At 42.0% G+C, this 121,896-nt stretch overlaps 2 protein-coding genes across 3 annotated transcripts; both read left to right on the top strand.

Annotated features, from left to right (window-relative positions):
• Window positions 1–3,025: 3,025 nt before the first annotated feature.
• LOC143962193 (protein diaphanous homolog 1-like) lies at window positions 3,026–21,804 on the top strand. The gene is made up of 7 exons (XM_077471523.1): window positions 3,026–3,059; window positions 4,548–4,643; window positions 14,111–14,205; window positions 15,482–15,583; window positions 17,233–17,472; window positions 17,581–17,710; window positions 21,497–21,804. The coding sequence occupies exons 1-7, from the start codon at window positions 3,026–3,028 to the stop codon at window positions 21,631–21,633; spliced, it is 834 nt and encodes a 277-aa protein (XP_077327649.1). The 3' UTR covers window positions 21,634–21,804.
• An 11,353-nt stretch (window positions 21,805–33,157) lies between these two features.
• On the top strand, window positions 33,158–78,661 carry LOC143964445 (protein diaphanous homolog 1-like). Of its 2 annotated transcripts, XM_077474169.1 has the most exons (5): window positions 33,158–33,340; window positions 34,661–34,796; window positions 56,813–56,899; window positions 65,404–65,450; window positions 71,231–71,408. In XM_077474169.1, exons 1-5 carry the CDS (start codon window positions 33,218–33,220, stop codon window positions 71,267–71,269), a joined length of 432 nt encoding a protein of 143 aa, XP_077330295.1. In that variant the 5' UTR covers window positions 33,158–33,217; the 3' UTR covers window positions 71,270–71,408. The 2 variants fall into 2 exon arrangements, with proteins under 2 accessions (XP_077330295.1, XP_077330294.1); XM_077474168.1 differs by lacking the exon at window positions 65,404–65,450 and having other exon boundaries at window positions 33,159–33,340; window positions 71,231–78,661.
• Window positions 78,662–121,896: the final 43,235 nt, after the last annotated feature.

Here is a 121,896-nt window from a genome sequence, read left to right as displayed (position 1 = left end):
CACATTGCAATGCATCTTACTTCATGTCGGTGCACGTAGATGCACACAAAAGTGCATTTTACCGTACCTTCACATGCCTTCTAATATGCTTCCATTAAAGTCAGTGGAAAAGGCATAGACACAAGTGTAAACATGCTCTTATCCTTAAGTAACGTTTCAATTCTTTTGTTGCTGAAACTTGGGCCATATGCTTATATTCATACTTACTATGCCTTGTGTTACTCATTAAAAGGCACCCCTGTTTCCCATAGTAACCAGATTCCGTCATTTTTCTCATTCATCTGAGAAAATGGAAGCAAACATCTGGTTTCCATTGCAACAGCTCAGTTTTCTTTCTTCTTTTTTTTTTTTTTTTAAAAAGGAGCCTTTATGTTAAAAAATAAAATAAAATAATGGCAGTGTAGCCAAGAACAGCTAGGGGTCCATATAGGGCATTCCTGTACTATACATAAACCTTCTCTAGTGTGTTTAAATTCCTACCAGTAAATTCACATTGGTATGTCAAACCTACACTGGCCACATTGAATTGTGGAGTTCAGCTAGGTTCTACTCTAATACATTGTCTAGCAACTTTGTTTGCAGATTATTTTACTAATGTAGTGGTCGGTCGGTTGGTCTGTCTATCTACATATACTTGGTTCCAGTCTCTTAGGTCTCTGGATGCCAGAGGGATTGCAATTAAAAAGAAAATTCTCAGAAAGAGACTCAAACAAACAAACAAACATTTTTTAGTAGCACAGGGAAGGTTTCGGCTTAAGGTCTTTATAGTTGTCTGTGTCTTTGTGCTAGTTCATTCGTATTACTTAACCTGGTGGCACAAGGTCAGGAATGAAGGCAAAAGTCCCCAAGGGGATCACAGATGATGATAAAAATCTTAGACATCATGGCCTTTCCTCACTCTAGTCAAAACAGGTCTTGGTACAGGAGTACAGCAAATAGCCAGGAATGTTTATACAAATGCCATATGGACTGTGTTTAGGAATGAACAAAAGTGAATGTGGCATAGCTCAGCGATAACCAGATTTTTGCTTTTTTGGAAATTGTTGATTGGGCGTTGGCTAACCAAAATATGAACATTCCAAAGTCACTGTGCATTCAGCCTTTTTGGATCTGCCAGTGGGAGAAATACAAAAGAACTGAACTACTTTGCACATATTCCACAATCCACATACGATTTAATGATACCCTGCATAAAGCTGAGACTTTGGTTGAGCTCTTATTTGTGTTGAAACATTGGGCCCATTAAGGTTTTGTTTTGTGTACATAAAATATTATGGTGTTCTAAAGCATTCAGGTGTTGGGATAATATTCATAAAACCTGTTTTTTATGCTAGTGATCCTTGACAACAAGACTATAGTTAGCAGTAGCTGTGTGATACTACAGTGTGGTTGTGGTTTTTTTTTTTTTTTTTTTTTTTTTTAAATAATCTTCTGCTTGGATGACAAGTCAGTTTCTGTCTCATGACTGAGTAATTTTGTGCTAAGTGCTTTGGCATTGTAGTCTGGGAGTTTTCCAGTTTAGCTGTGTTTTCTATGCTTGGCTTTGGGCAGGTCTGCCATCAGTTACAAAGGAAGAACCTACCCATTTTTGTAGAAATCCCCATCACACGCTTTGAGATCCTTGCTGGTATTGTCCTCCCTCCAGAGACTGCAATGAATCACACACCTAGGGCCAGAAGTTTTATTGCCAGTGGAATAGTGCTGAAAGTGATTCTGTTAAAAGATAAACCATGCACGGTTTATCAATGCTTTCAGAATTTGATCTTCAATTGTAATTATTGTTGAAAGTTTAGCTACAAAGACTTTATATGTGGGAGAAAAGTATTGTCATTTACCCATCAGAAAATCCTGAATATTGTAGATTAAGACCCCTTGCACATGGCCATTCGATCAGGTCCAGTTGTCGGTTTTTCCGATAGACCTGATCAGTCATTCCATTCACCCCTATGGACCGGCTGGTGTAAACAGACTAAAAAAATGGAAGGGGATCCGTCGTCATCCATCTAGGCAGATCGGATCGGAGGGCAGTTTAGTGTAGACAGAAAGTGGAGTTTGTCATCTGCCCACTTTTCTCTGATCAGCAGGGGATCAGTGGACAGATGTCCTGCTGATCAACACTGAGTCCACCCCTTGTGAAAGGGGCCCAAGACTGGTAGTATTTGATTTCTTTAGGGTCTTCTGTTTAAGTTCTAGTAGTAATCAGTAATCTTAGAAATATCACAACTGCACTAAAGTCAGAACATTCATTGAGTTTACCCAAACCTAAGTTTGACTCTCTAGACTGGAGAGCGCATGAAGTAAAGTTAGGAATATTTTTTTCTAAATAATCAATAATTTGCATAAATTCCTGGTGTGCAGAGTGACCACCTCAGGAGATTCCCAGTAACCCTTTCCTAGATAAATTGCTGTGTTCTGTTTGTTGCTCTGAAGTGTACTTTTAAAGTGGTTCTAAATGCAGAAGTTTTTTTTTTTTTTTTATCCTAATGCATTCTATGCATTAAGATAAATTAAACCTGTGTGCAGCAGCCCCTTAATGCTTACCTGATCCCCATCTCGATCCAGCGATGTTGAACGATAGCATCTGCTATCCGGGCCTCTCTCTCCTGATTACGAGGAGAGGAAGAGGACACCAACCTTCTGGGGTAAAAAAATTAACAGAGATGAATGGAAAAACAAGACAAGTGAAAATAATGATGAAAAAACGCTCACTTTTGGACGTGAAGCTAGTTAGTGCATATCATCTGAGGAGCGGTGGATCCCACTCAGGTGGCGGATATAGGTGAGTCGGAGATGTCTATGGTGCGATGCTATGGAGTCTGCAGATGGGATGTCCGGCTGCTCGGGCAGATGTCATCGGTTGCAGATGAAGTGTCAGGCTACTCAATCTCTGACTACAGATGAAGTGTCAGGCTGTGTGGTGGATGACAGCGTCTGAAGATGGAATATGTTAGTGGCTCCAGGTGAAGTGTCAGGCTGATCAGACGGTGACTATGGCTGCGGTTTAAGGCACCAGGCAACTCGGAGGATGGTGGCTGCAGATGGCTGGTGTGAGCTCTCAGGTAGCATGGCTGCTTTAGGATGTGGGATGGTGGCACACCATAGCAAGGTAAAAGCCATAACTATTGGTTTGACGAGGGGGGGGGGGGGGGCCTGAAACCGCATAACCACGTCACCCTTGTGAAAACCTATGCCTAGCCAACCCTTTCCAAGCAGGCTGACAGGTCCAGGATGCAGATGCACTACAGCAGGGATATACAATTAGCAGACCTCCAGCTGTTGCAGAACTACAAGTCCCATGAGTCATAGCAAGACTCTGACAGCCACAAGCATGACACCCAGAGGCACAGGCATGATGAGACTTGTAGTTTTGCAACAGCTGGAGGTCCGCTAATTGCATATCCCTGCACTACAGTAACCCTTGGTAAGACAGCAGCCCAGCACAGCTTTTACCCTCGCTGTACAGTGCCACCATCTCACATCCTGAAGCTGTCTGAGAGCCTGCACTAGCCATCCTCAGCCACCAGCCTCTGAGTTGCCTGGCACCTCAAACCGCAGCCATAGTCACCCTATGATCAACCTACCACTTCACCTGGAGCCACTGACGTTCTTCATCGGCAGACTCTTCATTCATCACACAGCCCGAAACTTCATCTGCTGTCCGTGATCACGTAGCTTGACACTTCATCCGCAGCCACCGACATCCACCTTAGCAGCCGGACATCTCATGTGCAGCCGCTGACATCCACCTGAGCAGCCAGACATCCCATCTGCAGAATCCATACCATCGCACTATAGACATCTCCATCTCACACATCAGCTGCCTCACTCCCAAAAGGTTTTTTTTCATCATTATTTTCACCCTCTTATCTTGTTGTTTTTCCATCCATATCTGTCCGTTTTTACCCCCAGAAAGTTGGCGTCCTCTTCCTCGACTTGTACCCCATATAGGTGTTCGGGACCTATCTATCAGAGGAGCTGCCTCCACTTGTTTCTCACCTGCCCATTTGTCTGGTAGTTCCTTTTTGATGTTCCCCCTCCCCCCAGTGTTACAGTAGTGCCGTAGTTCCTTCTTTATCCTCTCCTTCCTGATTGGCTGAGACATAGCAGCGTGCCCCATTGGCTCCTGCTGCTGTCAGTCAAATTCAGTGAGCAAATGAGGAGAGAGAGTGCCCCCCCATAGCAAGCTGCTTGCTGTGAGGGTGCTAGGAAGGGGGGCAGGGCCAGGAGTATAACATGTTTTGTTATTTTTAAACAAAAAAAAATTAGTCTTTAATGTTTAAAATCTTAGCCAACACTGCAGCTCAGAGCAAGCTATAGCTAAAGTTAATGGTTAAATCTGACCTAACATGTTCTGTAAATTTGAGAATGAGGCATATAGGCGTGCACCTGTGTACAGTATCTCTATAGATGAATTATTGGGGTGTGCTTAGATTGAAGACATTGTAATTGTGGTTTACTTTGAGAAGAGGTGTAATACAAATTAGTGAAATCTATTTACTACTGACTGCGTATGTTTCTGCTAATGTTATTGTTTGTTTGATCTGCAGCCAAGAAAGACCAAGAGGGAGAGGATAAGAAAGCTGCACCGAAGAAGAAAATTAAAGAACTTAAAGTTTTGGATCAAAAAACTGCCCAGAATTTATGTAAGTCAGTTTTTTTTTTCAAATGAGATTCCTTTCTGCCATTCACAATCTGTGTATTACCGTATATACTCGAGTATAAGCCGAGATTTTCAGCCTCTTTTTTGAGGCTGAAAGTGCCTCCCTCGGCTTATACTCGAGTCATCGCCGTCTGCCTGCCCGATCAGCGTGTCGAGCAGACAGACGGCGGCCATTCTACTATTCAAAAGCCGCGCCTCCCTGTCTGTGATAGGCGGAACACTCAATTTCCCAGCAGTCAGTGGTCCGCCTATCACGGACATCCGCTCATCCTCATACTACGGACGAGGATGAGAGGATGTCCGTGATAGGCGGAACACAGACTGCTGGGAAATTGAGTGTTCCGCCTATCACAGACGGAGGCGCGGCTTTTGAACAGTGGAATGGGCGCCGACGCCGTCTGTCAGACGAGAAGAGCGGCGATCCTGGCATGGCAGAAGCACACAGGCTCGGGACGGAGGCGGGACGCAGGCTCGGGACACAGGTAGGCTGGACACACAAGGCTGCACACACAGGGATGGATGGACACACACACAGGGATGGATGGACACACACACAGGGATGGATGGACACACACACAGGGATGGATGGACGGACACACAGGGATGGATGGACGGACACACAGGGATGGATGGACGGACACACAGGGATGGATGGACGGACACACAGGGATGGATGGACGGACACACAGGGATGGATGGACGGACACACAGGGATGGATGGACGGACACACAGGGATGGATGGACGGACACACAGGGATGGACAGGCATGTCTCACCCTCGGCTTATACACGAGTCAATAAGTTTCCCAGTTTTTTGGGGTAAATTGGGGGCCTCGGCTTATATTCGGGTCGGCCTATACTCGAGTATATACGGTAGGTTGTGAAAACTATTTGTTCCTTTGCATCACCTTATCATTGTCCTTAGGAGAGTTAAAGCTGACCGTAGCACAGATATGATGTGGCTGGGAAAGGAAAGATGCATGTAAACCTGTTTGTTGACGAAAGCTGTAGGGATCAAGCAAGGTTTTTGAAACAGTTTGATCACAAGTGTTTTGTGGTTACCCATAGATGAAAATCATCATGTCATTCAAGTATTGAGCTATTATAAAACGTGCGATCTGTGGTCATCTAAATACTGCATAACCAAGACCCCCATATAATGCCTAACCTGCTTTTCTTTATCTACGTCACATGCAGAGGTAATTATCAAGAGGAAAAGTGTTATCTTCTGATGTTTGCATGTGCATATCTGTAACATGCAACTCTGTGGTAGCGATGTGAGCCCCATGTATGTGGTGTATTAAATTAGAAATGAAGGCAAAACTTTTTTTTTTTTTTTGATGGGAGTAAGAGCGTTTGAGGAGCTTTCCCTTCACGTCCTGTCCCATAGCAGCATGACGTCAGAGGAAATCACTTAAATGTTAAGAGAAGCCCTGGTAGTCACCAGAACCCATGTCCCCATTGGAAGGGTTCTGCTCTATTCCAGTTCTGGTGACCATCCACATTTTGTATTTACTTTTACTTTCACTTTTAGTGATAATGGCCACCAGGACAAAGAGAGAGTGTGTCCCCCTAATGGGAACAGATATATAGATCATTTTATATATATATATATATATATATATATATATATATATATATATATATATATATATATATATATATAAAATAAAAGGTGTTTTAATGCCTCTCCACTCTACTTAAAACTAAGAAAAGTTTTGCTGTAAGCTGTACTTTAAGGTTGGATTCACACCTAGGCAAATTGGATGCAGCTAACTACGCATCCAATTCGCAGAACATTTCAAAATCTATTTTCAATCAGTCCGGTTCACATATATGCGTTGCATTCACAGTCCGCATTGCCCAAAAACATGTGCGTTTTCTGTGCAGTGCGAATTGCAGGCACATATTCTTCTATGAAAATGCATCTGATTCGCAGGCATTCTCTCCCCCTCCTCACTACACCTCCCCCCTCTCCCTGTTCAGCTGATTCGCAGATGCAACAGAGAGGAAGCGCTGAACAGCTGCTTTTTCTCTTTGCACGGAGAATGTAGCTGGAATTCACACCAGACTGGTGTAAATCCAGCCTTAAGGAAAATTACATTTTGTTTTGGGCAATTATTCACCTTGAAATTAAAACAACATTCTAAAGGCCCTTTTTCGTCATCTCTGTATCTTAGGCATTTAGTCTGCCAGGCCTGATGCACACATTTTCAGTGAATGTGGTATTTTTTCATGTTACTACTGAAGGAATCGAGTACAAATGTGTACTTATGGATATTTTATGCCTTCTGTTCATGTGATAAGGACAGGATTGCTGTTGGCTAGGAAAAAGATTGTCACATGTCATACCAAACTGATGACTCTGTGCTCAACTTTTCCAGTGAAGTGTGATGGCTTACTGATCTTTGTTCAGATGTACTGATGGGTCTTCAAGGCTCACAGATGATGACAGCATCATAAATTTTTTTTTTTTTTAAATAGGAAATTAAATCTCATCGCACAGTGTGCATTTCTCTGGTGCAGTAGGTGTACACATCCAGTGGCTATGTTGGTGTACTAGAAAACATCCACACTGCTCAGTCTTCACCTTGAGTTTACTCAGGGTTACTCCATTTAGGAACATCAGCTGCATGGTTCAGGACAGTTATGGAAAAACTTAGAACAATTACGCCTGAATTATAACGTAAATTTAGTTTAATTTTAATTGTGTCTTTTTCTTGTGGTTGCAACACTGACATTAATGGACGTGTTTGCAGTCTAATTATCTGTTTAGCACTTATGACCTCTTATGCTAGCTAATGCAAATATCAAATACAAGCAATAGTTTTTAATATAATGATCACATTTTCTAATAAATGTGCATTACATTTAATTTGTTTTACATTGCCTTTGAAAGGGCATTTGTGCACACTGTGGAAAACAGTCTATTATAAGCATGCAGAGATTCCCTTTATGCTACACACACTGCTCGCTAACCCTGAACTATGAACTGTTATTTTGTGACAGCCATTGAATAAGCACTATTCAAAGCCCTTCATTCAGTGCACTTAGAAGAATCTTTTTTTAATTTCGTACCAGTATACTTTTCAAAAGTAGCGTGGTGCAGCAGATGGTGGAGAAGTTCAATGGAATATCTTCCAGCTGTTATTCAGGGGAATAAAAAAAGTTTAACTTCAGATCAAACTGCCTTACACCTGCTTTTCTGCCAGCGGCCTGCAATGTGTGTATAGTGTTTGAAGATGAAGAACCCAGCACGTGTCAATGCCTGGAAAAGAAAGAATAGTAATTTCTCTTAACAGGGACCATTTTTTTTCCAGTGGATAGTGCCTGACTGTAAATGTGGTTTGTGTGTTTTTTGGAAAGAAAAATGCAACAGATTTCAGCCCTAAACTCAATTTGGGCAGCTGTTCTTTGTAATTGGTTATTATAACAGAAGTTTGTAATGTTATGTAATACTATTTAGGTAGTTTATCCCTGCTTTTCCTTCAGGAGCATAAAAAAAAACCTTTATTCACACCCACACAAATCCCTCTTAAGGATTGACCATATTTTTGTACCAGTAGCATCCTCACCAATATGAATCCACTCCAGCATACACCCTAAACAGGGATATGCAATTAGCGGACCTCCAGCTGTTGTAGAACTACAAGTCCCATGAGGCAGAGCAAGACTGACAGCAACAAGCATGGCACCCAGAGGCAGAGGCATGATGGGACTTGTAGTTTTGCAAAAGCTGGAGGTCCACTAATTGCATATCCCTGCCCTATAACATGGTCGGACCACTGTGCAGTAATCACAATGGTTTCCTCTCTGATCACGCAAGCTAGAGATCGCACTTGTTGTATAAATGATGCACACTTAACCAACCAGTCATATTGTTTTGATATACTTGCCCTTAAAGAATACTTACTACTAGGGCTGCAACAAACGGTTATTTTCATAATCGATTAGCTGGCCGATTGTTTCAATTAATTGAATAATCGGTTAATAACCTAAAAAAAAAAAAAAAAAAAGGTAATTTTGCTGCAATTTTCATTTTTACATATTTTTTTGCCCAATTTGTTGTTGGGCAGATTAAAAAACACAAATTGCTGCAAAAACGCATTATTACATGCTTTTCTGCAGCTTCTCCATTGAAGTATATTGAACCAAAAAACCAAAATAGCACCGTTATGCGTTAAAAAAAAGTCCTTGTCTTTTCCAAATACGCAGCAGCTGAAAAAATCATGGATGTGAACGTGTCCCATAGGAAACCATGTAAATGAGCTGTAGTGTGTTTCTGCAAAAAGCACCAAAAAACACGAGGGTGTGACCCAGGCCTGAGATGTTTAGTAACATAACGGGGTTAAAAAAAACAAAAAATAGTACAAAAAGAGCAAATAATCGCTACTGTAAGGGATTCATTTTTTACTATGGGACAGTGAAAGTAATATTTACAGTAGCCATTTGCTCTTTTTGTACTATAAAGGGCTAATTTTAGTTTTTTGTTAACCCCATTATGTTAGTGGCCGATTATTCGATTATGAAAATAGTAATCGATTAATTTCATAATCGATTAGTTGTTTCAGCCCTACTTACTACACAACACCACCCCTGGCATCTCACCAGTCCTCCTATGGGAAGCACATGAACCTGTGATCCGAGGGACCTGTATCTCTGTCTCCATTCGTCTCAAACGAGATAAAAAACTTAAAATAGAGGCCTCCTTCTCCAATTCCAATCTTCCCCAACTGAATCCCACAGAATAACACTATAAAAGTCTAAAACTGAGCTGGACCTGCTTCTGGCAGAATCGGCAGATAAGGCCATTCGTAGATCCAACCACACAATTTATACCAAAGCCAAAGCCTGATAACTTTCTAGCACTGCGTCTTCATTGTCCGGAGCAGGTACATAACCCCATCAGACTCAAACTGACTAAAGACATCCACACAAGCAACCCTGTTAAGGTGCTCTTTGAATTTCGCAGGAGGCTGGCCGAACTATATAAAGCAAAAACCTCCTTATCTCTGAAACGAGCTGAAACATTTTTCCAAAACATCACTATCTCTAAACTGTCAGATGCCAATCGTGAGTCTATGGAGTGCCCAGTTACATCTGAGGAAGTTACCCTTGCAATTAAATCAATCAAACTCCACAAACTTCCAGGCCCTGACAGACTCTCCAGCACGTACTTTAAGAAATTTTCTGCTACCCTGGCCCCTCTTCTCGCTAATTCTTTTAACGCCCTTCTCAAGCAACACTCCTTTGGTCGAGACACGTTGACAGCTATCATTTCCATGATACCCAAACCCGAAATGGATAACTCCCTCTGGTCCAATTACAGGCCCATAGCCTTACTCAATTTGGATATTAAGCTCTTGGCCAAAATGATGGCGTTGTGCCTCAACCCAATCATAGGAGGCCTAATACACAAGGACCAAGTGGGCTTCATACCACGTCGGCAGGCCAGCGACAATATCCGACGCGTAATCCTACTCCAACACCTAGCTCGATCACATAAAATACCCATGCACCTCCTATGGCTCGATACCATACCTCAGAATAAAACTAACTAGGGACCTGGCCCACCTTTTTCAAACAGTCTCCCTATGCTCACACACCTGACCTCCCTATTACACACTTGGCACCCGCTGGGCATCTCGTGGCCTGGGCGAGTTGTAGCCGTGAAGATGTCTCTTCTTCCCGAACTTTTATATTTATACAGGGTCCTCCCAGTCCCAGTTCCTCCCTACTTCCACGGAATTATTCAAACCCGAGTGTCCAAATACATATGGGGCTCCATCAGCCCAGAGTGTTGAGGTCTATGCTACTCCATAGCAAGCTTAGTGGGGGACTGGGGTTACCCAACTTCTTAAGATATTATCCCGCAGCCCAGCTGGCCCAGATCACTCTTCTACATGCAAAAGCAGAGGTTCCTCTGTGGGTCAGTCTGGAAGTGGTCGACCTCTAACCCCTCACGGTGACTTACTATGGTTGTCCCCCTCTACCCGTGGCCCCATAACCAACCCCATAACACTACATTGTCTAATAATATGGGACAAATTACGGGGACCATTTAAACTGATGTCCGCCTACTCCCCACTACTTTCTTTCCTGAGCCATCCAAAATTCTACCCAGCCTCCGTTGATCCAGGTTCTTTTCAGCTCTGGTCCCAAGTTGGACTGAGTCATATATGTGACCTTGTCACCAATGCCTCCCTGAAACCATTCTCTGCCCTACAAAGCCAAGCTGAACTCCCTTTGAAAGGGTACTTTAGATACCTCCAGATTGCCCACTTTGCCCGCACAATTATAGGCGCACACTCTACGCTAGACAATCTTTCTATGTTTGAAGGAGTTTGCAATTCAGCCCCCATGCTCTGGGCATCCTATCCTGCCTCTATAGTCACCTCACATAACCTCCAGCTAACATGCCCTCTTACACTACACAGTGGTCCATGGATCTAGCAATAGAACTTGATGCTGAAGACTGGTCAGATATATGGACCAATACAAAAATCTCATCCCATGATGTAATCGCCCTGGAGGCGAACTATAAGGATCCTTATGCGGTGATATCTAGTCCCGGCTAGGATCTCCAAATTCCTGCCAAACTACCCTCAGTATGCCTCCAAGGTTGTGGTGAGAAGGGCACACATGCCCATATATGGTGGTCATGCCCGATAATCCAGCATTTTTGGGCAACAATATTCCGCATGGCCTCCACCTTCAAAATACCATAGACCCTGACCAGTCTCTAGCATTACTGAATCATTTCTTAATAGAATGCACTAAATCCCAGTTACATCTCATCCTTCAACTCACCATGGCTGCCCAATAGACAATACCTAGGACCTGGAAAAAACCCAAATTAAACACCACCGAAGTAAAAAATAGCACTACACAAGCCATGATACGTAGCAAAATCAAGGCCACAATTTTGGACAGAATCCCTCAACACCTCAAAATATCCGAACTACAGTAATTTCGTGTCCCGTGCAATCCTCCCGACCACCCTTCCTCAACCTTCTCCCACTTTCCTCCTCTCTTCTCTATCTAATCTTTATTTCTCTCCCCAATTACCTGCCTTACTCATAATCTCACTGCTGGTAATGTTAACTACTGATTACACAAATTTTACTAATTCCTGACCCTCAGGTTACTAAGGAACATTCTCAACCTAAACCCACAACTGCATTGGGGTTTAGCCTTTTATTTTTTAATTTTTTTTGCTACTATAATAAACCCGAAGTTTGTACAATTATTTACTATACCATCACACATAGCAAATGTCTTTTTTTCAATATCTTGCTGTACGAAGAGATGTTGTGTAAGTTACGTTGTTGTCAACTGCCACACTGAGATTACCTGTTGATATTTGTCATCTTTTCGATAAAGTTTGAACAGAAAAAAAAAACTCTTGTTGTGGCCCCCCACAGTGCAAGGGTTAAATGCCTATTAAGTCTAGGGGGTTGTAGAAGAGTCTGTGTTACTTATCGGACTCCCCAGTATATCAGACTCCAATGTTCTTCCCTTCTTCGTACACCTAGTCTATGGCCAGAGCCTCTGTGTCATTACAGCGTAGGGCTATTAACCTGCTATTGTATGTAGTGGGGGCAATCATGCAACTGAAGCTGGGGGTAGCTTACAGAGGAGGCTGCGGTGAATCAGTCACAAGGATCGAGAGAGCCTGCTGATGCGAGGAGATGGGTAATACAGCCTCTTCTGCAGCACCCTACACTTAAAGGGCATTTAAACTTTATTTTTGGAAAGGGGGGGTGGCCTTGCTGCAAGAGTAAAAAATTTTTTTGTGCCCAAAGTTTACACACGCAATACTGATGTATACATATCAGTGTATGGACCTAAAAATTCTTCTAGCTCCCACCATGCTATATAATATGGGAGGGGAGGGGGTGCATTTATAATAATACTCAATAACATAAACATGGCACTAGTTTACTGATATTTAGTCATCTGTGCATCCAGGTCCATTGAAAGCAATAGGCTGAGTTCAGATCAGTAAAACAAAAATGCTTGAATGCCTAACGTGGCATTTTTGGGGCCTTTGTGCAAGGGCCCTTAAAAAGAAGCAATGTTTAGTTTTGCCACTAAAACTGCAACAAGTTTGGGCTATACATGCAGACAAATATTCAAGGATTTCCAGTCATACTTGGACTGGAACAGAAAGCTGGAAACTAAGCAAATCTTCTCCATGATATACCCTGCCAGTCAGCTTCACAAACATGGTTAACACCTCGTTTTTCTTATCTCGTACAGAAAGGGATGGATTGGCACCTAATGCACACAGATTTTCTTATATGGTTAGACACAGCATGCCACAATTACTCTCATTCCACCCAGATGGCAATAGATTCCTTCATCCACACTGAACAGCATTGATGGAGGGATTTCCCCGTCAGCTATTGTATCCTGGAAGCCACTTTCTCACAACTCTTGGAATACCTAAAAACAGACTGCATCTGATTGGATTCAGTTACTGTTTGGCTCTTAGGACCACCCACGGCTCAAATTTCATGGCGATTTAGCAGGAATTATCTGAAATTCAAGCATAAATATGAAACTTTCTAGGTTAACAAGCACTTCTGATGTTATCAAGAAAGTTACCCTTCACAGCTCTTTCATTCCTAATGGTTGATGGTCCATTGTGCCGAAAATAGGCTATGTATGGCTCCTGAAGTTTTGGAAAGAAATTGAAGCTTAATTAGGATTAGAGAGCTCTATGAGAGCATAACTAGATCCCAAACATAAGACATTATTAATGAGTTTAATGCTTCAGCAGTTCATATTTAATAAGCAATCATTGGCCGTCTATGCCTTGATCCTAGCTTCACTGCCTAGTGTCAAAATGTGTATATGGGAGTGCTGGATCAAATTGGTAGTCTCGAGGATAAAACCACAACCTGGGTCATGATGGATCTAATTAGAATGCAGCATTGAAGTCAAAGATTTCAACGGAAACAATGGCAACTTGGACAAAACTGTGGTCTGTATGTGTTCCTAGAGCCAATAGAAGAAAAGAAAATCACTGATGTACAAGTAAAATGTCCTGTTTACTGATCAAATATAAAATGCCAGCACAGTTTGTCCCCCAAAATGCAATGTTGCCTAAATCATGTACCATCAAGTGGAAAATGTTACCTTTTAATTCAGTATTTTTGATTTCTTCTGCTGGCCATACAAACACACAGACCCCAATTACTACCTGAAAAAAGTAATTTTGAACTCCTGTTGTAAATTCTTCCAGGCATAGGGGGTCTCAAGTAAAGCCTAGATCAGGATGAGCCAAATGGGACTCGGTAATGGCATCTCACAGGCTCCTTTTAGGCTGAGTGGGTTATCAGATAACATACAGATGATTGTAACTTGCTGATATACTGATATAATTTACTGTGTAGCTGCAAAGGTATTTCCCATTGTCATTTTATTGTATTTTTTTTTATACAGCTATCTTTTTGGGTTCATACCGCATGCCCTATCCGGAGATTAAAAATGTCATCCTAGAAGTGAATGAAGAAGTACTAACAGAATCTATGATTTCGGTAAGTTTTCTTTCAGGCGTCTGAAAATAAATAAGAATATAGGATGTAGTGGTCTTTTTGCAAACACAAGATTGTCCTACACGTCTTGGGAGTTCAACTGCATCTGTATGTTAACTATTAACATTACATTGTGCATTAGGAGGTAGGGAAGAATGGACACTGTTCTTAGTTCTTCCATTACAAGTGGATAGGCTTGTAGCTGTCATGCTTTTATGTGCACATGTACTGTAGTGTGGGCATCCAATGTAAGGCTGGCCATAGACTGAATACATTTCTTTCACGGATTGCAAGAAAGTAAATTTGCTTGATTCCCCTATCAACACGCACAGTCTTGAAGGGGGAATCCCTCCCATGGAGCCATTGTGTTCTCCTGGCAGGGGAAGCTTAATCACACCTTGGCTATTTTTAACTATTTAGCACCACTATGTATAGCAGTGTTTATCAACTCCAGTCCTCAAGGCGCCCCAATAGGTCATGTTTTCAGGATTTCCCTCAGATGAAATGGCTGTGGTAATTACTGAGGCAGTGAACCTGATCAAATCACCTGTGCAAAATAATGGAAATCCTGAAAACATGACCTGTTTGGGCGCTTTGAGGACTGAAGTTGAGAAACACTGGTGTATAGAATAGTGACATACCGAATGTGTGCTGACTTTAGTTTAGAGTGTTCCTTTTTATTTAAGAAGTGCATTTGATGTGCTTGAGTCATGTGCAATAAATCAGCAAAGTTATCTCACAAATTCTCCATTAGCCCTCGTTCACACCAATGATATCTGTCGCACCCTATTTTCGGCAATGGAAACTGTCAAATCATCAGGGCTCAGTTCGCAGCGACTTTCAAAAAGGTTCCTGCACTATTTTTCTGTGATTTCATTGCGACTTGCTTTGACCTCTGTTAAATTAAGTCACAAGCCGCTATGAAATTGCAATCCAAATCGTACCGATTTGCAGATTTCAAGTAGCACGATATCAAAGCTACACTGATGTGAACCAGGGCTCAGATCAAAGCATATAGGAAACAGAAATCTTTGCATTAAGGAGGGTAACCTCAAACAGAAAAATAATGTCTTGTAAGATTTATACCCCAGCACCCAAGGTGCACATTTATTTTTTGCCTATTAAATGGAAATTCCTTAAAAATATGTGCCATTATAGATAAGTAGTTGCTTTTGGGTAAGTACATATTGTAATTTTAGAATGACGTGTTTTTTTTTTTTTGTTTTTTTACTTTTAGTCAAATTATTGTTCATTACCCCTACACTTTTCTTTTCTTAAGAATTTAGTGAAGCAGTTGCCAGAAGGAGACCAGATTCAGATGTTAGCAGAATTTAAAGATGAGTACAATGAGTTGGCAGAGCCAGAGCAATTCGGAGTTGTGGTAAGAAGGTGTTCTTGTGCATGTTATTTTTATGTATATCCAAGTTGTATATGTATACGCACACTGACCTGAGTACATGTATACCCTGCCATGGAGCCAAAGAACAAAAGGAATATATGAGCACCCTAAGACCTCTTTCACATTGAGCGCCTGTGGCGTTGGAGCTAAAGCGCAGTTTTTGCTACACTTTTAGGCCACGAGTGGGTCGGTTTTTACAAAATAAAAAATAGTAAAATCCAGTTTTGCGGCACTTTTAAGGCTTTTATTTTTATTCATTGCAATGGGCAGGGGGTTTTGGGAGTGCTATTAACAGTGTTCCCAACCTGCCCAAAAGATGCTGCTTGCAGGACCTTTCGCAACGTCCTACAAGTGCACCCAGTGTGAAAAGATACACTGCAATGAATGGGAGGCAGTTTTCAGTTGCTATTTCTTGTGCTAAAGCGCCTAAAAACCTCCTCCAGTGTGAAAGGGGTCTAAGTGTCTATTAACATTTATTGAATTCCCAAAGAATAATAATGGTTCATATTATACAGATGACAAATACAGATCTGGGCTGGTGAATTTACTTGACTAGTAACATATCTAATCAACATGCCTGGGGACATCTATAGAAATTGTAAAAAATGAGTAACAATTCACTACTGATCTTTATAAAAATTATTACAATCACTATTAATGTACAACTTTTTTTGTCCAGGTTTGGATAGGTTTAGGACCTATGTCATGTGGTCTCTCTCTCTTGCCATATTGACCATTGACATTAGGAAGGGTAATGTGAAATGCAAACTTTTAAAGCTGTCACTAGAACTGGAGTTGAGACAAAATCTTCCAGTGGGAGGACAACTGTTCTGCTGATAATGGTCCAGGATGGGGAATTCCTTTAATTTCCTTTTGGCTCATGGGCAGGATGTAAAAAAATCTGAGTTCAGAACACAGAGCGCAATTTAAAAAATCTAACAGTGTTTTTGATTATTCCCACTCTATCAATACTTAAAGTGGCTGTAAACCCATATATATATATATATATATATATATATATATATATATATATATATATATATATATATATATACTTAGTGAAGTGACTGGCCTCAGGTGCTACACAGAGATGAAACAAATCCACAAGTTGTACCTGTTCATGTGCAGTCTTCTCTTCTCTACAGCCGATCAAAGTCCAGAATTTATAAAGCTTATCTGGGCTGTCAGTAAACGGGGCAGAGAGCTAAAATTACACTCAGCGCTCAGTGAGGAGTGCTGATTGGAGGGAAGGAATACTCCCCTCTTCACACAGGAACAGAGCTGAGGCTGTCAATCACAAGCTGTGCTGAAAATCCCTCTCCTGTCACTTTTTTTTTTCTCTTGGTGTCAGGAAAACTTGTGAGAAATGACTCGTGCAGATAGCAGAAGTACGGGGAAGCAGACAGAAATTACACTCAGTGCTGTGGATTGAGACAAGTACACACTATAGAGGAATATGCTTTGTTCAGAGTTCATGTCTGATGTTTACAACCACTTAAAAAAAAAAAAAAGAAAAAAGATTTAGGTAGTTTAACGCTTTTAATTGTTTTGAAATGGTTTACATAGGATTACCTTCCTTTAACGTTCTAAAAAGATTAATAATAACTAATTATTTTCTTATTTATGTTTAGATGAGCACAGTCCCACGCCTTCGTCCAAGGCTCAACGCCATTCTATTTAAACTCATGTTTAATGAACATGTAGAAAACATCAAACCAGATATTGTTTCAGTAACGGCCGCATGTGAAGAGGTACGGAAGAGTAAGAACTTTTCCACCCTTCTAGAGATCACTCTGCTTGTTGGAAATTTTATGAACGCCGGGTCCCGGAATGCTGGTGCTTTTGGCTTTGAGATTGGTTTCCTCTGCAAGGTAAAAAATAAAATAAAATGAAATGACAATATTGAAAAGTAGACCAGCACTTTTAAATTTAAGAACTAATGCATACTTGGAGTTATTTTGTTAATTTTGTATTTTCAGCTTAAAGACACCAAGTCAGCTGACCAGAAGACAACATTGTTACACTTCTTAGCTGAAACCTGTGAACAAGATTACCCTGATGTGTTACAGTTCCCAGATGAGATGGTTCATGTAGAAAAGGCCAGTAGAGGTATATTTTTCTTAAAGGAGGCAGTTGCATTTGCTTGTTTGGATCATGTCTTGCCACTTAATGACCAGGCCTATCCTGACACTTTTTGTTTACAAGTAAACATTAGTTTGTTTTTGTTGGAGAATTGCAAATAACCCCCAAACAATATATATTTATATTTTAGCAGAGGCCCTAGAGAACAAAATGGTGGTCGTTGCAATTTGTTTAATGTCACACAGTATTTTCGGAGCAGTCTTTCAAACACACATTTTTTTTTTTTTTTAATACACTTTAATTAAAAGTAAATGTATAACCCAATTGTTTTGTAAAATATGAAAGATGTTACCCTGAGTAAATAGATACCTAACATGTTGTGCTGTACAATTGCGCACGCTTATGAAATTTACGCCAAATTACAGTACTTAAAAATAGGTGACGCTTTAAAAATATTTACAGGTTACCAGTTTAGCATTACAGAGGAGGTCTAGTGCTAGAATTGTTGCTCTCACTCTGATGTTTGTGACTATACCTCGTGTTTGGTGCAAACACTGTTTCCATTTGTGGGGGTGACCTACGTTTGCGCTCACCACTCTGCATGCACGGGGGGTCAAAAAATTAAATTTTTGGGGTCAATAAGGGTCACATCTCTCCTCTACAATGAAAAGCATTGGATCAAAAAAAAAAAAAGATTGATCTGATGCTTTAAAAAAAGAAAAAATGGCATTGTTTTTATTGGCAGTGAATCAGAAGTCATGGCATTGCTCCCGGCCTCCTAGGTCAGAGAGATGAGCAGAGGCCATCTTTCCTTTGCTAATCTCCATGGTCAGCCGCCGCAACAGCCAGATCGGTTCTCGGTTTTCCCGATGAGCCAGGTAAGCCCGAGAACCACCGTAAAGTGGCGGGGGGGCGACCCTTCCCACCACTTCTAAAAGTGATCCAGCTGCTACTTAGCCGCTCAGATCACATTCATTAGAAAGAGCGTTAGCTGCAGAAAATTAAAATAACATAATTATGGCATCTAGCTGCAGCCATAACACTGCTATTAAACTGCAAAATCATGTCGTCTTTTCCAAGTTAGGGGATTGGCAAGTTGTTAGTGTAGTCCATCCTGTTTTGTTTTTTTTTGTCTTTAAAATAAAACTGCATACAATCAGATCTTGAGGTAGGTCCCTCTTATACAAAGAGTAGAAAAAATAGAAGGTAGAAGGTCCCTCTTATACAATTTTACAATTCCTAGAGGTTTTTGTGCCAAAACAATTGATTTATATGCAGTCATAAAAAGCTGAAATCCAGGCAACCACTACATCCTGTCCTGAGACGCAGCTCTGGCATATAACACAGCCAGGTTAGTGACCTGACTTTTCTCTGTTACAGCTAAAGACCCTGCCACCAGACCATTAATTTTAACAGTTTTCCCAAACATTTCATGTGCATTTAATTTTTTTTTATGCATGTCATTTACATGTAAAAGCCATCCCTGCTTGTGAAGGCATTTAAAAAGCCCTGCGATTGCTTGCTGCTGGGTGCCGCCATCTTAGATGTGAAGTCAGCAGCCCAAACAGGCCCAGAGCTTTCACACAAGAGACACTGTATAGTACTTCCCTTCACGCCTCACCCATCTACTACATCAGTAGTTATGTAGCAAGGTTAGGGAAGGGGCAGAGGAGCAGGACCAATGCAGACAGTAAGTAGACATTCCCAGAAGAGTAGAGGACTATAATGTAGCAAGAGTGAGGGAAAACCGTGGCTTTGCTATGGAATTAGCTTTTCTGCAATGGTTGAATTGCCTTGCAGGTTCACAGGCACATTGCAAGTGAAAACAAAATGTTTATAGAACAAACTCCACAAGTAAGCAACTCAAATAGGTGATATTTCTATGATTTTACCTAAAATATTTTAAGTTGTTGACAAGTTCTCTTTAAATAATACGTTTTCTCCCAGTCTGCATTTGGGCCGTAAGGGTCATCAGTTCAGTCACATTTTTTGCTAGGAAAAAGCTAATAAATACTGATTCAGTTTTATGCCTACAAACTTTTTCTGCTTTTTTCTCTGTGGAACATAAACTGACTCGGATATAAACAGACGGGCGCCCTTTTACATTTGCTTCTCTATAGACTTACATTGTAGTTTGGTTTGGATCTGTCTGAAAAACTGACCGATGGATCCAGACTGAACACCTGTGTGAAAGGGCACTAACAGTGGCACCAGTTTACACCACTGCTCACACTGTTCTGTCCTCCTGTCAGCACATTTGCATGCAGCACACATGATTAGTCTCTAGTACTGCCTCTTCCTCCCCCAGTCTGAATGCTACTTTACATTAGATTACAAGAGGCTGACGGCTACTAAAATTGTGCTGTCCTAGCTACTTTTAAAAATGCTTTTTGTTTAGTGAATACAAAATGCACATCAAGTGTTGTTTTTATGTTGTTGCCTGGAGTTCATCTTTAAAAGACACCATTAATATTTGGGCTTATGCTTTAAGAAAGAGCCCCTGAACAAAAATGTAAGGAGTTAGGCTGAAAGCAGATGCCAGCTGCTTGTCTTATTCTTTGGTCCTCCAGCTGCTGGTGATACCAGCGCATATGACACTTTTATGTTGGGCTGGTATTGTTTAAAGGATACCATACATCTTTTTGTTTTTACAATTCGCAACAGAGTAAAAATCTTAGCATATATTCCACTATCCGTACAGATTAGGTAAATTGTTGGGTGATTTAAAACCTTTCTCCAACTTCCTTAAAAAAATAAAATAGTCTGACTGTTGCCAGAAAAACAATCCCACTCTTACTGCAGTATTCTCCTCTATGGTGCTGGTCATCACACACTTGCTGCTCTGCAATCCAGGACACGTCCACTTTCTCAGCATCATTCAACCCACTTCTGTGAACCTTAGTGCATAAAGAGCACGCCCTTTAGGTGCACATGATCATACCACCCTGGACTTAAAGGAGAATGCTGCAGACAGTGGCATCATTGCATGGAAGGAAGAGGACCCGCAACTTCACAAGATTGTAAAATAATGGCAGGTATTGGTATGTTATGTATAGTTACATTTGTCCAGCTTGGACCAATGTAATTATATGTATTCCACACCTGCCCGATACCCCTGGAAGCTGGAAATCACTAAAGTAGACACCACTACCCCAGTGATATCCATTTGCTTCTGGGTCCCATACTGAGCAGCAGGCCTGAAGCATACCTGAACACAGCAGGTCTGCCGCTTGGCATTGCATTCATTCAGAAAATGCGAACCATTCTGCGAATGGCACCTTTGCCAAGTGGCCAAACTGCTGTGTTCACAAAGCATGAGAGGGGCCACTCGGTGTGGGGCTTGGAAGCAAGTAAGGATCACTGAGCTATCCGTATCTATTTTCGGTGACTTCCAGCTTCCAAGAGGATTAGCCAGGTATAGAATACACACAGTTTTATTGGTTCAAGCTGGGCCAATGTAGCTATCTATAACATACCAATGCTTAGATTTTTTTTCTTTAAAGACATCTGGATAAGTGTGTGTAAAGATAAAAAATGGTATGGGAAGCTAGATACTGTCACTGTCCAGTAGTGTGTATACCACTCTAAGACATACAGTATGTAAAAAAATTCAACTAAAATTAACCCTATTTCTTTTCAAACAGTTTTTATATGAAAAGGTTTGTTTTTCTTGTCGTTGATTTCTGTATAGTACAATCATTTTAAAGATAATCATAACTGCTTTTAGAAGTATAAATTGATTTGTTAATATTGCTGATTTATTAAACACATGTCTCAAACTTTATTATTTATTGAAATACTTGTATTTTGCAGTATCTGCAGAAAATTTACAAAAGAATTTGGGTCAAATGAAAAAGCAGATTTCAGACCTTCAGAGGGACATTGAGAGCTTCCCTCCTCCAACTGACGATAAGGATAAGTTTGTAGAAAAGATGACGATATCCTTTTAGCTATCAATAAGCTTGTACTGAGACAAACCGGGTAAAATTATTTGTATTAGTATCGACAGGCTCGTCGATGTAACGTAAAACTCAGTTTTTTCTGTATTCATATTTGGATGTGGTGCCACATTGAGTCATGTCTCAACGATTTGTTATTATTCCCTTCACTTACTGTTAACTATGGGACAGGACATGATCTTTGCAATGGGATGCAGATGGGGGAAAAAAAAAATCTGATAGGAGTTATAACCCTCTCTTGCTCTATCCAAAATGGAAAAAAAACATTATACCTATAGTTCTGCTTTAAATACAGATATTTTTGCTGTCCTCACAGGGTGGTGGTACTATGGACACTGGGAGTGTATAAATGGCACAGCCTTTAAATTGGTAAAAACACTATTTTTGAAAAGGGGAATGAATGGACTTTATAGGTAAGATTAAAACAATTTTTAGTAAATTTTATTTGTAGCAAAAATTGTCAATTAAAAAAATACATACACCTATATGGAAATAAAAAAAAAAAAATGACATTAAGCTGACACCTGGTGAATAGTCCTAAGCAGGACTACAGATAGAAGATTGGTTAACAAAATATCCCTAGGTTGGTTAGTTGCCCCAGTATAGTAAATATGAGCATAAATCTTAAAGCGTTTTGTTAACCCAAAAAAATATGGATCCTGCTCCTTTAAAGCATTTTATACAACACAGTGCTTGTGCTGTGTAATTTTGACCCTGTAACACCTAAAAAAAAACCTGGCTGATCCTGCCAGTTTCCCCCCTCCCCTCTGTAAACTGACCACAATAATCATGGCTGCTGAGCCCTGACACCATGGTCAGAGTCTGTGTCTCCATCATTCGCAACCTGTTCTTCTATGTCTGTCTTCATCCCCCTCTCTGTGTGTCACCTAGTGACAGTGCCACCCCATCCAGGAATAACCAATATATCTATACACTATCCATTTTGTCTGTTAATACAGTGCCCCAATCTGTGTTTTTATGAAAAAAAAAAAGCTCCTTTGCTGTATCTCACATCGGCTCCTGGCAGTCATGTGACCGGCCGTGTCTCCTCTCCTCCTCACGTCCCACTGACGCCAGCGGGGGGAATCTCGGCTCCTCCCACTACCTCTGTCAGAGGGGCAGAGAGCGGACATGGCCGGTTACCTGAGCGCTGGGTGCTGCTGTGAAATACGGTAAAGTAGGATTTTTTTTTTTTTTAATAAAACAGACACGGGGGGCACTGTATTAGGAGACTAAGCGGGTTATGCAAACCTATGAAAGTGGGTTATCAACCACTTTAAGGTATTCTCAAAACAAAGATACCAAGGGGTCAACAAAGACCAACTCAGTGTGATTGAATTCTGTGAGGTACGATCGTTAAGCAGGGCTTGACTAGTTTATTTTCGAAGGAATGCTGCTTCTAGCTTGTAGGAACGTAGAAAAAGAAATATGAACATATATCATATCTTTATCTTTACATGCGATGACCACAGAAAAGCAAAAAATATACAATAAACCTGTGCTGTATACCATATGGTTGAATTCAATTACTTACAAAAAGACAGGTAGCAACACTCTGTCAGTAAGACGGAGTATGACAGCTAACACAAACACCAATGAGCCATATAGGTCAGGGGGAGGCAGGTATGGGGGGCACATACTCAAAAGCGAGATGAGTACCAAAATCTAACAGAAAAATAAAGTAATTATGGAATTAATTTGGAGTGAATGAATTGGTTAGTTAAAGAAATATATATTTTTGTGTGTAGAAAATTGGAGAATTACACCCACCTCTGGGGCTGTAAAGGGGGACGAGATATCTCCCTAGATCCTCAAATAGAGGGTTTCAGCCAAAAGAGGTCCCCATTCTAACCAAAATAAGTCTAAAAGTATATGAGCACAGCAAATAAAATAAAATGACTGTGTCTAATAATAGGTAATTTATTAACTGGGCTAAATATAGGGTTAAAAATTTGAAAAAATATAGACTCACCTGCATGAAGTACTTTGCATCTGAAGTGTAGCTAGAGGAAATATAGCACTGGTTAGTCGGATGTGGGATGTCAATAGGAAACTGAGCCTTGACAGCTTTGAAGACAACATATAGAAAAAGAACAGAAAACACAAAGAAGCGTGTGTGTATGTATGTATATATGTGTGTGTGTATATATGTATGTATATATATATATATATATATATATATATATATATATATATATATATATAATTTTTTTTTAAATGTATTTATTGTGCTACTTGCATAACATGGGATGCAGAGCCAAAGTAACCAGCAAGGTACAGAGTATGTTCGTTTCTCCACTTACCTAATTGATATGCTTATGGGTATATGGTGCAATGTGAGGGGATCATGGAGCCAACAGCTGCCTGGCCCCTATAAATATGCACACCAGCTGGGAGCGTCCTGGACTGTGCTACCATCACGCATGTGCAGTACTGGTCGCAGTCAAAGGGCGCAGGTTGCAGGACAGAGCGGTCACATGATAGGGAGGCATCCAAGGGCAATGCACCCTCTAGTGGAGCCTCCCAACGCCACAGGTAAAAAACCCTCAAGCCAATGAGGGCTGGGGGAAGAAACACACACAGCCCTGCCGGCCATTATTTGCCTCAAAAACAGACCCACAGGCCCAAGGGGACCACGTCACACGACTGCTCTAGCAAAACTGACAAAGCTTAGTAAACCATAGAAAAACAAACATAGAGCACAAGACGTAAATGGACATCTCAAAATATTCTATTTTATTCAAGAAAATAAAGGGTAAGGAACACAATTTAGGGATCAGATATATTTATTATATATTTTATTGTTGTTGGGGTATAATGGAAAAGTGGGTACATCTCAGGTACCCACAACATGGGATTGTGGCAGTGATGAGATAAAAAAAAAAAACAGGTATCTTAGGCGGGAAACATGTGCATTGATGGGCTATAAGCATGCCACATGCAGGCTCCCATCGCAGCTGACCTGGGATAGGCATGGCGAGCTCCACCTGCTTATAGTACAGGAGCTCGCCAGCCTGATCAGGTCATGAAAACATTGGTCCGAAGAGTCCTGTAGAAGGCAGCGTCAGAAGGAGGAGAGGAGTGGTTGCGAAGATGCCTGGTTGCGAAGATGCCTGGCAGCGACTGAAGAAGGAACAGAACAGAACTGGATTTGGCAGGGCGAGAGCCCGCTGGTGATCCAGTATGTCCCCGGCAGAGATATGGAGTCGGCACTACCTCCGCCCGCAAGCCTATGTTCTCAAGCCTACAGACTTCAGTGCAGCCTCCTGCCAGAACATCCAGGGTCCTCGGCGGCTTCTGCTCCCAGTGAAGAAACCCATCCACGAGAGGCGGAGCCTACTGACATCAGAGCTCCAGCCAGAGAATCCAGAGGAGGAAGAGGGTGTTCTCACTATCTCTTGTGTGCAGTGGAGAGGAGCATCACTGGGCCCAGTGATCCCCGCCCATCAGAAGATCAGCTCCTACTTCCATCCAGGAAGCTATAGGCAGCTTCCCCCCGTCTCCAGGGCAACGGCATCGCAGGTGGCTAGGCCTTCTAGGCTAGACAATGCAATGGCACAACAGAAATCGGAATGTCAGATTATAGATTGATATTGGCTGCTGCTGGTCCACCTTCACAGGATGGCATTATTACAGATGTTCCTCCTTCGGCTGAACCTCTTCAGACTGGTGTCAGCACAACATCAACTGCTCACACAATTCATTCTTTATCAAAATTTACTGAGTCTAGCTAATCCACAGCTGTCATCTGTACCTGCATCCTCTCCTGCAAATAGATGGCAACACAGGTCCTGACCATGCGTTTCTCCTGTGGTTGCTAACAATGTTAATTTTACACCTGTAATGGAATTGAATACACCAGGTTCTAATGTTACTATTCCAGTGCCTGAAGCCTGTTATAAGGAAGCCATGGCTTGCAAAATGTCTCCATTGGGATTTATTTTAGCTACCTCAACAAAAGAAAAATTTGGAGAGTCGATTTTATTGATTTAATGTATTTACTCCCTAATGCTAAAGACTTTTTGAATAAAAAAATTAAATAAATCTGATGACGCTACTGAGGATAATAGGCATTGTATGGTTCCCAGATCTTTCCATAACTGGCTACAGGCTTTCTTTATTTTTTCTGCCGTCATGGGTGAGAAATTTCCTGAAAAATTCAGTGGTTTGTTCTAGCATCTGGAACATGTTCTCGAAGCCTATATAAACTTTGGCAGAGATGGTTGGTAGAGTTACGATGAATCTTTCCACCAGAAGATAGTGGTGTACTCCAATGTTAAATAGGGTTTGAAGGATGTTGGTTTGTGGTTAAACCTCATTCTCCTCTCATTTTTTTTTTTTTTTTTTTTTTTCAAAACAGCCGTCATTAAATCCTAATGTTTCTTTGGTTTATAAAACTTGTGTTTGTTATGCCTATAATGAATCCCAATGCAAATGGTCAACTTCCTGCCTTTTATAGGCATGAAGTTTCTTTTTGTTTTGGCACTCACCCCTTATCAAAGTGTTTTAAAAGGGCCTATTCTCACACGCAATCTGCAAAGGATTTCAAAAGCTCGCACGTCGGTGAAGATGAAAAAAATATAATTTTGCCATTGGATTTAAGCTTCCTATATTTTCGGGCTCTGGTTGCCATTTGGTAAATAATCAGAATCAGTTGTATAGCCATGTGGTTAGGGAAAAATTAATAAGAAATCTCTGTTGGTCGAGTAGCGGGTCCTTTAATTTCTCCGCCTTTTCAAAAACCTTTGCATATCCCTGCTTGGTTTGGTTCCCAAAAAAGAGACCAATTCATATTGCCGTATCCATCATCTTTCTTTCCCTAAAGGTAGTTTTTTTGAATGATGAAATTGATCATTCATTAGCTTCTGTTACATATACAACATTTTGATGCGATTCAGTTGATAAAAAATTTGGTCATGGTGCGCTCTCAACGAAACCCGATATTCAGTCTGCTTTCAGGTTGTTGCCTATTGCACTGGAGTCCTTTCATTTTTTTAGGTTTTTGTTTTGACGGTTCGTTCCTTTTATGACATTTGTCTCCCGATGGGCTGCCCCCTGTCATGTCATTATTTTGAAATTTTTGCCATGGGTCCTTGAATGCGAATCAGGTTGTGAAGGCATAATCCATTATTTGGATGATTTTCTTTTTATATTTCCTTCTAATTCCCCTATCTGTTCTTTATTGTTACGATTATTTTTGCTTATAACCACGTTTTTTAGCATTCCCATTCATCCTGAAAAAACACCTTTTCCCTTGCCAATTATCCAATTCCTAGTAATAAGAATTGATACTTTTGTTATTTCAGTATCAGTTTTCTATGTTAAAAATCTCAAAACTTCAATCTTTGCCTTTTTTCTGCGAAGGAAAAAAGTGCTATTGAAAGAACTTCAGTCTGTTATAGGATTACTGGCTTTTGCATGTAGGATCATACCAGTCCGCAGAATCTTCCTCAGAACAATGTCATTGGCCATAAATCCTTTTCTCATACTCTCCTTCCCACATCATAGATGACCGGCTAGTTTGGTTGCAATTTCTTGCTGACTATAACGGTCGATCACTCTTTCAAGAAGATTTAATTTTTTCCATTGACATGGAGTTGTACACCAATGCTGCACGATCACTCGGTTTCACGGCAATCTGGTGCACTCGTTGGTGCTGTGGTTCTTGGCCTTCCATGGAAAAGTGGGTACATCTCAGGTACCCACAACATGGGATTGTGGTGGCCACAAGATTAAAAAGAAAAAAAAAGGTACTGTACCTTTAAATCGTGAGCCGGAATGTCACGGTATGTTAGACGGGAAACACATGCATTGGGGGGGCTATATAAGCACCCCACATGCAGGCTCCCATCGCAGTTGACCTTGGATCTGCTTGGTAAGCTCCCCACCCTGTCATGGCACCTGTTATGTGTTTTTGTTGCCCTTGATCAAGGGGTGACTTTTGCTGAATGTATTTGATGCTATTTGCTCGAGTTCTATGACTGAGCGGTATATAGATATATATATTTTAAAAGAAAATATTTATTTTTAGAATTTAATAAAGTTGAATTTTTATTTTAATACCAATAAAGGTGCCACTGGCATTTAATACCACTTTGCTGTACCTTTGGTTTATTTGCGTGCCAATTATTTTAGTGGTTAAGTGTGCAGCCTACTCACCCATGAGGATGAGTTGATGTCTATGAAGTGTATGAATGTATCAATACAATCTACATTGATACAAATGTATTTGCCAAAGGGAGCCAATGTACCAGGAAGATATCAAAACAGATTATCATATTAAAAAACATATGAATTGAATGTGATGCATGAGGTACGTGTTCATATGTAGGTGTTCAGAGGTGGGATCTCTAGGAAAGGCTTATAAGGGAGAACTTCATTCAAACCTGGTGACCTCCAGTCATTCTATACATAAAGTCTGTCTATGCAAAATGATTTTATTCCAGTGACTGCCCCTCGGGTCTTGAGGGATGGTTTCCAAAATAATAAATTAACTGTAGTCATATCAAATCTATGATGCAGATCCAGGTGGCGAAAAATAGGGGGAAAACACTGCGCTAAAGCAAAAAGTGGAAAATAAGCTGCTAACACTCAAACAAAGCTTCCAAAAAATAAATAAAAATAGGGTAGCGCTGATATACAAATTTATGTGTAAAACTGTGACTAAGTATGAGAAATGCCAATGAAGGCTAATCACATAAAACACCCATGTGAGTGATGTACACATATGAATAAAGAGAAAAATGGATCAAAATTGAGAAATAAAAAATACATGAAAGTGAAGTCCACAATTCGCTGGGTATGTAAATTCAATACTCAGAGGAAAATGAACGTGTATCCTAGTAAATACTGAAAGAAACGAAACATATACCCCAAAAAATAGTCCGCATATATTATGTCAGTGGAGATCTTCCCATAAACAAGGTGAGGAACCACACAGATCATCAGTAACAGATACTTATCTAAAGTTGTATCGATAATGGAAAAGATGGATACTCTTACCAGAGAAGTTGGACACGTCGTACGACAGTCAAATGCGCTTGGAATCCTGACTGATCCCAATCAGGAACTGTGCGTTGGATGAATCCTGGTAGGGGGTCCTCACTTTCCAGTTTCTGGGCTCCACGTAGGCAGAGACTCCTGGTGTAAATTGCTCACTTGTTCATCTCCAGGCTCCAGAGGCTTGTGCACTCAATTTGGTGGTATCCAGGATGCAATTTTTGCAAAACTCATCATAAAAAAAAGAAAGAGGGGCTCCGGATGGTGCAGGTCAAAAAGCAAACCTGTAGGTTTATTGAAAAAGTCATAAAAAATGGCATAAAAATAAATAAGTAGTGATCACAAAATATAAAATATATCATAAAAGCAATGTGGGGTACAAATAATGCAAGTCCAACGTGTTTCGACAAGAGGTCTTCAACAGGGGCATATTGTGACCCCTCACATTGCTATTCAATATATAGACTAACAAATATCAGGTCCGCCCTGGGGAAGTGAGCACAAAATATGTGCTATTTGAATGTCTATTAGACTCACAATAAAGTGCATTTATATAATCCTTACAACATATTATTCAAAAATGAATTAAAACATGAGCCATAAAGAATTACTCTTAACAGGGATATGTCCCAAAAGATGTTGAATAAAAGATGCAAATTAATTATTTTGGAAGGAAACGCCATGGATGCAAGAAAAAACGAGGTGTCTAGCTCTCATCTTCCACCTGGTGACTTACTATAACTATGCATCATCCACCGGAGTGTGAACCTTCTGAGGATAGTAGTAGGATGGATCATCTATCCTCCAGCTGATCCGAGGGACGATATTAGGTGATATTAGTCCGAACCTCCTCTCATTCAAGGTTGGGCACTGTCACATTTATCCGGAGTCACTGTAATATGCCATCACTCAATCAGCGGCATTGTTGTGAAAACAAACAATTGCTGCTAGGTAGATCATATGGCGTCAGGGACATGCGTCTGCCCTGGTAACCGTGGAGCTATACTGGAAGCCGGAAAAGCACTTCCTCGTTACGGATCACGTGACTCCTGACGTCAGCGGCCCGTGTGATTGCAGCAGCGTCCATCATACTCGCCCACAGTCCATCGCCACAGCCTTGCTGCGTGCCGGTGTCCCCATAGACAACTTTTTGGCTAGCGGAAGTTGTGGGATAGTAATCCAACAACATATGAGGGTGAACCAAAATTAAATAAAAAGTTTTATTATGCAATGGGACATATGCCTGATATTACACATAGGGGGGAGAAATGAATCGGGTATACTGGGCCCTAAATGACTGCATCTTTATATATTAAACTAATACCCTTATACAACTCATGGAGAAAATGAATAGCAACAAACCCAGAAAAATAACAAAGATAAACAAATGGAATGTGCAACGATAACTGATGAGAAATTATAAAGTGGAACAGCACAGATAGTAATGTAATTGCAAATGAATATTATGCATATTCCAAAATTCATATGTGTTATGCAGTGTCTGATATAACGTCGTGGGTTATTTAATACATGTGTATGTCCATACAGACATGTATAGAGAACCTGTGACCATGTAATAATATGGAAATGCGAGCAAGCGAACGTATGGCAGTATGAGGAGAACATGTTTATGCCTGATTAATATAGCAGTTAATATCCCAGTCTGTATTCATGCCATGGGGCAAATAGCTCCTCAACTCATGGATCCAGAAAGTTTTGGGTGGCTGTTGGGTCCTTTGCGTGGTGCTCCAAATAATGGCGGGGAACAGTATGTTTATCGCACCCCTTTTTTATTTTTTCAAGATGTTCATTCACCCTAATGGAGAAATTCCTGATGGTACGGCCTACGTACTGTTTTTTGCATGGGCATGTGATAAGATATACTATGAATCTAGTTACACAAGTGGTGAAGTGTTTCATAGAATATACCTGCTGAGTGACCGTAGATGCAAAGGTATCAATCTTTCTTCTCCCTAAAGCATTATGCAAGCAGACGTTACATTTTCTGCATGGGAAGAAGCCTTTGCATTCTGGAAACAATTGGATCGGTTTGGGAATGTCTATGGCATTAGGTACTTTCCAATGTTTGTTGAAAATTTTCTTTATTTCCTTGTGCTGAATAGAAAAGGTCGTAAAAAATGACCATTTGAATTTCATTCTTAGTCATTTTAGATTTTGTCTCGAAGGGAAGTTCTGTCAATCTGTGAAGCTGCTATTTATATCTGCATCCAGATCTAGTGGCTTATAACCCTTATCTATAAATCTTTGCCTGAGGATATTGGATTGATGTTTAAAGTCACTGTCATTTGTACAGTTGCGACGCAACCGAAGGAATTGCCCACGAGGGACTGATTTTAGCCATTGGTGGTGATGACAACTGTCCACAGGGATGTAGCCGTCCCTATTGGTTGGTTTGAAAAATGTTTTGAACTCAAGGCTTTTATTGATAGCTGTAAATTCCAAATCCAAAAAAATGTATATTAGTTGTACTGGCTTCAAAATTTGAGACAATACCACGATTATTCTCATTAAGAACTGCCATGAAAGAGTCTAGAGGGGGCCCTGCTCCCTCTACATAGGAGGAGGATGTCGTCAATATATCTAGCCCGTAGGACCAACTCCGGCCTATTGGGCCATATGGCGGCTCACCGGGATATTAGTCTTGCCGTTAGAAGAATTGTACATGTGGTCGCCAATCCTGTGTGTAAACTTGCAGATTATTTTACCTACGTAAAAATGTGACTTGAGCAGGGTGGTGATACCTAGTGTTTGCTTGCTGGCTGTCGTGCTCAGTCTTAATGACAGTGTTGCTACCTGTCTTTTTGTAAGTAATTTAATTCAACCATATATGGTATATAACACGTTATATATATTTGCTTTTTTGAAGAGAAAATATATGTTCATATTTCCTTTTCTACGTTCCTACTTAGACGTACCTGCTCCAGAAGAAGTGTTCCTTCAATGCAAAACTAGTCGAGCCCAGTTCAACGATTGTACCTCACAGAAATGAATTGCCCTGAGTTGGCCTTTGTTGACCCCTTGGTATGTGTGTTTTGAGAATACCTTAAAGCGGAGTTCCACCCAAAAATGTAACTTACGCTTTGAGTGTCTGATTATTAAAAGTCAGCAGCTACACTTTTTGTAGCTTCTGACTTTTAATATTTTATTTTTTTCAGGGTAACTCTGCTTTAAGGTTTACTCTCATATTTAATTTTTTGGGGCGACTGCCCAACCTAGGGATATTCTGCTGTTTACCAATCTTCTATTTCTAGTCGTGATTAAGACTATTGACCAGGTGTCTGCTTAACCACTTTCAGACCGGACCATTTTGCTGGCTTAAGACCAGAGCACTTTTTGCGATTCGGCACTGCGTTGCTTTAACTGAAATTTGCGCGGCCTTGCGACATGGCTCCCAAACAAAATTGATGTCCTTTTTTCCCCACAAATAGAGATTTCTTTTGGTGGTATTTGATCACCTCTGTGGTTTTTATTTTTTGCGCTATAAACAAAAATAGAGCGACAATTTTGAAAAAAACTCATAATTGTTTACTTTTTGTTATAATAAATATCCCCCAAAAATATTTAAAAAAAAAATTCCCCTCAGTTTAGACCGATACGTATTCTTCTACATATTTTTGGTAAAAAACTATTGCAATAAGCGATTATTCATCGGTTTGTGCAAAAGTTATAGCATTTACAAAATAGGGGATAGTTTTATTATTTTTTTTTTTTTTTTACTAGAAATGGCGGCGATCTGCGATTTTTTTTTTTTTTTTTTTTTTTTTTTTTTTTTTTAATTGTGACTGCAACATTATGGTGGACACATCGTACATTTTTGACACATTTTTGGGACCATTGTCATTTATACAGCAATCACTGCTATACAAATGCAGTGATTCCTGTGTAAATGACACTGGCAGCGAAGGGGTTAATCAGGGTGGCAGTGTAGGGGTTAAGTGTTCCTAGGGGCGTGTTACTAACTATGGGGGGCTGGGCTTTGTTTTAGTGAACACTGATCTCTGCTCCAATCACATGGATCGGGGATCAGCGTCACTTGTTGCTAGGCAGAACGGGGAGATGCTGTTTACAACGGCATCTCCTCGTTCAGCCGCCCCGTGAGATGATCACCGGGGTCCCGACCGGCACGCGATGGCAGGGCGGCATTTAAAATTGGATGTACCTGTACGCCAATATGCCTGCCCGTGCCATTCTGTCGACGTACATCGGCGTGCGCTGCTCGGGAAGTGGTTAATGTCATTTGGTTTTTTTTATGTTGTCTTATATGTGTATGTATTTTTTTATTGTCTTTGTCCATTTTGTTACAAATAAATTTGACATAATCATGCCGATAAAGTCCATTTATTTCCCTTTTCAAAAATATTGTTCTACTTTAAGTGGACTTTTTTTGTTCTGTATTTTTCCAGCATATCTCCATCGTTAACTGAATAATATGCTATGCTTTTCAGAGTTTACCGTACATAAAACAAAATACACTATAATGGTCAAATTATTATCCTTGACAAATGTATTGCACATATTTGTTAAAGAAGCACAAGAACAGTACACAAAACTGTGTATGATGCATGAAAACATGGTGTCGTTGTTTGATGAATTGGGACAGTACTATGTTTTTAACCCCAAGAAAGTCTCCATAGAGGAGTTCTTCCTTGATCTGCACAACTTCCGTAACATGTTTGTGGTAAGCTTAAATACTTTAGACTAATCTGTGAAGCAATGTTTTTTTTTTTTGTTTTGTTTTTTAAGAAATTTGTGACATGCTGTTTTGTGATGTCTTAAAAATGCAGACTTGGAGCTCTGCATTTTGTATGTTAAAACCAAATCATCTTTTCTATTTCTGGAAGGTTTAGAACCGTTGTTGTAACAACAACACAATCAGAAAGATACTAGACATGTGTTGGGTTTGTAATTAACTTGAAGAAAAAAATTATAATATTTATTTGGGAAAAATATTGTAGGATCCTTTTGAAGCAATATAAATGTCAAATATATTGAATCCCTTATACAGAGCTGTAAATGCTACCTTTAAGAGAGCATTGCATATCGGTGGAACTTGTACAATCAAGCCCTAAAAGTAATGTGTTGCTAACAGAAAAGTTACTTTTACATTATACAGCATGCATGATCAAGCCAAAGGCATGATCTGTTAACTACCGTCTTTGCATGATGTTGGCTCTCCTGGAGCCCTTCTAAAGAAGCTTTCTCAAAGGCATCTTTCTCACTTTATGCATTTTCAAAACTTCCCACTTAGCCTTACTAGGCCCGAAGATCGGCTACTGAGGTTCCAGACATTGCAGTGTCATATGTGGTGGTGGGGGGGGGGATGCAGTAGGTATGCCTTTTCTTTACACAGGAAGTGCACATAATGCAGTAATGTTTTAATAGCACATACGTTGATTAATCCTATATATATGTTTGGTTATCAATTCCCTCATTGCCTTCAGTTTGCTTTAAATGCACCCAAATCCAAAAACAAACATTTTAATATATTGTAGCTTGCCATGCAGTGGCTGCACGAGTGATCTTGCCAATTATGCAGTTCATTTACGGTACTGTATCTATGAAAGGAGCAGTGTTGTTAAACTAGCCTGCTCTCCCAATTTGGACTGAAGCGCTTTCTCCTCTCCATCTATGTTGCATAGTGGGGTGTGGGTGTGTTCACAGAAGCCAACTGTGAGAGTTGATTACAGAAAGTTACAAGGACAATGGAATTCTGGCAGGATGAACAGGTATCTTTCTGTACTTGGCCTGAAGAAAAAGAAAGCAGCCACCATATCTAAGAACTGATGAGCTGAAATGTATTACATATTTGTTCTTGGATATAGATATCATTTAAATGTTCATACAAACACTAGGGGTTAGTAAGACATTATCCATAATAAAGAGCATTAATAAGATGACCCATTAATAAGATTTACGTTATGGTGATTAACATATGTTTTCAAAAACTCTGGAATATGGTTTCAACTTAAGAGTGCATTTTCTTTTTTTAAATTTTCAGCAAGCACTGAAAGAAAATCAGAAGAGGCGTGAAGCTGAGGAGAAGCTTAGACGAGCTAAACTGGCCAAGGAGAAGGCAGAAAAGGAAAAACTGGAGAAGCAGCAAAAACGAGAACAGCTGATAGACATGAATGCAGGTAAAGTTGCTTGGTCTCTGTGGTAAATCATATTCAAACACGATAAAAGCTTAGATGACCGCTAGACAATAAACTATCATTTGATGTAAGATGGGCATGTTCTGGCACCTGCACTTTGAAACTAAACATTCATTTATAGCTGCCCGCATGATACAATCTGATAAGTGAAATGTCCTCTGTAAATTTAGAGCACCTTGCAAATGGAATACACTCACCACTAGGCCTTCAACAGTAGTATCTGTAATGTGCAAGCCAATCCAGGAGATCCTTATTTTTTGCAATCTATGAAAGAATCCAGAGGGCTGTAGACATCAACACACCGGCTCACATCAGCACTGAACATTCCAGCTGGGTAAATATAACTGAACACATGCCAAGTTGCATCTGCCTAAATTCAGTCCAAGAAGTCGCATACAGACCAGGCAATTGAGTCACATGATTACAGCTAAACTGTCTGACCAGCCCCACACACCGCCAAGACACATTTAAATTGTTTTATTTAAATGCAACCCGATTTAATTTAAATTGAATGTTGTGCATGGACAGGCCCTTGCACTACTTAAATATAAATAGAAAAAAATATACAGCAAATCATACATAATGTATAATTTAATTAGGCTGTCTCCCTCTAGAAATTGATGATCCCCAATGGTTACTTGGGCAGCACTGAAATCTCTGGCACTGAGACCACTATTTCAAACTGATATACAGGACAGATGTCTTTATTTTTCTCTGTACTCTTCTGCAGCTCCAACACAGACATAAACAGTAAGTAAGTCTAGGTTCACACTATTGTGAACATAGACATTGCATGTGATTCGCACCGCATTGCTGTGCCGATCACATGCAATGTCTGTGCAATGCAAATTCAGCCATACAGTTGTATGGCTGTACTAGCATTGGATTCGCATGAAAAAGTGCAGGAACCTTTCCTTTTTTTTTTTTCTTTCCCAGCACTGGAAGTGAATCGCATGGGTGTTTACACCCATGCAAACCGATTCTTGTCCAAATTCACAGTTTGCACTGTGAATTGTAAACCAATTGGTGGGTGTCGACTTTTTGCAGAGGGCAGTGTGAACTGCCTGCAAGAGAGATGCGATGCCCGAATCGGCACTGAAATTGCACTTGTTCTCACATAGCAATAGTGTGAACCCAGGCTAAATGTGGACAGTACAATGTTTAAGTTGTTTTTGTTTAGGATAATTCAAGATTTCCCAATTTTGGGGGATACACAGTGCATAGAAACCATCTTTCAGACATATAAAGGCATGAACAGATATCTTTTGATGCAAGCTCTTGGTGGATTATGCTGGCGTTTTATTTTTTATTTTTTTTATTTTTTTATTTTTTGCTTTTTTTCTGACATGCTTTAAAAACTTTTCTGCATTGGAATTTGTGTCACCTGATCCCAGGCTAAGTATTTGTTCTGCCACAGTTTTTATATACTAAAGCATACGTTTTAGAAAACTATGCTTGCACAAATTGCCACATATTTTCCAGATGTCATATGCAGAACAGACAGTACAGAAGAGCATCTTGCCAGTTTAGGAATCTATGTGGACAGTTTGTCTTATGCTGCAGGACATAATGTATTTAGCACAGCTTTTATAAAAACATAACCATTTTGGCAGATATCAGAATGTTAATTTATTATTTGTAATCCTAGAGTTGCGCTAACTCTGTGAAAATATGCATATATTTACACGTTAGATATTTCCATGACTCAGAAGAATGTGACTTGTTCATGATCCAGATATTTCCTGTAGAGTGAACTTATGATGAAGGCCAGATGCTGTTTTCAGCCTTTTGTATCGAGCCCTAGAGCTGTATTTACATCATTGAAATATCCAATTTCCTTGCTTTGTGCTGAATTCATATCTTTGTCCTTGCTGTGATATACACATACCATTCTTTGCAGGTCAGCGTGACACAAAAAGATTGCTTTCGCCAGTTAGGGTTTGGGTAAATTATTCTATGTGCATAGGCAGTCTTGGAAGTTGATTTAGAAAAGAAAGGGCATTATGTTTCTCGGAAGAAATTTTAAAGTTGTCCAATCAACAGTCTTCTGTTTTTCAGCATGCCGGTGACTTAGACAACTGAGAATACAGAAACAAATAAAATGTATTTAAAGGCATTTTTTATAGCGTAGTGAATAGAATGGATAGACCCGTTTTTGTTAGGATTTTTGGCGATAATGGAAATTGCCTCTTATGTGGCTGACACAGGAACTGGTGTCCCCATAGGAAAACTTTCCTTCATTTCATGTGCAAGTGAGGACACAGATGGCAATAATAAGGTAGCAGGGGTTAAGGCCTGATTCACACCTATGCATTTTTAGTGCTTTTTGCATTTTGCAGATTTGCACTACAGAACATGTTCCATAGGAAACCATGTTAAATGGGCTGCAGTGCAAATCTGCAAAATGCAAAAAGCACTAAAAATGCATAGGTGTGAATGAGGCCTAAGACCATTTCCCCGCTGTATCCAGAACTATAAATTATATTTAAAAACAAGGCTTTGGCTTTATATACACTTGAAGGAATATAAAATACAGTCTATGGAGTGTACCACCTATGTTGGTCCCTAGGTCTTCATAGGTCTGGAAGAAGTGAGTCCCGCTGCAGCTATAGTTATACCCTATGTGGGCTGATCAGTGAATTAAATCAAGGATCTGACTCTCCTTTTTCTAATTGTTTTAGTCCAAAATGGCTGCTCTGTCCATATTGTATCTCTTTGTAATGTTAAATAAATCTGTGGGAACCAACACTGGGCACTTAAATGGAGTGATCAGCTCCAATATAGTAATTTTGAATTTTTTTTTTATATTGAATATTGATTCCGGCAGGTTTTGCTTATCATGAGGCAGAGGAAAAGAAGGGAACAGGTTTTCTAACTTGCCCAATAGATTCCCCCTAGAGGAGAACAGTCTTGGGGGAGTCGTTTAGACATACACTTGTTGCCTAATCCAAATATTTTCAGATGTTCTGAATAGGGCTGCAACTAACGATTATTTTCATAATCGATTTGTTGGCAGGTTATTGTTTAGATTAATCGGTTAACAACCTTAAAACAAAGTGTTGTGTATAATTTTGTTAATATGTAAAGTTTAAAAAAAAGGCAATTTATTCTTAAATATCTCTATGCAGTGGTAATTATAAATAACCAACTATATGGTTAGAAAGCAAAATATCTAATCCACTCTGAGAATAACAGAAGAGATATACTGTATGTACTCTTAGAGGAGATATACTGTATGTACTCTTAGAGGAGATATACTGTATGTACTCTTAGAGGAGATATACTGTATGTACTCTTAGAGGAGATATACTGTATGTACTCTTAGAGGAGATATACTGTATGTACTCTTAGAGGAGATATACTGTATGTACTCTTAGAGGAGATATACTGTATGTACTCTTAGAGGAGATATACTGTATGTACTCTTAGAGGAGATATACTGTATGTACTCTTAGAGGAGATATACTGTATGTACTCTGAGGAGATATACTGTATGTACTCTTTGAGAAGATATACGTTATTTACTATTAAATGGGTGAATCTGGTAAATATCAGACTCGTAGATCAAATTTGTTATTTAAAAAACAATTTCTTTCTTAAAAAAAAAATGTCATTTTAAGAACGTTTGTTCGATTTTCTAATCATTAGTGCGGTCAAGTCGACGTTCATTTTCAACCACAGTGATGGGAAAATTTGGAAATAATAGAAAACTTCATGACAGTGTATGTGGTTTTCGTTCAGAAATTATATTCTTTTTAAAAACAGGATGTTAAAAACAAGTGAAAATTTCAAACATTCTTTCATTCAGCGAATGTACAAAGAGTTTTCGTCTGGAAATTGATTCATGTGGCCAGCATAACAGTTCACACCTATGTGGTTACCTTTGATTTGTTTCTGCAGTGCTTTTTGCTGTGCATTTTGATTTTGCACACCTGATTTTCTTGCGATTTTGCGTTTTTTCATTTTTTTGGCCAATTTGTTGGGCAGATTAAAAAACACAAATTGCTGCAAAAACCATTACATGCTTTTCTACAGCTTCTCCATTGAAGTATATTGAACCAAAAAAGCACCGATTTGCGTTAAAGTCCCTGACCGTTTCCAAATGCGCAGCAGCTAAAAAAAGCATTGATGTGAATGGTCCCATAGGAAGCCATGTAAACTAACTGTAGTGCGTTTCTGCAAAAAGCAACAAAAAATACATAGATGTGAACCAGGTCTAAGACGTTTAGTAACATAATGGGGTTAAAAAAAATGAAAAATTAGCCCTTTATAGTACAAAAAAAGCAGATAATCACTACTGTAAGGAGTTCATTTTTTATTAAAGAACTGTGAAAGTAATTTTTACAATAGCTTTTTGTACTATAAAGGGCTCAGTTTAGGTTTTTTTAACCCCATTGTTACTGGCCGATTAATCGATTATGAAAATAGTAATAGTTTAATTTCATAATCAGTTGTCGATTAATCAATAAGTTGTTTCAGCCTTGTTATGAATAATATTTTACATCTGTTGGCATCTTAAAGTATATAAGCCCACACCTTGAAAAACAAACCACTTTAAAATAGAAATGAAAGGCAAAAACGTATGTTGGTCCTAGGGATCAACATAAATGGTACTCCACGTAGGCTGTATTTTATATTCTTTCAAGTGTGCGTGCATATAACGGTGCATCTAAAATAATTAGATAATTATCAAAGGGTTCATTTATTTAACCACTTTCAGACCGGACCATTTTGCTGGTCAATGACCAGAGGTCTTTTTACAATTTGGCACTGCGCTGTTTTAACTGGTAATTGCGCGGTCATGCAATGTTGTACCCAAACGAAATTTGCGTCCTTTTTTTCCCACAAATAGAGCTTTCTTTTAAAGGTATTTGACTGACTCTGCGATTTTTATTTTTTGCGATATAAACGTAAAAAGACCGCAAATTTTGAAAAAAAATTATATTTTCTACTTTTTGTTATTAGAAAAATCCAATAAACTAAATTTTAGTCATACATTTAGGCCAAAATGTATTCAGCCACATGTCTTTGGTAAAAAAAAAGTCAATAACTGTATATTTATTGGTTTGCGCAAAAGTTGTCATCTACAAACTAAGGTACATTTTCTGGAATTTACACAGCTTTTAGTTTGACTGCCTATCTCATTTCTTGAGGTGCTAAAATGGCAGGGCAGTACAAAACCCCCCCCAAATGACCCCATTTTGGAAAGTAGACACCCTAAGGAAATTGATAAGAGGCATGTTGAGCCCATTGAATATTTTATTTTTTTGCCGCAAGCGATTGAATAATGACACAAAGTGTCACATATGTGGGACTTTTTGGGAGCCTAGCCGCGTACGGGGCCCCGAAAACCAAGCACCGCCTTCAGGCTTTCTAAGGGCGTAAATTTTTGATTTCACGCCTCACTACCTATTACAGTTTTGAAGGCCATAAAATGCCAAGATGGCACAAAACCCCCACAAATGACCCCATTTTAGAAAGTAGACACCCCAAGCTATTTGCCGAGAGGCATGGTGAGTATTTTGCAGCTCTCATTTGTTTTTGAAAATGAAGAAAAAAAAATAATGTATATTTTTTTTCTTTTTTTCAATTTTCAAAACTTTGTGACAAAAATGAAGGTCTGCAAAATACTCACCATACCTCTCGGCAAATAGCTTGGGGTGTCTCCTTTCCAAAATGGGGTCACTTGGGGGGATTTTGTGCTATCTGGGCATTCCATGGCCTCCGAAACTGTGATAGGCAGTGAGGAATGAAATCAAAAATTTACACCCTTAGAAATCCTGAAGGTGGTGCTTGGATTTTGGGGTACCGTACGCGGTTAGGCTCCCAAAAGGTCTCACACTTGTGGTATCCCCGTACTCAGGAGAAGCAATAGAATGTATTTTGGGGTGTAATTTTACATATAACCATGGCATGTTTGAGCAATATATCATTTAATGACAACTTTGTGCAAAAAAAATAAAAAAAAAAATAATAATGTCTTTTTTCCACAACTTTTGTCAAAATATAAAATATTCCATGGACTCGACATGCCTCTCAGCAAATAGCTTGGGGTGTCTACTTTCTAAAATGGGGTCATTTGGGGAGGTTTTGAACTGTCCTGGCATTTTATGCACAACATTTAGAAGCTTATGTCACACATCACCCACTCTTCTAACCACTTGAAGAAAAAGCCCTTTCTGACACTTTTTGTTTACATGAAAAATAATTTTTTTTTGCAAGAAAATTACTTTGAACCCCCAAACATGAAGTGTTTTTTTAAAGCAAAAGCCCTACCGATTAAAATGGTGGGTGTTTAATTTTTTTTTTCCACACGGTATTTGTGCAGCGATTTTTCAAACGCATTTTTTGGGGAAAAAACACACTTTTTTTTTATTTTAATGCACTAAAAATCACTATATTGCCCAAATGTTTGATGAAATAAAAAATATGATCTTAGGCCGAGTACATGGATACCAAACACGACATGCTTTAAAATTGCGCAGAAACGTGCAGCGGCGACAAACTACGTACATTTTTAAAAGCCTTTAAATGCATTTACAGGTGACCACTTTAGATTTACGGAGGAGGTCTACTGCTAAAATTAGTACCCTCGATCTGACCTTCGTGGTGATACCTCACATGCATGGTGCAATTGCTGTTTACATATGACACCAGACCAACGCTTGCGTTTGACGTTGCGCCTTAGCAGGGGGGGACAGGGGTGTTTTTATTTTTTGTTTTTTTTATTTTGCTTTTTTATTTTATTTTTAAACTGTTCCTTTAATTTATATATATTTTTTTATGATTTTTATTGTTATCTCAGGGAATGTAAATATCCCCTATGATTGCAATAGGTAGTGACAGGTACTCTTTTTTGAAAAAATTAGGGTCTATCAGACCCTAGATCTCTCCTCTGTCCTCAAAGCATCTGACCACACCAAGATCGGTGTGATAAAATGCTTTCCCAATTTCCCAATGGCGCTGTTTACATCCAGCAAAATCTAAGTCATGAAATGCTCGTAGCTTCCGGTGTCTTAGGCCATAGAGATGATTGGAGCCATCCTGGTCTCTGATCAGCTCTATGGTCAGCTGGCGGAACCACCGGCTGCATTCTCAGGTTCCCTGTTGGGACAGGAGAGCCTGAGAAAACCATGGAAGATGGTGCGGGGGGGGGCATTCCCTCCCACTGCTTGTAAAAGTAGTCTAGAGGCTAATTAGCCGCTAGGATTTCTTTTACATAAAAGCCGACCGCTGGCTGAAAAGAATGATACCAAGATGATACCTAAACCTGCAGGCATCATTCTGGTATAAGCACTCAAAGTCCAGCAACATACCAGTATGTTGCTGGAACTGGTTGGGCATATATTGTAATTTTTTTTTCATGCAGCCTGTGGGCTGAACAAAAAAAAAATATTGATTGGTGGGTATGCCCACCATTAGATACCTCCCTTCATCCACCCACTTCTAATGGTGGGCATACATGCACCATTTATATATGCCGAAGCATGGGGGCATCCTCCCGCAAAAGGTAGGAGCAGATCGCTCCTCCACCCCGTATGCCCCCATGCTTTGGCATATATGCTCTTTTTTAACTGTGGTGGTGAAATCACCCCCGACAGTGCTGGAGTCGCAGCTTTATGTATCGTGGGAGCAAAATGCTGTTGCTGTCAAGATAAATAAATCCGTGCTGCAGCAGAATGGCGTACCTGCTAAGCAAATGATGGTTAACAATAAAACAAAGTAACATTACAGTATAACAGAGTAGGACTTACCATACCTGCAAAGCAAATACAAAAAAAATAGCAAAAAATAACACATTTAACACAATCTGTGCCTAAAATATATATATATATATGCCGAAGCATGGGGGCATCCTCCCGCAAAAGGTAGGAGCAGATCGCTCCTCCACCCCTTATGCCCCCATGCTTCGGCATATATGCTCTTTTTTAACTGTGGTGGTGAAATCACCTCCGACAGTGCTGGAGTCGCGGCTTTACGTATCGTGGGAGCAAACGCTGTTGCTGTCAAGATAAATAAATCCGCGCTACAGCTGAATGGCGTACCTGAAAACGAAAAATGGTTAACAATAAAACATTGCAGAATAGAATACAGTACAAAGGAGCAAAACAATAGAGAGAGAATAGAGAGAGAGAGAACAATAAAACGACAACAATTTTTTTTTTTTTTTAACACTTTTTTCATGTAACTTTAACACTTCTGTTATAACGTTTCCAGTGGTTTGGGTCTCTCAAAATGCGATGGCATCTTGGGAGACCCTGTGAACGTGTGCCTAGCCTGTGCAATGCTGTACCCTACTCTAAAACTCAACTAGTTCATGGTAGCGTTCAAAACATTCACCAATGCAAAGACCAGGATTGTCAGGACAGCGGGGACAATGACGGGTGTCACGCCTATATCCGCGCTTTCTGCAGACATGACATTTTCTTTGGGGGGCTCGTTGGGTAGGGGTACTCGGGATGACATAAGAATAATGCCTCTCATGCAGCCGGCTTACTGCATCTGGTTGGGGAATGTGAGGTGGAGCACCGCCTGGATACAGAAGGGCTCTGACGATATCCTCCTGGAATTTAAGGAAGGATCCAGTCCGTCCTGAAGCTTTGTGTAGTGCATAAGCATTCAGTATAGCCAATTGGAATAAATAAACAGACACTTTTTTTGTACCAGCGTCTGGCCTTACGGGCAACTAGATATGGCGCCAACAACTGGTCATTGAGGTCCACCCCTCCCATGTTAAGGTTATATTTGTGGACACAGAGGGGTTTCTCCACAATACCAGTCGCCGTAGGAATTTGGACCGTCGTGTCTGCATGAAGGGAGGTAAGAACGAAAACATTCTTATTATCCCTCCACTTCATAGCGAGCAAATTATTACTGCGCAAGCAGGCTCTTTCCCCCAGCCTAAGACGGGACTCTACAAGCCGCTGGGGAAAGCCCCGGCGATTAGGTCGCACGGTGCCACATGCTCCAATCTGCTGATCAAACAAGTGACTAAACAGTGGCACGCTTGTGTAATAATTGTCCACGTACAAGTGGTACCCCTTTCCGAATAAGGGTGACACCATGTCCCACACTATCTTGTCAGGGCAGTTCTCCGGCTCTACGTGACTATCTTTACCCTCATAAACCATAAAACTACGTGTATAGCCTGTGGCCCTGTCATAGAGCTTATACATCTTGACCCCGTATCTGGAACGCTTGTTGGGGACGTATTGTTTGAATGACAAGCGACCAGAAAACGTAATCAGGGACTCAACGCAGACAACTTGATGGGGAGTAAACAAGTCTGCCAAACGTTGGTTGAAGTGGTTTATGAGGGGCCGAATTTTGTAGAGCCGATCGTATTCAGGGTCTCCACGAGGACGACAGAGTTCATTGTCGCTGAAGTGCATGAACCGCAAAATCTGCTCGTATCGTGCCCTGGACATGGAAGCAGAGAACACGCGCATATGGTGAATTGGGTCAGTGGAACAATATGACCGCAACTCACTCTTTTTGGTTATGCCCATGTTGAGGGAGAGGCCCAGAAAGATTTTAAATTCGGAAACCGTAACTGGTTTCCATTGTCTGGCAAGGGCGGACTGGGGAATAGTGGCGATGTGTTGACCAGCGTACAAATTGGTTTGGTCCACAATAGATCTATAGAGATCTTCGGTGAAAAACAGTGAGTAAAAGTCAAGTGTCGTAAAACCAACTGTTTCCACGTTAATGCCAGGTTGGCCAGTGAATGGGGGAAGTACGGGTTCTGCAGAAGTGGTGGGCACCCAATTAGGATTGGCGAATTCTGCAGGAAGGGCACTATGGGTACGACGGGCCTGTCTTTGTCTTCTTCTTGGTGGCAGCGGGACACTACTTGTGCTTGCCACCTCGCCAGCTTGAACTGCACTTATGGGACTCGCCACGTCACCACGTGTTACTGCAGTGCTGGATGTACGTCCAGAGTGTACTAGGCCGCTGGTGCTTGCCAGTTCACCAGAAGGATGAGCGGCTCTAGTACGTCTCTGCTCCATACGAGTGACCTGCGGTTCCTGCACCTGAACAACAGAATACATTCGGGATCGGACACACCTGTCCTTAACAGGGACCTCATCTCCGTCGCCAGAGCTATCTGTCATGGAGCCGCTGTCCTCTACAGGATCGTATTCTGAGCCTGAATCTGACAGATGAGTGACGTCCTCTTCACTATCTGTCATGCTCAGAAACGTGTAGGCCTCTTCACTAGTGTACCTTCGCTTTGCCATTTTGGGCTCTAAATTTAGGGGTACACTAGTGAGACTCACAGGTAAAAAAGCACCTAGCCTGTCAGCGACTGTTTCAAAACGCTACAAAAAAAACTGTTAGCGATCGCAGGGATCAAGCCTGACTCTGCGAGCGCTGCAGTTATGTGTGTTGTGTTTTGTAAGTGACAGTGATCGATCGATACTGCACTTGGGTGGGCTGGGCTGGGCTTGGCGGAGGGGCTAAACGCAGGTGCTAGCAGGTATCTGGGCTGATCCCGCTAACAATGCGTTTTGGGAAACCTAAAATGCTGGCAACGCCAATATAGATCTGATCAGATACTATATTACTAAGGGAGGTGTATGCTTTGCGCGTGGGTGTTAGCGGTACTGGCACTAACCTGACGCTGGGGCGACGCAGACCTTATCTGACCCTCAAACTTATATCACCCGCCGGGTGATCAGGGGGTTAAACCTTTATTAGGTAATAAATGGCGGATGCCCTGAAACAAAAAAAAATAACTAACCAACCAGCGTCACCTGTAACAGTTATATGGTGATCACTGGTGAAAGGGTTAACTAGGGGGCAATCAGGGGGCTTTATGCGGTAGTATACGGGGGTCCCTGATGCTATAAAAAGCTGCAGTGAACCTAAATACTTACCTGCCTAACTAGCGTCACCTGTGACACTAATACAGCGATCAGAAAAACGATCGCTTATTAGTGACACTAGCGTCGGGGGGTGATCACGGGGTTAAACCTTTATTGGGGGGGTTAGGGGGGTACCCTAGAGCTAAAGGGGGCTAACCCTAACTGCTCTAACAGTTATTACAGTCACAAATGACACCAATGCAAAAAAAAATGCTATTGTTGTCACTGTGACTGGGGGTGCAGGGGTGATTGGGGGGGTGATTGGGGGGTGAAGGGGGGGTGAAAAGTGTGCCTGGCGTGTTCTACTGTTAGTGTAGTGTTAGGTGCAACTCACCGATCCTCTCTCCTCAGTGCCGGAACGAAAAAGACCGACACGAGGAGAGATTACATCACTTCCTCTGCCTGTGTTTACATTACAGGAGAGGAAGTGATGTAGAGGAGGGATTTCCTTCGTCAGGAGCGATCGCGAGGGGGTGGCCATGAACGAATGGCTGCCCCCTCATCCCGGATCGCTCCTGAACGGATACCGACCGCCGCTGGCACCGGGGGGGGGGGGCGACCGGGCCCCCCACCCGCGGGAAGGCAGGGACGTACATGTACGCCCATATGCCTGCCCGTGCCATTCTGTCGACGTACATCGTTGTGCGGCGGTCGGCAAGTGGTTAAGTAATTCAATTCAAAAAGTAGATTCATTACACACAGAGTGATATATTTCAAGTATTTTCTTTCTTTTAGGATTATGGCTTACAGCTAGTGAAAACCCAAAATATAGTATCTCAGAAAATTTGAATATTATGAAAAAGTTCAATATTGTAGACTCATGGTGTCACACTGTAATCACCTAATTAACTCAAAACACATGTAAAGGTTCCCCCGAGTCTTTAAATGGTCTCTCAGTCCGGTTCAGTAGGCTACATGGGAAAGACTGCTGACTTGACAGTTGTCCAGAACACAGTCATTGACACCCTCCACAAGAAGGGTAAGTCACAAAAGGTCATTGCTAAAGAAGCTGGCTGTTGAGTGGAAAAAGGTACACAAGCCACAGGGATAATGGCAGCCTTGAGAGGATTGTGAAGCAAAGGTCATTTGGGGGAGATGCAAAAGGAGTGGACTATGCCTGGTGTCAGTGCTTCGAGAGCTACCACACACAGATGTGTCCAGGACATGGGCTTCAACTGTTACTTTCCTTGTTTCAAGCCACTCCTGAGCCAGAGAGAACCTGGGCTAAGGAGAAAAAGGACTGGACTGTTGCTCAGTGGTCTACAAGTTCTCTTTTCGGATGAAAGTAAATTTTCCATTTCATTTGGAAATCAAGGTCACAGAGTCTGGAGGAAGAGTGGAGAGGCACATAATTCAAGTTGCATAAGGGCCAGTGTGAAGTTTCCACAGTGAGTGATAATTTGGGGAGCCATGTCACCTGCTCGTGTTGGTTCTCTGTGTTTTATCAAGTCTAAAGTCAGCGCAGCCCTCTACCAGGAAATTCTAGCGCACATAATGGTTCCTTCTGCTGACCAGCTTTATGGAGATGCTGATTTCCAGTAGAACTTGGCACCTGCCCACACTGCTAAAAATACCAGGTTTAATGATCATGTTATCGGTGTGCTTGTTTGCCCAGCAAACTCTCCTGACCTAAACCTCATAGAGAATCTGTGGGGTATTGTCAAGCGGAAGATGAGACACCAGACCCAACAATGCAGACAAGCTGAAGGCCACTATCAAAGCAACCTGGCCTTGAATACCACCTCAGCAGTGCCACAGGCTGATTGCCTCCATGCCACGCCCCATTGATGCAGTAATTTATACAAAAGGAGTCTTGACCAAGTATTGCATGCATACTATACTGTACATGAACATACTTTTAAGTAAGCCAACATTTCTGTATTAAAAATCGTTTATTAGCCTTAAAGCCAAGTCTTGTAAGCCATAATCCTCAAACTTAAAAGAAAGAAATGCTTGAAATATATTGTGTGTAATGAATCTATATGATATGAGTTTCAGTTCTTGAATTACTGAAATAAACTTTTTGATTTATACTCAAAATTTTTTTGAGAGGCACCTATATGTACAAAAACATTATAAATACCTTTTTATTTTTATGGGAGATGGGGGTGGAAAAACAGTAGTGCACTGATCTTAATTGTGTATGGGGGTGGGAGGAGATTTGAGCTGACCATCGAAGCTCAGCCTGTAAACTGAACAAGCTGGGATAGATGAGCTGAAACTTGGTATTTCACAAACAGGGAGCAATACAAAGAGAACTGGATAATTTTTCACACTAGTTCATGGTATATGGAATATGAAATGTTGGGTTAACGTATTCTAATGCCCCATACACACGATCGGAAATTCAGCCAGCAAAAGACCGATGAGAGCTTCTGGTCGGAAAATGTGATCGTGGGTATGCTCCATAGGACTTTTGCTGGCGGAATTTCTGCCAGCAAAAGATTGTGAGCATGTTCTCAATTTTTCGGTCGGAAAAAAGTTCCAATCGGAAATTCCGATCATCTCTACAAATTCTGACGCGCAAAATTCCTACACATGCTCGGAAACAATTAGACGCATGCTCTGAAGCATTGAACTTAATTTTCTCGGCTTGTCGTAGTGTTGTACGTCACTGTGTTCTTGACGTTCGAAAGTTCAGAGAACTTTTGCGTGACCGTGTGTATGCAAGGCAGCTTGAGCAGAATTCTGTCGGAAAAACTATCAGCTTTTTCCAACCAAAATTCCGATCGTGTGTATACTGCATTAGTCTTTGTTCCTGTCATAATTATTCATATATAGGAAAATAAACCTTGTGTAGGGATCCATGGGGATCTAATTTGCAAAGCGTTCGTTTTAATCAGTTCTAATTGAAATATGACAGCATCCTGCCCACCCAGGCTATGCTAGAAGAAACCCTCAAATACCTATTTTGTAAAATTTGCTATCCTAGGATGCTAAGGCAACAGACCCAGTGACTTTCCCCATAGTATATGGTCCCATATTCTCTTGTGAAAGAAATCAAAAGTTCAGATGTGGTCCTTCAACAGAAAACCACAAGACCAAATTCTCAGGTATTTGGTCACCTGATCAACCACTTTGGGATTCCTGAGAAATGTTTATTCTGTTTCAATATTTTCATTGACATTTTTTCCAAGAATAGGATCCACAACGCAGGTGGTGCATATCAAACCATTAAGAATAAGTATAAAAAGGGTAATTATACCACCAGCTACTCCCAACCAAAGAGGATGCCAGATAAAGTAGGAGTTCTACATAAAGAAAATGGTCTTAGTGAGCAAACAGCCATCCTTCTCGAAAAACATTGGAACCCAAACTTCACCACCACCCACCGGCATGCCAAAATGGGCCGTGAGTAAACAAAATCCGCAACCACAATTGTTAGCAACACAACTAGCTAAAAAAAGGGGAAGTGCAAATCCAAGAGAGAAAAGGGGGGGGGGGTGGTAGAGAAGAGCATATAAAAGGAAGAAAGACTTAGAAAAGGAAAGGGACAAAAGAAGCAAAGGAATGGAAAAAGGATGAGATAAAGAAAAAGGACTGCCCGAACGCCCACCTCCACCGTCCACGCTCCTCACTCAGCCAGGAGTTGGAGCTACTTAATTCAAGGATCCCAAACACGGTCAAACTTAGCAGTTTTATCCTGTAAAATACTGACCAGCTTTTCGTTGAGCATGATCCATGTCCGTTTATTTTTCATAACTGCTAAATCTACCACTGGTTTCTTCCAAGCAGTTGCTGTAGTGATTTTCACAGGGAGAAACAGTGGTTTAAAGTTTGAACGTGCTTGTGAATATCAACAACAGGCTCGTTAAGAGCCACCTTATGCTGTGTACACACGACCAGACTTTTCGTTAGAAAAGGTCAGACGGAACGAATGCATTGGGACAATTCAATCATGTGTGGGCTTCATCGGACCTTTGCTGTCTAAAAATCAGACGGACTTTAGATTTAGAACATGTTTCAAATCTTTCAGACAGACTTGAGTCCGGTCGAAAAATCAGTTTGTCTGTATGCTAGTCCGACGGACGAAAACCGACACTAGGGCAGCTATTGGCTACTGGCTATGAACTTCCTTATTCTAGTCCGGTCGTACGTCATCACGTTCGAATCCGTCGGACTTTGGTGTGATTGTGTGTGGCCAAGTCCATTCGTTCGGAAAGTCTGTCGAAACTCCGCTGAAAAGTCTGTCGGGAAGACCGTCGGACCTAGTCTGACGTAAAGTCCGGTCGTGTGTACACGGCATTAGGGTTTTTAACTCTATTCACCATGGTCACAGAATAGATCAGGGAATGAACAGGTCCACCATACGTGAAACACCGTACCAGGTTGACCACATCCCCGAAAACACAGAGAGGAAGCCCCTGATACATTTTTCGAGAGGCGATCAGGTACCATCTATCCCCCCTCCACCAGGGCTGTGTTCATGATACCCTTGTATGTATGAGGAGACCACTTCCACCAGTCGTTCAAATTAGTCTCCTCCCTGAAGTCCCACTCCTATGCCAACATATACGGCAGTTTTGCAGACGGGTAAACAAACCATTTGTACAGCATCAGGATGCCTCCCCCTGGAAAGATCTGGACTCAAAAACAGTGTGCGTAGTAATATCAGAAGTAGATCTCTGCAACAAACGCAGAAAGTGCATGATCTGGTGGAAACGGAAATGCTCAGATGGCAGCACCTTCGACTGCTAGACAAAGTAGGGGACTGGACGAATTCCTTTATGGTCAAGAAAATCACCTAAACATTTACAGGCCCTTATCAATCCACCATTGGAAGAGAAATGTTTATTCTAAGACAAAATGGCATTTTAGGGGATCTTTTTAAGGCTAGCCATACACACTTTGATGTGGAGGAATCTACACTACTGGTATTGTACTTAGACAGTCACAGCTGTTTGGATACCTAAATAGTGCCTGAATCGAGCAGGATGCAGCCACTGTTCAGCCGACTGTTTTCCAGCCAGCTCCTTTTATTATAAATGTTATTGTTAAGCCATGTGGTACCAACAGTGCCACCTACGAATTTTGGACGATTAAATAGGAATCGGCTGATATTTAGGCCATGTATGAATATTTTCACAACTGAGCCCATTGCAGGGTTCTAATCTGGCAAGCATTAGGGATTAAGAATATCTACCTGCACTATAATACTCAAACTTAATTTATATGTTCAAAATAAGCAGCTTTAGAACCGACTATTTTAGATGTGTCCAAAGTGTACTGTGGAAAAAGATGCAACATATTTTTTACTGGAAAAAAAAACTAACTTTAAAACAAACTCTATTAGCTGGCACATTTGACTTTCATGTACGTGTATTTTTTGCAGAGCATTAATAAATTACCCATCTGCATATACTTTGCTTGCAACAGATATTGTCAAGTACTTTATCATTAAATATAAATGAATATGGAGTCCCAGAAAAATACTTGTGATGCCTCCCTTTAAGGATTCATGAATAATAACAGCTTGATGTCTTTGCCTAGTAGCTCCATTATCTAGGTCACCGGTTACACCCACATTCTGCCACCAGATGGCAGCATTGACATCTCTTTAGCAGCCAGAGCAACAGTGACAGATGTTCTAATATGCATTTATAGATTCAGGTTTCACATGTTGCTATAGTGACCGAGGGGCAAGGACACTGATTATTCAGGGTTAACTGTTTGATCTCAGCAACACGAGGGTGTAGGCTTTGGAATTCCGTTTTGGAATCCCCCCCCTTCCTTTCCCACCTACTTGTTTGTGCTATGGCAGAGCAGGCTTATTTACTTGTAGTTCAGGTTTTCTGACCTCTACAAATGACTCGGCAAGCTGTGCAGCCCTGTCTTCTCAGAATAATACCCACACAATACCTGGTAGGAATCTGTTAGCGGATACGTTGTAAATAAAGCATAGCAAATACAGTGGTTGCATCTAGATTTTGTTAATGCTGATTTTTTTTTTCTCTGTAAGATGCTGCAGTAAAAATAATTATAAATCTGATTCAGCTGCTTTTTTAAGGGATCAGTGAAAATATTCGGCATGTGCCCGTCTTGCTAACTGCTACTGTACTTCAAGGGCTGCACATCTGTCCTTTTTTCAGTGTTATGTAACGCTCAGTAATACAGTGTAACCCATACTTCTGTGGAGAAAAAAAGCCACCCTTCTGTCTGGGGTTTGATTGCTTATTACAATGAATGAACAAGTATCTCTGCTGTAATTTCTGCTACCCATTCTTCATTTTGGCAAAATACTGCTATATTCTTTTCATCCAGCAGAGGGCACATGGACCCAGCTTTTGATTTCTCTGTACCCTTTCACCTCTCTCCCCTCCCCAGGCTTGTGCAATGCAGACAGGAGGGGAGGACAGGTCTGCAGTGCGGTGAAGGCATGGCACGTAATATGAAACGTCAGGAAGAAATTCCCATAACTCATGTTATCCCCCCCCCCCCCCCCCCGCTTTGGGCACCATGCCAGAGCGTGGGATTCTTCCTTTGTGCAGCTGATTCACAAAAAGCTGTGTGTGTATTTTAGACACGTGCTGATAATAGCCTTTATACTGTGGCCAGCAGAGGGAGAAATGAGAGAAGCTTTATGGCTTTATTTTCTAACAAATTACAGGATAGAGGCAGCAACCGTCTGTAAATACTATGTGCGTTTACTGCAGTGGATGTTAGAGAATCCACGTTCTTCTCTGTCAGTGTGTGATCGGCTCTGCTGTGTACCATCACAATGAGCTCTAGTTCCTGTTACATGCAGTACAGAAACAAGATGAGATCGCTCTTGACCCAAATGTGTGTTGGTGCATAGAGCCTTCTGCTCTGTTGATAGGGGCACATGAGATCTGTGTGTATACACATGTATTCATGCGAGCTCTGATTCCCCTCCAGGCAAGCAGAACATCTTGGCATCCCGCCCCATCCACATTTTATTTTTATGATAAACGCAGGTTGCACAAATCCAAATATAGCTTGTTAAGTAGAGTGTTGGCTAGGTTGTTTGGAACATGCTATATAGGCTTTTCTACACAGTCTAATGCGGATTTTGTTTTTGTGCTGTCACTCTGAAATAGGTTTTTAACTTTGCTTATATATGTGCACAGCTTTTACTAAGAATCCATTTAGATAAAAAGAAGAAAAAACAAGTTATGCCGTGTACACACGACCGGACTTCTCGACGGACTACGTCCGACAGTCTTCCCGGCGGAGTTCCGGCGGACTTTCTGAATGAACGGACTTGGACACACGCAATCACACCAAAGTCCAACGTGACCAAACACCAGCGTGATGACGTACGACCGAACTAAAATAAGGAAGTTTATAGCCAGTAGCCAATAGCTTCCCTAGCATCGGTTTTTGTCCGTCGGACTAGCATGCACACGAACGGATTTCTCGCTCTGGCGGGAAAATTTTAAATGTTCTATTTCTAGTCCGCCAGATTTTTGGCAAGCAAAGGTCCAATGGAGCCAACACACGATCGAATTGTCCGACGGACTTGTTCCGTTGGACCTTTGCTGTCAAAAAGTCTGGTCGTGTGTGTGCGGCATTACACTTTGCATTTAGTAAGCAATTTATATTTAAAGCCATTTTTCTCTAGGGGCGCACCAAGTTACCCGATCCTTCGTCCAGTGGGGGACTGTTCCTGCCAGCTTCTATGGGCGTGATGACGCCAGGAACAGTTCATTCACAAGACCGCTAGTGTGCGGGGGTGGGGGGACATTTCTTGCGCTCTAATGATCAGTGAATTGGTTAAGTATATATCTGCTCTGAAATCTCCTTGACAAAGACAAGGAGTTAATCTATGTGGGCACAACCCTAATGAATGGAGGAAAAAAAATTGCCTGGTGTTCCTCTTTAAAGTGAGCCCCAAACATGTAAATACAGTAATAGCTTCATAATCTCCTCCAACTGCTTAAACATGCTGCTTTACCCAACATAAGCAGTCTAAGGGGCCTTTCATGGATCAAAATGTGTGGCAAAATGTCTTGATCGGGGAATCGGATCATTTTTTTCCATTCAACTGACTGGTTGAACAAATGCCTTTGCAAACTTGATTTACTTTTTAAAATAGGAACAGACTCACTTGATACCTAAACTTCATTTAGGGAAACATTGGCAGCTTCTAGTCCAACCTTCCAGCTTCTCATAAATCTTAAGATGTAGACCAGTAGCCCCTCTCCCAAATAGTTTTTCTCGCATTCATTGACGGACACAGCTCTTCTTAACCAAACTTAAAGCGGGAGTCCGCTGGGACTCCGCGTTTTTTTTTTTTTTTTAAAGCCAGCAGCTACAAATACTGCAGCTGCTGACTTTTAAAATAGTGACACTTACCTGTCCAGCGCGCCCGCGATGTCGGCACCCGAAGCCGATCTCTAGATCGTCTCAAGGGTGCTGCCGCCGCCATCTTGGGTATGGGAATCAGGAAATGGAGCCTTTTGGCTTCATTTCCCGGTTCCCTACTGCGCATGCGCGAGTCGCGCTGCGCAATAAGGACGGTCCCCGCTGCCTCTGGGATCTGTGTTTCCCAGCAGGCAGCGGGGCACTTGCGGAAAGGGGCGTAATCTACGCCCCTTTCCGCAGAGAGCTATCCCGGAAGTGGGTGCAGATACCTGTACTGTACAGGTATCTGCACCCCCCTCCCCCCTGAAAGGTGCCAATTGTGGCGCCGGAGGGGGGGAGGGTTCCGATGAGCGGAAGGTCCACTTTAGGGTGGACCTCCGCTTTAAGCCCAGGACCATTTTGCTGGCCAAAGACCAGTGCACTTTTTTGTGATTCGGCACTGCGTTGCTTTAACTGACAATTGCGCAGTCGTGCGACGTGGCTTTTTGCGCTATAAACAAAAAAATAGCGACAATTTTGAAAAAACACATTATTTTTTTTCTTTTTGCTATAATCAATATCCCCCAAAAATATATAAAACGTTTTTTTCCTCAGTTTAGACCAATACGTATTCTTCATATTTTTGGTAAAAAAAATCGCACTCAGCATTCATTGATTTGGTTTGTAGGGTCAACAAAACTGGGAATAGTTTAATGGCTTTTTTAATATTTTTTTCTGGTAATGACGGTGATCAGCAATTTTATTTTTTTTGTTTTTTGTTTTTTTTGTGACTGCGACATTATGGCAGACACGTCGGACACTTTTGGTCCGATTTTGGGACCATTCACATTTATACAGCGATCGGTGAGCTTAAAATTGCATTATTACTGTGTAAATGTGACTGGCAGTGAAGGGGTTAACACTGGGTGGAGCTGTAGGGGTTAAGTGTGTCCTAGGGATGTGTTCTAACTGTAGGAGGGATAGGCTAGCTGTGACGCATCACTGATCATAGGGACATCACAGGGAGCTATGATCAGTGGCACTGTCACTAGGCAGAACGGGAGATGCTTAATGCTTCACATTAGCATCTCCTCATTCTTCCTCTCGGTGATGCGATCGCGGGTCACGGACATAGAGTCCGCGAGACCCACGATCCGACTCACGGAGCTCCGGGTGGCATGCAACGTGTATCGGCGTGCGCTGGTCGGGAACCAGTTGAAGTGATACTAAAGTCTTGTTTTTTTTCACTTAAAAATAATGCACGTTATACTTACCAGCTCTGTGCAGCGGTTTTGTACAGAACAGCCCAGATCTTCCTCTTCTCGAGTTACTCTTTTGTGCTCCTGGCCTCTCCCTCCTGTTGAGAGCCAAGCTGCAGCTCAGTGTGTCCATTCACCCATGGAAGCCGCGGCTAGCCCCCCCCCCCCCCCCCTCCCATTGGCTAACTGACTTTAACAGCAGCGGGAGCCAATGGCGCGCCACTGCTGTTTCAGCAAATGAGGAGGGAGAGTCCCGGGCAGCCAAGTCTCTCCTACAACATTGATGGATAGAGATGGGGCTCAAGTATTAGGGGCATTGAGGGATCTGCTGCACACAGGTGGTTTTTTATCTTAATGCAAAATGCATTAAGATATTAAAATAAAAACTGCCTTTACAATCACTATAATCTTGATTTTTGGGATTTATAGCGCTACCTACAAGAGTAGGACATTAGGCAGATAGGCACCGCCTATGGGTAGTCCTAGCTGGTATAACCCCCCCCCCACAATAGGCAGCCCAGTTATTTCTGCTTAATGTTTCAGGAGTGACGACCTAGTTCCCTGCGCAGTTCTTATTCCTGTTTGTTGTTGTTTAGATCTACAATCAACAGCCAGGCTGAGTGACAAGCTGGGTCAGGTTTTACATAGAAACATCCTTTTTAATAGAAAAAAAATAGGGGTCAAAAAGACCTCAGATCTCATATTTGGACTAAAATGCAGTTAAAAAAAAAATTATTAAAAAAAATGGTCCTTTAAGAGCTGTGGGCGGAAGTGACATTTTGACATCACTTCTGCCCAGCAATTGTATGGAGACTGGTGGGGGGCATCTTCCCCTCACTCTCCATACCCAGCTACTGACAGGACCGCCAACTGCCCCGGTAAGTGGTGGAGTGCACCGAATCGCGGCGGGAGGAGGGTACCCCTCTCCCGCCACCGATAAGTGATCTCCCGGCGAATCCACCACAGAGACCACTTTTATCTTGTAGCGGACTGCCCGCTGAAGACGAGAATACTGAGGTTATTGCAGCTGCTGCCATAACAACAATATCCTCCTTCAAACAGCCTCCATATAACGACGGTGGGTGGTCCATAAGTGGTTAATTTGAAGAGATTACAATTCCATTCTGAGAGCTAGAATTTATTTTACTATGTATGTACATAGGCACAAATATGTGCAAAATAAGTGCAAGAAATTCTGTCCAGGAATACAGATGTTCAAATATCAGTACTGTGTGCAAGTCCCCCAAGACTTGCATGGAGAATCAACATTGTGGGCATTTGACATGTGAATTGCAGTGAACGGAGGTTTATTCGAAGAAAATAAAACCCTTTTCATGTAGTAAAACAGAGGCACCCCCAACACTCATTCTCTTGTCAGTATGAAACTTATCAGAGACACTGTTTGCTGGCATACCGTGGCCACATTTTAGTTTTATGCTCTGGGTTGACCAGGAGAGGCATATAGCATTGCGATTAAGTTTCTCCTGTAGAATATGTACAATCCATTTAATTTAAAGTTGCATTCTTAAAAGTATCTAAGTTTGTTTTTATGTAATTTTTGTTACAGAGGGTGATGAAACGGGTGTGATGGACAGTCTACTGGAGGCCTTACAGTCCGGCGCTGCATTTAGAAGAAAAAGAGGTCCACGGCAAGGTAACCCCCATTGTTAATAATGTGCTTTGTATACATCTGTTTCATAGATGTCACCTTACAATCATGGAAGAGCCCACAAGGGTTTATGGTAAATTTGTTGGAAGTTAAGATTTAAATAATAATCTCTCTTTTTATTGGTGTACTGCATTCAAGTAGGATGATTTTAAAATCTAAAATTAAAAAACAATCTCTGTGACTCTACAGATCAAATATTCTAAAGGGAAAATAACAGACTGCACTCCGATACAAAAAATCACTTATAATGTTAACCCGTTTTTCCAGATGTAAAGCACTTTGAATGCATATTGTTTCCGATCAAATATTAATGCTAGTGGTCAGTGTGACTTTAAGTAATACGGTATAGATAAATAGGCATCTCTATAAAAAAAGATGATGTTGGGCAAATACAGTTTTGTCTTAAATAAGCATCATGTGACCTTTGTTAGCGTAGACCTGGCAGGACCGCAGTTTAGGGGTTATGAGTTACACAGTGCTAGGAACTATCACACTGGAACATAAACAGTTCTTTGAGCCAGAACTAGCATTCAGGATGTGAAGTCAGAATGAGTAATCTGCGTAGTTATCTTGCATCAATGACTAGCATTTTTAGGTAAAACTGCCACCATTTTATACACTGCAGGTTTCCTTAAAGCACATTAATGTGACCTGCATCTGCATTTAAAACTTATTACATCATAGAAAATTTACCTAACCTATTTGTATCTAGCCTTAATAATAAAGTGATTTCATTATTTTAGATCTGAGATCATTTATGGAGAGAATTAGTAGTGTATATATTGTGATAGGTGCAACCAAACACGTTTTTACATGATAGAACATGCTTGCCAAAATACCGCTTTCATTTAAGCTTTTTCATTGTGCAGCCATGAGTCACTTCAGGGTGCGGTGCTGTACAAATTATAATTTGTCCTATTACTGTTCGATATTGGCAGCAGCTGCTGCTGGGAAAGATAAAGTAAAAAGCAGATCAATGTTAAATGATGCACAGTCCGTTTCCTTTTTCTATAAATGTTTTGGATTTGAATGAATTTAATTATTCTTGCATATTCTGTTCTAAGGAAGAGCAGTTTACTGTTGGCCTATTAATGACAGTTGTGTTTTTAATTGTTCTGTATTGTACATTGTAGGCAAAGAAGTATTTGAACTCCTATTTGAGTTTACTACTGTCAGAGCTTTGTTGGATTTTCTGCAACTTACTGTCTCAGTGACAACGGTTTCACTAGACAAGAAGTGAGTGAAAATCTGAAACACAGAAATAAAAATGCTAGTGCGCTTATAGTTAGCCTTTTTTTGTTTTGTCTTACTGTTGCATATTTGGTCTGGTAGATTTGTTGCCACCTTGGCACTTAAGCCTAGTACACACTATACGCTTTTTTTCATTCAAAAAAAAACTGAAGAGCTTGGGAGGAACATCTGTACTAACTATCCAATGTTAGTGCCGTGACCGCCCTGTTGAGCTATTGTGTTCTTACAGGGGGACAGTCCCCCCCCCCCCAAGAACACACCAGCCAGCGCTCTCAGCCATTGAGCAGGCCTTTTCTGGTCATTCCCCTTTGACAGAAGCTGGACCTGCTGCCGTACACAGCAAATGTTGGACGGTTTCTATTGGACCAGATGACACCACCCAATGTTTGGTCCTTGTATACGGGGCTTAAGTGTGAGGAAATCTCTCGAATCCTCAGATAAGGAATACAAACCCAGCAAGGGTTTTAACCCCCCATTCTATCTCAAACTAAAAAATATATCCTTATTTATAGATTTTAACTGATTAAATTGGCATACTGCTTAGTCAGGTAGAAATGCGATTGCTGATTGCTAATTGTAAATGCATATAAATATGGTTTGATCTAAGAAAATTATCTAAAGTTGGAGAGAGCAAAATCAGACTCACTTCTGCCTAGAAATCAATTAGCTTCCAGATTTTATTGCACTAGTTAATGCTATGGCATTGTTTCCCAACCATAAACAGAAAATATTTTGGAACTGACCTATTTGAGGCGTGCTACATGTTCTTACCAGGACTCCGTGCTCCCGGTGTGAATACAGTATAGACTGGTTTAAGCCAGAGCTTTATCAGTGACAAATGTTTTATGATGAGCAAACATATTTGGTTCTCAGAGCCACAGAGTAAAGTCAGGAAGTGTTAGGTCATGGCCATTTATACAATACCCTCTTTATTCAGACAATGACAGAGTCCTTGTAGAATGATGCAATATTAATCACTGCTGTGTTCTGCTGATAACAATGGTCACATACGTGTATTGTGCATATTAGATATGAGGATTCTTGATGACCAAGTGACATTCATTATAGCTTCTAAAAGAAAACCGTGCTTTGACACACAGATCCTCCGCTGTTTTATAAACAAAATGGAAAATACTTACCGTAATTTTCCTTTCCTAATGGACTCCATGGCAGCAACGTGTGGGTTAAGTCCCGCCTCCACTACCCTATAGGACACTACTCCCATAAATCTTTGCTCCCTGCCCCTTGCCGTGTTCGGTAACTAGCCTAGTCCAGCCATTTGTGAGGGAACTCCCGCTGCCATAGAGTCCATCAGGAAAGGAAAATTACGGTAAGTATTTTGATAGGATTTTTCCATTTTCCTGACAGACTCCATGGCAGCAACGTGTGGGAAATAACTTGCCAAACACACCTGGGTGGGCAAAATGCTGAACAAAAAGATTTACTTAATGCTGTCAGCCGACAGAACTTTCAAACCAAAATCAACAGAGGATAAGGATGCTGGCTCAACACAATAGTGAGACATTAAAGTATGAATTGAAGACCAGGAGGCCGCTTTGCAGATTACTTCATGTGCAACATGACGAGAGGCCACCCGTGAGGTTGAGAGACTTCTAGTAGGGTGAGCTGTAACCGCCTCAGGAGGAGCCAAGCCCTTCTCTCTATAAGCCCATTGGATTGCCTGGACCACCCAAGCAGCGATGGATCTGACGGAGGCCTTAGAGTCTCTATTTTTCCCATTAAACAACACAAAGAGAAAGTCAGTTTGACAAAAGAAGGCTGTAACATCCAGATATTGCCTTAGAGTAACTCCCAAATCAAGTGGATGTGGATCCGGACTCCCCGCAGAATTGAAGGTAGGAAGTGTGATTTCCTGGTTTTCATGGAAAACAGAGGTAACCTTGGGATTTGTTCCCAACATCGGTATTAGGACCACCCTATCTTGAAAAAAGGTGAGAAAAGGTACCTTTGCACCTAGAGACTGAATTTCGGAGATTTATTAAGTTATGGCTACCAGGAAAGAGGTTTTAAGAGTTAATTCCCTGACTGAGAGAGTTTTGTCGAGCTGAGAGAAGAAATCCAGAACCAATGGAAGGTCTCATTTGGGAAATCTAGGCTTCCTCTGTGGCCTAAGCCTGACTGCTCCTTTGAAAAATTGTTGGACCAAAGGATGATTGGCCCATGCAACTCCAGAAAACTGAAATTGCTGATACCTGGACACGGAGAGAACTAACTGAAAGAGAGATATCCATGCTGACTGTAAGAAGCTTAAAACTTCCCGGACTGTCAGGGCATTACAGGAACTGGACCTTGAAGACAAGTGACTTGTAAACTTCGCCCAAATTCTCTCATAAACCCGATTGGTACTACTTCTTCGTGCACTAAGAAGAGTGGGAATAACCTCTTCAGGACAGCCTAACGCCTCCAACCATCCCCTTTCAAAAACCAAGCCTTTAGGCGCAGGTGATCCGGGCAAGGATGTAATCTCGACCCTTGAGACAGAAGGTCTGGTCTGGATGGTAAAGGAATTGGATCCCTGACACTGAGGAGTATCAGAAGCGGAAACCAAGGCCTCCAGGCCCGCTCTTTTTCTGGACCATAAACAGAGGAGAGTAGATTCCCATGCCTCGCTGGTTGACTGGAACATGGATAACGATGCCTAGAGCTAACAAAGATTCCACGTAGGCTAGACGAATTTGCCTTTTTTCCTTCTGTAGCCAGATACGGCACCATACTTGTTTCGAAGCTGGGTCCACCAGCCAAGGACGAAGCCACAGAGCCCGCTTTGTAACAAAAGAAAGCATTACCCGAGCCATCAGGCGTATGATGTCGATAGAGGCCTCCCTAGAAAGGCAGAGGCCAGCCTAAGCTCTTTGATAGGCGAGCTCTTGGCTGTATCTTCCGAGATATTCCTGAGCGTCTCGTCTACATTATCCGTCCATACCTCCATTGGTTTGGACATAGCGGCCAGAGCTAACGCTGGCTTACAGGCCATTCCTGCTGTACAATACACTCTCTTCAAATCAGCGTCAACCCGCCTGTCCAGAAAATCCTTAAAAGAAACAGTATCCTCTAAGGGAAGTGTCACATGTTTCACCAGCCTCATGACTGCTGCGTCTACCAACGGTGCTGACTCCAAATGCTTCACCTCTTCCTCCTTGAAAGGATAGAGTTTTGAAATCTTAGACAACATGGAATTTTTCTTCTTCTTCACCTTGCCCCATTCATCTGTGATGATCTCACCCAGTTCAGAGATAAAAGGAAAATTAACCTGCTCCTTCTTTAATTGTTTAAAGAATTTTCTCTGTTTGGAGGGGGCAGCCACCGGATCTTCCCAATTCAGTCTCTCTAATGACTCTAACCAGAGGAAGAAGTAGAGCGAAATCAAAACCCACACAGGGATCACTTTCATTAGAGTCCCTGTCAGATATGGCAACCGAAGGGTGGCTATGCAGAGAGGATTCCCGAGTATCCTGCAACTGAGTCTTCCTCCCTGGAGAACGTGAAGGCTCTGCAGGAGGAACATAGGACTGGTCATCAATATTTCTGAGAGACTCCTTAACCTTTTCCACCAGGGTTTTAAGTTGTTGATCCGCGTCACCCCTTTCCTTAGAAGCCTTGGCTTAGCAGAGATCACACAAAGATTTCCCTGCAGGGACATCAGCTCTACACCCCCAGCAGGCACTAGCGGAGTGACTGGAGAGAGCCCTCGAGGAATACGATCGTTCCTCACTACGGTGTCCTGATCTTGAGGAGGAACCGTATATGTTTTGATTTGGAAGAGGAGTGCCGGTGATGCGACTTGGAAGAGTCGCTCCCTCTGTGAGAGCTGCGATGCTGTTCTGACCTGGAAAGGCTGAAATAGGAACAAGACAAGAAACCACACGAAACAAGACATCAGGAAAAAGATAACAGAAACACACCTCCCTAACCACCGGACCCTCAGGTGAAAAGACAATATTAAAAAATACCTTTTATGAGAGGGCTGGCCACAGACAGGCGGCAGGGAATCCATGTCCTCAGCGATATCCATACGCGCTGAAAATATGACAAGGGATCAGTGCAAGTGACAGGGAAGGGATAACTACCCTGTCCCAGAATGCCACTTACCAATAGATGCAACACAGAGGCAGGGGGAAGTCACCGCAATAGCCCACAAGCATTCCCAAAGCTTGCAGACTAATTCCCAGTTGAAATAGCCCGCCCCTGTGATGTCATCGCTGCGCCTGTGCGCATGCGTGAATAGCGTCATTTTGCCGTTACTGCGCATGCGCGAAACCAAGCCTTGATCTCGTACCGTACTCATGCATGCGCAGTACGGCCGAGAACACAAACCCGGAAGTGAAACGGCGGCTGGAACGCAGAAGAACCAGCCACCATGCCTGCACAGACAAACAGAAAAACAAGAAAAGAAAATAACACAAACTGTTGCCATGACGAACAATAGAACCTCTCACACTCCCACCACGATCGATCACCAAGCCGAAGATAAGGTAAGGCGACACCGGACTTTCCAGGGGACAAAACAGGTCACCTGCTAATAGCTGGCTATTTGACCAATGCTCAGCCTGCCTGCCAGTGGCCAGGACACGGGCTTCTACACAGCGCCTCTTCCACTGCCCACTCCATACCCTGCTGATAGCTAGGGCTTAGCGGAGTAATGCGACTTTCCAGACCCAGAGTCACAGACCGGCCGACCTCGATCGTGGGAATGACAGATCTTCGGGTAGAAAGACTACCTCTGGGTCCTTCGGAGGAGGACAAAAAAAGAACTCGGCCAGGGGCAGGGAGCAAAGATTTATGGGAATAGTGTCCTATAGGGTAGTGGAGGTGGGACTTAACCCACACGTTGCTGCCATGGAGTCTGTCAGGAAATACATATTTGACTAGGTTTTTATTGTCTGGATTTATATTTCAGAAGAATGCTAAATTGAATATGGGCACCTCATTTTGAATAATTGTCTGCACTTTGTGGGCATATCGCTCTGTCCTGACCAGTGACCACCCAGTAAACTATAATAGAGTTGGAGATGCCAATGAAAGCAGTTAAAAGGGATGAATACCTGGCACCAGTAACACGAAGTTCAAAATTAAGTTATTTGTTTTCCTTTTCTTTACATAACATTGTAAATTTACTTCTGATATGACAGATATAATGGCACCACTTCACATTTAGTGAAGTTGTCCTTTACAGTTCCCAGCAGTGCACTAAACCATTCATATCCGTGATTGCCCTGAGGTAGATTACAGATTCACTTTACTAATTCTGCAGGACATATTTAGTCAGAAATACCAGTATTATTTTGAACTGTGCGAGATGAACAAGCAGCTGTACACTCATTTCAACAGAAAAGGAATGAAGAGCTGCAAGGCCTCAGAGTTGTCCTTTAAATGGCTTTACTACATGTTTGTGAAACAGCTGGAGATTCTTAGTTAACCACATTACTTTTCATATTAATATATATTTGCTAATATCTCATATGTGTATGTATATCTTCTCTCACTACCAGTCTAAAAAGTTATGGGAGTCAACTTTGTTGTTGAACCCAAATTTAAAGTGTTTATGTGTGAACATAATCCAAGTTTATACAAGTTTACCACAGATATTTCTGGACCATAATAATGTGTCTAGAGGAATGTACACTTCAGACTACGGCTATACACCCACTTGACACATCCTTGTTGGTTTTAGCTAAATACACTGCATTTCCAGAAATAAAATGTTACTATGAATAAGCAATTCAATCTTTGTAGATATGGCCCATATGTTCTCTATCTGGCATGGAGTGTATTATTCTAGCCAACATAAAATGTGTTTACGGGTGGTTTCTCATTAACCTATAATATAAAAAGATTCCCGGGGGGGGGGGGGGGGGGTTGAAATTGTATCCATGATTCTTTTATCTAACTAATGGCATTTTTATTTCAGCATAGACCATGACTGCCGTTCAGGTCAGCAGATGGAAGTTAAAGGTTTACTTGTGTATTTGGCCTAGGGTGAAATGAGGCTTAAGGTGTCCTTGGTACAAAAGGACCAGTTGGGCGATTCCAGCAACTGGGGCTTATGAGAACGAATGTTAGGAGAGCAGTCGTAATGTTTTACAGTTTTATCTTCCTGTGTGAGAACCACAATTTCAATTAATTGTCTAATTTTTTTATATGCTAAAGGAAAGCAACAGCAGTAATTTTTGCTGTGTAACAAAAATGCTATTTAAAACAGGTAAACTGCTACTACTTTGCTCTGCACTGGGTAAGACCTAACTGCTGCCCACTACTGCTGCATATACTCACCGTTCTCTTATGCCAAAACCATATCATTTAGCTGCCTGGAGCAAAGTGAAGAAGCCTCTCTCAGCCCCATGTCACAGTGCTTGGATGCCACATGGGAGAATTGGTCACATTCTCCTGGTAGCCAGGTGTATCCTTCGCTATCCTGGAGCAAAGGGCAAGTGAGTATTTGCAGCTGGAGAGGGGGACTGTTAAGTAAACCTGTTTGTCTGCCATAAGTGTGTATAGCATTAGTTCATTTAAAGATTTTTTTTTTTCTGGGATGGTTTAGGAAGTCAGCTGATTGGCTACTATGGGTTAATAATCTGTTTCGCTTTCTTCTATTTTTGTGCATGCAGCTTGTGTTCTGTCACTGGAAAAATGGATAATAAAAATGATTAAAAAAATTAAGCCGTTTATATAAAAAAAAACTACGGGAACCTGTGAGGGATTTTTAGCTTCCAAAGCAGTCCTGAGCTAGAGTTGCCTGCTTTTCAAAGAACTTATCTTGATTGGACTAATGCAGAAATCTCTGTATCCAGTATTTTATTGTATCCACGCAGGCTTACTTATGAGAGATTTTTAAACTGTCCTCATTTAGTCCAATTAATTTGTCAGACACAAACACTTAACTTGGAATGCCAGGGGGTTTGAGGTCACCTGAAGTCTGACAATTGCTTGTCAACTCCCTACCTTTACATAATTTTAAACAGGCCTGCCGTTGTCGGACTTGTGGTGACCTCTGACCTTCTGTCAAAGCAAAAGCAAAATATTTCCTATACATTTTTTTGTAACTTGGCTGCTTTTTAATGTAGGAGTCCCCCACTGGTTTCCATCAATGCCAAATGCAAGAAAAAATGTTTTACATTCCTCCTCATTTTTATTGACATGAAGTAATAAAGGTAAGTTTTGAAAAATGGATAATCACAGAAAGGGCTTTTTTTCCTTAATGTTCTGTTTCTTCTCAATAGACTCTCTCCTGTCCCTTAGTGAGGAGGAGGAGCAGGCACCTGACCTGGTAACGCTGGGTGCATTTGTGTGATGTGTTTGTGCTAATAACAACTTGTCGTTTTTTTGTTATTGCTAAACACAAGACCCCATTTTCATTTCAGATTCTTTTTTTACCTGATTTGTATTATGTTAACAATTTTATAGCTAACATAGTTGCCTCTGCACAAGCTCAAGCTTTGCCAAGTCCATGAAAATATGGATTGAGAGATGTTTTCTGGTCTTAGAAAAAAACATTCTCCATCTTTTGTCATCGGGTAAAGGTTGTTCAAGAGATTTAAATTTTAGGAAACCGACAACATGTAGACCAGGGGTCTCAAACTGGCGGCCCTCCAGCTGTTGCGAAACTACAATTCCCATCATGCTTCTGCCTATGGGAGTCATGTTTGTAACTGCCAGCTTTGCAATGCCTCATGGGACTTGTAGTTTAGCAACAGCTGGAGGGCCACCTTTTTGAGACCCCTGATGTAGACTGACATGTGCTTTTTGCATATAGGACACAAAAAGAAATGTGTTCCAAGTAATGATGCAAATATGTGTATTGACAGTTGCTGTTTGAATTTACATTCATACGCTCAAAATAGTCAACTTTTTCAATTTGTAAGATGTACCAGTAGCATCTCTCAAGCCAATAGATTACAGTTAAAGATTTTGATTTTTAATGATACTATACAGCTAAACACTAATTTCTTGAATCCACGTATATGTATTTATTTTAAAATGTTAGTTTATTTTACTAACATTTACATTTGTTTAACTGATCTTCTTCAAACACATTAATCCACATTTGGTTAGCCCTGAAAAATTAAATTCACATTATATTCTGTTATGACTAGAAACATTGCTATCATCTTTACACACATCGTTGGAGTGACAAAATTCACATCTTTAGTAATTAAATTGATCGCTCTAGATTTAACTGCAGTGATTTTAAAAGGATTTCATTTTTTAACAACTTAATATTTTGTAGTAATAGAAATTACAGTTTTGGTTGTTAAAGGGGTTGTAAAGGTAAATGTTTTTCACCTTAATGCATTCTGACAGTGCCTGCGCCCCCACCCCCCCACCCCCCCCCCCCCCCGTTTTACTTACCTCACTCCTCTCGAAAGTCCCGTGCTCGTCCCCCGACATCCTTTCCACCGTTCAGCCTGGCCGCTGATTGGCTGGAGTGGATGGATGGAAAGCAGCGCAGCCATTGGCTCGCACTGCTATCAATCACATCCACTGACGCGGAGAGCCGAGGGCGGGCCGTGTGATACAGTGAGCAGCTATAGCCGCCAGCTGTATCACGGGAGCGCGCCCGCAGATGATTCTCACCATGCGAGGGAGCTCGCATGAACGTGAGAAGCACCTGCGGGAGGAAGCCGAGACAGCCACAGAGGGACCCCAGAAGAGCAGGTTCAGGGCCACTCTGCAAAACGAGCTGCACAGTGGAAGTAGGTGTAACATGTTTGTTTAAAAAAAAAAAAAAAATCACTTTACAATCCCTTTAATGATTCATAAATTATAGTTTTATCAGGATGGTACAATAATTACAAGGATCTCAAATGGGGCAAAAAGTTTCTTTAATAGGTTGTGAATTTTTTATAACATAGTTCTCTATATAGGATACACTTGGATCCCTAGATCTAGTAGAAAGGACATATTATTCCACCAATTGGGCACTAAAAACATTTGCCAAATGGGGGATATTTGAGGTGTCAATATGTTATATCCATCACAATTACAGTCAAATATAAAAAAAAAAATCAAATATGTTATTTATTTTAGTCCGTGTAAAAAGGTTGTTCATTTTTAAAAGGCTTTCAGTGAGGCCAAAGAGAAAAAAACAGCTGTGAAAAAAATTCACAGAACGATGCCATCTACAATCCAGCTGTCTTTTTTTTTTAAACCACTTCACACCCGGTAGGATTTGCCCCCTTCCTGACGGGCCACATTTTTTTGCGATACGGCACGACGTCGCTTTAACTGACAATTGTGCTGTCATGTGACATTGCACTCCAAACAAAATTTATGTCCTTTTTCCCCACAGATAGAGCTTTCTTTTCGTGGTATTTGATCACCTCTGCAGTTTTTATTTTTTGCGCTATTAACAAAAAAAGAGCAACAATTTAGAAAAAAAAAACACAATATTTTCATCAGTTTAGGCCGATTCGTATTCTTCTACATATTTTTGTTAAAAAAATCGCAATAAGCGTATATTGATTGATTTGTGCAAAAGTTATAGCATCTACAAAATAGGGGATAGCTTTATGTCATTTGTTTTTTATTTTTTTATTTTACTAGTAATGGTGGCGATCTGCGATTTTTTTTTTTTATTATTTTTTTTTTTTTTTTATCAAGACTGCGACATTGCGGCTGACAGATCGGACACTTTTGAGACCATTTATATTCATTGATTACTGTATAAATGTCGCTGGCAGAGTATGGGTTAACACTAGGGGGTGATCAAGGGGTTACCTGTGTTCCCTTGGTGTGTTCTAACTGTAGGGGGATGGGACTGACTAGGGAAGGAGACCAATCGGTGTTTATACTTAGTATGAACACACAATCTGTCTCCTTTCCACCGACAGAATCCACTGACAGATCCCGGTTCTCGCTTTGTCACGAGTGATTGTGGATGTCCGGAGGTCATTGCGTCGGCTCCGGGGATACGTGCTGGGCACGTGCGCTTGCTGTGATGTCTTCAAGGAGTGACATACAGCTACAGCGATTTGCGCATCCGTGCCAACCTGCCGCAGTATAACTGCGGCAGCTGGTCGGCTAGTGGTTAAAAGAGAAGTTCGGGATTTTAAAATAACAAAGAATTATACTCACCTAGGTGGATGCAGCATGGATCAGATGGTCTGGGTTAATACCGACCATATGGTCGGGATCTTTCCTGATCCAGGATTGGCTGAATGACATCAGCCGACAGTGGGCTGATGCCCGCTGTCGACTGAAAACTGGTCACAGGAGTGCAGAATGAACTGCACTCCTGTGATCCATAGTAGAAGTATAGACAAAAAAAATTGTGTATGTGTGTGTAAAATATATACACACACAGCATATTGTGTCACCCCAGTTATGTTCAGAAGGGTTAAACTAAAGGCAGAAGATGCAATGGAATGGGTTTTATATTAGGGTGGCGACTTAATCTTGGCATGGACAGAACTCAAAGCTTCAGGTACAGGGGTCTATAGGTCGAGTTGGGGATAAAAAAAACAGGATTCCCCAGGAACTTTATGGGCAATGGTTGAAAACCAGATAATAAGGTGAAAAGGTATAATAAAAAGTACAACGTTTATTTAAATATAATACTATATAGATCGATTTAAAGCCCCTCACTGATGTTTACAGGCCCAACTTGCCTACATGTTAGCACTGTTGTTAGCTTAGGAATATTTACTGTAAGATTGGGTTCAGTTTAATGCCTGTGTAACTAAATCTGTGATAAGGTATCTACAAATATCATTAAGGCCATTAATAAAGGCCTCTTCCACCAGTGTTTTTCATTATTTCATTTTTTTATATTGTTTACTTACCCTAAATACAGTTGTCAGTCAATTTATAATCTGGAATGCTTTATTCCACTGTGAAGTTGGTTTGCAATATTTATTTATTATTATTATTTAAGAGCTGTTCTGCTTAGTTTGGCTGGGTTGCAATTTCTTTGTGCTGTGTGACCTTGCATGTTTTATACTTTTGCATGAATTTTGCATGATCATATGATCCTACTTAATTTTCAGTTGGCTAGTTCCTTCTACCGGGCAATATGTATAAAACAGAATTATTTTTCACTTTTCTAAACATTTAACATAACTTCCAAGTTTTTTTGTAGTTTGGCTGAAAACAAAATGATTGTTAGCCGCTAAATATTGAAGTGGCTGGATAAGGCTAGAGCAGTATTAGGGAGTCCTAACCATCCAAAATAAAGCCTAGAGCTGCATGTTTTGTGAATAGCGTTTAGGAGAGGGAGATATAACTGTAACGCTGGGGTCTATTAGAAATCTGAGGGGGGCCAGAGCTGTAAATGAACAGATTTGCCAAATCTAAAATAAATCCAGCATATTGGGGATTGTTTTTTTTTTTGGCAACAGAATATATAACTGCTTTAACCAGGGTAAGTTTATTGCGCCCAAATTCATGCTTTAATTTATTCTATAAAAAATAAAATTCTATTCTATAATTTATTTTAACACCTATGATGGAAAGGTGATCTTTAAATTTTAAAATAATGTACTGGGTATTTAGGGATGTGATGGATTTGGGTGCTGCTTGACTTATTTGACCCATACTATATTCAGGGAACTGCTCCAGTCATTGTGCTGGAACTAGCACGTAGCATTTAGGTTGGGTATGACTGCCTGATTTCTAATGCCTTTCTTTAACAATCTGTACATAATGCATGCACTGCTGTCTGAAACTGTTCCAGGCCAAAAGCCACAGATTATTCTGATATCTGCTCATCTGAGTCACTTTAAGCAAAACTCCTGAGCCCTGAAACCCATTTGATTTTTTTTATGCTATGATCCAATTTGATCAGTAAATACTTTAGACTCTTAAATGTTTGTACTGTACATTGTATTTTACAGTATATTGGTAGATCCTTTCACATGACTGAGAAAGAGGCCTAAACTAAGCATTAAGGGGGCCATCTCAAAAATAAGATTACAGAAATATAAAAAAAATTAGATGATGAATATACAGAAAAACTAGTGTGGTATAGCTGCCTACATAAAAATGCACTTTGTGCACAGTCAAAACCATTTGGAGATTCAAAGAACTGTGAAACAAGGAGCCTGTCCACCAAATGATTCAAATGTAAACTAAGATACGGTATTTAAGAGGACATCCCTGTCAGTTTAACTGGACAAAGATGTTTAGTGCATTAACGCAATGCTTAGTGTTAATGTGTCCTTGAGAATATATAATACAGTGGCCTAAAATGAATGAACTTAATTATGTAATACCATATTTTTATGATCTAGAATAGGTACTCCTATTTTTCTTAAGTAACTACACCTGTTCTTAAATTAGGCAAGTTATTTCTAATTTATATCGTACATGGCCTGTATTATCATTGTTTTATGTATGTTTAATTGAATAGGATTTAATTTATTTTCATTAGTATCCTAACTTAAATCTTTAATACCATTTATTTTTTGGGGAGGTTTTAGCGCATTCCCTGTACTGTAGTCTCAATTTAATTGAATCTTTCCCTTTTATGCTCTCTTATAGATAAAACATTTGTGTTCAGCCATATTGATTTCCTTTTATTCTTATAATATGGTCTTACCCCACCGATAGTTCCTTAGCAACTGAAGACCTGATCAGTTGGTAGGACGTGGGTGGGCAGCCCGCACAGCTTTCTGTTTTGCTGGGAATAGTACAGATAGCAGCAGGGAGGAATTAAGAGCCAGGAGGAGATGTGGGCTGTGCTTTCTCACTCCTCTCCACAGGAGATACCACAGGTTCGCAATCGGACTGGGCACCACGGTTCAAAATCACTGCGATACGGTATCTGTTTTTTTATAAAAGTTTAACTCCCCAATCTTTTCTAGTTTTTCAACCTCCTGTATTGCAACTAGATATGAAAATCTCTGTACTTTGCTTGCAAGCCTTCATATTCATTTGTCTGGAGATGCACTAAACAAAATAAGTAAATTAGTCACATGCACCACATTTATTTAACTACAGATTCCTGAGCCATAGGTCATCATCAGCACAAAAACCTCATGATTTTAAATAGAGTTTGCCTCTTACTAAATTATTTTATGTAATCTTGTTTCTTTCCCTTTTCACTTGCAGCTAACCGGAAAGCTGGCTGTGCCGTTACCTCGTTGCTAGCATCTGAGCTGACAAAAGATGATGCGCTTGTGTCAGTAGGTGCTAAGAAGAAGAAAATGACTGAGGGTGATTTAGTTGAAATGGATACAGTTCATGAAGACAGCCAGGATATGCTCACTCGGGCAAGTTAACCAGGCAGTGTGCAATGCACTTTACAATTCTGAGCATAGGAGATCTTCCAGGATCTTTGGAGAAGACTTTTGCCACCAAAGACCCTTTTAAAACTTTTTGTGTCAACAAGGGGATTTGAAATTTTATATTCACGTCTGATTTGTTATTGGCCATTTATTGGAGGAAGAGTTCTACTAATCGGTGGTCTGTACTCACTTGAATTTTTTTTTTTTTTTTTTTTGTGTAAAATCAGAAGTTGTTAATGTCATCTTGTTATATGGTACAGTGTGGTGGGCATGATTGCAGTTAAATCGGCAAGGTAAACCCTAAGTGGTCAAGAAGACCTACAAGTGTGTACAGTCCTAGAATAGAATTGGTATCTGTAACCAAAGTATGAACTAATGTAAATACAGTACTGCCTTAATCTTTTTTTGCTTACCTCTAAAGGAAAGAATGTTGATATCACTGTAATGACTATTTTTATTTATGATGGTATCATTGTGAGATAACCCAGTCTGCTGGAATCATTGGGTACACTGGCTGATTTGAAAGAAGAATTGATGTTTACTTTCATTTCCTAAAATGCTCATCCATTCTGCACAAAAATGCTGGTTCTACCTTCCGTGATGTATTTTCTGCTGACACAAATGAAATAAGCAAACCTCTTCCAAAGTCTTACAATCAAGGCCATATTTGCTCTCTACTACTTTCATTTGTCATGGGAAAGCGCCTCCTCCGTTTACTTTATGTACAATAAAGGATGCAACATTTTAGACCACTTTAGATAAAATTCTAGTTGTACTAGATAGCTAGGGTTGGCCGTATGTGTTTTTTTTTTTTTTGTGTCAGACAAATTGTGCAAAATATGATGGAAGTCAACTCATCTGCACATCTCCAACCACCTGGACCTGATAGTGAAACCTGAGTGTGGAATGATCAGCACGCTGAAGTAGTAGTAGGTTTTTTGTTGTTGTTTTTTTTTTTTTTTTTTTTTTTTTTATAATATATATAACATAAAAGGGGAAAGACTGTTCTGCTAGAGCTTACAACAGAAACAGTTGTTATAAGCTAAAAAAAAAAGTCATACATGACCCAATCCACACTTAATTGTCGCAGGCGACACTCAAGTTAAATAGAATATGGCCAATCTCATAACTCTTACAATACTTTTTTCATTTGTAGGAATGTATCGGTGATGCTGACCTGTTTTTCCAGGTAGTTGGTTACCAACTATTGTTTTGCAAACCTATTTCTTAATCTTTCTGCCCAAAATACTTATAAAGCTGGAAGCTAAAGCTCTACATGTGTATTCTTTGAATTGTATTGATGGACCTGAAGGCGTTGGTCAATTGGGAGATTTTTGTTCATTACAAAACAACCTAACCATTTTTGAGAAAAAGATCAGTCACCTTGCTGTGTCATGCTTTGCGCCATGATACACAAGAATTGCTTTCTTACAAATTAATTAGAGGGATAGCTCCCCTACTCCTCCTCCCCCCTTGGTCAGCAGTTGAAATATTGCCATGGTCCGGGAAAAAAAACAGTTTTTCATGTTTTTTTTTCTAGGTTTAAAATAGGGCATAGGATGAAGATGTTGACTTTTCATCTGACTTTATTGACCTCAGGTTCATTCTGCCGAACTACTATTTTTTGCTATAGTCTGTTAACATATGTCAGAAAAATATCACATGGAATCCGATGAAAGCAAATTCATTACTGATTTACTCATTATGGATAATTTTTGCTTGCGATAACACCTATTCAAACTGAGCTATGTAGAGTATGTGAGATGATAAACGTGTAACTTGTGACCGATGTCAGATGTTTTCTAGGAAGCTTCCCAGCAGTCGTTACATGGACCAGCAACATCATCACATTTCAGCATCATAACAGACATATCTACATTTTACAGTGCAACACTTTTGGATTACCTTTTGCACATCATTTTTTATAGCGATTCTGCTTATCCACTTGTAGATGGTTACAGATCTCTTGAAATGTGTATGTTTTTGTATTTTTTGTACACATCTGCTTGAATGTAAAAAGAAACCACCTTATGCTGAGAAGTCAACCATTGTCTGACCAGTCCATGCTTCCAGCAAGCTACTCAGCTTCTCCATAGTTGTCCAGCTGTATATATATATTTTTTTTTTAGATAACATCCATGCTCTTATTACAACTACAGAAGTACACAGAAATGTTTAGTCAAACACTGCAAATTAAGTGTGTATATGTTTTACAACATTTTTGAAATGCTGTACGATATCATTTAACTGCTATTTTATACATAATATAAATATATAATGGATTTCTAGGAATAATATATGTAGGAAATTAGAGAGGTTCACGTAATATTAATGTAATTTGGGGCAGAGAATTTCTTGCATTATAATATGCCTCCTCGGTAACAGCCCTCTTGTACTGTATCAGTACCAGATGGTCTTTTATAGATTGTTTGAAAAGAGGCACTTACATGGTTCACTTGAAGTGTATGTTAGGGTTAAAGTTGATAGGCATCGTAATTTTAAAAAAAAGTTGTAAGCAAAAGTCTGTATGTGGACATAGATGTGTTGCAGATATTTTTCATAATAACTAATATTGGTCAATAAAAGCCTTTTTAAAAAGCTGGCTTGGCCAACTTTCTTTTCGTAGTCAGCTTAGTAAAACCAGTTCTATAGTCTGTTAAAATAAATATGGAGTGACTTATCACTGTATCAGTAGCATTGATCCTAAGCACCAGCACCCTTTGGTAGAAAGCATAGGACAATATTGTTTGACCTGAAAGCTGCAACACGTGGTGGGGAATATAGAGTCAAAATACAAGGGGCTTATCTAATAACGTTTGGAAAGCTGTGAGACTTGATGTACCTCCCATTTTGTCCAATTAACAATTGTAATAAATAGGCAGAACAAACTTTTTTTTTTTTTTTTTTTTTTTTTTTTTGGAACACTGATTGCGCAGTACAGAAGCAAATTTTAGTCTTTAAAGAATTACTTGATTTAACAAGGTATGGTTTCTCTTTAGCTACACTAGTAAGTATGAATGTAGACAGTTAACTAAAGAAGCCCACTTAACAAGGAAACCAATGTAACAAAACCTTGCTAAGCAGAGCTTGGTGGATCATGGTGATTATCAGTTAAAAATCCTGATCCAAGAACTTTCTGGGTATGATGGCCTTCTTTGCCATCTACCTCCATTTGCAAGCATGTTTTGTAAGTTGTAAAGTACCAGAATGAGATCAGGAAAAGGAGCCACAGAAAACTACTTCTCAACTGAGCTAAATGCATTGACGTGAAATCTGGTTTACCTGGTTACTGCACATTGCCTCACCTTACTTAGTAAGACAAGTAGCCTCCCATAGTAAAACATAGGGAATTAATAGAAAAAAATGACAATTCTTGAAAGGCGTGGACCTGGACATGGGGACACAGCAATGGGTGTAGTGTGCACATACACTACTACTAATACTTGGTGATCTTTTGGAAAGCTGCAAAGTTAGAAAATGAAAGCTGCCGTTGCTGACTTGCTTTCAGATGCAGGCTGCAGAACTGAAAATCCTGATTCTAAGCTTACTACCTAGTGAGTCACTGACCTGAAACAAGCATGCTGCCTGTAAAGCCTAAAATCCCATTCTGTATTCTTGTTTCAGGTCAGCCCTACCTGTGAGGTTACTGGCCTTTTTAAAGTCAGATGTTACCCAAAATTGGTATTTACATCTTAAAGGTTGCTGGCTAGTGGTGTTGCATGCTTGTTGTTTGTCTTATTGAGTAACAAGCTTTCCCCACCCAAATGCTACAGCTAAGACAAAGTCAATGGTGTCATGGCTTTCAATAAAATACTCATAATGTAGGACAAACAAATACTTAGGGAAGGCAACTCTGAAAGAGTATTACAATCTGTATTGTAAAAGAGACACAAACAAATCTTTTGCAGGACAATTTGCCATTGGTGCTGTAAAAAAATCAGGCTAGTGATTAAACCCGCCACCTTCCCACCCTACTAAGCTAACCATTTTAGGTGAAACTGGCATTTGTTATCCTAGTAAGATAATAAAGATTCACATAATGTACTAAAAAGCAAGCTTTTTTTACATTTGTTTGACACCACAATATGTATTAATAGATGGCCTTTAAGGCTAACAAGTATTGCCAGTAGGTTATTTCTTTACAATAGGATCTTTAATTCAAGCACTTTCCTTATTGATGAATGTGTTCATTGCAAATTGTGTGTTTTAAGTTCTGTGTATGATTCAACAATACGATTTGCCAAAATCTTTTACATTGGAATAAAATGCTCCAGGCGTATTTTTTTTTATTTTTTAAATGCAGCATTTATAAATCTCTATGGTCGTAATCTGTATATTTGTGTTTTAACTGGGATTTCCACTTTTTGTTCTTCGTCAAAGCTCGCTCTACCATTAAGACTGTGCTTCAGTTTTACAGATTTTAGGATTTTTTGGGGTGTTTTAGTTTATTCCTGAAATGTATTATATATTTTTTTTTATGTTTCTGGATTTTTGGGTGCTGGGCTCCCCTTTATTTGCCAGAGATGCCTAAGCGACATTATTGCATAGTATTGTCAGTGTTTCACATTATTATTATTATTATCTCATTTATGTTTATTAAAGGATCTACATGTAAACAGTAAGTCTTTGTGCTTCTAGAAGCTGATGCATCCAAGCTCTTGTTTTAAAAGGACAATTATTACATTTTGGTTTGCAGAGAGGCAGGGTTTATCTCCTGACAGGTGTTTTACTGCTGTCTGGGACCTTGACATGGAGTTCTGCTCCCATCCAAAGGGATGTTAGTACAGGCTGAGCTTCAGTCAAACTACCATTGTCACTGTCCTGGGAACTGTTCATGTATTCCTATGGGAAACCACTGGAAGGTAGAAGATACAGCGTACCCTTCTCCTGCACTGATGGCTTTTATTGGTAATAATCTAACTGAATTTGGCCTTATACAGCCATGTATGAGGTAGGTAAATATCTCCCTGCTGGGATCCCAGATAGATGACCCATCAAGGAACTGTTCCATGCTCCAGTCTACCCTAAATGGTAAAATCTGTTTTGGGTGAAATTGCTATTTGAAAGAGAACACCAGCAAAATCATATAATTGAATAGAATTTAGTATATAGCCTGTTCCCTGTCAAGCTAGTCTACGATTCTTGAGCCAGCATTCATAGATGGCAGCTATCTGCATTTCCTGCTAGATTTCAGGGATAGCATTACTTTTTTTGAAAGCATCTTTGTTGCCAAAATAAAGATTAAAGTGCACAAGACACCTAATATGTATCTTCCCCCATTGCCTGTGTTCCATCAGATTAAGCAACCTGTCACACCTGGTAACGGAAGTGATGTTCCATCCCAGCCATCTTGATACACCCCACACTCGTCCGAAATAAGCATACAGTTAAAAGATGGCAAGCGGACCTCTTTTTAAACCCACTGAAGTCTTGCATTTCACACTTATTTTTACCAGTAAACTGAGCTGTTCTACTGAAATACTGTATTTTCAAATCCGTCTGACTGTTTTCATGTTGAATTGTAAAAGCAGCGGTGTTCTGTCAGATTAACAAACCTGTAGATCAGCAAAACAGTGTCACAGATTTCTTAATACTGTTTTTAAGTATATAAGCTCAGTGTACTGGTAAAAAATAAGTGTGCAATGCAAGACTACGGTGAGTGCGAAAAGATGTCCGCTTGCTGATTTCTGACTGTAGGCTTACTGCGCAAGAGTGCGGGGTGTACCAAGATGGCCACGACAAAACGCAACTTAAGTTACCAAATCTGGCGGGTAGCCAGTTCTGGCGGAACACCTGCACTGCTGATTTCCACTGTACTGAAGAGATACCGAAATATAAAGACTTTTCAGAATCCCATACGTTGGGAGTAGTCTCTGCTGCGCTCAGTGGTTCCCCCTGCTGGTCCCCTATGTCGCTACTGTATCCTGTAGTTCATAGGAGCCAAAGGGAATCGGGATTATTCCACCTTTCAGTACAGTGCAGATCAGCATCGCAACAAGTGAAAGAATTAAGTATCATCTTTTCAGGGATCCTTTTTTTGTGCATTTCCCTGTTACTGACAGAGCTGCTTTAAAAGGCAAATTCATCCACAACTGTTTCAATTTATAGAGGTTTGACACTGGCTATCCTAATATCTTGTAGTAGCAAGATTGTTCTGTAGTTCACTGCATTGCGTTTGCTAAACTTTCTGATTTGGTGTACCTACACCTCTCTTAGCATTTTCTAAAAAATAAAAATCAGAGTACTGGACCCACTTTTTGCCACCACAAATGTGCAGAGATCTCAGCACCTGAAGTCCTTGGAAAATTTGGTCTCTGACCTCTACTAAAAGCTAAAATACAATTTTGGGGTAGACTGTCCATTTAGTCCTTCAAAACATTGCTGCTAATCTTGATTTGTGATCCTTAATGCACAGAAGATCAATTTTTATGACCTATATAATTTACAAAACTAGGTAGCCAGTTAGATAACAGCTTCTGTATAGGCAGAATTAATAGCTTTTTAGTTGAATTGGATTACAGCATTTCTGATCTTTAAAGGGTAACTCCTGGCAAACAATAACGGTTACATACACATTTAGGTTCTTTTTTTTTCATTTAAGCTTGTGTGATTTCAGCTGAAAGATGAAATCGGAGTTAAAGTGGGTGTTGCCTCCTTTGTAAGCAGACAGTTGGGAATGTAAGAGATGTAACTGGGTTTGCAAGAGGAAAATAGCCCAGTGTGCTCATGACAGTGTAGTGATATTCACTTGTATCAAGGGAAGGTGGTGCAGTGGCACAGAGTCTGCAGCCATACAGCACAGAACAGTGTCCTATTACTTTGCAGGGTAGGTACATTACTCTTGAAATCATTTTCAGAACCATTTGCTTATGTTCTTTTTGAGCTGAGTCTTTAGATGTTTGCCTGGAGTTTCCCTTTAATCTCTGATTACCTATAGAGCCACAATTATAAGCTGCCATATCTTGAACTCTTGTGCTGTTTTAGTTATAGAAATATAATGCATTCCACTCTTCATTTTACTGTCATTTAATAGATTTTATTATATTTTTTCTGAAGTCCTAAAGGCCAAATGTGGCATATTAAACATCTCATCACGTGATTACAGAGACTTTCATTTATTGTAGACATTACATTGCATTTATACCACTGAAAACATATCATGTTTGCGTAGCTTATTTTCTGTCTTTTTTTTTTGTCTGGGGGATTATAATCATGTCATATTTTGTTTAAAATGTTAATAAAAAAAATGAATAAACATATTCGTGTTTTATTCACAATACATACATTTTGCTTTTCCATGTAGTATCTTGCATGTCTAAATGTTAAAGTTAATCTGTCCCTTGTATAGTGGCATCATGAATATAATGTAGCCACTCAATATATTCCAGAGTGTGTTGGTATGGGGGGGGGTGCCAGAGCATGACCCACTTGAATGTGATTGTTTTATTACATAAGCCATTAAGCATATACAAGGATCAGAACAAGAAATGAAAGAAATGTCTATCTCCAAGAAAGGAATATACAAACAGTAAAGTAACCCCCGACAGTAACCCACACCACAAAGTGAACTTATACCAGAAACTACTGGTAAGTTCAGAACCTATATAAGGTCTCCACCTAGAACACAGGTGGAGAGTGGGCCTATGTGGGGTGAAGTGTCGACCGCGGCGGACCCAACACACGAGCCATCCTGGACCTTGGTAAAATGACACTAAGTCACAAATAAAACTTTTTAATAAAACAATTTGGTTTAAACCCAGGGCTAGCCACTGAGCCAGCCCCCGCAGAAGTCTTGCTAAAGCACCCTGCGTGCATGAGGAGAGGTGTACACTTATAGGGTGTGGGGGGCAGCGCAGTGACAGCCCCGGCAGGTAAACAAATATAAGCAAACAATTCTAAGAAACAGCCTGATTCCAGTTATAACGTACCTGACCCTCAAAAAAAAAAAATGCCATACAACCAGAGGGGAGGAGTAAGGGGAGTAAGGGAAATGCCCTTGTATGCAGTCCTGTTGGAGGTATGGACATGTACAAGCTGCATTACTACCCCAAATGTCCAAACAATGGGTAAAGCTTGTTTATGCATTCCACTGAGAGAGTCTATAGTCTTTGATATCCTATCCTATATCGCTAGCCCGGGCACATCAGTGGTGGCAAAATGCCAAGTCTGTAGAGGACCGGGTAGTTGATTACAGCTTGAAAGGACATCCTGGGAAGCTCAGCGGACACAGAGTGTCACTGGGTCAGAAGGCTGGGCAAGGGCCTGTGCAGAGGCAGCAACCCAGGGAATGGGACCGTCTGCGCCTTTGGGGTAAGGGGTAGGACATCTGAGGGGCTGCCTCATCCAAAAGGACATCCAGCCAGTTGGGGATGGAGATCGGTTCGGTTCCCAAAAATGAAAAAAGATACGGGAGTTGTTCTGGGGAGCACAGGGTGAATTGGCCGTTGTCTTTCACCTGCACATGGAATGGGAAACCCCAGGTGTAGATGGCACCAGAATCTCGTATAGTGGGCAGGAGGGGTTTCACCGCTCTGTGCATCCCTAGGGTGGCCCGGGATAGATCCAGCAGGAGCTGAATAGAAGCGCCATCAAAATCCATGGGACCCCTGTGCCAAGCCCTCTGCAGGATCATCTCTTTGTAGTAGTGGATGTGGCATAAAACATCCCGTGGACGGCCGTTAGCAGGGGACATGCCCTGGGCCACCCTGTGAACTCGATCCAGCTCTATTACTGCCGTCAGATCCCTGCTGAAGTAGGAGTTAAAATGGAGGTGATTGTCACAGCCAGGGCCCCTGGGGCCGTAGCCTTGGGTAAACCACAAATTTTAATTCCTGCTCCTATTCTCGATGTCTTCTGACCTTAGTCGGAGCTGGAGGAGCTGGGTTCTGTGGTGGGACACTGTGGTTTCTAGTGCAGTAATGGGGGATTACTGTGCTGTTAGGTTGGAGTCAATAGGCGTGACCCTTTTGTCAGTGAGGGTGACCTGAGCCCTGAGATCCTCCACCTCTCTTGAGGGAGGATTCAATACGCTGAGCCCAATTATCCAGCTCCAGCCTGGTAGGGAGAGTGGCCAGGCTGTGTTGAATCTGCCTGTGGGCCTCTAACGGGAGTGTGTCCGCTGTGAAATGCTTGTCTATAATGGCGCCAGACAAGGGAGACAGGCTCAGACAGGGTGAGGGGATTGGGGAACAGTTTTTCACCTTGTCTGCAGCTGCTGCGGGAGTCTCCGGAGCCTGGGAGGTGAAGTAACGTGTTATTTCCGGATTACAGGACCGCGGAGCGCTCTGAGACCTCCGCTTTCTGGGCATCTGTCGGATGACCGTGGAGGGTCATGAGATGGCCGTAGGATAAGCTCCGTGTGTCGGGAGCTCAGAAATCAGCTTCCGGATACTGCCTTGGTCAGCCAAGCTCCCACATAGAAAATTTCCCATTGCTTCCTGTCTCTGTTATCTCTTCTCTCATAATGGCAGAACGTGGTGGGAATTGCATTTTTATTTCCCCTCACCCCTTTCCCCTTCCTTTCATGGTTCAAAGCTGAAAGGTGAAGGTAAATGCCATCAACAAGAACACAAAAAGCAATATAACCTCAACAAAGATCCAAACCATAAGAATTTCTTTGCCCCTGTCCCTGTGATGTCTTAGTCACAGGGATGCTTGAGTAAGGAGAGAGAGGAGCGTCTGATGTCCAGAATAAGGAAACTTGATGAAGAATATAATTGTTTATTGGAAGTAAAACCTCCTAATATATTCATCAAGATCTTCCTTATTCTCAATAGTGGGCACTCTTCTTTCCTTACTCAAATATCTTCTCAGCTGAAGTGACAGCTCTCTCATACTAGCAAGATAGCAGTCCATATCTCCAAAGAGATCAACACCACCATTCATCCGCAAAACCACCTAATTAATGATCACAAACCATTCTGCTGGTCCAGTGCGGTCTCTCACTCAAACCAGTCACACTTTCTTCCTTGCATACTTCAAGACTGGAAAGTGAAAAGAAATCTCACCAATGGGGACACAAATCAATACAAACCTGACAGATTCCTTCTGTTCTGTTCTCCAATCTTTAGGACTAAATGAAAGATTTGCCAGGAGTTTTGCTTTAAAGTGTTACTAAACCCATTCACTATATCTAGTCCCCCACAGAACACGAAATGCAATTTTTTTTTTTTTGTTAATATGAATTTATTTTGCATATGTGGGGTAGAGCCCCAAGGAGTACAGCAGTAACTTAAACACTGAAAGGTCGCAACCTCCCAAACATGCATTACAGACAAAAATGTTTCGCCGCATAACTTTTTAATATGTCGTGAAGAGTTGTCTAGCCGTGCGGATATTGCCTTGTCAAATAAAACTAGTAGGGAAGTCATAATTCATCTGTGGATATCGGTTATTCTGGAATCCTAAACATACATCCTACTGGGAGGTCGAGGCAAGTGGGTTTGGGGTTACGGCCGTGACGAAGAATCGGAGAATAGATAAAGTAAGATAATAGGAGAGAGGGGGAGGGAGGGTAGAGGGGGAAGGAAGGGTAAGGGGGGGTAGGGAGGAGGGGGTGTCATTCCATGTGCTGCAATATGTGCTTTTAAGCGGTAGCTCAGGTTCCGAAGAGGGCTTTGCCCTCTTCCGAGTACATGAACATGTTCCATAGAGACCATGTCTTTCTATAGGCGTCTTGCCTGTCTGGGGGTGTCAGTATCAGATCTTCCATTTTATTGATATCTTCCACCTTCCGTAACCACATTGCTGTGGTCAGTGGGGTTTGTTGTCTCCAGAGCAGAGGGATGCAGGACTTGGCTGCATTCGTCAGGTGGCGCAGTAGGGACTGCTTGTATTTCCTGGGGGAAAAGTCGAGACATGCAGCAGGAAGAACGCCGGGTCATTTGGGATTTGCCACTCTGTAAATTTTTGGGATATGGTCCGAACCGCTGTCCAGAACACTGTCAGTCTGGGACAGGACCAGAAGATGTGTAGCATTGAGCCCCTATCTTCTCGACAGCGCCAGCAGTATTCTGGTGCATCAGGGAAGTTAAGGTGTAGGCGACTAGGTGTTAAGTACCACCTCATGAGAATTTTGTAATTTATCTCCTGTATTTTTGTGCATAACGAAGACTTGAGAGCGAACCGTAGTATGTTGTGAAGTTGGGTTGGCGTGAAAGTACAACCCAGATCCACTTCCCATTTTGCAATACCTGCAATGCGTGGCTGCTGGGCCGGTGTATTTATCAATGAGTACATTTTGGAAAGGACCTGCGATACCGGCTCTGTCTGAGCAGTATTCTTCAAACATGGTCATAGGTCTGGTTTATTCTTGGGGATTTGAGATTGATTGAAGAAAGTGGTGTAAACGTACAGCATTCCAGAAATGCAGTAGATAGGGACCAATAGGGTCCATAAGATCTGGTATGGAGAGCCAGCTATCACGCGTTACAAACTGAGAGGCTGTGGTGAGGTTGGAGTCACGTAATGTCTGAAATTGTGTGGCTCCTAGACCCGGTGAGAATTTGGGGTTACCTAGGATTGGGGTTAACGGCGTCATTTTGGTCGTCGGAGAGTGTTGTAGTGCTGCCTGTATGCCCTGACAGAGTATTACCAGGGGGTGTGATTTCGTCTCCTGTGGTAGAGAATCTCTGCACCACAGAGCGGTCTTTAACGGGAAGGAGCACTGATGTTGCTCAATTAGTGCCCACAACTTGGTGTCACGGTGGCGACTCCAGTCAACAATCCTACCCAAATGGATAGCCTGATAGTACTTTTTTATATCTGGTAGCGCCAACCCTCCACAATGTTTCGGCAAGGAGAGTTGGGAGTGTGGTGTCCGTGGTTGCTTTTGTGCCCAGACAAAGCGGGTGAATAAAGCCTGTACCTGCTTAAAATATGTGGGTGGTATTTTAATCGGCAAGGCTTGGAAGAGGTAAAGAAATTTTGGCAGTATGCTCCTTTTCAGCAAGTTACACCTTCCAAACCAGGAGTGAGTCCCCTTGTGCCATGAGTCCAGAAGCAACTTCACCTTGCCAACAGGGGGGGGGGGGGGAATTATGCTCATATAAGCACGAAAGGTCAGGCGGGATGTTAGTCCCTAGATAAGTCAGGTTGGCGGACGTCCATCTGAACTGGAAATTAGATTCTAGGGTAGGGAGTATATGTGGCGGTATTGATAATCTCATAGCCTCTGATTTGGAGAAGTTTATCTTCAAGTTAGATAATTTCCCGTAACTCTCAAATTCCTTTATCGGGTTTGGTAGTGACACTCCCGGGTTGGTTAGCAAAAAGAGCATGTCATCGACATAAGCTGAGATCTTGTGTTGCGACCTCCCGACAGTCACCCCTTGTATATCGGCGTTCAGTCTGACTGTGGCCAAGAAAGGTTCCAAGGATAATGCAAACAGGAGAGGGGACAGGGGGTATCTCTGTCTCGTCCCGTTAGTTTTCGGGAAGGGATCCGACAGGATCCCATTGGCCTTCACTTGGGCCGTTGGACTAGAGTATATTCCGGCTATCCTATTGATCATTCTTTCTCCCAGACCTACATGTCGGAGCACTGCGCACATGAACGACCAGCTCACTCGGTCAAAGTCCTTTTCGGCATCGGTATTTAACAAGACACACGGAGTGTTCGCGGTTCTCACAACATGCAGCAGGTTTAGCACCTTCGTGGTACTATCCCGTGCTTCCCTAAAGGCGATAAAGCCTACCTGATCAAGATGTATTAGTTGTTGGAGGTGGTCTGCTAACCTGGTAGCCAAGATCTTAGTATAGATTTTGAGGTCTACATTCAGAAGAGATATCGGCCTGTAGCTACCACAAGACGCTGGGTCCTTCCCTTATGAATTACCGAGATATGGGCACTCAGGGAATCTCTAGCAAATCCACAGCCGGTCCCTAGTGCATTAAACAACTTAAGCATGCATGGTCCTAGTATTGCGAACAGCTTTTTATTATAATGCAGAATATATCTGTCAGGCCCCGGGGCCTTCCCTGGTGTCATCATCTTTATGGCTCTTTGGATTTCCAGCAACGTTATTGGGGATTCTAGTTCCTCTCGGGCTTCTGGTGTGAGGGAGGGCAGTTGGGGCGACGTGATGTAAGCAGATATATCTGCATGGGACGGTGACGTTGCTGGGAGGTTGTATAACCTGGAGTAGAAGTTTCTAAATTCATGTGTAATGTGTGTGGGCATAGTAACTCTCTGGCACCCTGCCTTGGTGATGTGAGGTATATATGTCGAGAGTTTGTGTTCCTTGACCAGTTTTGCTAACAGTTTCCCACATTTGTCCCCTGCTTCATAAGTCGTCTTGCGACAGAACTGAATGGCCGCCTTGGCCCTATAGTGAAGAATGTCAGTGATCTGTTTCCTGGTATTCCTCAGGTCGGCCTCAGAAGACTGTGTGGGGGTGCGTTTGTGTCTAGCCTCAATAGCGTTCAGTTTCTCTAATAATTGGTCAAGTTGTTTAGTGCGTTCTCTTTTAATCCAGGCACCGTGCTTAATAAAGGATCCCTCTTATTACCATCTTGTGGGCCTCCCACAGAACCCCCAGATCGCAGTCTGGTAGATCGTTTTCTTGGAAGTAGTGGTGTAAGGCCGCGACTACTTCCTCAAACACCTCTGGGGTTTGCAGTAAGCTTTCATTAACCTTCCTGGCCGTATGATTAGTTCTGGTTTTAGGTGCGGAAAGCGGTACAATTATTTTGCATGGAAATTTGGCGTTTTATATTGTAGTCCTGTAATTCTTAGGAATAACTCTCTTAAATCTGTTCAAACAAGAGTCTAGCAGACATCCCGGGTATGATAAAGTTTATAATCTAATAAATAATAATAAAAATGATTCAATAATGTAATCAAATCCAAAAACGCTGAAATTTGCAGAATTGTCGCTGTCATTATATTTAGTGTTTGACGAATTTCCCCACAAAACGCTATCGCTCAATTCTGCAAGTGATTATAATTTATTATCGCTGTTTTCTAGTTGGTCTAAAATCACTTTTGATATAAAGGGACAGTTTTTGTTTGCTTTGGACAATCTCCAAATTCCAGGCAGAAAAAACAGTATTTATAATATAAAAGTGCATGCAGGGCTCTGAACAGACCACTAGGGACAAAGGGTGTGTGTAATTTTTTTATACAGTACTGTAATCTGTAAGATTACGGTACTGTGTGTTTTGACTTTTTTGAATTTGGTGCCGATCTCCGCTCCCGTGCGTCGTAACGTCGCAGGAAACGGAGCGCGGCGGCATTTGGGCACTGAATCGAGCGGAGGACAGCTCGATCACACAGCGCTGGATCCAGGGGACAAGGTAAGTAACTTCTCCCTGTGTCCAGCGATGCGATCCCGAGTCTGGCTTGGGGTTACCGACAAGGAGGTTAAGGCGCCAAAATTTGTGCATGTGGGAGGATACGTCAGACAGCTTGTAAGTAAGAAATATTGGCGCGTGGTCTGACCACTTCCTACTTCCTATGGAGTTACTCTCAACCGCATGCAGCTGGGAGTGGGGGATCAGAAAATAGTCAATTCTGGTGCATGGGCGACTAAAATGTGTAGTCTCGTTCCCCTGAATGTTGTAGTCGCCAGATATCAATAAGTTGTGAGTTATGTAATGTCTTTGCAATCCGCTTGAGCTGGTTTGCCGGCATGGATGTCCTGCCTGACGAAGTGTCTACGGAAGGGATCAATGGGGCGTTAAAGTCTCCTCCCAGCAGTAGTTGTCCTGACCTAAAATCCTGGAGTTTCTCCATAGTTTTCTCAAAAAATGTGGCCTGTAGCTCGTTAGGGGCATATATGCTCGCCAATGTCACTTGGACAGTGCCTATAAGGCCCTTCAGAAAAACATACCGGCCAGAGGGATCTATCAAGGAGCCTTGCCAGTGCCATGGGATTTTACCAGATACCAGTATGGAAACTCTTTGATTTAGCCAATGGGTTAATAGAATGGTACATCAGCGGGTAATGTCTGTTGCGTAGATATGGTAGTGCATTGGGTTTAAAATGTGTCTCCTGGATAAAAGCAACGTCCGTGTGAGACCTTTTCAAGTCATCCAGCAGGATACGTCTATTTTCTGGCGTATTAAGGCCCTTTGCGTTAAGCGATAGTATTTTGAGATGTTGTAATGCCATGGTCAAACAAGGGGGGGGTGCAATTATTTTAGTAAATATAAACTGCCAAATCCCCTTTCTCAGCAGTAAATAGCCTTGTGACTTCTATCAGTGTCCAGCTGAGCCCTGGTTAAAGCTTGCAGGAGGCAATTTCATTCTCTGACTGTCCTATGAGGCTGCATGCCCCTATTTCGCTCTCTGGACAGTGCTGATTGGCCCTTTGCTGATCACATGCAGACCCCAAAGAAAAAAAAAACTCTCTAGCAAATACTCTTGAAACTGAGCATGTGTATCATGCCACCAAGTACTATCAGGAGATGGATTGGGGGCTGTGGAAAAAGGTTAAGATCAGAGAAGACAGGATCAAACAGCCTTTTTACACAAAGTGTGACTTGACAAAGGAGGCCATGCCTCCAAAACACGTTGTTGCAACTGTGATGTCTCCCTCCGCTCCTCCCTTGGACTGGGCACATGTGCAGTAGCATCAACGCACTGAGGAACGGCTTCTTTGGCTTACAGCTGCCAGCAGGCTCCATGGAGAACTTTAGTTCATCTGGATCTTACAGCCACCATCAAGGGGAGTTGTGGCCAATTGAGACATGCTCATTTTATTCTGGAACCCGTGTGAGTGCATTCTTTTAAAGTTTACATGGGAATTATTAATTAGAATTACACTAGGGCGGTCGTGCCCTCTCTCTTTTGTGTTTTTACACAATGCCCATGATTAGCCCCTTAGGTTCCACGGTTAGTATAACAAGCATGTTTTACTGCATATACAGACTGATCTTACTTATGTGGGTTTAGTAACACTTTAAGGGATCTGTAAGATCGGCAGCCAAGCCACAAATTTAACACCCCCGGTTGCCTAATCGAATTGCATCAATACAGCCTTCAGGGCTGTTCACATGTTCTGGTCGCTTTGCACCTGTGGCATTTTTGGGGTGCAGAGTTTGACATGTTGCAGCGTCTGTCAAACTCGCCTGTTGAGCTCAACGGGGCAACACCACAATCCCCAGCTGAATGCTTGGCTTGCATTTACTGCACCGTCCTGAAATGTGAAATTGCTGTTTGGTCATTTAAAACCACCAGGAATTCAGGAATTGGCAGAAGTACCTTCCGAAGGCCTGTCAGCGTCTGCTATATTGTCCTCTAAAGCTATCCACCACAGATCAATTTTCAGAGGGTGGCACTCATAGATTGAAACACTGCAGAATCTTGCAAAGCAGAACAGCAACAGATCAGTACCTTGGTTGTCTGTCTAGTGAGCAAGACCAAGGTAGTCAATATGAGTGTTCTTTCTGCTTTCTTAGCAATCCTGTTGCCAGTGAAATGCTGCCAACGACAGGAGTACTAGTGTGACAAGCATGCTGGCTCTAATATTTTTTAACCACTTGCTTACTGGGCACTTAAACCCCTTTCCTGTCCAGACCAATTTTCAGCTTTAACCGCTGTCGCACTTTGACAATTGTGCAGTCATACAACACTGTACCCCAATTAAATTTTTATCATTTTTTTTCCCCCACAAATAGAGCTTTCTTGTGATTGTATTTGATCACCTCTGCGGTTTTTATTTTTTGTTACATTTTTTTTTAAAAAGCCCAATTTTTTTTTTTAAATATATATTTTTTTATATTTTGTTATAAAATTTTGCAACCAGGTAATTTTTCTCCTTCATTGATGTACGCGGATGAGGCTGCACTGATGGGCACCGATAAGGCGACACTGGCAGTAATGGGCACTGGTAGGTTACACCTATAGCATTGCTAGGTGGCACTGATTGGCACCATTGGTGGGCATTGATAGGTGGCAATGGCAGGGGGTACAGATTGGCACAGATGAGGCAGATGTGCCTCCTTCCTCTTGGGGACCGATGTCCCTTGCACATAAGCCGGTGACCTGCTTTTTTTGTCATGCTGTCAGCGCGAGGAGAAAAAAAAAAAAACAATTACCGAGCTTTTGTTTACACATAGGCTGACAGCTGATCACGTGGTAAGGGGCCGGGTGTGTGATCACCCAAGTCTCGGTGATCACAGCACGGGGAGCGTGCAAAGGGGAGGCCGTCATATGACGGCCTCCCGGAAATTCAGGTCTGCGCTGTAGTCATCATTAGGCTATAGCATGGACGCCAGGTGGTTAAACATCTAATTACAGCCTCTGTGACAAACCTATCATCTGACTGTTAAAATTGCATACACTATACTCCACGTGTTTGTGTGATAACCAAGAAAATGCAATAGACCACAATGTCATGTTCATGGAAGATTTTTCTTGCGCACGTTTTTTCATAGTTCAAGGCTGGTCTACATTTATTGTCAAAAACATTCCCTACTTAGTATTTAATTCAGCATGCCCAAGCTAAGAAACCGTTCCAGTCCAAATAGTTCCTGAGGGAAATCTGAGTATGAATAAAATATCACATAGCTTTTAACCATTTTCTAATGCATGCACCACAAAGCATATTAAACTGCTACTTGTATACATTGTTAGTGATTATCAATTAGAAAATCTGACATGCACAGGGACAACGTAACTGTAAGACCCCATACACTATTGGTTTTTCTGCAGATTTTTGTATTCGGATTTACCAAAACCATATAATATGAGGTCAAGGCCCTTGCACTATTGGTAAATCTGAAGACAAAAACCTGCAGAAAATCTAAATAGTGTATATGGGGCTTTATAGACAAACGGTTTAATTTTTATTCTATTAAAAATCTATTTTTTAATTAAAGTACAGCATGCCGACTAAGACCATTAAACAAGTGTGTAAAACTATTTTTATACTGTTTATTTATGCTTTGAACATTGAAGCACCCTTTTGGTTGTTAAATACTCCAGTGAACTGTGTTGTATCAGCTAGGATATATATATATATATATATATATATATATATATATATATATATATATATATATAAATCAATGTCTAATACACTTTCAAAAAGAGAAAATGCTGCCCCAGGATCTCTCTTAAACTGATCACAATGGTCAGGCCACTCTGGGCTGGCTAGCGGCAACTTTGCCTCTTCACTGGTGACGACTCTGTGCGGCAGCTCCGCCTCTTCCAGGCCATACTGCGGGTACGTAGCATAGGATGTCTGTACTTGCTAGTGTATGTAAAGTGAGTGTACTTAAAGCACTTTTCTTTTCTGGCCAATGCGGCATATTCCCTTGATCCTTTTGACAAGGAAACACATTTTTCTGGTAGCCATAACTTCTGCAAGAAAGGATATCAGAGTTGGCTGCTCTTTCTTGTAAAGAGCCATATTTAATTATTCACAAGGATAAGGTGGTATTGCGTCCTCATCCTAACTTTCTACTAAAGGTAATGTCAGGTTTTCATCTTATTCAGGATCTTGTTCTACCTTCATTTTTTCCAGAACCCTGTTCTACGGAAGAGAAGTCACTACATTCTCTGGATGTCGTGAGAGCAGTCAAATTCTACTTGAAGATTTGAAAAACTGATGTTTTGTTTGTGTTGCCTGAAGGTCCTAAAAGAGGACAGGCCATCAAAATCTACGATTTCTAAATAGATTTGGCAAGTACCGGTAATTGTTCAAGCTTATAGTTTGAAGAGGAAGATGCCACCCTCTCAAATCAAAGCGCACTCCACTAGGGCTGTTAGTGCTTCAGTGGCAGTGCATCACCAAGCGTCCATGGCTCAAATCTGCAAGGCCGCAACTTGGTCTTCAGTCCATTCATTTACCAAATTCTATCAGGTGGATGTAAAAAGGGGTGAGGATATTGCCTGCAGGCAGCAGTATAAGTCCTCTAGTCTCATGGTGCCCTTCTTTTGTTGTGTCTCCCTCCCCTCCGTTAGCATTGCTCTGGGACATACCACATAACTACTAATATGGCTCTGTGTTCCGTGTTGTATGATAAAGAAAATAGGATTTTTATAACAGCTTATCTGTAAAATCCTTATCTTGGAGTAAATCACAAAACACAGAGGTCCCTCTTCTAATACACGTATATTGTTTTGCTAAAACAACTAAGGTACTCCCAGTAGTAGGAGGGGTTATATAGGGAGTGGACTTGGGGTGTGCCAGTGTCCATCACCTGAAGGTGACCTATAACCCACAACTACTATGGCGCTGTGTCCCGTGATGTACTCCAAGAAAACTATTTTTACAGGTAAGCTGTTATAAAAATCCTATATTTTTTGGGTTAACAAACGCTTTGACTTTATTTTAATCGTATAGGAGGTGTATGTATTTTGCCACTCATATCGTTACATTTTTGCAGATCCGACGCCATAGAGGTTGTGGCTACTTCTTGGTGCTGCCTAAATCATCCCAATATATCTTGCTATATTTATATCCTGATTTATGATGGCTGATCAGAGTCGAGAGTGGTTCTGTATATGGCATTTATGCTGTATCCCAAAAACTAGAGCTGATAGAAAAAAAAAAACTGCCATTTAATTATGTTTTTTAGAATTTTCCGGAAGTTATAAAATTATAAAGATATAAATGAAAAGAATGAAATTTTGAAGTACAAGACAACAAAAAGAATGCAGTGCACAACAAGAAAGACAAGGGAAGGAGTGGAATTAATGCCATAGAATCTTTGCTGTGTCCCAGCTTGGTGTGGGTAGCAAGACAAGCATGGATTTTTTTTTTTGTATGTATGGGAAGACATTGCAATGCTGTCAATTTTAAACAATTGTCTGTGCAACACATGTGTGGGCAGAACAGAACACACCTACAGATAAAGCGTTTTTCAGGCCCTTAGGCCAAGGGTTTCTAAATTAAGATGCTCAACACACAGAGGATTTATCACTAGTGTAGGCAAAAAGGTATGCAGAAGCAATGCAGTAAAGAGAAGACTGGTCCCAGGAAGGTGCTGGACAGCAGTATGGAACAGCTATGAGCAATCTGCAAGATCACAGAATGGAAAAATGTTGTTGCAGAAAGGAGTGAGGCCAGTATTTAGCAATTTGGGGCATTGCATGGGACAATTAGCATTGTGCAGCAATTGGGCACAGCATAGAATGAGTCCAGTGTCACAGGGCAGCAATCAATATGCTTGCTGAAACTGAGTGGCACCAGGGAGGAAGTCTGCATGTAATTTCACATGCAAGTTACAGAAGGACTGACTGAGGCCCAGCACATAGGTGGATGTGGCAGAATCTACATTCAGGTGCTGGGGGAACCGAATGGCAGTTTTCCTACCTGCACTTAAGTGGTGGAGAGCAAAGAGGGAACTGTGTGCTAGGTCACAGGGAGGCTTGTGACGGCTTGAATGCTTGCTAGGGAGATTTCTCCTCCTTTTCCTTTTGACACCTGTTACTGGACAGGAGGTTGAGTTGAATCTTGATATAGTGCAGTTCTTTACCCTGCAGGGTCCTAATATGCTTACAAACACATAGACATACTGGGGCCAATTTGTAGATAGGATCTGAGTAACCTACCAGCATGTCTTTTGGAGTGTGGGAGGAAACCAGAGTTCCCAGAGGAAACCCAAGCAGGCACAGGGAGAACATGCAAACTCCAGGCAGATGGTGTCATGGTCAGGATTTGAACCAGTGACCCTATTGCTGCTAGGTGAGAGGGCTAACCACTACACCACTCTGCTAAATGTAAAGGTAAAGCTCCACAAAAGCATTCAAAACCTCACAGGAATTCTCCAAACTCCTAAACAAATTCTTTAAGGGGAAACCTGTATTAACTGAACTCTTGTAACAGCCAATGGTGACCACCAGTCAGTACCTCCTGGTCAGTATTGTGATACTAGCTAGGAAACCAACATCTTAAGAAGTGTGAGGTTTCCTTTAATTGCGTTCTTCACTTTCTGTTTTGTCTGTATCACACCAGATGGTAAGAAAGAAGTCCCCCAAATTGGAATACTGCAATAAAAATGTGACAGAAGATCTACCACTTTCCCAAGGTATCAAAAACGAAAAAAAAAAAATAATAATAATTAGACTATACCGCTGGCAACAAAAGTGAGTACACCCTTAAGTGAAAATGTTCAAATTGGGCCCAAAGTGTCAATATTTTGTGTGGCCACCATTATTTTCAAGCGCTGCCTTAACCCTCTTGGGCACGGAGTTCACCAGAGTTTCACAGGTTGCCACTGGAGTCCTCTTCCACTCCTCCATGTCGACATCATGGAGCTGGTGCATGTTAGAGACCTTGTGTGCCTCCTCCTTCCGACTGAGGATGCTCAATAGGGTTTATGTCAGGATACATGCTTGACCAATCCATCACCTTTACCCTCAGCTTCTTTAGCAAGGCAGTGTTCATCTTGGAGGTGTGTTTAGGGTCCTTATCATGCTGGAATACTGCCCTGTGGCCCCGTTTCTGAAGGGAGGGGATCACGCTCTGCTTCAGTCACAGATAATTTACACCATCTGAACCAAATAAGTTTATCTTGGTCTCATCAGACCACAGGACATGGCTCCAGTAATCCATGTCCTCAGTCTGCTTGTATTCAGCAATCTGTTTGGGGGCTTTCTTGTGCATCGTCTTTAGAAGAGGCTTCCTTCTGGGACAACAGCCATGCAGACAATTTGATGCATATGGTCTGAGCACTGACAGGCTGACCCCCCATCCCTTCAACCTCTGCAGCAATGCTGGCAGCCCTCATACGGCTATTTCTCAAAGACAACCTCTGGATATGATGCAGAGTATGTGCACTCACACTTCTTTGGTCGACCATGAGAAGGACTGTTCTGAGTGTAACTTGTCCTGTTAAACCGCTGTATGGTCTCTTGGCCACTGTGCTGCAGCTCAATTTTAGGGTCTTGACAATCTTCTTATAGCCTAGGCCATCTTTATGTAGAGCAACAATTATTTTTTTCAGACCCTCAGAGAGTTCTTTGCCATGAGGTGCCATGTTGAACTTCCAACGACCAGTATGAGAGTGTGAGAGTGATAACACCAAATTTAACACACCTGCTCCCCATTCACACCTGAGACCTTGTAACACTGAGTCACACCACACCGGGGAGGGAAAATGGTTAAAAGGGCCCAATTTGGCAATTTTCACTTAGGAGTGTACTCACTTTTGTTGCCAGCGGTTTAGACATTAATGGCTGTGTGTTAAGTTATCTTGAGGGGAAAGCAAATTTACACAGTTATACAAGCTGTACACTCACTACTTTACATTGTAGCAAAGTGTAATTTCTTCAGTGTTGTCACATGAAAAGATATAAAAAAAATTTACAAAAATGTGAGGGGTGTACTCATTTTTGTGACATACTGTAACTATGTAATAGATAAGAATGAGATTTTGTGTGGGGTGAGGGCAGGGTTAATGCCATGCTCTCACACCCTATTAATGTAAGACGCCACGCTGTGTGGCCACGCCCGGCTATAATTGGTGCTTGCAGGTGAAGTCTCTATTTTGTGAGATACTGGGGGTTATTTACGAAAGGCAAATCCACTTTGCACTGCAAGTGCAAAGTGCACTTGGAAGTGCAGTCGCTGTAGATCCGAGGGGGATGTGCAAGGAAAATAAAAAAACAGCATTTTAACTTGCACATGATTGGATGATAAAATCAGCAGAGCTTCACCTAATTTCAGATCTTCCCCTCTACAGCGATTGCATTTCCAAGTGCACTTTGCCTTTCGTAAATAACCCCCACTGTGTGTATTGTATATGTGTGTATAAATATATATATATATATATATCTTTTTTTTTATTTATTTACACAACCCCATACTTATCTTTAAATAAAGGCCAGACACTTATGAGATAACTATGTGGCTACCCAAAGTGTTTCAATAAGCTATTCCTCAGGGGACAGCATATCCGATGTCAAAGGTTGTACAGAAAGGTAACAATCAACCTTAAATTAAAAACATAAGACAAGTATTTGGCGCAAATCAAAGATATTAGGTTCCCACTAGAAAGAAAAAGTCTATAAAAGTACATATAGTAGTGAGTGCAGAGAATGCACTACTTTGTCAAGTCCAAAAGAGGAAATTAAATGTTCTTTAGTTTGTGAGGAGAGGGGGGGGGAGAGGGATGGAGAGGGGGGGGGGATGGATCCGCATGGAGGGCTGCCACCTTAAAAGAGCTGAAACTTAAGCTCCTGGATTGCTGCAGATAAAGGAGAAAAAAAAGAGAGAGATGGGCGCCTCTGGGTGCAGATTTTTCAAAAGGTTTTATTTTCAGTGTAAAAACATAAAATTTTGCACTCACATTTTGTAGGCAAAAAGTAAGCATTAAACACAGAGGGTCATCTGGTATATCTGATTATGGAACGTCAGCCAGTGATCCGGTCCACATCTGTCATCTAGTTGTTCCTGTTCCTCTCACATAAGGTCCACTACAGGTGTTTTTTAAGAAGCAGCCGGCTTATGGTGGACACGAGATGTGCGGTCTTGAGAACGAGGCTTGGGAGGCAGAGATGACCAGGGCGCGGGGCTGTGACGTCAGAGGGTATGCAACGCGTTTCTTGAGCGTGCGGGTCGAGATTGTCGAACGACCTCGCTCTTTCATCAGGCAGGGGGGGGAAATGGGAGAGAAGGGGGGGTATTTCCCCATAGACGTTTTCTTTCCCCTCTTCTTCCTTATACCAAGCCGCTGCTGCTCTCTCTCTCTCCCATTTCCCTCCCCCCCTCATTACTCATCGTTTCCTTCCCCATACTTGGCCGTAGCCACGCCCCTTCACTTGTTCCTAGTCCGTCTCCAGCCACGCCCACTGTCCTTAGCCTGCCCCTATTTAAATCCTGAGTCCCCTTCACTTTATTCTGATTCTGCCTGATGAAAGAGCGCGGTCGTCTGACAATCTCGACCCGCACGCTCAAGAAACGCGTCGCATACCCTCTGACGTCACAGCCCCGCGCCCTGGTCATCTCTGCCTCCCAAGCCTCGTTCTCAAGACCGCACATCTCGTGTCCACCATAAGCCGGCTGCTTCTTAAAAAAAACACCTGTAGTGGACCTTATGTGAGAGGAACAGGAACAACTAGATGACAGATGTGGACCGGATCACTGGCTGATGTTCCATAATCAGATATACCAGATGACCCTCTGTGTTTAATGCTTACTTTTTGCCTACAAAACGTGAGTGCAAAATTTTATGTTTTTACACTGAAAATAAAACCTTTTGAAAAATCTGCACCCAGAGGCGCCTCTCTCTCTCTTTTTTTCTCCTTTAAATTAAAAACAAAAGGTTCAGCCAGCTGGGAAATCCCCCCTATCATATGATGCATAAAATAGGCATGAAAATAGGTATATGCAGGTGGCATCTTATAAATCCTGTAAAGGTCATCATATCCTGAAGAAATAGCCCCAGAAGCCAAGAGACAACTGCCATATACTGGGCTAAATAATTTCTTTGATGTACAGTGGGTTTAGAAAAGAATGAACCCCCCCCCCCCCACCTTTAAAATAATCTAATTTTGTTTCTCTGCTTGAAGACAGACACTTTTTTTTGTTTTATCCACCTCCTATTTAATCAGTGCAACTTCTAACATCCAAGTGAAAGATATAAGTCCAACAAGTTAGAAAAAAATAAAAACAGAACCACTGAGAAAAAAGGATCACCCCCCCCCCCCTCCTAAAAATGACTTGTAAACTAAATCACGTGTAACTATAACCTCCTCAATGGCACACAAAGCCATTTGACTTTCAACTGTGATAAGCTGTAGTAATTTTGATTAACCCAGCATGAAAAGAGATTTCCTGGAGAATTTCAGTCTCTGGTAGTGCAACAGAAGCAAACAATCAACTATGGGTGGCAAGGCACTGTCAAAAGATCTCTGGGATAAAGAGTGGTCATTGTGTGTGTGTGTGTGTGTATGTGACAACAATATCACAAATTCTCCACAAATGTGGCTTGTATGGGTGGGTTGCAAGAAAAAAGCCACATGCAGTCACAGTTAAGCTTTGCCAAAACACACCTTGAAGATTCCAAGGCCACATGAAAAAAGTTGTTATGGTTAGATAAAACTAAAATTGAATGATCTGGCCTTAACACCAAATGATACGTCTGGCGGAAATCCAATACAGCTCCCCATCCAAATAACACCATTCCTACGGTAAAGCACAGAGGTGGTAATATCCTGGTATGGGGGTGTTCCTCTGCAGCAGAGACTGAAACACTTGTCAGGAAAGAAGGAAAAATGGATGGGGCAAAATACCATCAAATTCTTGAGGAAAATCTGTTGCCCAAAAGTTGTCAGTGGGAAGAAGGTTTACCTTCCAACTTGACAATGACCCAAAGCACACAGCATAGTGATTGAAGGAGAAACCCATCAATGAGCCACCTCAGCACCCATAATACTTACCAGAGTCCCATCCCTGTCCAACGATGTGCATGAGTTCCTCGGGCCATCCAAGACACCCCCTCCTGATTGGCTGAGTCACTGAAACTGGGTTAGCCAATCAGGAGAGAGAGGGGGTGGGGCCGAATGGCAGCTCTGTGTCTGAATGGACACAAGGAGCTGCAGCTTGGCTTGGGTGCCCCCATAGAAAGCGGTTGCTGTGGGGGCACTTTAGTGGGGGGGGGGGGGGGGTCAGTAGGATCTGGACAAGACCACTGCACAGGGCAGGTGAGTATAATATGTTTGTTATTTTAAAAGAGACATTACAATCACTTTAAACCCCATTGAAAATCTGTGGAATGACTTGAAGACTGCAGTCCACGAACGGTCACCATCACATCACATTCTTCAAAGAAGAGTGGGCAAATATTGCAAAGGGTAGATGTGCAGAGACATATCCCAACAGAATAAAGGCCGTAATTATAGCAAAAAGTGGTTCAACAAAATACTGCCACAAGGGGGTGATCATTTTTCCAACTCAGTGATTCTGTTTTTAAATTTTTGAATTTTTTTATGACATGTTGGTGTTATATCTTTCACCTGGATGTTATAAGTTGCTCTGAGTAAATACAGATGGATGAAAAATAAACCGTGTTTGTCTTAATTTCAGGCTGCAAAGCAACAAAATGTGATATATATTTTTGATAGAATGTGGAAGTGCCTATGGGACAGGGGTGAAGGGAAATCTCTTTAACGGACAATGACAGAAAAAAGACTGACAGAGGTACCCACCAGCAGTACCCTCTGGCAGTACCAGCCATCATTGCCTTCCGACAGTACCCACCAGCCATGCCCGCCTGGGGAACAGCAGCAGCCAGCAATACCTGCAGGAATCCTGAGGAATGTGCAGATAAATCCCAGTGCATCAGTGTGAAAGCAGCCTTAGGCCCCTTTCACAGGATTGGTCCAATCGGGTCCCCCTGTCCGTTTTTCATGTGGACCAAAACTGACTCTCCATTCACCTCTATACAGTGGTAGCTGTAAATGGACTTGTGTTCATTTACACCCACCTATCTCCAATCTGATCCACTTAAAAAAACAGAAGGGGATCCATCCCCTTCTATCAGAGGGCCCATAGAGTAGCGCAGTCTGTGTCCGTGTCTGCTCTGCATATGCAGAGTGAAGATGGACCTGTCATCTGCCCGCTCCCCTCATTGGGGCTCATGACCGGTTACCAAGTCGCTAAAGTGGCCCCCCGCTCTTCAAAAGGTTGGGAACCCCTGACTTAGGATGTTTGGATATTTGCTTACTATTATAATTCCTCAGGACCAATGCACAGCCATCATAGAGATTGCATCTGGTGAACATACCAGAATTCCCTAGTGAGAGCTCACAGGTAGTCAAAGGGAATAGATGGACAACCTATTTTCACCAAAGCCCCTTTTAAGAATGCCTGTACTAAAACATATAAATACTTTTTTTTTTCTAGTCTATATTTATATGCATCTGACTCCTGACGATTGGTATAAAACTATGAAACGCGTTGAGTTAACATCTAATGGATGCCCTAATCTTCTCATATAATTATCAAATTTACTGTTCTGTTGAACTTTTATGTATATTATGGCTGTATTAATTATACTGTATGCCTTTTGTATGATTTAGTATTTTTATTGACTGTACCATTATGTCCAATGACCAATTATATTAAATATTTTTATATGAATATTACTATGTAAATCTTGTGATTACGTTATTATTATATGTATTATTAATTTATTGATTTAGTTGTGATGCTTTGGAATATGTTACAATATGACCTTAATATTTAGGCATTAGAAACAGCTAAATAGTCATTGGCTTGCCTCATTTAAAGTCCCATTCCAATCTTTTTTGACCTAATTTAGGGATGGAGGCATGCCAATGTTATACCATGCTTGGGACAGGTCACAATTTCTTTTAAATTTTGATTTAAAGACTGCCATTGCTAACTTCTTCTAAAAATGCTAGTTTCCTGGCTGTGATTCTGACCCTCTCATTTTAGTACTTTAGTGACCCAGAAAAATTATGCAGAGAAGAGCTTCTGATTTTTTTAACCCGCTAACTTTTTCCAGGTCGGTGGTTCAGAATGTGTTAAAGGGCCAGTGTAGCAACAAGACAACTTTTTCTTGAAAGTTCTGTATTGGCAGCCTTCATATTTCTTTCATTGCTGGTACAATTTAAGACAAGTAATATGAAATATCAGATATGTGTACTGTATACAGAACTGTGAATATTATATGAATTACTAGCAAATGGTGAAAAGCTCTACTAGCTGTTCTAATGGTGCATCTTCACTGTTCTGCTTGGTAAGACAATGATACTGAATTCTGGTTGACTCCTACCGTGACAAACAACCAACTGAAGATTCATTGTCTATATCTGCAGTACCATCTTTTGTTTCACAAAAAGTAAGAATGCTTTCCTTGTATTTCTATGTTTGAATAAAAGCCAGCTCTCTCGTTTCATAAGCGTGGCTTGCAGCTGCTATCCACACGCCAGACAGGCCCCACATAATTCAATAAAATCAGCAACATGTGATATGGCTCATGAGTCTGGAATGAAAGATCGCTGTTATCCACACCAAACAACTGAACCAGTTTCTTGTTTCATAGGATGCATTAGGGCAATCAAAGGCAGAATGACTGATTTCTAAAAACGCGAGTAAAGGAATACATGGGAAAATGCAAACCGCAATAAACCAATGTTAAAGCATGTAACATATTGCAGCTTGCCAGTACTTAGATATGGCAACTGCATTCCAATTTATGTTTTTTAAGGAATTTTTTTTTTCCTTTTATGTTGGCTGGTGATCCTGCCAGTATCATGCTTCCAGTAGTGTGACAACTTTCACTGTAGTGTACTGTAAGAAGAAGCAGGATTGTCACCCTAGAACGCAACCACAGAACACCCCCCAGACAGCTGTAAAGGAAAGAATGAACAGATATAATTGCAGCAGAGGCAGATGGCACCGGACGTTTTCAGCTACAACATATGTGGCAGGATCAACAGATATTTTTGCACTTATCAAACGGATATAACAAAACACTTTCAATTGTATCTATGGTCAAAAATGAAAGGCGTGTATGGATTTCCATATTGAATTTCAATTATTTCTAGCCTACTTCTATTAATCTGAACAATCTTGAAGTTTGTAAAGATCCCCACACACTTACTTCTTTAAAGTCTATGACATGTATTCATTATGTCCTGTGAGTAGGCACTGCTGTGTCACACATTTCACAGAGCCTGCCTTATGGACTACAGAGGTGCTGAGAGAAGTAGTTTTAGGAGGCGGAGTCAGTACAGGATTCACTGCTTGCAGGCAGCAAGGTACCATGGGATATGTAAGAAAAAAACGGGAAAGGTTCCCAAAAGGGTGTTCTTCAAAGAGGAACAACCGGATCACATTAAATTTCTTTTTTGAATATCCATCCAAAATACAAAAATGAAAAATGATTGAATATAAACAACCACCTCCAACACATTTAACTAAAATTAAGACACAATTCTTAATGGGACACAGATGGCCACCACAACCAATCATACATTGCACTCATCCATCCTATAAAAATACATATTACCCAAGAATATATCTCATAACCAACATTGGCCAATATACACTAAAAATTATAATTGAGATAATGAGTTCATATTAATCCCGCTTCAATTAAGGTGCAGTTGCCTGGATCTGAGAGTCTTTCACCTAAGGTTCAGTCAATATAACACAGTTCATTACTAACAATTGGGCATGGAAGTTTTTAAATCGTAGGATGTAATACGTGTGTGATTACAGGCTGTTATAGAAATGACAGTATTAACCACTTGCTTACTGGGCACTTAAACCCCCCTCCTGCCCAGACCAATTTTCAGCTTTCAGCGCTGATGCACTTTGAATGCCAATTGGGCGTCCATACAATACTGTACCCAAATGAAATTTGTATCATTTTTTTCCCCACAAATGGAGCTTTCTTTTGGTGGTATTTAATTACAGCTGGGGGGTTTCTTTTTTGCTAAACAAACAAAAAAAGATGCAAAAAAAAAAATCATGTTTAATAGTTTGTTATACATTTTTGCAAACAGGTCATTTTTCTCCTTCATTGAAATGCGCTGATGAGGTGGCACTGGTGGGCACCGATAGGCTGCACTGGTGAGCACTGATATGCACAGTTAAGGTGGCACCGATAGGCACAGATAAGACAGTACTGATGGGCAAAGATGGTCACAAATAAGATGGCACTGATGGGTGGCACTAATGGGCACTGATAGGTACCACTGATAGATGGGACTGATGGGCACTGATAGGTGGCTCTGATAGGTGGCACTGCTGGGCACTGATGGGCACTGGTAGATGACACTGATGGGCATGGATATGTGGCACTGAGGTGCAGCACTGTTTGTTGAGGCAGATTGTGGGCACTGATAGGTGGCACTGTGGGCACTGATGGGTGGCACTTTTTTCCTATACTTGGGTGGCACTGGCAGGGGGCACTGAAGTCCCTCTCATGGCCCCTAGTGATCAGCTTTTTTTTTCTCCTCGTGCTGTCAGCGCGAGGTGGAAAAATAGACAATTACCGGCTCTGTTGTGATCACATGATCAGCTGTCATTGGCTGACAGCGGATCATGTGGTAAGGGGCCGGGATCGATCCCTTGCTCTGATCTGTGATCAGGCGAGTCTCATAGACTCGCTGATCACAGAGCGCGCAGGCTGCTCGTGCCGAGGACGACGTCAATAGACATAGTCCCGGCAAAGCAGGTCCATGCTGTAGCCATCATTCGGCTATAGCGCGGATCTCAAGCGGTTAAAGAAACAAACGGATTTGATTCTAGAGCAACATCTCCTTCAGATATGTGGATTGATACAGCTAACCTTTTGACGTCTTTATTTTCTGTCCTTTCATTCAAATCCATGTTTATATATGACACACACGCCCGGTTAACTCCTCCATCAAGTGGTAACACAGGTTATGAAGAGCAAATGCTCGTAATCAACCAGATGTAAATGCAGTTCACTTATCTCATGGAGGTATGTCATACACTCAATAGATCATCCAGGCTGAACAGCGTGATTTGCCCCAGATCCTTAGAACACACTCAGAGTGGAGACTATGGATGGATTAATGCGGTCCGTTGTATGGGTGGAACATCCATGCCCCCACCACGAAGGACGTGATGACATATACTTACGCGTTTCGCTTGTCACCGAGATTCCTCAGATGCTGTGCAGTGTGTGCTAAGGAGCTGGGGCAAATCATGCTGTTCAGCCTGGATGAGCTATTGAGTGTCTGACATACCTCCATGAGATAAGTGAAATGCATTTACATCTGGTAGATTACGAGCGTTTGCTCTTCGTAACCTCTGTTGCCGCTTGATGGAGGAGTTAACCGGGCATGTGTGTCATATATACACATGGATTTGAACGAAAGGACATGGACAGAAAATAAAGACGTCAAACGGTGAGCTGTATCAATCCGTATATCTGAAGGAGATGTTGCTCTAGAATCAAATCCGTTTGTTTCCTTAATACTGTCATTCCTATAACAGCCTGTGATCTCAAACGTATTACATCCTATGGTTTAAAAACGTCCATGCCCAATTGCTAGTAATGAACTGTGTTATATTGACTGAACCTTAGGTGGAAGACTCTCAGCTCCAGGCAATTGCACCTTAATTGAAGCCGGGATTAATAAGAACTCATATGAAATATCTAAGTATCTGTATTATAATTGTAGCACTAACCCTTGAAGGAGCTGCTGGTTTTCTTTGGGCTTACCGTTACCTCACCTGCTAACTATGTCCGTCTTAGGGGTCCCGTTGTAGAGTGGATTAAAGAATGTTAGCTCCGACACTTAGTCCTTTTTTTCAAAGATTTATTTGGAAGAACATGAAGTTTTGCAATAGAATGGATAGGGGGTTAAGGGGAGTTCAGGTACCTTTTAATTGTGGGTTAGAGGTATTTCCTTGATCCAGAGGACAAATAGCTGCCACAGGCTGGATCTAGCAACCACTGGATAGGCCTCTCTCACTGACCTAGCAGCCGGTGAGATGCTCCAACAAAGTCTCTGCCACAGACTTGTGTCCATGTAACAAAATTGTTGTGCAATCTGCCACAGGAAAGTACAACCATCAGCTTGTTGAGAAATTAAAGAATTGCCACGCAGTACCAGTTTCTTTCTGCCAGTCCGGTGGTATTGTGTGGTAGGTGACCCGGGTTGCGTCCTCCAACTGAGTCTCCAGGCTCCTCCAGAGATACCAGACTTGTTGCTCGTCCTCTCCTGAAAAAGTCCTCCCCTGGATTCTCCAATTGCTTGGTTTCTCCCCGCAGGCGAGACAGCACAGGACCACCCCTGGATCGGTAGGCCCCAAGACTTCTGGGCCCACCCTTTCAGTTGCAAAGCCTCGGGCCAGCCGGCCCCGAGACATAGAGACAGGCAGCACACACCTTAGGCCAGGAGGGCCACGAGGTCGGCATAACAAACCCCAAAAATATGCCTGGCGCCTGTACCTTAAGTACCCTTACCCAGAATACACAGCGGGTTAACCACTCCCCCTGGACTATTTCTGAGTAAAATGGGTACCCGATGCATTCAGCCTGTTACATTTTCAACACTTACCAGTGGTGACAGCGACACCCACAGCCAAGTGGAAACTAGCACAACCCAGCTGAACTGGTACAGAAACCAGAACTTTGACATAATTAGTCTGAGCCAAACTGCAGCTTCTTAAATTTTCAAAAATAATAGCGTCTGCTTATTAGGAGCAGGGTGCTACATAGTTTTTAGTATATATTGGCCAATGTTGGTTATGAGATACATTCTTGGGTAATATGTATTTTTGTAGGATGGATGAGTGCAATGTATGATTGGTTGTGGTGGCCACCTGTGTCCCATTAAGACTTGTGTCTTAATTTTAGTTAAATGTGTTGGTCCTATAACAGACCAAAAGGGAACCAGTAAAAAAAAAGTTTATTGTTCAGGTTTACATACACTTTAACCTATATTTTCTCTAAGTTGCAGTGAAATGGACAAAAGCTTCTCTTGTCATTGATCCCTCTCATAAGGCCCAGTGTACAGTCAGTCTGAACTCTGCTTCTACGTACATAATAATAGAGGTGACCTGACCTTGAGATTTGGTCATACGACTGGCATTAGTTTAAGCCTGGAACTTTTAGAAGTATTTAAGACAATCTGTTGCTTTTTTTTTTTTTAAATCCATCTATCCCAGGAAGACTGTTGACATTAACGTAGAACTATAGGGAAAATGTTTTTTCATTTTGGATAGAGTAAGGGAGGGTCATAACCTCTTTTTAGTTTATTTTTGTGGAGATTTCCCTTCACTTCACTTCCTGTCCCATAGCCAAACAGGAACTGAGAGGAAATCCCAGCAAATTAAGGGAATCCTTTGGGGACCCCCCAGGTCACCACAACTAGTATCCCCATAGGAACATTTCCCGCCTATTACTTTTCTGGGGACAACCCACATTTTGGATTTTCTTTTACTTTCACTTTTAATGTTATTAGTAAACAGGGAAAATAGAGAGGATGAATCTCCCTAACAAGGGAAGAGACAGAAATAAAAACTGTCAGTTGTTCTAATCCCTCTTCATTCTAACAAAAAAAAAGTTTTGCCTTTCATTACACAGTACTTTAAAATGAACTTTGCCTACTAAGAGCAAAAGCCAAACTCCTCTGCTACTACAACTTACCTTCCCCATGCTCCCCCAGATTTATGCTCTTCCTTTTATGTTTTTTTTTTTATACTAGTTTTTAAATATTAAAAAATTCATTGTATATGAAAATGTTCAGCTGACTCCCTGTTCTAAATTATTTGTAAAAATTAGCAACTTTCAAAGCAAAATCTCAATCCAAGTCCCCACTGATAGATCACAGCAGGCCGTTTCAGCAGTACTCCAGCAGATGGAACAGTTAATGAAATCTCATTATTGTTTTATGGGCCGTGGTAACTCACACAAAATCAGATCGCTGAAAGTAACCAATCACTGGATGACCTGACATTCACTGGTAACAACTGTCTCATCCAGCATACCGAGGCCAACAACTGTTCACTTCTATGAGTTCAAATCATCATCATAATCATTCCTATTAGTCTAGGAAAAATACATTGATTTTCACTCATGCAAGCACAGGGTATAATCTACTAAAATATGAGGGAATGATTGTGTAGCTTAATGAATTAAGTGATGCCATGTTCAATATAAATACCCAACCATGTGTAAGGTACATTTGAAATAAAAAATATAATTTTTTGCGAACACATGACTGGATTATTAAAGTGAATGTAGCTTCACTTTATTCTGGATGCCAATTAAACATTGAGGCCTGGTTCACACATGTGAATTGGAAGCGTGTTTCCCTGCATCAAATTTGCATGACAGGTAAGTGTGACTGGCTTTCCAGGGCAGCCACGGTACAGACTGAAAAAGGGTCTGGTGCATCTTTATGTCTGGTTTAGGTGGGGATTTAGGCTAAAAATCAGACCTGAATCACACCTGACCAGTGTAAAGGAACACACCGGACCCCAGGCACGAACCTGTGGCCACACATGTGTGAACCCGACTTAAAGCAGTATTAAACCCAAACATTTATTATATTGCAGCTTACCAGTTCTTTTTTTTTTTGATCAGAAAAGAAGTTTATTAAAAAACCGAATAACACTACATACATAGGCATATCCATATTGCAACAAGTACATAGAGAACAGTAATCATTATACATAGCATATAACGTGCAACCTATGGACAGATCTACAGGAGTAACTTCTGTATGCATGGAGTAAACGTAGGTATAATAATGTTGCCTTATGTGCCGGATACAATGGGTTAGCAAATTTGACTTTTCCCTATTAGGGCTAGTATGACCTTACAGGGGGTTACTTCTCCTAGGCTTATATTTATACAAAAAGATCTTGTTATCCTCAAGGTTCGTACAATGTTCAAACCAAACAAAACAAATCAAACAAAAGAAATCCATGCCCTCTCTGCACTCATCATACATTTATATTTCCACGCCATGATCCTCTAAATGTAATTACATCCATTTCCTATATGAGCAAACAATACCAACGTTTCCAGCTCACTGGCATGTCATATCTGCAGAAGCCTATCCTTAATTAGCTGAGTTGGGGCTAAGCCAGGAGTATCCAACCAGGGTTGCCACATTGCATAGAATTTTTTAAGAGTGTTTCTATGTTGGTAGGTACGTTTTTCCCTTATGAGCATATTATTTACCATTTCCACCCATCCTTTCCCTTTTGGGACTTTTGGACTTATCCAGAATCTCGCAATGGCCTTGCACGATAGATATAATAAACGTAGTACTGCGGTATGGCCACTCGGCGAGAGAGAGGGAATCTCAAATGCGGCAAGTAGACATACAGCCGGGTCCTGCGGAATTGGAGTTTGAAATACCTGAGATATAGTCGTTAGAACGTATTGCCAATATCTGAACAATTTTGGGCTTTTCCACATCATGTGTAATAGATCTCCCTCATCTCTGTTACATTTTGGGCATAGCAGGGAGCTACGAAACCCCCATTTATGCAACCTAGATGGAGTTCTGTACACTCTGTGTAGTAAAAATAGATGCGACAGCCTGTGTGAAGTAGAGACTGAGACCAGTGGGGCAGATGTCAGACATAGCTCCCACCGTTCACCATCAATGGGGCCCAAATCCTTCTCCCACCCTCGTCTGCAGGGCAGTTTAGAGGCATTGTGTGTTGAGTTGAGGATTCTGACATACGTTCTCGAGATCATGCCCTTCCTGTCTCCTGACAGCAACACATCATTCATCAAGGGGTGCCTCACTATCGCAAGAGGGGATAGCCTGAGCTCACTGTGCACTGCATGCCAAAGCTGCAGGTATTGATAAAACTGTGTCCTGGCAATTGGGAACTCCTCCTGTAGTTCTGTAAAGGATTTAAATACCATACCCCTAAACAACTGTGAGATTTATTGCATACCCACCGCCTCCCCCTGGCGAAAATTTGTAAGTTTATATAATTCCTTATATTTATTCTTTCCATATGGGAGTGAAGGAGCAGGCTCCTTTTACATTCATAAGAGACCTGACATACTTCAATAAAGTGTTTAAGAACATTATTGTAGGGAGAGATTGTACTATATGGGTCAGACCCGCATCCAAGTGTGACAGTGCCGTAAGCATGCAGTCCTGTGGGACTAGTAGGGACCTAATAGGCTCCTCAATGTCCAGTTCTCCCCATCCACCCAAGTGTTGGAGTTGGGAAGCTACGAAGTAGTATCGAGCATGGGGGACTGCCAAGCCACCCTGGTCTTTCGCTAATTGTAACGAATGTAAGCTAATTCTTGCCAACTTGTCTCCCCATATTAGGTCTCCAAATTGGGCATCTATTTGCGTGAACCATTTGTGAGGTATCCATATGGGGGAGTTATGAAATACGTACAGGAGTTGTGGGGCCCACACCATTTTAATCAGGTTTGCTCTCCCAGTGACCGACATAGGTAACTTCACCCACGCAGCGCATTTAGCTTACCAGTTCTTAGATGTGATGGCTGCAGAGCTTTCTTTCTTCTATTTTCATCTGGTGATCTGGCCAGTAGGTCTGTTATTTTTCTTTATTTCTCTTGCAAATGTATCAGTTACAGGGATGAGACAAACCATTTAACACTGACAATGGTGATTGCAATGAGCTTTTATTTATTTACGTAAAACATTCATCCCAAAAGGAAAAAAAATGTTTTTGCTGTAACTGCTTATAAAGTATTAGCTGACTTTTGGCCTCAATGTGTTAGTGTGTTTAATGGGGTTGTAAAGGTTTGTGTTTTTTCACCTTAATGTATCCTGTGCATTAAGGCGAAAAAACACCTGTCAGTGACCGACCCCCAGCCCCCCCGTTTTACTTACCTTAACCCTCAAACTTGTCCCACAGGGATGCGCCGTCTTCTCGGCTTTTGGTTGGATAGATTTATAGCAGCGCAGCCATTGGCTCCCACTGCTGTCAATCAAATCCAATGACACGGCTGCTGGGGGTGGGGTCGAGTCTTGCATTCGGCATCTATGGATACCGATTGCTGGACTCGGGAGCATGCCCGCAAGGTAACCCCCCCCCCCGGGAGAGCACTTCTCCAAGGGGGTTATCTGATGGGGGGAGGAGTGGAGATAGCTGCTGAGGGACCCCAGGAGAGCAGGTTTGGAGCAACTCTGTGCAAAACGAGCTGCACAGTGGATTTAAGTATAATATGTTTGTTATTTAAAAAAAAAAATAAAGAAATGAACCTTTAGTATCCCTTTACATCTGCTAGTGAGTTGAACACTCCTCTCCCCCTAGACTGACAATGCTGTTGTCCAAAGGTGTCCCTGTGCTCCTTCATCCAAAATGTAGGCAGTCTAATACAGGAGATGTGTTACTGGCCAGATCACCAGCTGAACACAAAAAAAAAAAATCCTAATAAAAGAAAACTAAAGCAGGCACCACATCTAATGATTGGTAAGCTGCAATAAATTAAATTTTTGGTGTTAAGTTACATAGTTGCATAGTAGGTGAGGTTGAAAAAAGACACAAGTCCATCAAGTCCAATCTATGTGTGTGATTATATGTCAGTATTACATTTTATTTCCCTGTATGCTTCGGTCGTTCAGGTGCTTATCTAATAGTTTCTTGAAACTATCAATGCCCTCCGCTGAGACCACCACCTGTGGAAGGGAATTCCACATCCTTAATGCTCTTACAGTAAAGAACCCTCTACGTAGTATAAGGTTAAACCTACTTTCTTCTAATTTTGGCCACAAGTCTTGTTAAACTCCCTTTTAATAACGCTTTAAATTTTCAAACTGAAAATTTGTTGCTGCTTTAGTAAATCAAGCCAGTAGTATTTTTTTAAAATATGATGATGTGGAACAACTGCAATACCGAATTTTACCAGAACTGAGGTGGGGGGGATCTGTAAATGTGCCACACAATCTAAGCGATTCCTTCATCCACGCTATTCATAGAGGATAGACAAATCCTCCTGCTGGGCTACAACCGAAGACTGCTACAACCTGTATTCTGACTGTCATCGGTTGTGGCTGTCTGAATGGCTAAACAGTGGCTGCATCTAAGGGGGGCTGACAGGGCCACCCACAAAGTGAATTTTGGCCAATTCATCAGAAACCAGCCAAATTCGCACAGCGTATGGCCAGTTTTAGTCCTAAAACTGTGCAGTGTGGGGAAAAAGGACCAATTTCATATTACTAAAGGAGGCAGGCAGGAGGTTGTTTTACTGTAACTTGAACCTCTACTTTACAGTATAAAATGATAAAATGGAATAGCCCTGCGTTCACAGCAATGCTGTATCCTGGCCTAGGCCGACAAGGCCCTAGCCTAGGGCAGCACTTTGTAGGGGGGCAGCATGGAAAGAGTCCCCGCCGGCTTGCGCTGTTAGTGTAGCACCAGTCTTATGGGGCGGACTGGGCTGAGAGGCAAATAAGTCTAGCGCCCCCATAAAGTGGGCAAAGGCACGTACCGGTATGTTGCCCTTAAAGTGCCCAGCCGTGGGTCACGTGAGTGCCATCGGCGGCAGCGGTCCTGATCTCCGTGACGGTGGACGCGTTACCCGCAGACGTTATTGACGCCGGTGTCCCATGATCGAGTCACAGAGCTGAAGAACGGGTAGAGGTAAGTGTGAACAAACCTCTCCCCGTGCTTCCTAGGAGGCTGTCACTGATCTTCTGTTCCCTGTCATAGGGAAAGACAATCAGTGACGTTGCACGACAAGCCACGCCCCCTACAGTAAAAAAAAACACACACTCACACTTAACCCCTACACTGCCCCCTAGTGGTTAACCCCTTCACTGCCAGTGACATTTTTACAGTAATCGGTGCATTTTTAATTGCACTGATCACTGTATTAATGCCAATGGTCCCAAAAATGTGTCAAAATTTTCCAACGTGTCCGCCATAATATCACAGTCACAATAAAAATCGCTGATCGCCGCCATTACTAGTAAAAAAAAAAAATATTAATAAAAATACCATAAAACTGTCCCCTATTTTGTAGACGCTATAACTTTTGTGCAAACCAATCAATAAATGCTTATTGCGATTTTTGTTATTAAAAATATGTAGAAGAATACAAATCGGCCTAAACTGAGGAAAAAAAATGTTTTTTTATATTTTTTGGGGGGGATATTTATTATAGCAAAAAGTAAAAATATTGAATTTTTTTCTAAATTGTCACTTTATTTTTGTTTATAGCGCAAAAAATAAAAACTGCAGAGGTGAACAAATACCACCAAAAGAAAGCTCTATTTGTGGGGGAAAAAAGGACACCAATTTTGTTTGGGAGCCACGTCGTACGTTGTCAGTTAAAGTGACGCAGTGCCAAATCGCAAAAAAGTGCCTGGTCCTTTAGCTGGAAAATGGTCTGGGGCTCAAGTGGTTAAAGTAGAACTATAGGCAACACTTTTTTTTTTCATTTTGGAAAGAGTAAGGGAGGGTTATAGCCCATGTCAGTTTATTTGTTACCATCCCTGTCCCATTGCACAGATTTCCCTTCACTTCCTGCCCCATAGCCAAACAGGAAGTGAGAGGAAATCAATGCAAATTAAGGGAATCCATTGCCATCCCGTCTCCACTTGAAAATGTCAGGGTGGGTCTTAAACTGCAAGGGGTGTGGCCTTGACAGGAAGGGGTGGGTCATATTTAAATTAGGGGGTGCACAAGTTTAGGCAGGCCTAGGCAGCACAAAACCTAAATACACTACTGGTTCACAGTACAACAAAAATGTAATGCTGATGACTATATAACAGCCATTAAGTGCCATGGGGCTCACTACTTGTGCCTGTAAATCCTCAGTTAAACCTGCTTTAATACAGCCTACAGTTCTGTTATTTTTTTTTTACCTTGCTCTCTGGAGTTTAGGATTGTGAAACAGCACATCTGGAAATAATATGGAGTTTTGGAAGGGAGACAGATTCCTCTAGCACAGTGAAAAATAACCATTTTATTATTTGTTTTTTGTCTTTTGCATCATCTCACTCAGCACTGCCCATAATTTATTTTATTTCAAACAATCGGAAAGATACATAGATGAAAAACTTCTGGCTTGGTGGAAAAAAAAAAAATCATTATAAAGAAGAAAAGCACTAAGTACTATTTGCATTTAAACTGACCACATCTCATAACCCCGGAGCCATCTCCTTCCTGGGAGGAAAATTAGTTTATGGATTTTCCATGTTTGAAGCAGGGATACACGTGGTAAAGAGATTAAAAAATGACTAGACCCGTCTCAGAGTGTCATAGCTGTCAATAGTGGCAGAAGACATAGACACGGCTCCTCTCCTATTGATATCTAGAGATCTTAAACTGAGCCTGTATTTTGCCTACCCCAGCTTAGAGACTAAGGAAATATATACTGTATATCACACTGTAAAGCTGGTTCCCACTGTGAACAGATCCTTTCTACTAGGAAAGGAAGATGTTAGGCATACAGTGGTGTGAAAAAGTGTTTGCCCCCTTCCTCATTTCCTGTTCCTTTGCATGTTTGTCACACTTAAGTGTTTCGGAACATCAAACCAATTTAAACAATAGTCAAGGACAACACAAGTAAACACAAAATGCAATTTGTAAATTAAGGTGTTTATTATTAAAGGTGAAAAAAAATCCAAACCATCATGGCCCTGTGTGAAAAAGTGATTGCCCCCCTTGTTAAAACATACTATAACTGTGGTTGTCCACACCTGAGTTCAATTTCTCTAGCCACACCCAGGCCTGATTATTGCCACACCTGTTCACAATCAAGGCATCACTTAAATAGGAGCTGCTTGATACAGTAAGGTCCACCAGAAGATCCTTAAAAGCTGCCGAGACCCAAAGAAATTCAGGAACAATTGAGAAAGAAAGTAATTGAGATCTATCAGTCTGGAAAGGGTTATAAAGCCATTTCCAAAGCTTTGGGAATCCAGCGAACCACAGTGAGAGCCATTATCCACAAATGGCGAAGACGTGGAACAGTGGTGAACCTTCCCAGGAGTGGCCGGCCGCCCAAAATTACCCCAAGAGCGCAGCGACGACTAATCCAAGAGGTCACAAAAGACCCCACAACAACGTCCAAGGAACTGCAGGCCTCACTTGCCTCAGTTAAGGTCAGCGTTCATGCCTCCACCATCAGGAAAAGACTGGGCAAAAATGGCCTGCATGGCAGAGTTCCAAGGAGAAAACCACTGCTGAGCAAAAAGAACATCAAAGCTCGTCTCAATTTCTCCACAACACATCTTGATGATCCCCAAGACTTTTGGGACAACATTCTGTGGACCGATGAGACAAAAGTGGAACTCTTTGGAAGGTGTGTGTCCAAGTATATCTGGCGTAGAAGGAACACTGCATTTCATAAAAAGAACATTATACCAACAGTAAAATATGGTGGTGGTAGTGTGATGGTCTGGGGCTGTTTTGCTGCTTCAGGACCTGGAAGACTTGCCGTGATAAAAGGAACTATGAATTCTGCTGTCTACCAAGAGATCCTGAAGGAGAATGTCCGACCATCTGTTCGTGTACTCAAGCTGAAACGAACTTGGGTTCTGCAGCAGGACAATGATCCTAAACATACCAGCAAGTCCACCACCGAATGGCTGAAGAAAAACAAAATGAAGACTTTGGAGTGGCCTAGCCAAAGTCCTGACCTGAATCCTATTGAGATGTTGTGGTATGACCTTAAAAAGGCCGTTCATGCTCGAAAACCCTCTAATGTAACTGAATTAGGACAATTCTGCAAAGATGAGTGGGCCAAAATTCCTCCAGGACGCTGTAAAAGCCTCATTGCACGTTATCGCAAACACTTGGTTGCAGTTGTTGCTGCTAAGGGTGGCCCAACCAGTTATTAGGTTTAGGGGGCAATCACTTTTTCACACAGGGCCATGATGGTTTGGATTTTTTTTCACCTTTAATAATAAACACCTTCATTTACAAATTGCATTTTGTGTTTACTTGTGTTGTCCTTGACTATTGTTTAAATTGGTTTGATGTTCCGAAACACTTAAGTGTGACAAACATGCAAAGGAACAGGAAATGAGGAAGGGGGCAAACACTTTTTCACACCACTGTATAAAGGTCAACTTGCTGTGAATCAGAGTCAGGACAAGATCCATAAACGACATGGCAATGGTGAGGCCTATTTCAACAAGGGCACCCAGGGGGGCGGTGGTAAAAACAGCAAACTGAGCCACAGACATACACTATATTACCAAGAGTATTGGGATGCCTACCTTACACACACATGAACTGGCATGGAATCCCAGTCTTGGTCTATAGGGATCAATATTGAGTTGGCCTACCCTTTGCAGCTATAACAGCTACAACTCTTCTGGGAAGGCTGTCCACAAGGTTTAGGAGTGTATCTATGGGAATGTTTGACCATTCTTCCAGAAGTGCATTTGTGAGGTCAGGCACTGAAGGCCTGGCTCGCAGACTCTGTTTAATATCATCCCAAAGGTTTTCTATCTGGTTGCGGTCAGGATTAGTGATGGACGAACTTCCGACGGGACGTTTCGCGAACGCGAAATGCGAACGGACCCAAACGTTCGCGAAACCGACCGTTCGCCGCGGGCCCCATTGACTTCAATGGGAGGCGAACTTTGCAAACCTTCATGTCGAATTTGCGGCCACGTGGTAATTATTAGGGGGTAAAACGTAGTCCCACCATCTGGACAATGACATAATACATGTATGAGGTGAATTTGGGATCGATAACTACAAGCATTTTTATTTTATTTGGGAAATTGTTCTAACAATTCAGGACTATGGAGCTAATGAAGGCAATGGAGGAGAGGGAAGGTCAGGGACCAGGGTAGGCAAAGAAGAGGGTGCAGGAGATGATCACCAGCAGCGTGACATACCGGAATGACACATGCACCGTGATAGAGGCATCTGACAGCAGCACCGTAATACAGAGCACTGACAGCAGCACCGTGACATACAGCGCTGACAGCAGCACCGTGACATACAGCGCTGACAGCAGCACCGTGACATACAGCGCTGACAGCAGCACCGTGACATACAGCGCTGACAGCAGCACCGTGACATACAGCGCTGACAGCAGCACCGTGACATACAGCGCTGACAGCAGCACCGTGACATACAGCGCTGACAGCAGCACCGTGACATACAGCGCTGACAGCAGCACCGTGACATACAGCGCTGACAGCAGCACCGTGACATACAGCGCTGACAGCAGCACCGTGACATACAGCGCTGACAGCAGCACCGTGACATACAGCACTGACAGCAGCACCGTAAGCAGCCCCAGGAGGAAGTCAGCACAGCACAGGGATGGTGTGATCCCCTCATAATAAGAACCCCCAGGAGGAAGTCAGCACAGCACAGGGATAGTGTGATCCCTTCATAATAAGAACCCCCAGGAGGAAGTCAGCACAGCACAGGGATATCATAAGCAGCCCCAGTAGAAATATGACACCGCTCAACCTCTTCAAAGAGGAGGGTAGGGGCATATAGTACGGTGTGCTTTTTTGGGTCAAGGAAGTGAGCCAAATGAATTAAGAAGGTCTGTGTGCTTGATTAAAAAAATAGTTTATAGACATATACATGGTCTACTGGTCACATGTGTTGAATTCCTCCGAGATCCATGCCTCATTCATTTTTAGAAATGTGAGGTAGTTAACACTGTGGTGAGCTAGGCGAGTACGCTTATCGGTCACAATCCCCCCTGCTGCGCTGAACGTCCTTTCGGACAGGACACTGGATGAGGGGCAAGCCAACAGTTCGATTGCAAATTGGGCAAGCTCTGGCCAGAGGTCAAGCCTGCCCACCCAGTAGTCTAGGGGTTCATCACTCCTCAGAGCGTCCACATCGGCCGTTAACCCAATGTAGTCGGACACCTGACGGTCTAGGCGTTCCCTGATGCTGGATCCGGATGACACCTGTCGATGGGTCGGCTGAAAGAATGACCTCATATCCGAAGTCACCAACACATCTTCAAACCGGCCTCTTCTTGCAGGCGCTGTTGGATTGGTACCCGCAAATCCTTCTCTGGGAGTGGGAATTGCTCCTCTGCCAGCGCACGCAAAAGCAGAATGCAGCATTTCTCGAAGCAAGGCCTGGAAGTGCTGCATTCTGACAGCCCTCTGCGACGGCGGTAACATTTCCGCCATTTTGTGTTTGTACCGGGGGTCTAAGTACGTTGCCACCCAGTACTGGTCCTTGACCCTCATGCTTTTTATACGGGGGTCCCTATTAAAACACTGGAGCATGAAGGCCCCCATTTGCACTAAAGTGGAAGCGGTGTGGTGGCCTGGCTCCTGCTCATCATCCAGGATAATGTCGTCCTCTTCATTCTCCTCTCCCCATCCTCGCACAACAGGGATCCCAGAAAGGTTTAAAGCATGCTCTTCTTGCTCCTGCTCATCCGCCCCGGCACCATCCTCCTCTGACTCCTCATCAGACTCCTGTTGTTGACTTGTCTCAGATAGAGTAGCCCCCCCTGGGAATTCATCCAGCATTGCGACTTCCTCATCTTCCCGCTCCTGCTCCTCCACAGCCTGATCAATGACACGACGCAATGCACGCTCCAGAAAGAAGGCATAAGGTACCATGTCACTGATGGCGCCATGGCTGCGACTGACCAGTTTGGTGATCTCCTCAAATGGCCGCAGAAGTCTGCATGTGTCGCGCATGAGCAGCCACTGGCGCGGTGAAAAAAAACCCAGCTCCCCAGAACCGTTTCTTTCGCAGAGTTCATACAGGTAGACGTTAACTGCACGTTTCTGCTGGAGCAGCCTATCAAGCATATAGAAGGTTGAGTTCCATCGCGTCGGGCAATCGCAAATAAGACGTCTGACCGGCAGATGGTGTCGCCGCTGAATGTCAGCAAGGCGAGCCATGGCCGTGTAAGATCTTCTGAAATGGGCCGAGATTTTCCTTGCCTGCCGCAAGATGTCCTGGACCCCAGGGTATTTGACAAGGAATCGCTGCACGACCAAGTTTAAGACGTGTGCCATGCACGGCACGTGCGTGATTTTGCCCTGTTTCAATGCGCTAAGCAGATTGGCACCGTTGTCACACACCACTTTACCAACTGTCAAATTGAGCGGTGTTAGCCACTCATCTGCCTGTGAACGCAAAGCTGAAAGGAGTGCCGGGCCAGTGTGGCTCTTTGCTTCCAGGCACAACAGACGCAGCACGGCATGGCAACGTCTCACCTGGCATGTGGAATAGGTTCTGGGGAGCTTGGGCGGTGCAGTGGAAGAGACGCTAGCAGCGGAAAAGGAGGAGGCAGCTGAGGAGGAGAGGGAGGAGGATGGAGTAGGAGGAGGAGAAGAAGAGTCAGGCCTGCATGCAATCCGTGGCGGTAAAACCAAATCTACACGGGTGCCACGGGTTACATGCTTGACGGCCGTCAGAAGGTTCACCCAGTGGGCAGTAAAACTGATATACCTTCCCTGCCCGTGTTTGCTAGACCACGTGTCTGTGGTCAGATGTATCTTGGCACCGACACTGTGTGCCAGAGATACATTCACTTGCCGCTGAACATGGCCATATAGCTCTGGGATGCCCTTCTCTGAGAAATACTTCCTTCCTGGGACCTTCCATTGTGGTGTTCCAATGGCCACAAATTTGCGAAAGGCCTCCGAGTCCACCAGTTTATATGGCAGTAGTTGGCGGGCTATGAGTTCTGACAAGCCAGCCGCCAACCGTTGGGCAAGAGGGTTATCCGGCATCATCATTTTTTTACGCTCAAACATTAGGCCCACGGAAGCCTGCCTTTTTGCAGAAAAATGTGAGCTTGGCGTGATGGAAGGTGGAGTGGAGGACAATTGTGAGGAGAGAGGAGAAGGAGAAGTAGAAGACGAGGCTGGACGGTGAGAGCCTGCAGTGTGGCTTTGTGTGTTCCGTTGCTCCCACTGGGCTCGGTGATGGCTGCTCATGTGCCTTCTTAAGGCGGTCGTCCCTAGGTGAGTATTGGGCTTACCGCGACTAACGCGTTGACTGCAAAGATTGCAGATGGCAACGCTATTGTCAGCAGCGGACACGTTTAAAAAAGCCCACACTGCGGAGCCATGTGCCGGTGTCCTGGGAGCGCCAGATGTGACCGTACATGGTCGATGACTCGCTCCTGATACATTTGCAGTCTGCTTTGTCCCTGCTGTGCAATGTAAGTCATTGCTGCTTCTCCTCCCTATCTGCTGGTCCATATCTCCCTCTGAACTCCCCTCCTCTTCCTCTCTTGTGGGCACCCACGTGACATCACTAGACACGTCATCATCAACGTCACCTTCCCCACCGCTATAAGTAGAGATCTCGGAGTAGGCAGCAACACCGGGGACCAACCTCCTCCTTGGGCTGATCTGGGTACTGGCGTCAGACTGCTGAGTAGCGCTTGTTGCTACCTCCTCTTCCTGATCCAATACCAAGAGTGGCTGCGCATCAGAAATGTCCTCTTGATATGGATCGGAAAATAATTCCAGTGACTCAAGCGGAAGGTATGTGGTGGTGGTGGTGGTGGTCGTGTTGTTGGTGGTAGTGTCTTTGGGGGTGCACATAGCAGAGAGTGAAGAAGAGGGTGCAGATCGAGAGGATGAGGAGGGTGCAGAAGAGTAAGGCTGAGCGAGCCACTCAACCAAGTCTGGTGCATCCTTTAAAGTAATTGAACGCACCTTCTGCAACTTCCCACTTTGGCTCAAGCCTGTTGCTCCTGCCCTACCCCTACCACCCCTGCGGAAGGGCCTGCCTCTTCCTCTGCATGTCATTTTTTAAATGACCCTGTGACAAAACTCTTAGTCCCTATACCGCTGAAGGACTGCTGCAGTATAGGTGAGCGGTCAGCAGTGGTGCACGTCAACCCTATCTATTGTGGACCTATAGCGGTCCTTACAGAACAGCAGACTGTACCGCACTCAAGCCTATGTACCGTAGCACCCTATACCAAGTTACCAGTCCTTATAAGAACTTTTGTGGACCAAGCAGGTTGTGTATTAGTGTTTAGCAGACTGTACGTCAGTCCCTATACCGCTGAAGGACTGCTGCAGTATAGGGCAGCGGTCAGCAGTGGTGCACGTCAACCCTATCTATTGTGGACCGATAGCGGTCCTTACAGAACAGCAGACTGTACCGCACTCAAGCCTATGTACCGTAGCACCCTATACCAAGTTACCAGTCCTTATAAGAACTTTTGTGGACCAAGCAGGTTGTGTATTAGTGTTTAGCAGACTGTACGTCAGTCCCTATACCGCTGAAGGACTGCTGCAGTATAGGGCAGCGGTCAGCAGTGGTGCACGTCAACCCTATCTATTGTGGACCGATAGCGGTCCTTACAGAACAGCAGACTGTACCGCACTCAAGCCTATGTACCGTAGCACCCTATACCAAGTTACCAGTCCTTATAAGAACTTTTGTGGAACAAGCAGGTTGTGTATTAGTGTTTAGCAGACTGTACGTCAGTCCCTATACCGCTGAAGGACTGCTGCAGTATAGGTGAGCGGTCAGCAGTGGTGCACGTCAACCCTATCTATTGTGGACCGATAGCGGTCCTTACAGAACAGCAGACTGTACCGCACTCAAGCCTATGTACCGTAGCACCCTATACCAAGTTACCAGTCCTTATAAGAACTTTTGTGGAACAAGCAGGTTGTGTATTAGTGTTTAGCAGACTGTACGTCAGTCCCTATACCGCTGAAGGACTGCTGCAGTATAGGTGAGCGGTCAGCAGTGGTGCACGTCAACCCTATCTATTGTGGACCGATAGCGGTCCTTACAGAACAGCAGACTGTACCGCACTCAAGCCTATGTACCGTAGCACCCTATACCAAGTTACCAGTCCTTATAAGAACTTTTGTGGAACAAGCAGGTTGTGTGTTAGTGATTAGCAGACTGTACGTCAGTCCCTATACCGCTGAAGGACTGCTGCAGTATAGGTGAGCGGTCAGCAGTGGTGCACGTCAACCCTATCTATTGTGGACCGATAGCGGTCCTTACAGAACAGCAGACTGTACCGCACTCAAGCCTATGTACCGTAGCACCCTATACCAAGTTACCAGTCCTTATAAGAACTTTTGTGGAACAAGCAGGTTGTGTATTAGTGTTTAGCAGACTGTACGTCAGTCCCTATACCGCTGAAGGACTGCTGCAGTATAGGTGAGCGGTCAGCAGTGGTGCACGTCAACCCTATCTATTGTGGACCGATAGCGGTCCTTACAGAACAGCAGACTGTACCGCACTCAAGCCTATGTACCGTAGCACCCTATACCAAGTTACCAGTCCTTATAAGAACTTTTGTGGACCAAGCAGGTTGTGTATTAGTTTTTAGCAGACTGTACGTCAGTCCCTATACCGCTGAAGGACTGCTGCAGTATAGGGCAGCGGTCAGCAGTGGTGCACGTCAACCCTATCTATTGTGGACCGATAGCGGTCCTTACAGAACAGCAGACTGTACCGCACTCAAGCCTATGTACCGTAGCACCCTATACCAAGTTACCAGTCCTTATAAGAACTTTTGTGGAACAAGCAGGTTGTGTGTTAGTGATTAGCAGACTGTACGTCAGTCCCTATACCGCTGAAGGACTGCTGCAGTATAGGGCAGCGGTCAGCAGTGGTGCACGTCAACCCTATCTATTGTGGACCGATAGCGGTCCTTACAGAACAGCAGACTGTACCGCACTCAAGCCTATGTACCGTAGCACCCTATACCAAGTTACCAGTCCTTATAAGAACTTTTGTGGAACAAGTGAGTTGTGAATGTTTAGCAGACTGCAGCAGAAGGGCAGCAGTCAAGTATAATATCCTTTCTATATTTGGAAGAAAGAATATTATACATGTACAAGCCTATTACTGTACCACTGATACCAGTCCTGAAAAGAACCTTTGTGGAACTAATAATAACAGCAAGTCTTTAAAATTACCCTCACTGCCTGACAACACTGCTTCCTTCCTGTCCCTATACAAATTGGCAAAAAAAGAGAACGATTAGTGGTTACTGGAACAGCTCTTTTGTGGACCTTGATAGTAACAGCTAATGATGATGATGATGATGATGATGATGAAAGACTAATCTGGCTGTCCCTGTAGCATACACCGTCCTTTCCCTTTCTCTAAACTAACAAAAGACACTCAGGCTGCTGCAAGAATCAGCAGCACAGCAAACCTATCAACACCTAACACCTATACCAGTCCTGAAAAGAACTTTTGTGTACCAAATAGCTAGTGGTTTATCTCTCCCTACTCCACACAGGAACCTGTCCCTATCTTAACAGAAGAAAGAATGTAAAATGGCCACCGGATCGGGTGTATTTATAGGTTAGGGGGAATGTACAAGTGTCCATGTGCTGTCATGTCTCAATTGGCTGTCCTGTATCACATGATAAACGTGTCACCAAAGGTTAAAGTTCTTGTATACATTAAACACGTAAGTCCGCCGCGGCGAACGACGGAAAAAGGCGTTCGAACGTGCGGACCGCGAATGTCGGAAATTCGCCGCGAAACGACCGCCGGGCGAACCGTTCGGCCATCACTAGTCAGGATTCTGTGCAGGCCAGTCAAGTTCCTCCACCCCAAACTTGTTCATCTATGTCATTATGGACCTTGCTCTAAAATAAACTGTCATGGATATCTTATAGCATTAGCAGCGCTTCCTGCAAAGAACACCCAGTGTGTTTCCAATAAGTGTATTGTACACGCAGTATTTGCTCAGCGGTTTTTAAAATGCAATTTTTTGGGAAAACATACGCTTTAATTTGTTTTATTGGTCACAAACACAATATAATACCAAATCTTTGGTAAAATGTAAAAGAGGATGGTACGCCGAGTAAATAAAATCCAAATGGGATTAAAGTCCACAAGAACGCGATTCTAAGCCCTTGTGCACACGGTCGGACATTCCGACGGAAAATGCGGATAATCCGACCATGTGTGGGCTCCATCTGACTTTTTCCGTCGGAATGTCTGACCAACAAAGTTTGAAAGCTGGATATAAAATTTTCCGACAACATGATCCGATCGGACTTTGTCTGATCGCTTGTAGAGAATTCCGATCGGACAAAGTGCCATGCATGCTCAGATCAAATTACGAGACCAAAGCTATTGGCTACTAGCTGCAACGTAGTCCTGTCGCAACGAATGAACGTCATCACATTCCGAACGATGGGATTTTCTGACAACTTTGTCCGACCGTGTGTATGCAACACCAGTTTCGGACAAAATCCATCTGAAAAAATTTGACGGATTTTGTTGTCGGAATGCCCAACCTTGTTTACAAGGGCTTATACCAGTGTCCATAAGCAGTCCTTCAGGTCCCATCACCACACCTCGTGAGCCCTCTCCCTTAGGTATTAGACTCACTAGAAGGATTATGGAATTGCGCCTGTAATAAATCCATTCCTCGATCCAGGACTATCTTTTAATCTAGGTAGCACTCATGACAAAAGAATGGTGCACATAGCATGATACCATCTCTAAAATGTATTTATTTAAAACCAGTACCCCTTTACAGATGTACTCTTACAAACAAAATGAAAGTAAAAGCATGTAACAAATGCAGTGCTGCTGGTGTGTCTGTATCTCACCACTCCATGGATCTTTCGATGAGCGGTGTTACCCGGATAGAGACTTCACCTACTAGCACCAATTATAGCCAGGCGTAGCAACACAGCGCAGCGTCTTACATTTATAGGGTGCGACAACACGGCATTAACCCTGCCCTCACCCCACACAAAATCTCATTCTGGCTATCTTACTGAACAGACTTAGTTACAGTATGTCACAAAAATTAGTACACCCCTCACATTTTTGTAAATATTTTATTATATCTTTTCATGTGACAACACTGAAGAAATTATACTTTGCTACAATGTAAAGTAGTGAGTGCACAGCTTGTATAACAGTGTACATTTGTGGTCCCCTTAAAATAACTCAACACACAGCCATTGATGTCTAAACCGCTGGCAACAAAAGTGAGTACACTCCTAAGTGAAAATGTCCAAATTTGACCCAATTAGCCATTTTTCTCCCTGATGTCATGTAACTCATTAGTGTTACAAGGTCTCAGGTGTGAATGGGGAGATGGTGTGTTAAATTTGGTGTTATCGCTCTCACTCTCTCATACTGGTCACTGAAAGTTCAAAAAGGCACCTCATGGCAAAGAACTCTCTGAGAATCGGG

This window comes from Lithobates pipiens, unplaced genomic scaffold (genome assembly GCF_037356315.1).
Source record: "Lithobates pipiens isolate NorthernLeopardFrog02 unplaced genomic scaffold, aLitPip1_a1.2 Scaffold_8, whole genome shotgun sequence".
NCBI lineage: Eukaryota > Metazoa > Chordata > Amphibia > Anura > Ranidae > Lithobates > Lithobates pipiens.
The sequence above is the reverse complement of the archived record's forward strand: the minus strand, read 5'-3'. Positions and strand labels throughout refer to the sequence as shown.

Excerpts from the sequence above, each read along its gene's own strand:
- LOC143962193 (XM_077471523.1), top strand. The coding sequence starts at position 3,026 with ATGGTGGCTGCAGATGGCTGGTGTGAGCTCTCAG. Across the intron at positions 4,644-14,110 it reads AAAAACTGCCCAGAATTTAT|CTATCTTTTTGGGTTCATAC; the intron begins GTAAGTCAGTTT and ends TTTTTTATACAG. Across the intron at positions 17,711-21,496 it reads TGTAGAAAAGGCCAGTAGAG|TATCTGCAGAAAATTTACAA; the intron begins GTATATTTTTCT and ends TGTATTTTGCAG.
- LOC143964445 (XM_077474168.1), top strand. The coding sequence starts at position 33,218 with ATGATGCATGAAAACATGGTGTCGTTGTTTGATGAATTGGGACAGTAC. Across the intron at positions 33,341-34,660 it reads ACTTCCGTAACATGTTTGTG|CAAGCACTGAAAGAAAATCA; the intron begins GTAAGCTTAAAT and ends TTAAATTTTCAG. Across the intron at positions 34,797-56,812 it reads GCTGATAGACATGAATGCAG|AGGGTGATGAAACGGGTGTG; the intron begins GTAAAGTTGCTT and ends TTTTTGTTACAG.